At 37.9% G+C, this 144,179-nt stretch overlaps 3 protein-coding genes across 4 annotated transcripts; 1 reads left to right on the top strand and 2 right to left on the bottom strand.

Moving 5' to 3' along the window:
• The first annotated feature begins 6,980 nt into the window (after nucleotides 1-6,980).
• On the top strand, nucleotides 6,981-97,702 carry LOC133993420 (glypican-6-like). 2 transcript variants are annotated; one of them, XM_062432362.1, is made up of 10 exons: nucleotides 6,981-7,485; nucleotides 27,893-28,051; nucleotides 38,147-38,538; nucleotides 44,921-45,086; nucleotides 71,057-71,187; nucleotides 71,852-71,995; nucleotides 73,064-73,093; nucleotides 91,870-92,006; nucleotides 93,044-93,219; nucleotides 94,107-97,702. In XM_062432362.1, exons 1-10 carry the CDS (start codon nucleotides 7,335-7,337, stop codon nucleotides 94,310-94,312), a joined length of 1,692 nt encoding a protein of 563 aa, XP_062288346.1. In that variant the 5' UTR covers nucleotides 6,981-7,334; the 3' UTR covers nucleotides 94,313-97,702. The 2 variants fall into 2 exon arrangements, with proteins under 2 accessions (XP_062288346.1, XP_062288347.1); XM_062432363.1 differs by lacking the exon at nucleotides 73,064-73,093.
• Nucleotides 97,703-98,075: 373 nt separating this feature from the next.
• On the bottom strand, nucleotides 98,076-103,202 carry dct (dopachrome tautomerase). The gene is made up of 8 exons (XM_062432365.1): nucleotides 102,914-103,202; nucleotides 102,479-102,778; nucleotides 101,836-101,936; nucleotides 100,745-100,911; nucleotides 100,409-100,588; nucleotides 99,596-99,731; nucleotides 99,300-99,501; nucleotides 98,076-98,251 (listed from the first exon to the last, which is right to left on the bottom strand). Exons 1-8 carry the CDS (start codon nucleotides 103,200-103,202, stop codon nucleotides 98,076-98,078), a joined length of 1,551 nt encoding a protein of 516 aa, XP_062288349.1.
• A 20,107-nt stretch (nucleotides 103,203-123,309) lies between these two features.
• On the bottom strand, nucleotides 123,310-124,056 carry sox21b (SRY-box transcription factor 21b). Its single transcript, XM_062431733.1, has one exon. It carries the CDS (start codon nucleotides 124,054-124,056, stop codon nucleotides 123,310-123,312), a length of 747 nt encoding a protein of 248 aa, XP_062287717.1.
• Between the last annotated feature and the right edge of the window lie 20,123 nt (nucleotides 124,057-144,179).

A 144,179-nucleotide genomic window follows, 5' to 3' on the forward strand; every position in this document is an offset into this window, starting at 1 on the left:
GAGCTACACAATCGTTGCGTTTTTATGTTATGTGGCATTTATTTTAGTTTCTCTGAGCAACTGACATTAAGTAATTAGTCAGCTCAGTGCATGTCTTTGAAAATCCATCTGACATTTACAACAAGGATTGCATTGGTATACAATTGCACAGAATGTTTTGGATCATTTATGAAAATTGTATACAGTATATCCATAGCATTGACGTTGACACAGACTTCATCTAAGAGTATCTGCCACTGATTCATTATGCTGCATTAGATGCCCTGGGAGGAGGGAAGGGGCAAAGCTTGAAGGATTGCACTGCATATTAAATTTGTCTTGCTGAACATCAGTAGCATAAAGAAATCCCAAGAAGATCCAAATGCAGATATAAAAATAACAAGTCACTGGTAAAAAAACTTTTTAAATCACATGTCTATCCCAGAAAATTGAGGGTTATATAAATTACAGGCAGCCATAAAGCAGGTTAATGTAATGGATGATTTAATTATTGTATTTATATTGCTTTTGTTGCCTGCATTATTTTAAACCACCTGTGCATGTTCCTCTGAAGACTGATGTGTGATACTGAGTCATTGTCCTGCATGTACAAATAATTAGAGAATGAATGTATTACTCATCCTTAAATTTAACATGTTTTAGAAATTAATCATTTGATATCTTCAAAATCTGCAACAATATAATGGAAAGTTCTTAATTATGACCAACCACTTGAAACAAACCATGGATTTGAAACACCACTACCCATAAACGACTCCAGACTAGACTGGGGCAGCCAAGGCCATCAGACAAGAGATAAAATCATTGAAATGGGCAGGTCTAATGACAGCACACTTATCTTTATTTACATTTATCTACCCAGCTTTATTTCTTTACCCTGCCTGTTTGCTAGTGTTTGCAAGCTCTGTGAGATAGAATTCTTTTCAGATTGGACTGCTGTTCAATGTTACAAGAACGCTAATTAATTTTCTAAGTCAGCGGGCCCAAGGGAGGAAGGAATTTGATATAAGCATTGCACAAGTCTGGAAAAGATAATTATTAAAAGCTGAGAATTTTGTAAATGTCTGAATTTCAAGTGTTTGTCAAGCGGCGGAGCATTTTCGTTTGCAAAAACCAGGATGTGCCACAGTCAATTAGAGCACACACAGGATTTATCACAGAGGAAATTTGTTTTGTTGTTTGCTGTATTTGCATACTGTAACTGTTGATTGTGTTTCATTATATAATGGATTCATTTCTCATAGTCAACCCAATACATGGCCTGAAGTCATTTTTGTTTCCGATGCAGTGAACAATTGGTGAGGTGATGAAGAATGAGCAGTGAAAATATATTCAGCGTCTTCCCTTGCCTCAGGCTTATGCAGAATGTGTGGGACCTCTCTGGCCATACACAGAAACTCATTGGTGAAGCTTGTGTAAAGAGTGGGCCACAGCAGACAGAGGAGTGATGATGCTATAAGAGATTTCAACACATATGCTTTGATTTTTAGACTTCCATATGTACCTGTAGCATGTTGTTGCCAGGTATAAATGTATCAGCATTCCACAGAATCCACTCTAGTAGAATTAATAATCCATTTTACAGTGCACAAGTATCATTCTTGTGCCAGATTGTGTATGTTTTACTATAATTAAAAATGTACAGACAATGCTACAATACAGCAACTTCATCACAGCAATGCAATGAAAGATTTAGGATGGATGAATTTGCATTACTATAGAGCTAAATTAAAATAGATGTCTTTCTGAGTTATAACTGCTTCAGATGTCTCTTTGATTCAGGAGATGAATGAAAACACCTGACACATTTCATTCAGGATAGCATGTGATTTTTCATATCAATAAGCAGTGTACAATATGTGCTCAGGGAAGAGAAGCAGCCCCATATCGTGCTTTACAGGAGTTACCGTGCTCTTTGTTTGCTGGGCTGTGCTGCTTTTATGCCTTTAGGCGACAGTCTTCTTAAACAATTATGATAGGACTAAAGGTTCACATTACCACAAAGCCCAGAAAAGTGGAAAATACACATGGATTGGCTTGACTTTCTCTGAATCAATAGTATATTTACGGTTTGTAGGTATTTTTAAGGTTGATATTGGGTCCTTGAGGAATGGCCAAATATTATCACAGGTCTTGTACCCTCTGCCTATTTCCTCCACTTCATTATGGTTTTTATAATAAAAGTCTGTAAAATATCTTGATTTATTTGTCCTGACATGAACCTTTTGGAAATGAAATCATAAAAATCAGACAACAGTAGATCATTGCTCTTGTGTGGAGAGTCTGTACAGCAAATTATGCAATAAGGAATCCCTCAGCGAAGTTGATACAGATTTAATTAGAATCACTTGACTTGATGTCAGGTGGTAGCAATTAGCTTTGTGTCTGTTATTCAATGTGATAATTGTATTATTTGAAGATTGTGAGTAATGAAAACACATTGATGATATTTTGTGTGTGTTTTTTTGACATGTGTATGGACAAGCAAGTGAGAAAGATTATCTTGGCAAAGCCTTCTTTTTCCTCTGTTCTTAAATCATAAACACAGAAGAGAAAACAATTGAGATCAGACATAGGAGATGCATCACCAGATTTTTTTATTTTTGCTTTTATTTTTTTTATTACATGCCTCTCAGGACTGTTCAAATGGGTGAGTCAGAATAACAACCAATTAGCGTGTTTAAATGGTTATTTTGTGTGTGGCATACTGTTGAGCCACAAATGAAAAAGTGAGACAAGTGGTTTAGTAATACCAAAGTCCTCACCTGGAGTAAAGACACTGGTGCTTACCCTGGGTGCAGGCTAGGGAGTGGTGCACACAGTCAGGGGTTTGTTGACTGGGTAACCCCTTTATCTCAAGAACTGTCACATTATTTGGATTACTAATTCAGCATTGGTGAAGCCCTTGTTTGTTTATTTTTTCTCTCTGTGGGTCTGCCTCCCTGCTCCGCTGAAACACAGCAGTGCGTTTCACTGGGAATGGATTAACAGTCCCTTTCCTCTGAGCATCTGTTCAGTGCAGCAGGAGATGTTATGTCTCCCCACAGCTCCAGACTACTCATGCAAAAGATCTGAATGGAGAAACAGTTGCCAAAGATATAGGCTGATACAGACTTTTCCTCCAAGGAAACATTTCAAATGCTCAAGGCCAGAAAATGCAACTAAAAAAATAAACATCAAACAGAAGTTTTTTTTAGGAGGCTTATATGGAGAAAGAAAAACAAATACAAACACTAAAACTTCGCTTATTTCCCAGTTCATAAATGTTCAGTGTTCCTCAGTGAGGGAGTGGTTTGGCAGGTTGAGGAGTTCACTGCATAAAATATCTGAAAGAAGATCATTTATAACTGACTGTTCAGTGGCTCCCAATGCGGAGTGGGTTGGTTTATGATGATGTTCTGTCACTTTCACTACTTCGGAATTAGATGTTGTATATAATATGTAATATATGTTGACCTTTAAAAAGTATTTCTGGATTAGACATTTTAGTAGTAGGTTTATGAAGTTTGTTTTAAATTTAAAACTTCAGCTTTTATATTATTTACATATTGTTTATAGCTGCCATTTTTTATTGCTTAGTTCTCTGCCCCATAGTCATATCTTTTATGAATGATCTACAGGGCCAGAAATCTAAAGATAGCTCAGGACACAATACTTAAACAATATTTTATCCATAACGATAAATGTAATACAGAAAAGGAAACACAATATAAAACAGCCATCTAATTCAAGATGATATATATGCGACTTCCCTGAAATGGCAAAAAAGAAGAGAAGAATATCTTTTGTATCTTATTCTATTTTTGAGATGCATTATCTATTTATCTCAAACCTAATTTAAACAAATACAATTCTAAAACGTATTTTTATGTTGGCTGTGTTTTGAAATAAAGTTCACATGGCTTTAACCCTTTTGTTTGAATAATGGTGAATAACATCAATGGTCATTTTGATCAAAATGCTGAAAGTAGCATTCATAATCCAACACAAAACACTGAAAATAATGACGATATTCCACTTTTGGCAATTGCCACGTCTTTGGTTTTGAAAAGACTTCTGAACAATACTTTTGGACCAGTAGAAAAAATGGTGCACCCCTAGGGACTGAAAAATTACACTTTACAGCTTTCTTTTCGAAGTCTACAGTCCGCAGCAAGTCTACACCTGTTTTTTGAACCTTGGATTCAGCACTAATATTAGATGGCATAATACTCTAGTTTGTCACTCCATCACAGACAATTAAGGGATCAACAGGGATAAGCTGACTTCTTACAGCCTTTTTTTTGTAGAATTGTTTTGTACATATTTAGCCTTTTTAGTACATTCATCCACTACTTTTCAACAGGGAAACACAGAGAGGGAATTTTGTGTGCCCATTGTTTTAAGACAAAAAAAATTATGAAACTTTCCTTTTAATGTTGGGTGAAGACATTGATTGTAGGAGTTCCTATGAGTCATTTTTGTTCCAATACAGTCAGAGAGAGCTGACTTTATGGGGACTCCAACTCCAACTCTAACACCTTGGTTATTGTCTTGAATATACATGGCTTTTTCTCATCCATATGAGGAGTGTGCAGATGCTGCAGATGGAGACATTCATTTGGTGTAGGGGTCAAATGTAAACCCGTCAGGATGCCGGTTGGATATAGAGTATTTGGACTTGCATTCAAATATTCAATAATTGCCCTGTTTCTGTTGTCATGGCTCTAAGGATGGTGGAGAGCAGGTCATCTAACAGTTTATATACATTTTCAGTTTCTATCAAAAAATGTAAATCACTCTGCACTTTTCAGAAAAAAGAACATCTGTCTATTTCTCTACTCTTGTTAAAAAGTTAAAACCTGTTTTGCTCCACTCTAACACACTAGCTTGGCTGGCCACCTTCTTAACTAATGATTCAGGGAAAGACCTAAGCAATACTGATATACACATAAAATAACTTGAAAACATAATTTAATGTCAGTTTGGGCTCTCACAGGTTAAGATGTAAAGGGCAAATTCAACTTTATTGTCCCCATTTGACATTTGTCTTTCAGGCTTGCACACAGTACATACACAGACTTAAACATAAAACATAATTAGAACCTCCAAGAAATAAAATACGCAAAATGCAGTAAAACATCCACACAAACAATGTAAATCAGGGACAGTGTAACATCCTCTTGAAAGAGCCAGATAAAGTGGTTTAGTTACCTGTTAAGGATGTGGTGCTCTCCAAAGTGCTGATCAGCTGTCAGTAGCAAAGGAACTGTCCCAGGTACTCGGTCAGATTCATGCAGCAACTACCAGTAGGATGTTTCCACACAATGACTTTTAAATCATTGGATGTATTATTTCTCAGTGTTGATTCTTAGCTGTTCGTGTTACAGCTCACAGTTTATTTCTGTGTGTTGAGTTTAGTCACCTTGATGGCTGCAGTGTTTACTGTTTTGCCAAGTAGCAAAGTGTTGTGCTTTTGCCAAGATAATAAAACTCAATCCAAATGACTCCTCAGCTCCACGCCTTTTAACTCCACTTAGGTATGTGTCTGACTCTTGTTTACATCTACTTGTGGAGGAGTACTAGTATAACCAGCTGGAAGGAGGCCCCAAGATAGACTCAGAACACACAAAAGGGACTATATGTCCTTCCTGGAAACCCCAAAAGAGCTGTACTGCAGAAGAAGAAAAAACATGTCTTGGCAACCCACTGTATCTGAAAATGGCAAATGTGTACATATGGTATACACAGGCAGGACTAAACACATGCAAGCATACAGAAACCTTAAAGTACACCATGTATATGAGAAAACACACCAACCATGAGACAGAGACATGTGGGTGTAAGTTTGGTTCAATTACGTGTTTTCTGATTTAAGCATGTAGTTTCCTTTTAAGTGTTTATCTTTATGTAAGATGTGGCCAACAAGGATTCTGAATATGTGATGACTATGCCAACAATGGCACATTTTGAATGTCAAGCCAAGGCACTATTTATACATGTTTTAGGTCAGAATCACTGGCATCATTTCATGTGTCTGTGAGGCAAATACAGAGGTGCTATGTGACCTGGCAAAGGACGTAATGCACCTTGAAACATCATGAACACACACGAGAAATTTAAGAATAATCTCACAATGACTGTCTTTCCTAAAATCAATGTAGTATTACCTCATAAAAGCAGAATAAATGTTTCCCTTAGTCACAAAAAGGAAAAGCTGTCACACTATGTCCTCCTAAATCTGCACCTGCACCAGTGGATTTGGATATGTGCTCCAAAATCTTGCAGTGCAGTCAATGTCACGTTAACTCACCTCACAAAATGTGGTATCCCATACCAATAAGAATCCTTTGCACGGTGATGGCAGCCATGTTAATCCACTGTTGAGCTACCCAAGGATCAAGCTGTTCCAAAATCAATAATGCCATGAAAGCTTGCCTTCTGTTCTTTATCACATCTTTTACATCCTCGAGTTAATACAGTCTGATACTGTGTTGATGATATTTCCTTTTGGTGTCAAATGAATGGGGAGAATAAACATTAAATTAACATTTTCTGGCAACACCATCACAATATAGGCCAATGAAAGCCTGATATTTCGAAACATATAGAACCAGAAATTAGATGAAAAATAATATTAATCTCACATAATTGTATAACACTTAAAAACCCCAAAACAAAACAAAACAAAAACCACATATAGCATAATGACTAAATAGTGACTGATGTAGTAGTAGGGATAGTTATATCACCAATACTCTCAAATATTCCCACGTGGCTGTAGCAGATGATGTTTTTATCTTATATCATTTTATACTGCACAGTTCACCTACCCACATATAATTTATTTATTCCCACTGGTAGGTGGCTGGCCTGCAGGCAGCACTCTTTAACTGGATGAGGCTGGATTCCAGTCCATATTTTGTGTCCTCCTTCGCCTTGCCAATGCATCTGATCTGAACACAGCGCGCTCCCCTCCACACACGGCATTTCTACTTCAACACAGCGACCAGGAGCTCCGTCTGCTGAGCGAAGTTGAGTCAACACGCCGGGAAAAAGCGCTGCCTGGATTCATGTGGCACCTCAACACTTGCAGTCCTCTTTACTGCGGCGCCAGGGGACTTTTAATCATTCTCGGTTGCGATATAAACCCGTTTTCCTGCAGGAAATGTGTTGGTAGACACTAACACGCCGTAGTAATTGAGTTGCAACCATTAAACGCCCTGCCATTAAGTATACCTGCGGATCTACTGCAGGGGAGTTTTTTTTCTTTCTTTCTCTCTTTTTTTATTTTGGCCAGCAATCGGGATACTGCAGAGAACATTTAACAATAAGGATCTTCAAACAAGTGAACAATGCTCAGACTAGAGACCATCATTTGCACTTTTTCCATGCTGTCTTTTGCAGCAAGAGCAGATTTTAAAGCACGGAACTGCAGCGAGGTGAGGGAGGCTTGCATCGGGAAAGGCTTCAGCTTCACACATGTTCCTGCTCAAGAGATCCCAGGTAAGGCTGGACTCAGTGTCAGTGCGATCCGTTCATATAATAGACTCACGACCTACCAGATGCAGCGCCACAGCTCGGGAATAAACTCTTGGTAAAATAAATAATGAATCAAATAAACGCATATGTGTTAGGTGTAGGTGAAGAAGTTGGACATCACAGTCTAATGTCCCATTGTAATTCAATTATGTTGCAAAGTCATCCTTATTATTGCACGCGTTAAATGTCGCAGAAGTAGCCTGACTGCAGATGAAACATGTCACACAGTTCCTCAACCACCTGTCTCTCACTTAATTTGTTGCGAGTCTAACTAACTAAAGTTTGAAACCTCGCATGAAAGCATGCACTCATATGCCAAAATAATCCTAACTGACTCGACCAAAGAGTGAGCAACATCTGGATCAGTCTCCTGCATAGCCTGCACCTGCAATGAAGTGACAGGCCTGCTGTAATAAGTAAACCTGATTTTAAAACGTCCGAACACATGTGAGTTGGTTTACTGAATGTATAGCCCATCCATGCTGCGATCAGACAGCATGAATACTGAATGTGAATATGAGCAGCTGAGGTAAGATCTATTTGCATGTAGCGAAAAGTGGTCTCCGACTGTGCTAACCAAGCAGAGATAATGAATGGTCAACTCTGCAGATTAACTCCTGTCCAGCTAAAATCAAGTGATAAGGTTAAGTGGAACTGCTGGTCGCACTCCAGTAAATCCCGTGGCAGTAACAGGTAGCATTATCCATACAAATGATACTGCTTTAATAATGCTGGTTAGTAGTTGTCAAGACTTGGAAATAACAAAGGTGTTTAAAGTACCACTTACATATATTGTAAATGGATAGTAAATTGTATTATATGTCAATAAAATGACATCTGTGAAGCAAAAGTGTGTTTTACAGCAGTTATAAGCCTATTTAAATGTGAGTTAATCAATTATTAAGTGGTGCAGAATTAGTGTTAATTCACTGTAATTTCACTGGATTTTTTTCTGGTTATATACTAGCATGACGCCACGTTAATAATGTTAATATATCTGCATCTGAAGAAAAGTAATTAAAGATGATGCATGCACATATATTTTTTTCATATATCCGAGCTGACTTTTCTCTCCAGGAGGTCATTATTATGCGTTGGGGGCCAGATATTCTCTCTATAAAGCAGGAAATCTGGCACACGTAAAAGGCTGCATATTTGATAACAGGCACACCTGTTCAGAGATGGGTTGAATAACGAACTGATTAAATCCTTTGAATCTGCGTCCCTGACATCACAACTAATCTACCAAATGAGTGAGAAATTCATTCTCTCTCATCTCTGAATGATGTCACCCCCAATAAACAGCTTTTGATCTGGTCTTTGAATGAGTCATACATGTCTGCTGGAGAGACAAGCCATTATCAACACCTCAGCAGATTCACCTGTGTCCATTCACATGGCCATGCCCTTCAGCCTTGCAATATATTGCCTCTCGCTCATGCAAACAACAAACATTGCTGAGCCAATTCATGACTAAGTGAAAGCGGATACATCTTCATTCAAATGTTAATTTAAAAACATAAAATCTTGTTTTTTTAAAGTATACACTGCATTTTTTAAGTATGACAAGTGGAAATACACCACATATTCTCTATGGAGATCTTACATCTTAGTCTTTGGAGATTCATATGTTGGCCTGACTGAGCTGATGTGAAACTTGAATTTGCTGATGACATTTTTATTTTGTATTTGTCTAAATTGTTGCTGCTGTTTATTATTTTACACACAACATTACACTATTGTAGTAGAATTAATGAATATAGCTGCAGTGTCTGTCAAAGGAAAATATGATAAAGCCTTATGATGGACTTTTTTTCACAGGTTTTCCTGGCAGATCACCACATGATATAAAGACTGCACACAGTGATTTGTATGGACTATATATGAGCATGCAGCAGGTTTGTAATATTAGCTGTATTGCAGGTTTCACTGAAGGGGTTAAGATTGTCCGTGTGGCAGCCAGGGAGCATCTTCAGTGACGACATTACCCTGGAGTTAATATTCCAGTACTTGTAGATTAGTTGGTCCTTGTGGGACTCTGTGAAGAGCGGCTCTTAAAGCTGCCCATGTAGCTTACTGTTTCTGTCAGGCTTGCAGCTGCCATCACGCTCTATTAAGTCACTGATGATTTGGGCAAATGGCAACCTTCACTGGTTACTGGTCCCCCTCTACAAATGATGCTTTCACTCCTTCAACGTAACGATTCATGTTAAATGACTGCGGTTTGATGCCTTGAAATCTCTATCATCTTCCGTCGGCCTTCAACATCAAATTGTAGTGACAGACGAATGCGTGAGCTCTTGCTGCTTTTGATGTAAGATGGCATAGAGATCATGTTAGACAGCATATGAGACAGAAAACATACTGTTTCTCTTACGTATATATGGCACATTTTATGCCTTTATGATTCCAGTAGAATCCTGTAAGTCTTAATCACAGCTATGTTAATAAATACCATTTCTTTTCATTATGTCCTATTTGCCTTTTTCAGATTTGACTGTTTTTTATTAAATTACTTGATGCATTTCCCATTTTAATCATGTGTTTTTGTTCCAATTTAAGGTATTCATTATGACCATTACAGCTGTGATAGAGAAATAGCAACTGTATATTATTGCAGGATTATTCACATCACCCTTTGCAATGCTCAAACACAGCTTCAGCATGTTTTCACAGAGCAGAAACTGAAAAGCTTGGAATCCCTGATTTTTTTACCGTTGTGTTTGGTCAAATAGAAGGAATCAGGTCAGGTGGAATGACAGCAGTGGAGTCAGTGTTATTGACAGAAATATTGTTATGATCCAAAGTCTAAAGGCTCTGCTGGTACAGTAATTCTGCAAGACTTTGGCAGTGACTCCGCCTGCTGACCTTCAGGCTGGAGGCTGTCAGTGGCTACACGGTGAAAGTATTCTAAACCGTGGGGGCATGAACTTGTGGATTGCTCTAATAGCCTTTGAGTGTTGGCATGTCTGAAGATGCCCAGAGCTTCACCCGCTCTCCACAGCAGACTTTCATAGTATGTATTTGGTAGGACTGTAAGCTAAATCCGATTGCTCTAGTTAAAGACCTGCCCTCAGTCTTGCTCCTGCTGTCTCAGTTTTCACTCTGTGGATTACCCAGCATCTGAGACAAGATGGAGAGATATGGAAAGTGACTCATACAGCAGACTGCTAGATTCAGTGGAACCCCATAGCATGTCATATGCTATGCTATTATATGACATCCACCTCTGTTGACTCCCAGCCATGAGGTGGATATGGGACAGAAATAACGGTGCTGATATTTTATGTGGTCCTTGGCTGCTTGCATAAAGAGGCAAATGAGCTGAAGCGTGTAATGTGCACAGTTTCTCTACTGTCATGTAATGGGATGGAGAGGATTAAAAAGAGCTAAATGGGAGTGCCTGCAGAGGGGATGGCCAGGTGACTTTGTTTCCCCCCACAGCATACACCAGTGTTGCTGTGACATATTGTCAGATCATTGTGACCTTCCTGTCAGTCACACATGTGGAGATAAATCTGGGAGAGAAATCTTTAGAAATGTGTTGTTTATGTTTATGTTGCATTTATGCTTTTACATTTAATTCTGATGAAATTGCAGATAATTGGACTTTTGGGACTGGCAGTTATTGTTTGGGTTTGTATATGGTAGCTCCATTATTTGATAGTGCCTTCTGCTATATAATGTAATGTGAATGTGTCCTACTGCGAAGCAGAGGGGGGCACTATCAGGGAAGAAAAATCCAAACAAATCATCGTTTTTCCTGCAGCAGAGGGGATTTCTCAAACGCTGCCTCCATCTCTGTGTCATCAATCATGCTCATGAATGCCAAAATGGCCTCATGATGGTCTCTCTCTGCGGGTGTTCCCTTTGAGAGCTGTAAGAAACATTGTGTCCTGCGAGTGTTTTTTAGGGTTGCAGCATGGGGAGCAGAACAAAACTATGGCATTCACTCAGACCACATCAAAATGCTGAAGATGCTTGATTATTATTTCTCTCTGTTTTCAATTGGTTACATACAATTTGCTTTACTATTGAATAAAGTGAATAAAGTTTTATGTGACAGTGTATGAATTGGAAAGGTGTTTTAGATACACCTGCAAAACCTAATTCTATCAAACCTAATAGTCCTACTTTAAAGGCCTCGAAAACCTATTTTCTTAGTGGACTTCTTACTATGTGGGTTGACATGAACACACAATTTTTGAACACACAATTTTCTTCAAAAGTTTGAAGAGTCGTCATTATTTTCACAAGAGATTTCAGTACTCATGGATTTGTCCTTGCTTTTCTCACTGGTTTAAAGGGGGTTTGGCTGAGTTGGAAAAAGGTGATATTTTTGCAACATTTCAATCAAAATCTAATGACAGTTGTCAGGTTGTTTTCTCATGTTGCCAGGACTGGAAAAAATCTGTCATATCTGATCAGTCGGGCTGGGTTCTTTGAGTGTCAAGCTCTTAATAAATAATTAACTATAATGGGATTTTGCCTAACGTTAACTTTTATTGTTGCTTATTTATTCATTAATATTTAATGTTACAGAGACATTTCAAACTCAGTTTTTAGGCTCTTTAAACCCTATCTTTGTGAAGCTTGTGATGTGCAGTTTTCGTTGACACTGTGTCAGTGAGGTGTCATTTTGAGGCTTGAATGTATAGGGCTCTATTGTAATGAAATATCTTTATATATGCTACTGTATATTCCAAATACAGACTATTTAATTTGTTAAAATGCAATATTGAATTGGAACTGTCCATGATCATCTCAATAGAGAAATGCAAATTAACATGAATGAGTAATTTTACTCTATCAGTCTGGAAATGCAATGTTCCAGCTGCCAAAGGGGAGATATGATATGATTCAGATGTGAATATTGATGTGTTTGGGTGTCTTCAGAAAAGAAGGAAACTCATGTCTTCAGGGTTACTTTTTTTTAAACAGCAACTGCATTTTCTGTATGATATTTCAAAATGTTAATCCTGTCTGTGACCCAAGCCTTCTGTTTATTTAGTTTGTGGCCTTCAGCAAGATTTACATCCAACTTTCTGTTGCCCGAAACTGTTGCTATTGGAATTTGAATACAGTCGGCAAATCCTACAAAGACAGGATTTTAGATTACCTTTCAGCAGCTATTAACAATGTTTGTTTTGCTATATTACAGTGCATATCATCTGTATTAGGCAACCATTATTTAGATCTTTTCAGTTGGATTGCATTGTTTCAATGTGGCTATAAAGCTTCCTTAGTTTCAAAGTGTAATTTGTGAATATATTAAGAATGAAAACACACATGCTTTAAAGTCATATGGCAGGTTACTGAAGCTTAACAAAATACAGTAAGCTTGATGTGCCTTCATACCCCTGATAAGCAGCTGTTGTCATATATGTTATTAAAGTAATGGTGCTGCTTATACAGCCATGAAGAATTAATGTTTGTCAAACTCATTTCAGATAAATCTAGTGTGAAAAATAAGGAAATGGATTGAAGTGAATCTCCTGAGACAGCGTGACACTAGCTGTTTAATGGTTTAGGATTCATTTGAAATGTGAAAGAATGAGTGCTCCTGTTGTCGACATGAGATAGATGAATAGATGTTATTTTGATCTAATCGTTCTTGTCAACAACTGTCCAATTAAATTCTAACCTGGAGCCACTGAGAAAGAGCTTTTTCATTCCTCATTTTAGAAGCTGGCATAAACACACTTCCACTAGTCACTGATCCTTGTTTTTCTTTCTTGCTTTTTTGACCAGTGGTGGGACTATACAGGGTACAGATGCTGCATACTATATATCTGATTTGTTACAAATATAGAAACCTACAGCTCCTGTTGGGAGGTTACATCTATTGTGCATCAGTTATAATGAAGTAATCTCTTTCAACAAAATGGTATTCATACAATAAGAATCATTCTCTTCCCATACTACCACCTCAAAGTGGCTCAAAATAGGCTTATTCATTTTCTCAAATAGGAGTCAAAGTATGTTGAGAGGTGTTACTTTGTCATATTTTTTCTTGACTGAAAATTTCAAATCATGCCAACAGTTATGACGTTCAGGATGTGTAAGATTGTAAGATGAGTTGTTGTTCAGACATGTTTGGCACATATCTCTGACTTGATACCAAGCTTCTACAGCTTGTCTGTTATAAAATATTTATTTTTTTCAATTGTTTACGCAGTATCCAGAAGTTGACAAATCTGCTTGTCTCTTTTCAAGCTGTCCACAGACGATTGCTGACTTTCAAAAATAATGTGCTTTTCTGCGTTGACATGAGGATCAGATTTTGGCTTTTGGCTGTGACATAAAGCTGGTACTTTTCCCCCTCTGACACCTCATCTGCTTGTCAAAACCTAGCCATCGTGAAACAAAGCCCCCTCGAATGCCTTGTTGCTGTCGTTGGATCTATCTTTAGCCACTCGTCTGCCACTCCTGTCTTGTCGACAACGTCTGAATAGACATGATGTGCAACTGGAGAGGATGTTTGCACTTTACACTGCTCCTGAGGAAAGTTCAGTGTGGTGTGTCTCGGGAAGCCGCCGTGGGGAGATTTGTGTTGCGTCATGCCGTTGAGTTGTGTCCTCTCCGTCTCAGTAAAATAGTCTGCTGACTAGATGACACTTACACTGTAACGAGCTATCAGGGCTAATAATGGCCAGTGTCTGTAAGCTAAGCTGTACTGTAAATGCTGAAAGGTAATGATCAGTGCAGGTCTCAGAGCCCTCCAGGTCTCCAAACAGCCACTAGCTGCTACCTGTAGTGCAGTCCCCTGCCACGCTCCACTTAGCAAGTTGACTCAGAAGAGAGTGGCTTGTCTGCTCACTTCTCATTCTCAGGGGCTTCTAGGCGTGCTGCCCACATGGATCGAATATCCACACTGGTCTTCTCATGCCTCCACAAGGCTTTTTATTACATACTCCTTAATAAATATCAAAGCCCGACATAGTGCTACATATGCTGATTATGCGCTGCTTGTCATTCCTAAATGTGCTGCACATGGTGTTAGAGAAATCCATACATTAATCTTAGCTGTAATGATATTGGTGCACCTTGCAGCAGGATATAGCACATGAATATTCCATAGCTATTACCCTCAAGGTCAAACATATCACACTTTTTGGTTGTATATTTATCCTCTTAGTAAAGTCTTTATGTATTTTGCTTCAATGTCCAGTGTAATGTAGGGTAATGTAGATAATTCTCTTCTAATAAAACATCTGAGCAATAAAATGTCATAAAATGGGGGAAAATGTCCATCAATATTTTCCAAAGTCTATAAGGTGACATATTCATTTTGCTCCAAAGCCAAAAGTCTTTTTTCTGTCCTATAAGGTAAAGAAAGAAGATAAATCCCCATATCTGATAAGCTGAAACCATAAAATATTTGTGCTTGAAAATAGACCAAAACAATCAATCAATTATCAAAATGGTTGCTTGTTAATTTTCTGATGATTGAGTAAATGATTCATCTAAAAATATGCTCAGCTCAAGTGGAATGCAATCACGTTTAATTTATGGTTATCTCCCCTGCACTAGAACACCCAGAACTGTGTCTTTGAAGCGAAAGGAGGAGGTATCAATTGCAGCCTCAGACATAGTTTTATGTCAGATTTCACCGTGAAGCCCAGTTTTGGGAAAGCTCACCTCGGAAAAAAAAAAAAAGTCTAAGAAACCTATTTCTTCACCACAGTTTCTTCAAAGCATCTTTATAAGAAATGTTCAGAAGTTGTGAAATAATTCTCCTGCAGTGATGGGGGGCAGTTATGCATTTATATTTCCCCCATAAAAGAGTTTTTTTTAGTACATTTAAAAAATATTTCAATATGAAACACCAAACAGTTGAGTCAACACTTGGCTGTTTTATCACGCACACGGCCTTACACTTGGCATGTTGCAGTGAAATATCTTGACACATAAAAAAAAATAAAAATAATGACATATTTGCTAGGAGTATGAAACTGTTCCAACATCTTTATTCCTGTCCTTTTTTCCCTTCACGCTGACTCTCCTGAGGATGAAGAATACCATCATACCATGTACTCTGCTGCTTTTATTGTAGACTGTTTTATGTCAGCGAGAATTCATTTCCTCTTGAACCTGTCCTCATTCACCCAAGGACATAGACGCTTCTGTATTAGCATCCTACAGTTATTTAAAAAGCGAGCATGTCTTTCATTATGACTTCTGACATGACCCAATATGTGATAGGAATATTGTCATTCAATTTTAATTGATGCAATCTCTAACTTGAGGAAGAAACTTGGCTATTCTGTACACAAAACCCTCTAGAGACGTTATTAAACGTGTGAAGGAAAGACTTTGAGGAACACACTGATTTACGAATCCATGCTGATGTTTCATATACGTTGGAATTCATTCTCATGTACTGTAGTTCCTGAGGATATGATCTCATTTCTACATATTAAAAAATGCAGGTTTTATGTAGAGGTTATCAGTCAGAAGGCATATTGTAGTTTGACATAAGAGATAAAAGAGAAAAAGTGAATTCGCATTAAGTGCCTTGGATGTCTGAAAGCATATGACATAAGAGTGAAAATGATGGGTGTTAAAAGTGTGGTGTACAGCAACCGCTGGCTAACCTCTTGATTTATTTTTAACAAGTATATGAAGAGACTGAACTAACTTAGTCAATTTAGGGTCAGATATAACGAGATCCTTACAGTCTATCATTTCTAGATGTGATGTTCATGGATCCAGAAAACAACTTAAATATGAATTTATTCATACATTCTATCCACCCACTTACTTATTTGCAGTTAGACTAATACACTAATTCATATGCAACAGATGCATTTGTTCAATCACTCACAATTAGCCTGTCATTGCATATGTCTTGGCATCATTATTAGCCAGCATCATTAATTGTTCATTTTGTAGTAGGCTATTTATCAGTGAAAACATCAACTGAGAACGACTTGAGCCCAGCAGCCATAGATGTTTTATAGAAAATGTTTATATAATAACAGAGTTGAGCAGCACTGTATTTTGGATGTGAATCGAGTGCAGTGTTTTGGGTGCAGCTCGGATTGGTTGATCCAACTTCCCATCTGGCAAAGGGAGGAATTGGATCATCCTTGGATAGGCTTGGACAGCCTTTAGTTTTGGTTAGGCTAACTGAAACAAACCCAAGCAATCTTCAGCTGAGCCATTTAAAACCACAGCAAGCAAAGCAAAATTAAAAAATATAAAATGGCTTCATCCCAAATTATCTCTGTGCAGTTTTACCTGTTTTGAGACTTTTAGCAACGGACAAAGAAGTGACAATGGGCCTCATGCAAGAACCACTTGTACTGACAAATTTAGTGTGACACAAAAGATTGAAACTTGATTTTAGCCAAACAGCCCATTTGAAGAGGTCTTCCTGATGAACAAAAGAGACAAAGCAACAGCAGTGCTTGAGGAGGATTTTCCAAAACCTGGCAACCCAAAGGTTATCATTACAAGCTTATTAATTTACTATAAAGCATCAGCAGATTATTTAACCATTAATATACCCATCAATTAATGCTTATAAACCCTTCATAAAAAAGGTGACATCAAAAAGTAATACCATATTTTCTAATTGTTTCTCGTCCTCTAATATAATACTGAATCTGCTAAATTTGTTTTGATTATGTCTACTGATCCACGACAGCAGAACTTGAAGCTCTGTAGAGTGAAATCCTTATTTTTACTCAATTGGTAACATTTTTATAGAATCAAACTTGCCCACAAAAGGAGCGGAACAGGTTGCAATTTTAGGGGCGTTGATTATGCAAATGATAAAATCACACAAATATGTAGCTCCTCATGAGCAGGTGGCATTTAACAGCCTGAAACGAGTAATTTACAACAAGTCTGTGCATTTAAAAGACATATGTTGAACTCTCATACCAGGAACCCTCACAGAGAAAAGTAAGATAGATTTGAGGGAAGAATACAAAAATGTTCCTGCCCAAGGAACATTGTCACAAAGCTTCCAAAATGAAGACTATTTAGTGGTTGCCTTTTGAGATGAAATGATGTGAAACTGCATTGACATGAGGAATGTTGATCTCATTAGTACTGAGTGTAGCTTCAAGTGTGAATCCATAAAAAAAGTTAGTCTTGGGGAAGCACGGGACACAGCAGATGGCAGAGCACATATGCTGTGAGTCTCTTTGGCCAGGTACACTGATGAATACCTCTGAAAGTAGGTCTAACTTGCTGGTATGCACAGGAACTCGGACACTTTACTCTCCAAGCTACTCCAAGGTAGAGTTGTGTGAATGTTGTACTATTGATAATGTCTTCATATAGAAGACATAATTCTCATGTAGGCAAGTATAAAAACGTACAAAGAAGCTTTTTACTACGGGTTTTCAGCGCAGTTGCACTTTTGTCAAAACAGTTACCAAGATGTCATGTGCAGTCGAGCACACCTCCCTTCAGTTTTGAGCATGTTAGCTACACAATTGACTCTTTGTAAAGTCGTGATAATCTGATGTGTAAGCACAGAAAGTTGTTACAATGGCAGTTCAAGTACTGCTGTGCTGACAGGAAATGAAGTGTGAGTGAAATTGTGATTAGAGAAAAAAAAAGACGAATGTAAACAATGAAAGCAGCTGAGTTGAATGTTACCACTGGGGTGATGCAATTCACGATAAGGAGTTTGTGTCTATCGGATTGTATTTTTTAAGGTGAGATGAAAAATTGGTCTAAGCACGGAGGATGAGTTAAACTTTAAGGGACGGTATGAAAATGACTGGAGTAGGGAATATGAGGGTGTTTTCAAACAGAGTTTATTTGCTCTAGTCCAAATTAGTTTTCCCTTTGGTGTGGTTATTTTCATAGGGAAAAAAGTCCAAGCAAACAAAAATGCTTCACTAAAAGCCATATGAAATTATTCACTCTGCTCATTGGTTAATTGTATCCGGTGCAGTAGTGAGAATGTAAACATAGGTAGAAGGTCCTATCTGTCCAAATATCAGAATGCAACATACGTTGTTGTTAGGTGACATTGGACCTTGATTCATTCTATAGCTAGCTGCTACAGACTATTGATTTTTCTTATTTGCATCCTAGTATGCAAAACATATCTGGCTATGGGGGCTTGCAGCATTATTTATGTTTCAGTTGCTTTAAAATTTAGTTGTATACATAATTTGGACTGGCTGAGGTGCAGGGCTGCACCACCTGAAAGAAGCTAGAGCTAAATGTGTTTTGATTTGAATTCAACTTTAATCTGGTGTTTAGAGAGGATAATCACAACATGAATTGTTTGGTAGCTGTAAGATTAGTTTTGAAATGGTAATTTGCTACATTTGTTATGGTGTAATGGAAAGGGGGACAGGGAGAATATTGCAATTTATACATTAACACAGAATCAGACAATTCTTTCTTAGTGACACAGAACTAACATCAGTGCCTGAAAAACATCACCAGCTCCCCCAAATTAGAAAGTCAATGAATAAAAAACATACAAACATCAATAAGTATATCTAAAACGGAAACATTAAAACAAAATCTACTCTGTTATGTAATGTTATTGCACAAACAAATTCCCTCAGCTTGCTGCCAGCAGGTGAACATGGAGAAGCATCACATCTGAAAACTACCTATCCCTGGTGAAGTATGGGGAAAGAGTTACCAGTTCTTTGAACAAAGGAAAGCCTGGACTTATGGTGTTTGCAGTCCATGGGAAAAAAATCAGTGCTAAAATATCACTATTAAATTCAAATGTGAGCACATCTCAGCAGGAGGAAGGTAGAATTTAAATATCTTTAGAGCTTCATTAGCACTGACAACGAGCCAGCTGATTTGACTGACAGTACATTTGATTATAGACTTGGGTGTTACATTAAGTAATTGCAGCCTATGATGGCAGCTTGTATAAGTGATAATAAATCACTGAATGCATGCATAAAGCTCTCTCATTAAAACTCTTTACATTTTTCAAGAGGCTGGTGCATGGTTAACACAGGTGATATTTGAAATCTGTTACCTGTTTTGCCTTCATTAAAATGTTAATGTTAGAAGGAACCTGCTGCTCTATATGCATGTTAAACCTGCTCTGTGCTACGGCTAGATGGGAACTTAAGTTATGGATCCTTGCATTAGCCCTGTACAAATAGAGGACAGGGATTGGGTTAATACAACAAGGTTAGGCTGGGACAAGTCTCTTTGTTTCACCGTCACAGTCCTCTTAATACTAAATGACTTGCCAAAGGCCACTTTTTATACGAGGCTATTAGTGGGAAATAATTCCCCCTCAGCTGCCAAAGTGTTCAGGATCATAGACAGCTTCAGGTGGAAATCATGTTTGCTACCGTACCAGCTAAAAGAAAACAAAAACCCCCATCTGCATAAGTCTTGGCTCAGTCAGCGCAGATCCATGAAGTAAATAAACAAGGAAGCCTCTCCCAAAGCTGTGCTGAGACATTGACTTGAGGAACTATTTTTGTTTTCACAAGTGTTTCCAAAAAACCCATCGCAGCGCTCATGGACCACACTCAGTCGTTCTAGTTTTCAGTTGAAAATATGGGACATGGGGTGAAAACCTGTTAAAGGCTTAAAGCTAAAAACGTCACCATAGGAAATATTTTTAAATCTCGATGATGTTACACCACCCCCAATTTATGATGTGTCTAAATGTCTGTGTGTGTGTGTGAGTGAAAGACAGAAGAGAAAGAAAGAGAGAGGGAGAGAGCATTATTTTGACAATTTGTCACGCCAACAAGCTGTTTAATGTCTTAACTCTGCCCAAAGCTATAGCAACACAGCAACAGTAGATTATGTGTCTGTGTTGTAGTTGTATACTTGAATGGTAGAAAATTCAGTACTGTGTCACTGCCAATCAACAGTTTATTAGGACAAACTTGCTGCGTTCCATAGAAATAGTAAAAATGGAACTAAATTCAGCTGATAATGAGGACAGTGATTCAAATCTACAACCATAGGGAAAAAAAGTGTTACATGTGAAAGGGAGTGTTATGAAGGCAGAAATGAACATAAGCTGATGTGTAAGCACTGAAAGTTGTTAAAATGTCAGTTCAAGTGCTGGAAGAAGCTGAAGTGTGCTGACAGGAAGTGAAGTGTAAATTGACTGTTGAATGTAAACAATGAAAGCAACTTGGTTCAATGTAACCGCTGAAGTGAGCTGCAGTACACCAAAAAGGAGTTTGTGTCCATCGGACTGTATTAACTGAGAGGAGATGAGATATCACTGAGAGTGAATTCAACTTTAACGGAAAGTATGAAAATGACTGGAGTAGGGGAATCTTAGGGCGTTTTCAGCCTGTTTGTTCACAATGGTCGGAATCAGTGGATGCTTAACTTTTTTCCCGTGGTTTGGTTTTGCTCCCCCCAAGATCTTAAAATATAAAAATATAACAAAGAGGTGAAAATACAGCCACTCAGATTTTGTTAAACCACCAAACAGCCTCAAAGTAAATATGAATTAGATCTTAGCAGGGGCGTCAAGCAGTCATATGCTGTTAATGTTCACACCAAACCAAGTTGTTACCAGTCATTTTCTACTTGTCTTCTATGTTTATGATCAAATGCCTCCTATTAATAACTACATAGAGCTACAATTTAATTACACTTATTAACACTATATTGCATTTAATCGCAGTATTGAACAAGAAAATGTTAAATGGACTGTACCTATATAGCGCTTTTCTAGTCATTGTGACCACTCAAAGCACTTTTAGACTACATCTCATTCACCCATTCACACACTGATGGCAGGGTGCCACCCTGCTCATCAGAGGGAAACTAGCCATTCATACACATTCATACACCGTTGGCACAGCAACGGGTGTGTCTTGCCCAAGGACACATTGACATATGGACTGGAGGGGCCAGGAATTGAACCGCCAATCTTCTGATTGGTGGACGACCGCTCTACCTCCTGGGCTGGCTATCTATCTATCTATCTATCTATCTATCTATCTATCTATCTATCTATCTATCTATCTATCTATCTATCTATCTATCTATCTATCTATCTATCTATCTATCTATCTATCTATCTATCTATCTATGTATCTATCTATCTATCTATCTAGTATGATGCGGTTGTCATATTGGAATGGGGTAGTCTTGCTATTTTTATTGTACTATTTTTCAGCAGTTTTGGTTGACAAAATGTAAGACATTTACTTGCTTAAAAATGGTCCATTACTATAAGTGTTTCATAGCAAAATATTTACAATATACACCAATAAAGTTGAGCCTTCCTTTTGTAATTATTTTCTAAATATATATATTTTTTAAATTTCAGTATAATATGACTACTACAGTGATTTTTAAAATACAGAGCAGAGACTGAATGTGTCCTCTGAATTTAAGCTTCACAATGCTGTTTTTGTTATTCATATTTCCTCACACACTCTATTAAACAAAAATGATGCTGCATTTTGGTGTATCAATTAGGTGATAGGGTAGTGGCAGTTGCTCCACGTGGCTGTATATGAGTTTGCTTTCATTATGGAAGCTGCAAGTTCACTTGACTCACAAATTCACTATATCAAAGCTACTGCAATAATAACCTTGGAATAACACTACTTTACAAAGCTGTTTTCTTAAACTGTCACACTGCAGTAGCAGAGTATGGAGTCGGCTCGCAATCAAGGATATGAGGCTGAAGTGATGTTGTCAATGTCAAGTTTCCACAATATGTTCACTAAGATCAAACATCTTCCACAACGACAACTGTATATTTAAGTCCTTTCCTTACTCTCTCTCCTCTCTACCCCAACCGGTCGAGGCAGATGGCCACCCACTTTGAGCCTGTTTCTGCCTGAGGTTTCTTCCTGTTAAAAGGGAGTTTTTTCTTGCCACTGTCACCAAGTGCTTGCTCATGTGGGAATGTTGGGTCTCTTTAAAATTAAAACCTGAAGAGTACGGTTTAGAACCTGCTCTATGTGTAAAGTGCCTTGAGATGACTTTGTTGTGATTTGGCGCTATACAAATAAAGATTGATTGATTGATTGATTGATCGAACATATTTGTGATAGTTAAACGTCGTAAAATGACTTCTATCTATGAAAAGTTCATTATTCCTTTGTTTCAACATTTTTCTCAGTAGCACATTCAAACTCAGAACTAAAATCTTGCAATCAGGCAGATCCATGATGCAGTATGGTGGTGGCTGAGGCTCTCCCACAGACCAGATGTGTATTTATCTATGGTAAGGCAAAATGATAACAAGCTAACCCCAATGTTAATTACTTGTGGGTTATAGCTTGCTAAAGTCACTTTAAATATGCAAATTCTGAAGCTGTAAGTAATTTACAAATTCATTCAAGTCTGCTGTTTTATGGTGTGTACTGAGATTGTTTAATCATACCTCACACTGAGGTGAAGACAGGCTGTAGTAGCTCCACTGCTACTCTGTAGTGCTCTCCAACTGGAAGGTCTGAAGGAGAGTGGGGACTCTGTGTACTGGGCGGAGTTAAATATGAATAAAAGTATGCAAGAAAGTGACTTTTGTATATATACTATACTATACTATACTATACTATTAAGGCTAATTAAAAGTAATTATTTGACAGTTTCTAAAGCCATCCAATCTGAAATATCTGAGGGGCCATCTCTGGATCAGAAATTGTTGTAGCCTGGTGTGTATGAGATCTGATCACTGTCCATTATAATCAAAGCAATAACATGGTACTAACTCCCGCAGCTCTCAATCAGTGAATGTTTTTATGCATGGTCGAGTTGGGTTTTTTCTTATGCATGGTGACATAAACAGTTGTTATCACTATAGCTGAATGAGCAAAAAAAGCACACCTGCCCTCACAAGTTGTGTTTTTCTATTTGAATTCAAAATAATTAAAATAAATATGAATTACATCAGATTATATTGTATATATGATTGTGTGTATGAGTTCAGATATTTAATTACAGCAATTACATGATGCCTGCATTGTATAACCAGGTGTGTTGGAGACAACATCGATTGAAAAGAATGTGAAAATGTATAAGATTAAATAGAGTGCAGTTATTTTAAGAGGTGATAATGAATGTGATTTCCACCTTTAACATCCTACATACTATTCCAGTGTGTCTTATTGTCTAATCAACAGTCAAATTTTAATCAATACAAGTTGGCAACTGGCCCACAGCCCCATATCAGATAAAAAAGCCCCAAGAATCTACCATGTAGCTTCCTAACGTATAATGTTGATCTCAGTTTGAAATGACACATTTTAAGTAACTGTTCAAAACTCCCTGATCTATGAGAATCCTGCTGATTAGCAGATATTTACACAGCACGCACAAGTGATGTTGTTGATGGCTGAGCTCTTCCAGTTGTGTCCCAGACGATACGCAAATGCAGCAAGTTCAAGCAGGTTGAGATGTTTTTTTGAAGACTTTGTCTGACTAATTGGTTCATTTCAAGGTCCATGAATTGAGCAATGGATTGACTCCAAGTCAATGCATGTTCATAATAAAGATTGAACATAGCAGTGCAACATTATGGCTCACTGATGTGTTTGTAATAGTTTTTGGACAACAATGGAGATCTATGGTTGAAAGGAATATGCTAAATCTGGCCTTTGCTGCTCAAGCAGTACTTGCTAGTAGAATTAATGTATTGTTGATATCCGTCTTTTCTCCCACAGACAATACAAACCTAATATAAATAAAATAGGTTAATTTGCTTTCAACCTTTTTATTTCACTATAACCATTTAATGTGTCTGATGCAAAAGTTGCATCTATCTTTCTTTGCTGTAAAGGAACTGTCTGGTCTTCACTCTGTGCTGTCTGTTGCTGATGTTTTCTCTGTGCTCTAGCAGATAGATTATCTGTGAGGCCACAGTGCTGTTTTAACTTTGGCTAGGAAGGTCATGGCACTTTGCTGAGTGGTGAAGTCCCTTGAAAGCTCCTTCCCATATGTTGATGTACGACGGGCTTATTTTTAAGTGATGTTTTGCTCTGTTGAGACTGCTGGAGCACACAGTAGGGTTGTTGTGTCAAGATGGATGTTTGCTCTCTCTCCTTGACATATCTGATGAAAAGGCTGCACTCAAAATTTGTAGCCCGAGAGATTCGCCACTTACATCCTTCCTGCCGGGTCTTTTTAATGACGTTGTGCAATAACAAGGATATTCCTAAATCAATTATTTTTATGACTATTTTTAAATACAGTAAGTGGTGATTTAAAATACAAATATTTCAAACACTTTTCAGGCAGAGCAGGTCTGATCAGTGGAGTACGAGTTTAAAGAGAGCAGGGCTATGATACTGGAACTGTGAGCTCATTAAGGATCATTATTCAACAAATGTACATTTGCTGATGATGATTGAAAGCTGATAAGAGGCCTATGAGTTACAATTGTTTTGTCACAGACTAGTTACCATTGTGTATGTAATATCAGATCTACTTTGATCTGCTGGTATCACACACTGGTCCATTGTTTAAAGTCAGTCTGCATGTGTAAAAGCTGACTCTTATTGGTCCTTGTGAATGTTAATGTGAATAAAAGCAGCTGCTATATTGACACAAATTATTACAAATCATCTTATTTTCTGTCATGGTTTGTTTAGAGAAAGCATTATGGGGTTTTTGTATCTTTCCTCTTTGATAATTTTTGGAACAAAGGCTGCTGGCTGGGATGTTTACATGGGTGTGCTGGGTGCAGTTTGGTTATGACATGTCATATGAATTCTGAGCGGTGAAGTCTAAATTTTTAAAATGCTACCTCATGTCACCATTTGCAGACACCAATATGCAAAAACTATCTTCTACTCATACCATAATGTTGCTCCCCCAGTGTGGTGATCACTCTGTGAAACCTATTTCTTGTTCTGATGCTGTGCAATCTATCTGTTGCATGCAGTGAGAATTTTACAGCTGCCATCTGCTCACAGCTGCTTGCCTGATTGGAGGCTCATACTTATTGTAGACAATATACAGTGCTGAGGAGAAGGAGAGAAGAGGGAAGCTGAAATCTGGTTTCAGAGTGTAAGGGGACAAGAAATCAGCATTATGTGTGTGCAGGAGACACAGTTGAGCAACAGGGAAATGTAATCCAATTACAGTGTCGGATTTTAATTCCACTTGTAAAGAGAACTTCGGGGTCTTGTTGAAATGCACCACAACTATCAGCAACACACATGCACATTGCACACTGCATGACGTCCTTTCTAGAAATGATTTCTCTAAGTCTTACAGGTTTGTTTTGAGACCGGTGGAAGTCATGTCACTTTCTGTTCACGGTTGGGCTGAATTTCAGTAGCTGATCTCAGTAAATCCTATTATTGTCTTTATCAGCAGTTGATCATTTTATCACATGATTGTATTTCCATTTGATTTCCTGTTGTGCTCCCTCCCCCCACAGTGATATTGGGTTTTAGAGTGTGAAATGAAGAAATTAATGCTGTCATAGACTGAGCCCGCATTATCTGTGACTCTTTTTAAAATGGCGGCTTGGGAAAATTGAATGATGTAGATCATTAACTTTTGATTCACTCCAGTATTTCCCCAATGTCATCAATTATGTAATGAGTGAGAATATTTTAAAGGAACGTATTATCTGTTCTCCCCACTGATTCAACTTTGATAACCCCTCGTCAATGAGACTTCTTATTGTCAGACCAAATGAAAAAAGCACCACTTTTGTTCATCTTCTGCACAAAATCATGTTTTTTTTTTCTTCGTTTTGAGCTCATTGTACAGAGGAATTACAGTGAAGATTCAGATCTCTTCCATATGGGGATAAATGGTTCCTGACTGGAGTTCAATGTTGGACTGCTGACACTTTGAATATCAGTTGCTTTGTAAGCTACATTTATAAGAAATCAAGGTTTTATAGGACAGGACTAAATTACCATTCAGTTGCTTTGAAAAAATTTAGATTGTTTTTAAAAACATACCTTTTTATATATCTTAACTGGAATCTGTCTATAATCTTTTTATTGCATATTAACTGGGTATGGATTTACTTGTTTTAGTATGTGACATTTGTCTTATTCTGCTTATGTTGTTTGTATTCGTTTGTTGTAACAATGTTTATGCTGCTCTCTTGGCCAGCGTTTCTTGAAAAACTGATTCTAATCTCAATGGCCCTGTTTATACCTGACATTAACATGTGTTTTGGGTGATCTGATCACAAGTGGACAACCGAGAAACATTGCTGTTTACACCTGTCTCTATTATGCATCTCAAGCTGTCTCAAGCTGACCGTTTGTGTCCAGACTTTGTTGCTGCCTACATCACTTTTGGGGAAAGGTCAAATGGCCCCGACAAGCACCAGATTTGTTTTTAGTGCGGGCTAAAGGGTTAAGAGCTAAGAAAAATGTTTCAAGAACTAATGAATGTACGGGATATTCCAACTGTTCAGATTACTCCAACCATGTACAGCTGTTCTCATCTCCATTCTTTCAACCGTTTTCCCAAAAAAATTGATTATGTCCTTGTTGGGGATGCATCAAGACACATTAGCATTTACACTACAAAAGATACGTGGTCAGATGCATCTCAGGCTACCTTGGCTAGTGGTTTGAGTGATCAGATCACAATGCAAACAAAAGGGCATTTTTTATGGTTTATGCACAACTACTCTCACCTACACATTTACTGATTTTAGCTATTTTAAACACAGACATGTTTTTAGTGGTTCAAATCAGTTTATTATTCAAGCATATTGAAATCAAGTTATCAGTTTTGTGAAGTATTGTCATGAAAACTTTGACAAAGTTTTCTATGATACTACTGTATGTGTAATAGAATCTTTGACATCACAAAATGGTTGTAAAACAATTATAAGGCTATAATATTTGTTTGCTATGTCATTACCAGCTGTTACTATTTTTCAAGGGCCACTATATTTTCCACCACGTATTTGATTTCACTGTATATTCAAGCAGTCTGAATATGTATATGGTAATAGTTGCAGTTGATTTAAATGTTGCGCTGTTAATTTAGACCTGAGGCTGAGATTTTGGAGGTGCATCCCACACACCTTTCCTGCAACATAGAAGGCTATATGGGAGAACATAACATGTAATGTAATCAGCTTCAATGATATAGGACTTAGACAAAACCTTTTTTAAGTGCCCTTCCTGCTAGAGTGAGAGCTTGATCTGGATTTTTGGGTAATTGTATTTCCTGTGAACTTGCATAACATTCATAATAACAAGGGAGTCTACCGCCATACTAGTATCTCTGTGAGACCTCTTTTCTATTCAATACTTAGTGAAATAAAATAGTATTTTCAAATTTCAACCTGCTGGTGGCACTGATGGAATAGTCGAGGATCAGCAAACTCAGTAGGATTTTTCATCTGGTGACCATGAAGGAGAGTAGAGGATCATGGTCAGTGTAATTTTTTATTTATGGATATTGTACAAAAACGTCTTTTTTTTGGTCTGTTTTGCAGGTGAACATCTTCGTGTATGTGCACAGGGAAACACGTGTTGCACCCAAGAAATGGAGGATGGATTTGGCCAACAGAGTAAACAGGACTTTGGGAATCTGTCTGATACAATGAGTCATGAATTAAGAAGCACCTTTGTTTCCAGACATAAAAGGTTTGATGGTAAGTCTTTGTTACTGAATGCAAAATGCTGATTTAACTTTTCTGTTTTGTCTTTTTGAAAAGTTTTTTTTATGGTCAGTCAGTGTAGAACAAAATGCTGCACAAGGGAAAATCAAAGGATTGAGACTGTATGTGTTAATTTGAAAGGGTTTGCTGTTTGTAGTTCTGTAGCTGTCCTCCCTCAAGAGGAGACAAGATGCGAAAATCTCATTAATATGCTTTCGAGTGGAGAACCCTCTTGTTGGATTAGACAAACATGGCTTCTTGCACTGCAGATTGACAGCTTGAACAGCAGCACAGAGCCAAACTCTGCATTATTAAGGTTGTTTGGTGGTTGTGTGTGATCTTGTTTTAGCCCCATAGTGACTGCCTTGACCACCACACATCCACTGAGCCTCTGCTTTGGGAGGGGATGCACTCATTACTGAACCCAGTCTCACTCTACCTCTCCACCTCGCCCACTTATAGAGTCAGCCCCTTCTAGTTAGTGTTTAATGAGATATACTAATCCCTCAAGCTCCCTATGGGATGAATATCATGTCACATCGAAACTGAAAAAAAAGCTTCGAAAGGCTGAAACTCTGTGTTTGAAAGCTTGAACTCCAATAAAAAGATTTTGCAAGATTGAAACTAAGTTTTGAAGGCTTGCATAATGTTTTGATAGGCTGAAAGAAAATCCAAATCTCTGCAAGCATTATTTTGTGTTTGAGTCTTCCTTCTTAGAGTGCTTCTCCCACACATTTTCAGTTCTCCCAGTGTATTAGTTTGTTTTTCAGGTTTGAAGCCTTGTAAATGGTGATCTGAAAACTGGTGCGCATATGTTGTGAAAACATGTAATTATGTAAATATATCGACTCTGCGCTGGCTGGCTGTCCTCGAGCAGGGCCTTTTTTATTAGATTTCAAGCTTTCAAACACTCAGTTTCAACCTTTCGAAACTTTTCTTTTCAGTCTCAAAATATGGCACTATATACCTCCAAACATTAGATGTGTTGCACAGAGGTGAAGGGTGGTGGAGTTATCAGTCTTCAGTTAAAAAAAAAGTAATAATAGGGTATTTTATGCCCTCAATGTTATCATTTGCAAGTGCTGTAGCTGCACTGGTGACTGAAGTTTACATATTATATTATTATACCCATAAGGAATCATATTTTGTATGATTCATTTATAATCTTATCCTTTTGTGACATGTTATGCATGTACAATTGCATTCAAAACAAGTAATTTTATAGCTGCACTTCTGATTAAATTTTTCTGCTATTTATTATAAATCCATTAACATGTATAAAACATTTTGCATATGCGTACTGAGGTGGCTTAGCCTTACACTAATTCAACATTCCCTCACTTCACAAGATACCACCTTCTTTTTCTTGTTTTCCCTTTTCTTATTCATACAAAACACAAACACAGTGCAACATCATAAAACATGCTGAAGATAGACAACATTAAACATCAACATGTGAACAATACAATAACATTAATGTTAAAACAAGAAGATTATGGCATCAAAGAAAAAACAAGACAATCAACATGAGCTAAGTACTGTAAGCAGATGATAGGGCATGATATGGTTATGACTCACAGCATGTAAGAAATGTGCCCCCCCCTTTTCTCCCCAGTTCCCCTTCTTCTCTGCTTCCTTTTCCTTTTTTCCCCTTTTTTCTCCCTTTCTTTCCTATTATTTTAACCAAGGGCCCATCTTATAATGAGGATATAGGTAGAGGAAAAGAGCACAACGAAAGTATTGCTTATAGAAAGATAGATAGATAGATAGATAGATAGATAGATAGATAGATAGATAGATAGATAGATAGATAGATAGATAGATAGATAGATAGATAGATAGATAGATAGATAGATAGATAGATAGATAGATAGATAGATAGATAGATAGATAGTGATATTCTGTTGATGAAACTATTTAATTAAGCAAACCAAGATTAACATTACCCTTTTGGATTGATTTAACCCAAAAGTAACTTGAATCTTTGTTCAAAAGTAGAGGATTGAATCTCAGATTTTCACTGGGTTACCTAACACCACACAGTCAACAGATGAATAATGTTTAAGTGATTAATAGCACAATGTAATATTCAGCAGTCAATGTCTTGTCTTTCCATGCACATTATTTTCAAACTATTCAACATATTATATGAAACAAATACTATTGAATTACAGCATGTTCTCATTGGCCAGAAACTCAATGCCACGATGCCTGGATAATGCCTGTCTGTCTGATTTTTTCCAGGAATATATACTTCTTTAGCAACCCACACGTGATTCCTGGAAGTGTGCATAAATAAATGAGTGTTATTTTGATCAGCTGCTGTCAGGATAGTGAATGTCATAAGGATGACTCCAGTGAGGGTGGAAATGGGGTTTGTCCTGCAGCACTTAGATGCATGACTCCAGGCTCTCCTCTTGGGGTTTGCTGCCACTCTTCATGATTTCATCAGCAACAAACCAGATGCCATATGAAGGTTTCAACTCTGCAGCCTTTTGCTGTCCGGAGGCTTTGTGGCTGCTGAATGTCTCTGCTGACTACCCGAATGGGAAATGTTGATTCATTTGAATTTCCTTATCTCCCTTATAATAAAAATATCATTATTAGCTTTAAGCTGATATCAACCAACAACTGTCAGAAAATATGAGGAACAAACACATATATAAGGTTTTTTCTTTTTATTTCTGTGACTCCATGTCCCAGTATTAAACACTATTGTCATGAATCAGTATTAACAAATTTGTGGTGTTGGCCTTTTTACTGATGGAGTGGTTTTCATGCAATGGGGAACGATACCAATCTGGAGAGAGCAGTTTACTATTGACAATATGTCATCTGTTCAAAAATTAATAACAGATATAAAAAAGCATGCTGTAAGTGATTCAAGAGAGCTGGTGGAGGACTTAAATTGACTGCAGTGGATCTCATGCTCTACAAAGCTTAATAAATATAAAATATGAAACAATGTTGTGACCTGCTCAAAAATCTATGTATTTTAAAAAGTCACATTGTTTTTTTTTATAACTTTATTTTACATCATGTGATATTTGATACAACATACTTTTGCAAAATGATCTATTAAGTTGCACAAAACCTGTGAGGCAATGCTCACATCTATTTCTTGTATTTGACTAAATTTGAGAAGTGACAGCACAGCTGGCTAGTAGGTGTAAATTGGTGAAAGTTGTATGCTCCATCAACAACAAAAAAGCAAAATTCATAAAACCATTTTCTTCCAGTGTCTTGTTTATAAAGTTAAACTGTCACAGTGTGCAGTCAGTAAGGATTACTCTGGTGCAGGTTACTAAAATATTGTAAAACATGCAGGTTGGCATCTCTGTCATCAACATAAGAAGTTTTATAATATGAACTCTGGAAAATGTCCAGAGAATCAGGTTCAACATCGTCTGGAGTTGCCTTTTCAGACATGTAGCACACAACAGGATATTGTGTCAGATGTGTTCCCTCCTACTGGGAATACTCTGTTTGGTTTAAGTGAGGGGTGATGCACCGGTAGAGCGAGCAGGAGGCAGGACATGACACAAAAAGTATGTGCAGTCATGTAGTAATGTGGTCATAAACAACTGAGTCTTTTGTCACTTCTTGAATTTGTCCGATGATTTTTGAGTTCCCTAATCTCGTTGTCTATCCAGGTAGGCATTTTCATTGGCTTCCATTAACCAGATTGTCATTGAAAAACATGTCAGAATTCAAAACAATATCACAATGAAATAAGATGATAAGACTGCAAGTGTATGTACATTACATTCATGTTTTATCAATAGCTTAATTTTAATTGTTTAAATAGTGTTTTATTTTTCAGTGCAAGGTTTTTCAATGCCAATGTTTCTTCTTGAAGTTCAGGGTCTGTTTTCAATGCCAGATTTTACTTCCAATGCCAGTATTTAAATTCACTGTTCTGGCTCTATAGATACTAAGCCAGAATACAAGATCTATACAATACAGTGCTGTTACATCATGTAGATGCTCTTTACCATCTATTTAGCACCTGGCTTTGGAGTTTCACCTACACAGAGTCAGCATCTGTGTATTTTCCTCTCTTAATGCAGGGCTTGTGATGAGTGTTACTGTAGCTGACAGTAGCTGGCCAGCCCACACACACCTGACACCACAGCCTATGTGTCACGTTGAGAGGGCACAGTCTCGACTATGCCAAGATCATCTCAGCAGAGATACAGAAATATCCACAATGCCCCAGTTATACAGTACAGCTGTATGAGTCTAATAGAGAAACAGCAATATCTGAAAAATCAATGCTGCATAGATGCAGCAGTTAGGGCCATTTATTAAAACATGTATTAAATAGCACTGCTGTATATTATCAGTCTTAATATGTATCCTAAAACCCTATGAAATAACTCTCCAGAGAATTAGACAAATGGCTGGCACAGAGAATTATTTTCTACCTCGCTCATTAAAGACTAAGTCAAGGGTCTTAATTACTAATCAATGATTGGCCCTCCTCTGACCACCAACATTATGCTGCTAGGTAGTCAAACAGAATAGTAATGTGGTCCATCCTCCACAATTGATCTTCTTTGGAGTCACAGACTCACACACTTTTTTTTCTACTTTTTTTTATTGCTGCTCAAAATTCTGCTGGCAGTCTACAAAGAAAATATTTTGCAACCGGCACCAAATGGCATCAGTTGCATTGTCGGAAGGTTGTAAAAATTCTACAGGAATTTTACAACCTTGTAAAAGCTGTATCTTTATCTAAGAGTATAAAAAATGGGATAGGGATTTCTCGTCCCTCAACAGCCATTGTTGAGGTGCCCTTGAGCAAAGCGCATTATCCAAAATTACTACACTAAAGCTGCCAACCATGGAAGACCGTACTGTGCTGGCTAGCTACCAGGTTTGGATGTGACTAGATCAGCAAAACTCCTCTATAGTATAAAAAGTCTTATGGTTGGAGACTGTAAGAGTACCTAGGATGACTAGGTTAGAAATGCCACAGTGCTATATCTCTGTACACTTTGGGGTAGAAATGTCTGGAACTTTACCTGATGGACAAGCTTCAGTGTTTTTCGAAAATTCAAAACCTTATACCGCTTAAATATTTTCAAATTATGTATATGTGTTTAAATTTCAGGGTGCTAAAATGTGTCACATCCCACAACCTTTAATAAACCAGCCCCCTATCAAAAATATTCCTCTTTACCTAATTTTTCAACTCTATCTTAAAACAACAGCCAGGTGTCCATATCACTAGGAGTGATTACGACAAAAAAAACTAATCTAGTATTTATTTGGCCACCTGACTATTGTTTAAAAACAGACTTGAAAGATTGTGAACCAATCCTTTAAAGAATTGACTATGGTTCAAAATTAGATTTGATTACATTAGACCTTTATGTAAGATATCTTTGTCTTGAATCACCAGCACACCATTTCCTTTTTTAATTAGCAGCTGTGATTTCATATTGCATGCCTCTGCTTTTAACTGCCACTGTGACTCACAATAAGAAGGCTGCTGGAATTAACAGAAGGAAATGGAGACATTAAAGGTCAGCCTGTCATGTTCTCTACAGCAGCATAGCACTCAGAGACGGGCGCTTCCTGTCAGACCAATCAATGACATCTTACGATTGACATGTGGAATTCAAAGTGCTCTCCTTAGCAACAAAATTGCTAGTTTCATCTGCAGGCATGAGTGCTCAAGGAGGTTGCATCTTAGACTGTGATTGTTATATTATGCTGTTTCAATAATCACAAAGATGGGTTCCCTCTTTGACTGACTGGGGTCCGTTAGGAGAAGGCCCAGAGTGTCACTGCTGGAGATAACAGGCTGTTTAAAACATACCATGTCATTTTCATAGTTTACTCAGGATATCTTCGCTGATAAATTTCTAATAGTTTTAATGTATTGCTTGCAGTAATATGTTTTACATGAAGGACATCTGACAAATTACAAGGAAAAACATTTAAAATGTTTTATTGATGTGTGGCTTTGAAATCAAATTCTGCTCTCAATGTAACACGTTACGAAATTGTCACCACACATTAGCGTCTTTGCACTCAACTGCCACATAAAGGATTATGTTTATGTTTTTGTTTTTTAGGGGGGAGGGGCATTTGATAATGGCCATGTCCCCAAAGAATTTCTAATTTTACAAGATTTAATGAAAATTCAACCTGTTCCTTGCAAGAACGCCCAGTTATTCTTATTTTTGGAAAAAAGTAATCAAACTCAATGCTTACAAATGTTTCCAATCTGTTGTGGATTTTCCACATAAAACAAACCAATTTAGAAACAATTTTACAAACCATAGTCAAACAAAGTCAACCCATGGATCTCAACAACTCATCTATTTAACAAATGACTTTATTTTTTAACACTTTCTCCATTTATCAAATAAATCAAATCAGAGAAATTGAAAAAAACAAAAAAAAAAACATTAATATCAAAAATGATACTGCATTTATATTTGAAATGATTACCAAGTCTCAGCTTTGACAAATCAAGGTTAAATTATCAATTATTTTTAAGTTTTTGCAGTAATGACATGACCTGAATGATATTCTCAGATTGCAAACTACTCTGAGGCTCTTGAATGTGGTCTAGTGAGAATGTGGTCCTGTCAGTCACAGTTTATATTTACTCAAATGAAGGACAGTAGGTCGTTGTGTAAAAACAAACCATTTTTATCTGCTTAATTTATGACTGGTCACAGTTCAGGAGACTTTGCAGTAATTAACTCTGCAGACCATCTTCCCACCAGGGTCATCATGGTTAATGTCATCCCATCAAATTCTACCTCAGATAGCTGTGTGTTTTAAAGTAGAGGGGTATAAAGTGGAGTCCATGGATTTTGGGCCTAATTTGTATACAGTGTAGTTGCATTCTGAGAGAATAACTTCAGGTTTAGTATGAAGACTAGGGATTATTACAGTGACTTGTTACAAGACCCATTTTCACAACTTGGCATCTTGGCATATCAGTATTGTATTAAGACAGACATGAAAAAATCAAAACCTATCCTTTAAGACCAAATCAACTTGACTCTATAGTCTTCATTGTGTCCAAATATCTGTGGTATGCTCATAAATGAAAAGCCCAAAATTCTGACATCTGAGAGAGCGTCCATCAGTTGGTTTCTGTGACAGCAAGCACAGAAACACCGGCTTTGTCTTTATCGGAGGGAGAATGATTCTGTGTAACCTCTGTGCACAGTGAAGGATTGGAGCCAAACTGAGCCTTATCAGAGAAATGTAATGAACTCTATTCAAGCTGGGAGTATTAGAATCTCCCCTGTCCAGCATTTCAGCAGCGTTATCCTCCATTTGCAGCTCTTGCAGAGCTCTTAATTACTCAGATATGTTAAGGATTTATGTTTAATTTATCTGTCATTTTACTAAATTTGCTGTTGTAAAATATGATGCCACTCATGAGTTTTCACTAATTAAATTGAGTTGTCCTTTTTAGAGTAAATGTTGTGAAAATGTTTCACTGAAGTATACCGAGGTCATTAATAATATATTTAATCATTCAGCAACACATAGAATAATATCAAATACTAACAATAAATCCTTCCTTAATTACACTGGTTATATTCAATTAATATCTCAGTTGATGAATCGGGAAAAGAACTTGACTGCTTTCCTAAAATGCATATTTTTTCAATGAAATTTGTTTTGAAGCTGTCATTAATCATTGTGCATATTGCTTAGCGCTGCTGACTAGTCACTGAAATACAAATCATGCTTCGGGCTGTGTATATTTACATTACTGCTCACTGTATTCTTTGATTAATGCACTATAGTCTCATGAATGCTAAAGAATAACTATACTTGGAACATCAGAAGTCCTGCATGCTATATGTACTAATAAAAGAAAAACTCATATCCTCTTAAAATAGCACACATGTAAAACTCCCCAGAGGACGTTGTATACTTAACACTGTCACTGGTGGGTGATTAGAAGTGTTAACCGATAATTCATTGTGATAATAATACAGAAAGCAAATATTTAACAAGTATGCAATGTGTGGCAAAACTCAAACAGTAATTGACTAAATAGATTGAGATAAGGACATTATAAAACAATGTTTTGAGTGTTGTACTACTTTGCAGATATGGTGTTTTTGTTCTGTTCTTGTGCAATAAGACCAGCTATGACTTAGTGTGATATCATGCCATTTTGTTTCTCATGTTCTAGTCTGTAATTTCACCAGCATTACTGAGCACTGTTGACCTCTTCAAATCCATTACAGTTTTATCGGGGCAATTCTGACAAGTGACTGTAATGTGTATTGCTCAGACAAGCAGGATGGATCTCTTAGTGGTTATGTGGTCTGAATATGTCATTTGACCTACCTACCATGAATTACTTCAGATGCTAATTCAGGACACACTTTATATAAGCTATACAAGGGTGGCAGTTACTGTAAAATGCACTCACTCATCTACAAGGTTTCAGTAGTCTTAATAGTCGACAAAGCTGAAGACAAAAAAAAAAAAAAAACTGTGGGGAAAAAATACTACTAATAATGTCATTTTGATAGCTTTCATGCAGGTACAGACATCACCCACGCAGCGAAACTAGAGACTTTATAGCTGCACTAATTCATTTTTTTGTATTTACAGTGGATCAAATTACTAAAAATTACTTAAAAGGAGAAGCCTATAGTGGCAAATCTACAGACGTATCAGCCGACTATGCAATTCCCCACAGCTCTGTTTTACTGTCTTTAAGCTTATTGTCTTGTTTTTACAGCCTGAAACTTCTCCTTTTTGATCCAGACTTTTGTTGTGATTTGGTGCTATATAAATAAAGATTGATTGATTGATTGAATGCAGCAGGAAGCTGTTTTCAATGAAAAACTCTGATAAACCCAACATAAGCTTCCGGCCCAGCACCAAGTGCCACACATGCAAAAACTTACTTGCAACTACTAACTAGGTTATTTCTACTGCCCCAAAGTTGACCAGAAAAATCAATTAATTCTGCTTTAAAGCATCAAATTTAACATATTGCCCTATAATAGTCTATATCCAAGGCATATAAATAGAATGTCTGTAATCTCCAGCAGTCTTTTAAGGACTGGAGTCTCCTCTGACTAGTTTTGAACTATTTCACTTTGCTGTGAAATGTGTAGAGTTTTGAATCCTATTTAAATTTTAACCTTGGTCCTTGAAAGGCAGAACTTTCATTATGAATAGCAGATGGTCAGAAATATTATCATCTCATCCCAATTTCTGATGAGTCATAGAGGTAATGAAGCAACCAAGAAATGGTGCCTAAAAATAAGATAAGAGTGTAGAGTGTCTAGAAACCCTACAGACAAAATATATAGTGGACTCATATTCATGTTGAAGGATTTGCTGCACTTCCTTTGACAGTTCTGTGCATATAGGAAAGCATTCAGCAATACCATATATACCCTTTCTACCAAGGCACAGGAATGTATTTTGAGATATGGACAATACAGACCTCATACACTGCAGACACGGAAATTATTGGTTTCCAGAGGTTTGTGTGGAGGGCTCCTTATGCAATGTCAAAAGTAGTTCAGCCGAGATAAAATTAACAAAGCTATGAAATCTCTTGAAAATTAAATCAACATGAGACACCCTTATTGATCTACTATTTTTGAATATGTTGGTTGTTTGCATATTTGATGTTGATAGCACTGCAATCAAGCAGGTATCCTTTTTAAGGCAGCAACATCCTTTTTAAGGGGTGGCTGTGACTCTGATGGTAGATGGAGATCCACTCATCAGAAGTTCAGTAGTGCAATCCCTGACTTCTCCTGTCTGCACGTTGAAGTGTCTTTGGGCAGGAAAATGAAACCCAAATTGTTCTCAATGGTTGCACCCTGTGTGGTAGCTTGTGTGGTGTGTGAGCATCAGAGATATTGTAAAGCCTTTTGGATAAAAGTGTTCTATAAATGCAGCCATTTAAGCAGAATTCTATCTCGCAATCAGACCCATTTAGTGTAATTTTCTGCATTTCTATTTTAATCATAACTGTAGTCTCTGTACTCATATCAAGGCATCAATATGCATTGCTTATGGAAGAAAATCAGACAATAAGTGTCACTTTTTCTTTTCTTCTTAACACAGAATTCTTCCTGGAGCTGCTGGAGAACACCGAGAGGTCCCTGCACGAGATGTTTGTGAGGACGTATGGAAAGCCTTACATGCAGAACTCTGAGGTCTTTGCGAATTTGTTTGCTGAGCTGAAACGCTATTACACAGGAGGAAATGTCAACCTGGAGGAAATGCTTAATGACTTTTGGTCACGACTGCTGGAGCGTATGTTCACGCTACTCAACTCCCAGTACGTCATCACAGAGGAGTATCTGGAGTGTATCAGTAAGTACACTGACCAGCTCAAGCCCTTCGGAGATGTGCCCAGGAAGCTCAAGGCTCAGATTACCCGGGCATTCATCGCTGCACGCACATTTGTTCAAGGGCTCTCTGTCGGCCGGGAGGTGGCTCAGCGAGTGTCTAAGGTAAACATGTAAAATTCAAATTTAAACTGGATCATTGAACACCAAGTCGACTGCTTGATTCTGTCAGTTCCAAAATGATACTGTGCAATTTTGTTTTATTCCACACACTGATTCTGTTGGAAAATATTCCGTATTTGACCTCAGGTGAAATTATGATTTGCTGTGTTTCATAAGCAAATTTCAACAAGGCCAAGGTCTTGTTTGGTGTTTCTTCAGCAAGCACACTTTCCCCCCTGGTTTTCCACTGCAAACAAGTTCCTCCCTGATACTTTTCTGTGTGCTCTCTTGGTACACGTCTTAAGAAAGTTGGGCCTCAGGCAGCTTGTTCAGGTGCTGTCTGGAACACTGCATGCAAATTGCTCAGGAGAAATGCCCAGACACTGAAAGATGACAGAAAAGAAATAGCTTAAGAAATTGTCAGTTTTTATTGCTCTATTGGCTAATATTTGTTCACCCGGTATACAGAAGCCATTAATCATGCTGTAGCCTTAGTATTCTGTTTGATGCAATCGTAATGCTGCTTCTGCAGTGTATCATACTGCCCTGGGACTGTGTGTAGTTTTTATCATGTACAAAGTAAGATTAAAGGGAAAGAAAGAGGCTAAGGCTTTCAATTTAGTCACACTCAACAACAACAGGGCTGTTTCTGCATGCCTTCTTATGTGTTGAAAGAAGCACTGATAAGCACTATGCTGCAAATCCCTAGCCACCCTGGCATCACATTCACCACTGTATTGATATCAGTTAGATTGGATTATCAACACAATTATAAATATGTATAGACCCACTATATGGAATATAAACAGAAGGCAATGGAAATATAGAAACCTCGATCATCAGCGACAGAAAAATCACTGAGGAAAAGTGCTTCTCTATACGATATTCATTATCCACTTTCTGTTTGACCATAGTGCACTCCATGAACTTTAAACATGTTCCCACTATCAGTTTACCTCCCACCAGTAGTAGTGGCGAGGCTAATTTATAAGCAGCCGCATAGGATGTGTTGTAGCACGCGTTTACCGAGTTACACTCTGCGTTTCTTGTAAGCGAGCATGTCCCAGTTTCACCTCTTGACATTTCATCGGGACCTGAGATCCAGGTCATGTGTCTGAGACTGTAGCCCTTTGATCCCCAGGGTATAAACTCATCATGAGGGATTGGGTGTAAGCATAATGAAATAAGACACTCTGCTTGAGGTGTCTGTTGCAAAGCGCTTCTAAGATGTGACATCCATGCTTATTGCTATTGGGATATATTGAATTAAGGCAGATAATGTAGTACTTTATATCTTTTCACAGCTTAAGAGATGAAAAAAACGGGTGGGGGTGGGGATACTTTGAGGTAGGAAAAACTCATGTCTGGAGTCTGCATCTCACAAATAAAGCTCACACGTATCCCCAATGATTAAACAAATAGAGTATCTGCTTCTGTTTATTTGAAGTGATTAAAATCTTCTATCTGCTTATTAATTCTTAACGTGTTTAAATTCTCATGCGGGTAACTGACTGGAACTATTTTATGAAATGAATGCACTTACTGGAGCCAGACAGCAGTGCATTTTAGACCTGCAAAGGCGTAGACAATATGACAGCATTGTGCTGTGTTTCCATTAGAGTCTTGGTGGTCATTAATGGGCTACATTAACTTTGTAAAATTAATAGGTGATGATATTACACTGTGTTGCCAGTGTAGATCACCACTGAGTGAAACATTTATTCAATCAATTCAATCACTTAATTGCATTATACAGCAGAATTAAAATAATGAGTTATGGTGCATTAATTTAATTTGTCTAGTTATTATCCATAATATTTTTGTAATGCAAACTGAGAACATGTGAAGGCACTATTAAAGAACAGAGTCAAAAAATTGTCCAGAAATATCATTATTGTTACCTTATTGATTAAAGTACCATTAGCATATTGCTAATTCATATGATGATTAGTGTTACAGAGAAAAGACCGTGGAAGAGTGATCGAATTAATTATTATTATTATTATTATTGTTAGTAGTAATAGTACTAGTAGTATTAACAATCATAACTAATAAGAATTATTCATTATAACCTTTAAATCCACTGAAACAGATTCCTGTCTATTTTTTGTAATGCTGCCCTACTCATGTGTCAGGTGTGATAGATGTGGACTGGAACATTTCTAGAATATTCAGTTTCAACTTAGTATGTGACAAGTCGCGGCAGTCGTCTGCCACTTGATGTGTGAAGTTGTCAGGGCAGGTCTGCCCTTCCTTGGAGCCTGACTCTGTTGGGCTACAAAATAGCCCCACTCCTCTTTATGATACTTACCACTGGGATTAGAAAGAGGTACAGATCCAGGCACATCAATCATTAACACATGTCATCGAGATCAGGTCAATTCTCTCATTTGCAAACCTGGAGAAGGACACTAGTGTTTTTTCTATGTATAACATCCACACTCGCAGCGGCTAGGCACATCCCTTGACACTTTACACCACTGAACTATTTCCATCATCGTCATCCCTGAAAAAACACACTTTTTATTCATAGAAAAAGCTGTTTTGTCATTTCTTCTTGTGTTGTCTTTACAAAGTCTTCAATTTAATGTTGGCCCCTCTACAGATTATTACAAGTTTGTTGCTTGCTTTTCACTGTAGTTTGAAAAATGTAAATTATATCTGTTGCTGCTCTCGAACATAATCTCACTACTAAGATTCTTATTTCTTTTAATTATTAATCCAAAATAGACAACTACAACTGTGGTAGGTTTACAATACCACATAAAGATAAAAACTCTCGAAACTCAGAACTTATTAACTTGTATTAAGTTTTCCTTAATGTGTGTTTACTGTGTAAGGCTCTCAGGCAGGCAAAGATAGTGTCTTTTTTTATACTTAAAACTGTATGTTTTTTAATTGTCATCTTATTTTTATTATTTTATGTTTCATGTTTTAACTATCTGTTGCTCCATTATCCTTATCACTGTAAAACACTTTGCAATATACATTCAAGAGTACATTGTTACCATACTTGTGCAATCTAATGCAATCCCACACAACAGCTCTGCCACAAATTTGACTTTTATGAAGCCTATACATTTTTTGTTTTTGCTGACATTGTCAGAAAGGTGATAATTCGACTTTATGTTTATTACTGAGGTGGTAGTGGGTGGTAGCGGTGGTCTACTGGAGTGCATTAAACTGAGAAGTGTTCCTGTACCATATATTTTGTACATCCCACAGGTGATTGGAAAAGCAGAATTGGCAAACAGTTTTGGATTGCATTAGATTGCACAGGTGTTCCTAAAAAAACTGCTTAATGAGTCTCATTTTGCTATATAAAATAATATCTAAAGAGTTATTACAGTCAGATGCCAATTACAGAGAAACTTTCAGCCAAGTGTTAACTTGATTTCATTTAACATACTTTTCCTTTAGAGTAAAGTACTCCTTTTCCCTCTAATTTCTTTTGTTTATTTAGCAGATCCATAAAGCCTTGGTATGCATGTTCAAGTTCAACCCGTGCAAATGCATGGAAAATTTCACATGTAATTGCTCCTTTATTTTCTTTGTATGCAGTACCACCACCTCTAAAATTCACTTTGCTTTTTGTCTGAATGAACAATAAGCTAATCTAGACAGCACAGAAGACAAGAATGGCAATGGTGTAGCCAAATGGAATTTCTATAAATTCCAGTGCAAGAACCAAAGTCTATTTAATATTTTTTTTCATTTATATAGTGAAAATATTACCCATAACCCTTTCACAAACACAACAACTGTATGATATTACATTAATTTATAATATCAAACAATATGTTTATCTAATTAAATTCAGTATTAGTTTCTATTGTTCTCACGATTTGGGGCTGGTGAAGACCACTACAAGAGGTATTTGCCATTTGTTCTTTCACTGTACTTTGTAGTGATGACTTACTCAAAAATGTATGCCTTTATATATCCATCTGATTAAGAGCTCATCAACTGTTTCTATGGTAGTCAACACCACTACAACACCTCTGCTAATTGTTCTGCTTCATATCCATGAACATACATTACAGGCTCAAAATACATTTGTGTTGGCTGAAGGTTTCTCTGAAAGACTGCAAAATGATGTTTCTCCCCTGCTGAGATAGTAAGATACAGTTATATTGACTTTTCATTTAACATACTCCACTCATTCAATGTTCTTTTTGAATTGAGGTATGTTATTGTACCTTAATTTCCATTTAATTCAAGAAACCTGACTTATTTGCAGTTGCACATAAGATATTAAAAGTGAAAGGAAAGTTTTATTTGTTTATTTTTTCAGAGTAAATGATACATTGGAACGTCCTAGCATTGCAGGTCTGGGTGTAATATGGATGAGTTTTCAGCCTGAAAGATGCTTAATAAGATGCTTGTTGGTTCATCGTGGAACACAGAAAAAAAGGCCATTAGCTGCGACCCAGGAGCTTTCACTTCAAACATCTTGACAAGGCTACAGAATTCAAGCAGCTGAGTGTTGAAAGCAAGAATGTTGAATGCTGTATGCTCTTTAGAAATCATCTAAGAAAATCAGTTTTTACTAGGTCATGCAGTAAAGTTTGTATTTGCTATCTGAAATGTCACTATACCAACTTACACAAAACATACACAAGGCAGAGCAGACAGTCACTAATGAGATGTTGTACATGTGCATTTGACAAACAATTCTATCATCTATTGTTCATGTTGTTTGGTCTGTGGATATTACTTCACTATCACTAAATTGTACCTCCTGAATCGGATGGATGAAAATATTTCTCTATAGTTGCAAATGTGCAATTATCTGATGTTCATTGAAGGGACCAACAGTTGATTCACGATATTTAAGTCAACTGAATCTGATTAAAACTACTTGAATTTGCTTCAAGTTATATTTATGACCAGGCCTTTATTTAACTGATACCATACTGTTTTATTTCCCACATCTTTTATCCATGTAATTACTATTGTTGTTTTATTGTTTATTTTTTGTATTCTTCATTATTATTATTATTATTATTATTGTTCATCTCATAATAATAATATTTTATTGTTTTATTTTATTTTAATCATCATCATCATGGAGTTTAACTATATAAGGAGCTCATCAATTTCTATTTGTGGATTATCTGTAAAAACAATATGTGATATTTCTGCTTGCCCTTCCTATATCATGTGTTATTTATTATATGGACCTTTGCATTTGATGGATGTTTATAGCTTGATGTATGAGGGGACTTACCACCCTCTGACTCCTTCCACACAATAACAGCTGTTTGCATATGAAATCAGGGGAAAGGAAAATATTGAAAGATTCTGGCAGATGAGTGGGCTAAATGAATATTTGACTTTATTAATATTTGACATTTAAATGCAGCTCAAATTACCTGACTGTTGTAACTAATCAAATGAATGAGTCATGGTCACATGATTTGAAAGTGTCTGGTCAGCCAAATCTCTCTTGTCTTGGCTCCCTAAGGCAACTACATACATAGGCTCTGCAGCTACACTGTAGTGTTCACCATTGAGGATATGTGCCTCCTCAACTACACATTAGGAATGATATGGTTATGCTGGGGACTGCTAGAACTGTGATTAGTCAGCTTCTGTTGCTTTTGCTTTCTCCTACAATTTCCAGATGCTGGAGGAGATTATTGATAATGAAGACAATGTTCAGGAAGTTGAAAAAATACAGTAGTCTTTTTGTTTTCATTAATGCACATCAAGTACAGCCAGCTCCTCTGCAAACCTTCTTCTTAGCATGACCCTGCTCTTTATTGCAGCAAATGAATGAATATAAACATGGAGACTGCATAGCAGTAGTCTCATATTCAGTAAAGAGACAAAGACAAAATAGAATTTACCTACAACTGTAACTTAAGTGCTCACCATCATTACATAATATAAAATGTAACAGTTACTGTGGGGAATATAATAATTAAAGTAGGACACTATCTGATCATGTAAGAAACATCTGTCTGGTGTTGTGGTGGGGTGATCATTGGGTGAAATCTGATGCAGAACTATAAATAAAAACCTCTGTTGCATGTGTCTATGGTGGGATACCCATTAATCCTTTGCATCAAGCATATATCAAGTTAAATACTTTATGCACCTTTGATTGCAACTTGTTTAGACAGCAATAGTATTCTGATCAAATTCAGCTAAACTTTGAATATCATTTAGACATTTTTTTCTGTGGACATCTCACTTTGTGCTTCCTTAGAAATGTCAACTGTGGTGCATTTACAGTATGTAAGAAATGTAAAGAGGGCCAACATTCAAATCCTATTGAACTCATGTAACTATTGAGATTATTATTATAACAGAATGTGATGCAAATGGATTTAAAAGTAGCTGTCCGGGTATCAATAACTCACACTCTGTGTTCTTGCAGGTAAGCAGCAGTCCCCCATGTATCCGAGCACTGACAAAGATGCTGTACTGCCCGTTTTGTCAAGGCATGCCAACAGTTAAACCCTGTAAGAACTACTGCCTGAATGTCATGAAGGGGTGCCTGGCCAATCAAGCTGATCTGGATCCAGAGTGGAACCAGTACATTGGTAAGTCTTTTCAAGCGTAAACCCTGCCATTTTTCTCTTTGGATCCTGTTATTAAAATATTGAGCTTGTCAATTCAGAAACTCCAGCAGGTATGGATATATTATTGACAAACACAAACTTGCTTGACCAAGAAGATAGGAGTTACAATTTAAAGCACTGGTGTAGACCCACTGAAATGCCAACTCAAATTTAAAGGAAAAGAGTTGAACCACTATGCTATTCAGGCAGCTTCCAGGCGACCTTGTCCCAGTCACAAAATCACTATAAAATTGTTTACTTTAGCACTGTCTCTATGGCAACAATCATAAAGCCAGCTCGACTGGTAATAAGACAGACATATATATATGAAAATAGGATTTCATATATATATATGAAAATAGGGTTTCATATATATGGTACTTGTGAAAAATCCTTCACAGTTCTCTCCTTTTTGATTAAAAGATCAACAAAAATTACACGCCATACTATCCTTGGATTAACATACACCTACTTTAATCAGTCAAACATCATAACAATCAAAATATACAGTGATTAATATGAATAGAATATTTAACAATTCATAATTAATGTAATAATGTAGAATGAATTAATGTAATAATGTGATTAATATAGTGTTTTTCTTGAGGGACCCATATTTTTACCATTGTAAACTTTGGTGTAAACTTTTATTTCACTGTCATATGTGTGTGTTTGTTTTATGATGCTGAAAAGGATTGACATTATTTTCTCAGCTTATATGTTAATGATATACGTGGCATGTTTTTGTTTGCTATCAACAGCAGTTATAGCAGATGTTTTCCCAGAGAGGCTGGACACAGAAATCAAAACATATATTGGTTATACTGCCTATTTTTAAATCCCATTTTAAATGTAGTTTATAAATAAATATTAGTTGAGTTGAGTAGGCTATATTATGTTATATCTGTGACAGAATTAAAGATTAAAGGAACAGCATTATAAGAAGGTGGAAGCCATTTGATAGTTACTGAACTTAAGAGTGGCAGTTTTGTCAGTTACTGGCTCTTGTGTCTCAACAGCAGCTCTGAAATCAGTGGCCATTATCATTCTCATTTTTTCTGATTTCTTATTATGATCTATCATTCATGTTTTTGTTGCACAAATCACACTCTTTACCGCAATAATTTTCATCATATGAAAAAATATATGCTTACTTTGCAAGACACAACATGTAAGATTCAAAAGTACTTGGTGATTGGAATATGTAGTGATCATCTGAAATATGGACTAAGAAGCAATGAAATATCAATCAGTGTCCAATATAAATTATGTACATCCATGTGAGTACATATTACTGTGTATTTAAATTTACAATCTACTCCAATTACCTGGTTGAATTTGATTGAGAGGAATATATAGCGAAGACCAACAAATAAAACAAACAATCGATGTTTACCTCTTAGTTTACATAAGATACAATTATGCATCACCATCCATATATTAGGTTCTTTCCCCAATATGTCATGTTTTTTTAAACATATTTATCTTCATTCATCATTGGTATTGGTAACCAAATCGAACCCTTGGAGGTTGGCCTACATCACATCCAAACCGTTATCCCCAATGCATAAGATCTGGTGAGTGACTTTAATAGCAGTAGTGGTTCTCTTCAGGTGCGTTCTATTTTTTGGCTCCTGGTGTTTTTCTAAGAACAACAGTAGTGGTTGCATCATCAGCCTGGGGATTAAAAAGAGCACACATAAAGTGGTTCTGGGACAACAACCCAGTGGGGTCCAGTGTAGCCTCTCCATATTCCCCAAGTGTCAATTCAGATTTCCTCAAAGTGAATTGTGTAGCTCTGCTCTGCTGCCCAATTGGATAATTCTGTGAGTAATATGTCCAAACAATGATGAGTCTGTTCAGGGTTGTCACTTACATGTAACGCATGTGACTCTTCACATCTATGGAGGACTAGGTTTGTAGATGCCTGACCTTTATATCCAAATGTAGGGCTTATTACAATGACTCCTATCCTATCTTTTTGAGCAGTCAGTCTCAGTATGTGACAGGTAAGGGTCAGAATACAGTCCTTTCAATTGTCAAAACCACTATGTGGCTCTCAAAACACTGGTTTCCTGCTAAGTATTTTGATCCTTGTCAGTCCTCCTCTTCTTTTGCCACACTCAGTCCTGAATTTAGCCTTCCTTCAACACAGTGTCTCCTTTTCTTGTCTCCCTTTCTGAGAAATTTGGGGAGTCTCACCCAGGTTTGGGCTTGGCCAAGTGAAACTACTCAGCTTCAGTCAGTTTTCATGTGTGGAAATCCCTCTTCTCAATTGTGGACCCTCTAGCAGTGCCTGGCATGTCATCAACCCAGACCCATATGGGTCTCTTCCTGCTTTTTTAACCACTGCTGCTGTTATGAGCAGGACCTGGAATGGTTCTTTCCACCTAGGAGACAGAGACTTTGAAAGAGGCTTGATTAATACAAAATCACCAATCTGCAATAATTGAATAGGCTCCTTTGAGTGACTCTCTCAATGTTTCTGTTAGTAGTAGCTGGCACACTCAGTCAGGTATTCAGCAGTCCAAAGCAGAGTGGTTTTGTGGGGTGCCAAAGGTACTTCCATTAGTACTGTCTGAGGATGTTTGTATTATATTAGACTCATCAATTAATGGTTTACTATGACCTCTTCCCATGTTGTTATTCTGTAGGCACTCTGAGACTTTCCAGTCCCCTAGACATGACATTAATTGGTATATTCATTTATATTCATTTCAGTTTATTTATTAGTCCTTTGTTTTTATTTATCTTAACCTCACAATACCTTTTGTGTTCTTCAATATTGTATCCCCTTCCCATGCAAACGCAACATCACTTTGTCTCATCCCCATGATCTCACAAGCAGTTTCTTCTCACTCCGGGAGTTGATTACAAGCCATCCTCAGGGGACATAGACCTCTGGATCTTGGGTGATTTGAACCCTCACCAGCTGTGCACAGATTCAACTTTGCAACCCTGATTGTTGTGGCAATTTTCCAATGACACTTTGACAAACAGGAATGAGACACAGATCTCTTTGCAATATTGTCACATTTTATTTGCGGATTATCTCGGGTTTAATTGCATGAATTAAATTTCAAAAATTTGGCCAATCTCTCTTTCATATTACACTGAAATCCAAGCACTGTTACAACACTCTTTAAAAGTTATCTGTTCCACAAAGGCAGTCACTGTTTATTCCCTGCAAATCGTATTCCCTTCTTTTGGCATCTTCTCTCCTGGTTACCTGTCTGTCATTTAGAAGTCAACCAAAAAAAACCAGGAAGAAACATTTGAAGTTTAAAAAGTAAAAATGTAATGAAATGTACAAACGGAATGCAAATTGGGTGGAGAAATCTCATTAATTTTGTTTATTTAAAAGAAATTAAAAGACTCTCTTTCACTCTCTTTCAGTTAATTATCTTTCATTTAATTATTCCATTTCATAAGCCATATCCTTCCAAAAATAGCTAAAATGGAGAAAGAAAACCACCATTATACACCACCATATATGAAGACTTGTTATATTATTAATTCATTTCTTTCAAGCCACTTTTTGTTATTTTGTGTCCAAGCCACTGCTTTATTCCCCTTTCCTGTGTGGGCTCATGACTAACATGTACCAGCACATGGAGGAAAGACTGAGAACATTGGATTTTAGGGTCATGAGGATGACATATCATGGAGGAAGAGGAATGGCAGTTTTTTTGGCTGCAGAATCAGCCAATGCATTCCACGTGTAACAAGATCACAGGATTGTGACTTTATCTTTGGCTACAATACATACTCTTGTAAGTGCGTAAAGTTTAGCTGCTTATGCCGAGGTACCATTAGGTAACAATCAAGCTTCTATCACTACCAAAACATTCACCACGGCATAGCCAGAAAGGTTTTTACCTTAAGATTTCTCAATCGTGGTGGCAACTGAAGTCACTTATCTAAAACAACGTTGCGTGCCAAGGACCACAGGTGAAATCCAAGACAAGTAATATGCAACAGGCCAGACATGTTTCTGCACCAGGATGACTGTAGCACAGCCATCTCTCTCATGTAAATACTAGTGAATCACCTGAAGATAATCCAGGAGGCCCCAGGCTGGGGCTCTGGAGAGTGTTACAGTTCATGTAAAGCTTTATACATTTCATCAGTCCATAGTACAGTTTGAGGAGCAGATTGGACTACAGCTGCTAGCAAAACCGAGTCCATAGCAGCGTACTCATAAATCCAGTGCCTGCAGTAGTTTGCCATCCCCAAAAGTTAGAGCACCTCTTTTTTAGTTTTGGGAGGAAGTATGTTGTTCAAAAGTTTCACCCTCTCTGTCCATTCTTTAGAACATCTCCCCTCCCAAGTACGCCACTTCATGCGGACAAAACTGCAGCTTCGCAGACGAGGCCTGGAACCTCGCTAAGTGAGTCTTTGCAGGAACAAGATCGAGTCAGAACGACAAGCTTCCCCAGCAGAGAAGCTATCAGCTTGTCATCAGCTTTTTGGAGAAGGGTGGTGCCACTGGCACCTGGAACTCTTTCAGATTTCATTTTACCGCTGTTGTATACACCATCAGACTCTCTACAGTTCCCTGGACTAGCCTGGTCCAACAGTATTGTTTATCGTTGCGTGAATGCAAACAGATACATCTATCTGGATGCAAAGGAATCAAAGAGAATGCTGAACATAGGCCAATGACTGTGTAGTGCCTGTAGTTAGAAAGATTTGTGGGGCAAAGTATATTGTTTAATTATAAGCAGCTTAGCATTAGCTTAGTGTTTGAGTGTATCCCACATCATTCTTATGTTTAGCCTATAAAATATCAGGAACCTCAGAAAGATCAAATAGGGATCCATATTGCACTGATAGATGTGGCTGTTGCAATACTGTTTTTCTCAATGACTGGCATTGAGCCATCATTCCTCCAATATGTTTTGGTTCGTAAGCTGGTGTTAGTGCTCTAGTAACATGTGGACATGACTCATTAGCTTTAAACAAATCAGTGTGTCAGATAATTGGATTGGTAGCACACCCTTGGGTACCCCAAAACAACATTTGCTCACTATTTAACTATTCCTGTGTGTTTACAAATGAATCAGCAAATTGTTTGTTCTCAGCTAAAGAGTTATGCAGTACCGTGATAATGCAAGGCAGGTCTTACAGCAGACATCAATGATACAGACATTGGTGATGTTTTAGCAACTTTTAAAAGTGAAACGTTGAAAATGTGAAAATCAAAGTCCAGCAATAAAAACTATCAATGGTTTATTGAACAATCTCACTCCATCAGATTTATTGTTCCTTTATCAGATATAAGGAAAGAATGCTGTACTTCTAAACCCTCAATGGTTAGAAGTTGGTGTACACATTTGCTCATTATATTTTACTGCTAATGTGGTAACGCCACTATCAATCAAAATATCAACCTCAAATGGCATAGTCGGATCTGTCCACAGGACAAGTGGAAAGCCCAATCATTGCTGCTTTGGAATTTTAGTTGCACTGTCTCTTCATAGCCTCTCCAAGCCTGATCATGTGAAAGTTTCTTGTTCTCACATCTCTTCTTAGAACAGAGATTTTAATTTCAAAGAGGACGCCCGATTAAATAAGGATAACAACATTTTAAAAATGTGTCTGATAATTGTTTACTATTAAAATCACAATCAACAAGACACCAATCATGTTAAATCAAAAAACTGCATTATTTATTTGCCCATTTGCAAATGCCAATGCCCTTAAATAGCATTTTTATATTTCCACTTAATATTTCAATTCTTTAGAATTTGCTGTTTGTTTTTTTATTCTCTTGAACTCTCCTTAATTAATCCTAATTGCACCTAACTCTCCTTTGACAATGTACCTTCCTTCACCACGCCTAAATGCTTTCAATGTTCCATGCACAGATGTTATTAAAAGCTGATTCTCAAGTTTTTCTGAAATTAGCCATTGGCCATTTTTCTTTCTTTACTACATTATATTTGTATTCTCTGTATTTGTTTCACTTTCAACACACATTGTTAAACATCCAAATTACTTTTCATTAGTGTTAGGATGGTTACTTTTTAAATGCAATAGGAAACAGTTTACGAATTACAAAATGTAATAAGTAATGTAACTATTAAATCACTTTGTGACAGCAATCTAGCTTATTATTTGATTCCCCTTTAATTACTTTAACAAATGTTTTAAACTGGGCAATAAAGCTAAATAAACCTCATAACAGTATCCACGCTTATTACCATCAGACTTTTATTAGAAGTCCTTCAGTATAACCAGGGTTCAGATTTTAATGTTCAGATTTTACATTTATAATTAGAATTATATATTATATGTAATTTGATTACTAGTCATGAAGGTGCTGCTTTTCTGAAAATAAATTCTTTTATTTTCTCCTAACCTCTTTACCTTCTCTACTACACTGTGTATGTGTCATCATTCCCACAGCTTTGACACACTTTCTTACTATTAAACCCCTCACTGCTGTCACAGTTATATAACTTCTACAAAATATGTCTCACATTATATTTCATAATCATATGATTTCAACCACTTCAACTGTTTTTGCAGAGGAAATAAAAAAAACTTCTTTGCTTATCTCTTTCTTCTTTCTCCCAGATTACTACAGCACTAGAGTCGCACTGCGCTATAACTTTTACTCTGACTTTATTCTCTTTAGAGTTTTAGCATCCTTTAGTGAATTATTCACTAATTCAGGGTTACTCTCTACTGTAGACTAAATAAACCATTTTTTTGCAAACATACAGACTAAATATGCAAACACTCACTTGCAGACAAAACATGCTTGCAGTGATGCAAACATTTGCGGATAATAATTCCTGTTGCAGCATCCCAGATCTCTGTGCTCTTGTTATTCCTTTTTTACTGCATTCATGGCAATTTAAGACCTAATAAGCGACAACTCAAACTATTTCGTCTTGTGTATACAACCTTTAAATTGTTGCCTAGGTCTCTGAAGCCATCAGCATAACAGAACCTTTCTTTTCCCAACGGACACAGAGAAATAAGCCTCTTTCAGTTTACCCCAGAACGTCTTCACACAGGTTTAATCTCACTGTAGGTCTCACCTGGGTTGGGCGGAACTTGAAGCTGCCCCGGGAAAAAAAACACCCTGTGCATTGCTGTGGGGGTTTAATGACACACACCATAGTTTTTTTTCCCTCAAGTCTACCAACCACTAATGTCACTTAACCTAATTTACTTACATAATCTACATAACAATAACATCTGTATACGATCTGTTTAAGATTTAACACATTGAGTTAGGCCAAATGTATCTCACTAGAATCCTCTCCTTTCTGCTCCATTTTTATGTATTTATCCATTTTGATTTGAACATCCACTGAAAGATTTGTATCGCACATTTGCACTGAGCAACCCTCTCAGAGAGTTCAGTCAGGACACTGTCCCCAGACATTGAATCCTGACCTTATACAGGCTCACAGCCAAATTGCAGAAAACTACACACAGTTTATATTTTATCTCAGACAGACCCAGACATGGCGAGGCAAAAAATAATTTTGTTTTGTTTTGTTGAAGTCCTTGTTTATCAATGCCAATTTGTTATTGAAATCTTGAGCTCATCAATTCAGAAACTCCAGGAGATATGGATATCTTATGCAAAAAGGTTTATTGGCAAACACAAACTTGATCGACCAAGGAGATAGCAGTTACAATTCAAAGTGCTGGTGTAGACCCAGTGAAATGCCACAGCAAATCTGATGGCAATGAGTTGAACCGTTATTAGTTATTCAGTCAGCACCCAAGCAACCTCGTCCCAAGTCACAAAATCGTTATAAGTTTGTTTACTTTAGCACTGTCTCTATGGCAACAAGCATAAATTCAGGTCGGCTCAACTGGGAAGAAGTTTGTCTCAGTCTGAACATTTTCATATATGACACATATATGAAAATCCCTTTACAGATCCTGCTGTTCTGACATTGCGTGTTGCAGTGTATAGCTCCACAGTATGGTTACAATTGTACTAATGGAAGTGGTGGATAGGGGAAGAAAAAATAAAAGCACATATATTCCATTTTTACATTCACCATTTTGTGGCGGCTACAATTACCTGCTGCTGTACACAATGTTGCATGTTAATAACGGACAGGAGCCAGCTTTTCACATGAATTGCTTTGAAATTGTTTGAAACTGTTCCAAGAATACTATAATGTAATAATATTTCAAGTTACATTACTATGGACCAGCAAATGAAAAAAATGAGCTTGACGCAGTTGATTTGCAATACCTGCAACCTTTAACCTTTTAACATTACATTTTGATATCACAGATCTTAATGTAGCTCAATGATGTTTTATGAAAACCAAGAAAGTCTGTAATCTTTTGAATCTCATACGAAACTATAAACCTTATCGTGAAACTTGTTGAGCATATTAAATTCAAAGTTTTCATTATTTTTGACTTCATAAACCATCTTTTCTTATATGTATAATTTTATATATACAATTCACAATTAGGTATTCAGTTACTTATAGTATTCCAATTATTATTGCCCTTATTTTACTTCCATACAGTTTGGTGTTTCTTGTGGCCTAAGCAAGGTAAATGTAACTCTGTAGTAAGTCACAGTGGTTTTGTTTGATATGATGAATAAAATTATGAAAAGGATGGTTCTGGTCAATATGCTTAGCTTTTAAGGCTGATGGATTACATAGAGTCTGTGTGTTATAGTTTAACTTTCTATTTTAAAAGAGGTTACAGCTGGTGCTGTGGGGTTATCATGTTTTGACAATATCAGTTGCATTGACACACATTAGGCCCTCAGATAAGAAGACGCTTTATTTGTCATTCTTTTATCAACAGTTTCCTGCATGAAAAGATTTTATTCATGGGATTCTGCTCTCCTGCTGGGCTAAATGGGCACTCATAATAGGGCAGAAGTGCACAGCAGGGAGTGTCAAGTTTTCTGAAGAGAAGCTGAATGCGAACTTGTTCAGCTCAGAGAAAAAGAAAAAAAAAAAGTTCCTGTTTGATTCTTGCTGTCATGTAGATACGCTCATCCTTTAGGATTGAACTGAAGTGGTGGCAGTGAAAACGTGACCAAGCTGCTGCGAGAAACATGAGAAGGAGCTCTGTTTTTTTCTACTCCAACCATGTGGCAAATAAAACATTGAAATCCCACTCTCCACCACCAAAATCCCAAGAAACTGGGATTTTTAAGACACAGTCAGATTATAAATGCATGTTCTAGTCCCGTGTTCCTGCATTAACATCGTATTCATTCACTCACTATATGCATTCACTATAAGATGTCATCTTAAAGTGAATGCATTTTATAGTATAAGTCTATATATAGTAAAAACATTTTTGTGTTTTGATGTATATCAAAATCATTATATTTGTTCTTATCTAAATTATTGTAGAAAAAATCCTCAGATGTCAGTCGGCAAAAGCTGTCTTTACATTTACAAAGAGCAGTGGTTGAGATCTACATCATAAACCTGTTCTTCGTCCCTCCCCACCTAATTGAACAAAACTAGTGAGGATCCTCCAGAGACTAATGTTCACAAGATACGCTCACTTTTGAACGCTCAAATCCCTGGAAGATTTGATTAAGTCTATCTTGAAATTACACCTCACCCACATTCGCTTCCACTCAGAAAAATATGACATTACAGACACTAAAGGGGATTTTTACATGTTGATGTTTGAGCAGTATAGGTCAGAAACACTCACAGCAACAAAGCATTTTATCCACTTATTAAGTGTGTGTTAGCAAACAAGAGCTTGCAATCCCGCAGATTCAGAGCACATTCCAAAGGTACATACAGCATTCACTCGCCTTTTAGGTCTTGCTTGGTCCTTGCTTTCTGTTCAGTCCTCTATAGTGTGCAGAATGAATTCACAATGTAGTTTTGCAAAGTATGACAGCAATGACAGCATTGTGCCATGAGATATTGACATTTAAAGTGAGTAATCACAGAGAAAATCAACTAAATGTTGTTAGAACAGCCACACATCCTTTGTTACTACTGAACTACTTCTAAATGATCTGCAAATATGTATTTCTGCTTGTGACACACACCATGATGTATGCAGAACATATCATGTAGTGCATTAAATAACTGTATGGTTCAGTGAACCAAAACAATGAGCTTAAAGAGGGTGAAAACTGTTGCAGGGTGAAGTGTTGATTTTTCAGTAGAATCTGCAGAACTACCAACACTTACTCATTACAGTGGGTCATTAGATTCATTGTCATCAATGATATCACTTAACAGAGCATTAATGATATATTTGATCCATGCACACATCCACATCCATGCAGACTTTGAAGACAATGGTGAGCAATGAGTTTCATCAGCAATGGCCTCAACAGATATTTCTAATAGCAAGTGTACAATGGAAAATAAAAAGGAATGCTTTATCTTCTCAATGGATAATGTAATTATTTAATGTCTATCAAAGCATACAAGTCTTAAATGAGGTCAGACAAAAACCAGTTTCAACAACTTAATGAGATAACGCAATATGCATTGAACCTCCCTCCGTTTTGACTATACATTGCATGACAGAAAGAAAGGAAAGAAGGCAAAATGTGTGGGTCTTAAGCAGATCTGATCCATGGTGAACAAGCGGGCTCTATGTGTTCAACAAGAGCAGTGCAGAGCAGCTGCAGTGCGGCAGGAGAAAAGACAAGACTGACAGATGCCGACATTGTTTGTACATGTGGAGGCATTTTCGTCTAAAAGCAGGGGCTTGGTGGAGTGTAAACACACCATAATGAAGTTTACCAACCTTTCAAAATCTGAAATAACGAAAAAACAGCTCCCAGTACTCTCAGTACACTCTCTTGCACTTTTTCTTTTGTAAATACTGGGGTCTATCTTTCAACAGATCAAGGTATCCTCATGTGAGCATGCAAAAAATGATCACCCATATGTGTGAATAAAAACAAACACCTGACACAAAAAACAAAGGGTCTGATTTGCATAAAACAATGCTAAGAAAGATGTGTTTTGACATGTGTTGCTCAGGTGTGAAAAAAAATCTGAATCTATGAATATGCAAATGTTTTTCATTTTTTAGATTAAAGATTTAAGATAAAGTATCTTAAATCTAGGCGCCGATCCCGTGGGTGCTCCAGTGCTTGAGCACCCACTGAAAAGGTTGAGCACACACTGGGGGATAGCCATCAAAAAAAAAAAAAAAAACTACATCTTTAAAATGAACTGCACCTATTTGAATCACATTATCCAATGAAAATTATACAGAATACAAAATTACAGTTCTGTGCGTAAACTGTTAGAGCGTAGTCACATTAGCCAATGATATCGGCTATTGGCTATCGCTAAGCAACAGTCCGTCGCATACACAAAGCAAAAAATTGAAGTATGGTTGCTTATCAACGACTAAAAATGGACACGTATGTAATTAAAAAACCAAGAGAAACCGCTTCTACCACCAATTTTCCCACCACCAGCAGCAATAGCCAGTGGTGAGTGACTGACTCACCACTTCTTTCTTTCCGTAACAGTAGGCCACTGTGTAGGCTAGAGATTTCATGTGTCAAAAATGGTGTAACGATGAGTATATGAGTTTGTGCGGTGAATTAATGAGTGAATGGTGAACTTGTAAGTCCTATCGTTGTGTGGGCATGATATGGGCATCAGTGCATAGCTGTTTCACGGGTGGGTCGAGTGTCACAGCACCATGGACAGCGCTGTTTTTTGTGTGTGTGTGTGTGTGCCCAAATTCAAATTTCCCTCCATTGAAGGAAACGACATGAAGTAAAGAGAGAGAGAGAGGGGCGGCAGCTCCTTCCCGACCCAGTACCTTCTCTCTCCCTCTGACCCGGCCGGAACAGAACAGTACCCTCTCAGTGTTCCGAGTCCATCAAAATAGGCTATATATCATGAATCATTAGAAAACAAAGAAATGATATGTAAAATCTGATGTTCAGAAGCGGTGAGCACTCCTATATAGTCAGAATTATATGATCTTTATATGATGGTATTAATTTCATTACGGCACCCACGGGCAAAAATATAAATCGGCGCGTATGAAGATACTGTATTATCATTCATTTCATTTGTTAATATATAATACATACAATACAATTTTAACATGGAATAATTGTGGGAATGCTTTTACTTAACCTTTTGAATTTGAATTAACATTTATTTAAGAGAAGTTGCCATAGTAGCTAAATATGAAGCTGTAAACCTTTACTTCACTCAGACTGCATATCAGCAGGGAACTATTGATAGAGCCTCTTCCACGCTTGTGATGTGTTGCAACAACAGCACATGACCCTTTATGGGGATGGGTATGTTGGAATATGTCCTAGCTTTGTGTATAAGTCAGGGTAAAGTCCATCCCAGGACTGGTGACCTGTAGAGGCACTGGGCTCCACATTAACTACAATTCAAAGTGATATTTGACAAGTTAGCAGAAGATGATGGTGCATGGCCATTTTGCAAACCTGTGACCTGAATATTTGGAGATTTATTGCCTCAGTCATATATTTAATTCATACTTGTACCCAGATCTTGGATTAAGTTTCACCATTTAAGCAGAAAAAACCTCTACGGTTTCCCTGCCAGGCATAACTGACAATAGTGCAGAGCAAAGGTGAAAAGCGAAACGAACACTGCACCTTGACATTTACAGAGATTTCATGAGAAATGTTCATACAGAGGTTAAAAATGCCAGAGCACACTATTTTTCAGATCTTAAAATGAAACCTGACAAAACTCCAGGGTTTTGTTCAATGTAATTAACCGTGCCACAGAGAGTCCTCTAAGTGGCAGTATGGATTCCTTCCCTGAGAAATGTTAAAAATTGTTAACCTTCTTCATTAATAAAGTCTCTAGCACCAAAATTCACTTTCCCCCTCCTGCACAGGACACCATGATTTCTTTTAAATCTACTGACTTCTTTGAGTCTTTTGACACGATATCTATTGACTCTTTCACTGATGTGATTAATAAAATGAAACCCTTTCCGTGTGTTCTTGACAATGTGCCTGTGAGATTTCTAAAAGAAGTATATGGATGTCAGCCCCTATATTCTCTCCATAATTAACATGTCACTTTTGACTGCTTCTGTCCCAGATTTTTTTAAGAACACAATTGTTCAGCCCCTTCTGAAAAAGCCCTCTTTAGACCCCAACTCCCTGGATAATTTCAGACCAATTTCCAAACTGCCCTTTCTTTCTAAGGTTTTAGAAAAAGTTGAGTTGTTGCTGAACAATCGATAGCTTTTTTAAACAGAAACTGACTCTTTTAGACATTTCAGCTAGGGTTTAGGGAAAACCACAGTACAGAGACTGCACTCCTTAAACTGATGAATGATCTGCTGGTTGCCGCAGATGCTGGAAAATATTGAGTTTTAGTTATTTTTGATCTAAGTGCTGCATTCGACACTGTGGATCATTCTATTTTATTGGAAAATCTCAAACACTGAGATGACTTCTCTGGTTCAGTTTTAAAGGGATTTTATTTTTACTTACAAGATAAATCTTTTAGTGTAGCCATTCTCACGGTCATCCTCAGTGAAGATGACCAGAGGGATACCTCAGGGGTCTGTCCTTGGACCACTCTTGTTCTTTCTCTACATGTTAAGCATGGGGCATGTCATCTCTTGCATAATGTGAGCTTCCATTCTAATGCAGGACACTCAATTTTACTTCTCTTTTAACTCTTCTATCAAATGAATGCAGTCAAAAACTGCATACTTGACCGCAAATGCTGGATAGCCCAGAACAAATAAATATTGATAAGACTAAGTTAATTATCATTGGCACTGGAACAGCTACAGTTTCCTATTTTAGCTTTACTTCAATCGCTCCTGGTAAATTTTAGAATTCATTTTAAGATATTATTGATAACTTACAAGGCCTAGTCTGGACCCACAACCAAGTACATCTTAGATTTTCTGACACCATACATGCCTGGTCACAACCTGGGGTCGTCAGCCAAGGCTCTGATAGCCATTCCACAGTCTTGACTGAGGACCAAGGGTGATCCGGCCTTTTCTGTGCGGACCAATACTGTCTGGAACAACCTCCCTGAGGAGATCTTGCAAGGGGGAGGTTATATATTTGATGAAACACAAATTCAGTTGTATTTGTGTAGCACCATCTCATACAAATGCAGTTCAAAATGGTTTGCATAAAGCAAAATGTTAGTTTATTGAAGGTTAAAGATCGCCTCCAGACTTGTTTTAAGTCATAAAAGTACTCTCCTGTAGTTGTTGTTGCTTCTGTTGCTATTAAAGCGCTATAATATACAGAATTGGTAATACCTTTTCATAACATTAAACAAGGAAACAATGGCACCATTACAAGCAGCTTTTTTCTCAGTCTCTTTTTGTCCTGCAATGTTGACATGCAATGAGAGAACACATGGACATACATTAAAAGTCACCATTTCACCTAACATGCATGTCTTTGGACTGTATGAGAAAAAAAATGTAGAAACAGGCCGAACATGCATACTTAAAATCTCAATATATCTGTACATCTAAACATTAACTCCACAACAACAAATACTATTCAGACACAGCTGAGAATTTGACAACTGTACATTTCTGAAATGAATCCTGGAGCTAATGTTCATTCTGTCTTCATCATAACTCTTGTCAGTTGGATTATTGGACCTCGGTGTAGATTAAATACCAGGTCTATATCTATTGGCGCTGACATTTCATGCGCATTATAGGATGAAAGATTATCAATTAGCTGAAGGTCTAACCACAAAAAAGGTATTGACTTGGCTCTTGGTGTAAAATTGTCAGGAAAGCTCTTTCATTATCAGCATAGGTGTATTATGTAATGCCATATAGATTGGTAATGTCCTGATATGAATCATACCATACATATGTATGTGTAGCTCTCATACATAACGGTAAATGATTAACTCCCATGACAGTTATCTTGCCTTTATTTACACGGTGCAGTCAGCTTGAAAACATGTTGTACCATTTCTCTCACAGCAATGAGAAGCTTTAGCTTGAGGGCTTAGAGAGAAACTCCTGAGAGTACTGACACAGAGGTGTTACAGACTTAAAGCTACGATAGTCATCTTGATTCCTGTGGCATCCATTCAGACGAACATCATATGCCTGCTCCACTGACCAGAGAAGACAAGATATTGGGGAGGTGAAAACTAATCCAACCAAAGAGTTGGAAATCCTTTAAACCTAGCGGCTGCGCCCCTGATAGCAACGATTTTTCCCTATAACACCTTCTCACTGCACAACTCCAGCGGCAGGAAATCACACCCGCTTATTAAATAAATTCCAACGTGTGACAGAAAAAACAAAAAAACGCCACAGTTTAAATTGACCAAGGCCTCACCTTAATTTATCAGTAATGTGGGTGTGAAACAGAAAGAGACTGCTGTGTGGTACTGCCAAAGGCAAGCTAAAACAGATGTGTTGATGAAGAGCAGCTGCACTGCTATATATTCCTCAGAAATGTTTCAAATTGTCTGTGAATTTATTTGCAAGTTTATTTACACTGGAAGAAAATGTGTTGGTTGTTGATTCTTATTATTGGACATTTTGCCTTGAGGTTTCGGTTTCTATGCCATTAATAATTAGCTTTTAGAACCATCGTAACATAAATGATGGAAAAATATGCCTTAATCACATCATTCTTCTGTATTTGTTCATGTGATGCATACTGTATGCATCTCGGTATTATTGAGGAGAAGTTTTGTCTACTAACAACCTTTGATCAAATGTCCTTGCACATATGCTTGTTTTTCTTGCCCCTAAGCAAGATATTAATTATACAAGCAAATGAAATCTGACCAAGAAATTTGATTTAAAACACAAGCTGACCGTGGGCTCCAAAAGTGTGATGTCAAATTTAAATGCATTGGTCTCACGTTGTCATTTCAGATTAATTTGGAAAGGTGCTGTTGCTGAGACTAATATAGCTTTTGGGGGGAGGGTGGGGATCCATCTCATAATGAATATTAATATGAAACACGCATTCTTTTGCTCAGCAGTGTTTCTATAGATTCGCTAATTTTCAAACCACTAAAGCAGCACATAAAAGGATAACTATTGTTTCCAAGAAACATACATTTTACAGAGTTGGGATGTCATTCTAATATGCATTTCTTCCTTAATGTTACACTGAATAAATCAAATCCGAATAAATCATACAGTAGATTAAATTGGCTCTGCTGAGTAGCCAGTCTCTAATCCATTTGTTCCCACTGGACGGCAAATCCTTGCTGACCTGTGCCTACTCTGCAAGACAAGAGTTGCTGTGAATTAATTTTGGAAACAGATGTGAATTCAAGTACTTTTTTTGTCTTGCTTTCAGCTTTATTTTGTTATAAATGAATTGCCGCAGATACCATAATTTAGTTTGATTAGTAATGAGTGTGATTTTTTTTTATTCACTTGAACCGGCATTTTACAAAAGCAGTCTAATATGCAGTTTGAAGAGATTAAAAGTGGGATTAGATTTTAATTACATGAATTATCTGAAGCATGGAGTGGCTGATGAACAGCTGTCAGTCTGTTCAATGCACCTGAAAACATCACACTGAACATAATCGGGACCCGCACACTGGGATATAGAGCATTACTCTTTATGCATAAATCACTTCATGTCTGTTTTCAACGCTGTTTTTTTTTTGTCTAAAAACTCGAGTAGTACGTATTCCTTTTGTTGAAGAATGTTCTGAAGCAGGCTGTTTTTAACCATTCTTGATGTTATTTATCAAGCTGTCTGCACAAATTGATGTCTTCTTCCTCTTAGGTCGTTTGAATATCAGTCACATGCTGCGGTGATGAATATTGTCCTCTGCAGTTTTACACTCCACGTGTCATTATCATTTTTTTGTGTTGACAGGTAGTTGACACCTTTGATGGAACTTTTCCTCCTGCACCTTCATGGTATTCACAGTGAGGCTTGCGCTTGGCTTAAGGTCATTCTTAAGTGATCTGGTTGAATATGCAGCAGTATTTCTTGCAATCTTGTTGCATTACTGTTTACGGGCTGTTATTGGTCTCTCTGGAGAGACATGTCACCATATTGGGAGTGATCTGCATTGATTCTATCTGCTCATTTCTTTTTAATTGGGTGATTTGTTTCACTTGGTAACTGGAGCCAGCTAGAACCTTACTGTTCATGAAAATTCAAGTGTGCAACATATCCTTTCCTTTGTGAAAAAATCCTTAGGGATAGAATATTGACTCGAAAAAACCCTCACTGTGAGTTGGCAGCCTGTGGATTCTGAGGGGTTTTAAACCAGTCTTTAACAGGGGCTTCAACCAGTGATATGTCTCACACCTTTAACACTGCAACATAATTAAGCTAACTTAATTTAGTTTAATTTAACTACTTCTTTCACACCAGCACACTGGGTTAAACATGGGTTGGCAGTCAATCTGACACGCATGATCTGACCCGGATGGTGACCTTCCTCCCGAACAGCCTTGAATGTGGTTCAGACAGTAGTCACCTTTAGTGAACAGGTATTTCTATTAGGGTTGGGAATTTAATTTGACACCATTAATGTTCAATATAGATTTAACCTACTCTCCCACTCATCTGACAAAGAAAGAGGGAGACAGAGAGCACATGAGTGGGCGAGTGAGAGAGAGCAAGTGCAGAGAGCTGAAGCTGAAACTTATCTCTATTTGGTGCTTATATATTTGAATCGTGTGCAGAACTTGCAGTTTCAGACCTGAGCCCCTGTGAATGGTGACAACCTCAGATTAACCTGTATCAGTAGTCTCATATGAAATAATGGGTTACAGAACATTAAAAACATATTCAGTTATTTCTCTTTGTTTTTATTGATAGACAAAGACAGAGAAACTAGGGGTGACAGTTTGCTGTTATTGAAATATCAGGGACTAGTCTCTTCACAAATATGGCCATAATGCAACTTTTAATCATATAATAATTAAACAATATTCAGAATTTCTTGGTTTGTCCTGGAAGTTGTAGCTTTGACAAGTATTTATACCTAATAATCATTTTCTAGCATGCAGTCACTGATTTCTATGAATACTTACAGAATTATTGATGAGCCTCTGTGCTATGCAATGCTTTGTCCACCATCAAGCATGTATTAAATGTCCTCAAAAAAAAAGGGAGACAGAAAACCTTCTTGCATGTGATGTGAGCCTAATAATACATTTGATTGTGCAATCAGAGCTACAGTAGATTGAAAATCAGAGAGGTTGTACTCTCATAAGCAGTAAAATCCAGCCACAGGTCTTTATATTTAGCTGGCATTTCAGCTCACCAAACTCGCAGTACCCACAGGGAAAGGAATGGAAGCTTAAGTCCTCACACAACAAGGCATCATTGTCTTCATTCATTTATGTGATGTAACGTCAGAAGAATTTTTACATCAAGTACCTGTCAACGAGCTGTATCCTCTGTTCTATTAGTCTTTTTCCTTCCTGCGTGAGTCTGATTTTCCATTGAGGGAACAGACGCTTTTGAGCAGCGGTGATTTAGAACAGTGGTGCCTAAAAGCCATTTCACCCACACCTCTGATGTTAAATGGATTTATAATGGCTGTTTGCACTGTCTAATCTCTGTGGCTTGTTTCACCACCCATGGGCAAAAGGTTAAGAAAATACAAAGCTGAACTGCAAAAAAATCACCATCTTGAAGCAAGAAAATTATTCTGTAATCTACATCAGACCAGAAATCTGAAATTATGGCAAATAAAAATGACTAAGATTTACTGTAACTACTGCAGCATAAAACGCAGGTCACCCTCAATACATTGTCTGACCTAAAAATCTAATAAAAACTTGATATTCAGACATATGAGATAAAGGTGCTTGAAACTTTTCTTTATTGTCTTCAGCACAATTTAGGATATTGAGGAGCTTCACTGGGAGGGTTTGTGTAGAAGTAGTGTTCTCTTAATATAAGGCTCAATCAATTTGTTTCACATATTTTCTACAAGGAATAGCCATAAAACAAACCTCACATGATAGATAGAGTCGGTGTGATGATTATTACTGTTCTTACTGACCATGAAATTAATAAATTAAATTAATAGTCTGCTGTCAAGAGTAACTTCCTGGAGTCTCTGTTGGTTGCTTGGTAACTGGTCCTGGACAAGAAATAGTCCGGCACAGATTGTTATTTTTAAATTTTGGGGGTTTTTTTTGATTAAAAAAATATATGATGTGTTTGAGTTTTAGAGGTGCTGGTGGGCACCCTTTCCCTATTGTTTTACACAGCCAGGCTAGCTGTTTCCCTGTGTTTCCGTTCTTAATGCTAAGCTCAGCCAACCCACTGAATCTTTTCCAGAACAAGAAAAAGCATAATTTTCTATTCAATTTTCAATTTTTTATTCCTTTAAGTTCAGTCAAAGCTAATATGATGTTTTAATCAAATCAATTGGGGATCAACATCCTCGCAGGTGTGTGTAGCTCTTGCCTGGAGTTGTGTCCCAGCAGTAAAACTATATGCAGCTCCCAGAATATATCCAGCTGCCACATCACAGCAAGGAAAAAATATGCAGGGAAACACAAAAAGGGCTTCAATACAGGACTGCTGAATTATTAAGATGACTTGAAAAAATCGGAACCTGACTTTTAGAGTTTTAACCTTACTTACATACATGTAGTTTCAGCAATCAAGACTGTACCTTACAGCAATTCACTAAAATAAAAAAAAATTAAAAACAGATTTTGCCATGTTGTTTTTGTTCTACTGTACCTAGTTTGGTCTGATTCTTGCAATGATCAGACCAAACAATAAGCAGAACCACCTAGTCTTCTCATAAGAACAAGTACTGGTCAATTTCTGAAAACCAATGCTGTTATCAGAATTCAGGCCTGGTATCGAAGCAATCTCTCTCTCTCTCTCTCAGTGCCACACACACAGACCATCGGTGTAAAAATGCATTCCGTGCAACAAAAACCTGATTGTGTCTCTTCATCTACTGATCCATCCTGTTTGCTCTTAGCCATGATAGTGTAGTACTGTGGATCATAATGACTGAATTGAATTTGAAGTGCTCCAAGCTTTAGTGAGGTAGTATCACACAATCACAGACCAAATCTGAACATCCTCCCTCTGACCAACAGCAGGGCTGTTTGAAAAGATTTAAACTCTTTCCTAAAGTATTTTGATATAAAATACAATGTCAGCACATACATCAAGGTCACTGTGGCAACCTGCACCAAAAACAACAAGAAGCAGTAATTGAACAAATTAAATCGCCACTTTGTCTTGCTTTAAGAGGACAAGATGACAAAATTGGAAAAGCTCTTCAAAAGTGTTGATTTCTTAAGTAAAAATATCAATAACAGTCACAAGCACATTATTTGAATTTTCACCAGATAGATGACAAATGTGTAACTGTTAGAAGTTCTTGCTAAAGTATATACTATAAAATAACCATCCAAACCACAACAGCAACCTCAGTTCAGGGGTGAGGTGGCTAGCTTCTAGCCTATCAATGAAGGTCTAATAGATTGTGACATAGATTTAAATGAATAGATTTGAAACTATATATATATATATAACTATATATTTTATTGTCACATTGCCTCTTAAAATGCACTCAGTATCATAGCATCACGTGATATGATGGGCACACATAAATCATAACGTGCTCCTATTTTAATCTTCTATATTATTATTATTATTTTGTAACTCATTTCTGTTTTGCTCTGTGAAACTTGTTACATTTGCATATTCAGTTATGTTTGTGCACAAGTTTATGTATTCAGATGTATTTTCTTTTTTTTGGTTTGTGTTTTCTATATTTTCAGGATGTTTTTTTTCGAGGTATTTTTTTTCTAAATGCGGCGCACGTTGTCAAATAGATGAAAATGTTTTCTCCAGTTACTTGTGTTTTCTGTTTATGCAAGTGCCTTCTGAAATTGCAGTATATACCATTCACTCATGGAACTTATTCATGGCAGTGTATAGACTGAGCCCACACTGCACGTCATCTGTCAACAGAAATCAAACAAATTTTGCAGAACATAACATGCTCCTTCACAAGGCAACGCCTGGTGAATATTGTACTCTCACCCGTTTTTATATGAAAAGGCATCTGCAGCGAGTACATTAATTTCCATTTAATTTTATAGTTTTTTGCCTACCTAATCACCCACAGTTACATGACGATGTGGTTGAGTGGCTCTAATTACTGATTCACTTCCCACCTGTGCAATTACGAGTCTGCAGAAATAGAGAAATTTTGTGAGGAGAGAGAAAGTATTCTCTCCGCTGTATCAATGAGCAGCGAGGCGTAACATTGTCTTTGTTTGGAGCTGCTTGGCCGTTAAGCCTGTCCAGATCACAGCTTTGAGTTTTGTGGTGGTGATGTGCTCTGTAACATGTGGTTTTTACAAAGTGTAAACAAGGATGCTGACGAGAGGGGGAAAGGATTTCTTCAACATATTTGTCGGCAAACTAGTTGTAACACTTCTGTCAGCATCAATAGATTGAAATTCCATGACATCTCCAACCATATTAGTAACACTATCCGCTTGCGAATGCCTCATTATTGAATTATGCTGCTTAGTTTCATTAGTACTGTAGGACAGTGTCAGAGCTGCTCTATGGATTTTACAGTACATTAGAAGCCTTTCATACTCTTCACTGTGCTTTTATCACTTCATTGCAAATTAGTACTGTTATAATGGAAAATGAATGATGATAATGTTTTGTTTTTAAACAAGACTAATATTCTTCAACCACACTGGAACCCATATGAGGCTAATAATGCTAACATCCTGATGTTTAGCATTTAATATTTACCATTTTATTTTAGCATGTTAGCACTTTTCACAAAGTACTGAGGCTGAGGCTGATAAGAATACATTATCTGGGAACCATGTATGTCTGTGCAATTTTTCAAGCCAATCCAACATGTAAATGTTGACATATGTCATTGGATGAGTGAAATAAAAATTTGACCTGCTGGTGGTCCTAGAGGGCAGGGGGGGTTCAACAAAGATATTAAGATGTATCCTTAGGAGACTTTGATTAGTATCTATAGCTAATTTTATGGCAGTCGATCCAGCCTTTGTCAACATGTTTCTGAACCACAAATGTGAATCTGCTGGTGGTACTAGAGGGAAAGTTATGACATTTTTTTTATGTTTTATCTGTGGTCTGAGTGTGTCATCTGGGTTTTATTGCTAGTAATACTTTAAAAAGTGAAAGCCTTTCTAACATGTGGCAATGTGTCTCTGTATGGATTTACAGCACTGGTCAAAAGTTTGGACACACCTTCCAATTCACTTGAATGAGAAAGTGTGTCCAAAGTTTTGACTGGTATGTGTGTGTGTGTGTGTGTGTGTGTGTGTGTGTGTGTGTGTGTGTGTGTGTGTGTGTGTGTGTGTGTGTGTGTGTTTGTGTGTGTGTGTGTGTGTGTGTGTGTGTGTGTGTGTGTGTGTGTGTGTGTGTGTGTGTGTGTGTGTGTGTGTGTGTGGACCTTTTTTTATCAGGACAAAGTGTGAACAAAGGACAACATGTGTTTTTTTCCTTTTCCTTTTTTTCCATTTCTATACAGTTTCATATTACACCATTAGCTGGTTGACTGAACCACAGATGAGCTATGCTTTACAGAATCCAAATTACACCAGAGCCATTTTTCATCCTGTGGAGCTCTTCACAGGCAAAGAGCCATAGATGGGCCTGTTCACTTTCCTTATTTGTCCTTGTCTGCTGGAGGTTGCCGCTGGCTGACATAGCCTGAATTTAAGTGGACATCAATCTCGATAAAGAGGTAGAGCCCAGAGTAATATTGCCTTCTCTGATTTTTTTCAGCTGTTTAACAAGACAGCACAAATAAGCATGTTTCATATCACAAACTGAAACATTAAACTCCTATATGAAACTAAATATAGGAATCATGTTGTGGTTTCACAATCTGGTGTCTTTTCATTTTACATGTCTATACCCACTGAGGCACAGCCACAGATGTTTTTAAAAACACCGAACAGAATGGGACAAAATGTGTCTGTTTGCATGGCTGTGTTGTGATGATAACAAGATTTCCTGCGGCTGGCCAGTGGCCTATCTCATCACTGCAAAAATGATGCAGGGAAAATTTGGCTCAAAGTGGCAGCCATGCCACAGTGGACTGGACTTCATGCACCCCTCATAAATGAGAGTCATTAATTCTCCATGCAGGTAGAGTTTTCCACATGCAGTGCAGGAGCCACTCTTCCTCTGGGACATAGCCATACCCTGGCCTGTCTCAACCCAGTCAGCCCCACTTCTCATTCTGTCCCGCTCTCTTCTTCCTCTCTCTTTTCCTGTCTCTCTTTTGTCTCTGTCTGCACTCCCTCTGTTATGTATGAAGACAAAGTTCCCAGTTCCCTCTGTTTGTTGAACCCATCTGATAAGTCGCAGATAAGTCACCATTGTTGGGAAAGATTGCCATCATCTCTGATGCTAGAGGCATTCTCCTCTTTCTTCTTATAATGAAATATGAGGTTTTTTCCCAGTTGGCTCCCTCGACCTAAATATCAAGTATTTGCTCTTGACAGTTTTCAAGCTTATGCTTGAATTTATATTTTGTGTGTGTTTGTTGTAAAGTAAGCAGACATACCTGAGGCGGTTGAATTAATTAGCATCTTAATTAGATTAAACAGTAAGCAGTATGGCAATGCCAAGCTCAAATTACTTTAAAGACATACAAAAACAAAGGACTTTGCCTTAATTGCAATTTAGTTTTGAAGAAACGCATTATGACAACTGATCCACATCAGTGTTATAGGTAGGTAGTTGCAATCTTAACTTTTATAGTTTATTCTGCTGGTATTATTTACACTCAGACCATATGGTTGCACAGCCGTGCGACTGAAGTGCTACTGTAGAAAAACTTTCTGCAATGACGAACTGTGTATATTAAAAGCTCAGTGAGCATCACAGGCTATTTGCAATCCACAGTGTAAACAAACAGAAGAGCTCTTCAAAGGCTCAGGCTTCAACATAATTGGAAAGGAAATGGAGCCCGAGCAGAGCTAATGTTTCTCAGCTCTTTTCCTCTGCCATTAGTGATCTCAGGTCCCACAAGAATGAAGAGCTAGACAGGTCTGTTATCAAAGATCTGTAGTGGATTCTAAAATGTACAGTGTCTCCTGTTTCCCTTTAAAGCCTTTGACATACCCAAATTATTAAAATTTTCCAATAAATGCCCTTTACTTTCAGATATTTAGTCTGAGAGAGTTTCAGCCCCAGTTTTCTTGGTCTGAATATTATCTGGTCCTTCACGGCTTGAGAATAAATTATACTATTCTCCTGTGATGGGTGGAGCAGCAAGCCAAAAGAAAAATATATAAGATGTTCTTCGAACAACGTGCTGCATTTTAGTGCAGATTGAATAAACTGTTAAGGCAGTTGTGAACATGTAAGAATTTGTGGTCTCTGTAGTCCCCAAATGACAGGATGACCTAATTCTAGAGTCATTATGACAGCCTACTGGTGAGGTCCTGGGAGGTCTGTGGATTGAGGAACCTCTCCTGACAGATGGCTTAAATACTGTCTTCAGGTCTAGTGTTCGCTAAATTATGAGTTAGTGGTTTGGTGATGTCCAGCCCCCTGTGGCACACCATTCAAATTCAGAACTGCCATTAAAGAGACTGTGGCACATTAATATAAAAGCCCTCTCGAGTTGAGAGCACTTTTGCACTGTTTCATGGCAATATCAATTAACTCACTGAGTCTCTAAAGGTCACCAACAGTAGCCTAACAGGTTTTATAGCCAATGAAATCAAATCTGTTACAGTCAATATTAAATACTTTACATAGACCTTTTTTAAGCAATCAGAGATGCAACTTGAAAGTGATGAAAACAAGTGAGCTCTGCAAAGATGGTAATGGCGAGTCTCTCATGTTCGACAAAGTCTTTTGACTTGTGTCCACACAGTGATAGTAATGAGCCATTGACCTTATTGTAGTCATTGCCTGCAGCGGATGTAAATAAGTGCTTGGCTTTCAAAAGTTCTATTAAATCAATGACTCATCAGTGCTATTTGTTGCATGCAGCATAACTAAATTTTGTTGACTTGATTGAGTTGATCTACATAAAAATTGAATTTGCCCCAAGAAGCATTCATGCTTCATAACTGCGTGTTGATGCACTGTGCTGTGGAGACGGAGGTAATTGACAACACTGTGTAGTAATCAGAAGATACAATATTTTGCACTTTGATCTTTACTTGATATGATTAATAGTGAACGGCATCATTTTTAGGCTTTTTTTCTCAGTCATCTAATATATTCATTGACTAAATGTTTCAGTATAAATTATGTGGATAGTGTTTAACAAAATTCTAATAAATGGAAATCTGCAATGTGGAAACACACTGCATAACAACAAGTTATTCCTCTGGTCGTCAGTAAAAATCAACCCTTTTTATTTTGTGGTCTATGCAGGCTGATGGTGTCTGTCACAGCCTGACACATGGCAACAAATGAAGAAATCATATTCACCAGTTTGACAGCATATGCACTTCATTTACAGAAACACAAGCAAATACAGAAACACAGACAGAAACTATGCACAGAAGCACTGCAGATCTACTGAACACGATGGAAATGTATGCAGGAACATGAGTAGAGTTGTTATTGCTTGTTTCCTGAGATTGTGTTTTTTGCTTTTTCGTTGATCAACGTATTTCTTTATTATCCCCATCTGCCTGTATTTTTCTGAAGTTGCAGTGCACTGGGTTCCCTTTAGTTACCAATATTGGACCCTGCCATATCAAACATGATGTGTCACTAAACATGTGAACAGGACCACATAATGCATTTTACTAACACTGCTGAGAGAACATATAGGTGGTCAGTTATATTCAGTTTCCTGGGTGAAGTAATATCACTGCATAGACTTGAAGCATTGTAGGTTATTTCTGTGTGTGAGTGCTTGACCACTTAGCTGACAGTTTTTTCAGTGTTCCTTTAACTGATATTTTTGTCTTTTCACCTCTCCCTCTCCAAAACACCCCTCCTTTTTCTACCTCTGTTATGACAGATGCCATGCTGCTGGTGGCACAGAGGCTGGAGGGACCTTTCAACATTGAATCTGTCATGGAGCCTATTGATGTCAAGATTTCAGAGGCCATCATGAATATGCAAGATAACAGTGCCCAGGTTTCCTACAGGGTATGTCAATTAGGTTTACTCCCTAGAGAACAAGAGTAACGTGTCAGACAGGTTGTTAAAATCCAACTTTTCACAAACTGAAGAGTGAATAAGGGAACTTGGTATAAGTCATACTGGGCTGTGTCTAAGGTGTGCAGTACAACATGGTCTAATTATGTCCAAGTTTAGGTCTTGTCTTTGAATTATATGTTTCAATTTGGTCAGATAATCTTAGTTCAACTAACAGTAGTTAATGTGTTTCCTGTGTTTTACTGCATTTTTCTTCAGCCACAAAATTGTAGTCAGAAAGCAAAAAAAAATGTAGGTGGTTGTGAAGAATTTTTTCAGCCTACACAGTGTTGGATGCCAGTTCACATTCAAAGCTAAATGCTCTGTTGGCGTTCCCATGCAACAAATGCAGTTTTGTTTATGGTTTAAGTATATGTGGTGTTTTCCCCAAATCCCTAAAAACTTAAGTCTGTCATCTTAAATAGCATTGGTCACAGCCGAGTTGAATCACCTATCAGCGCGGTTACCTCAACTTGACGTAGGGCACTGTCATATCGGTAATGTTGGGTGAATGCTTCACAAGACCTTAACAAAACATCGTGTTTTCCCCTTATTTTCTGCATCCCAAGTAATTTAAGTCCCTTACAATTGGGTGCCCATGTTTTTGTAATTGCAGGTTTTTCAAGGTTGCGGCCAGCCAAAATCCTCAGGAATGACTAGGTCTACCCGTGGTGTTTCGGATGTGTTCAGCGCCCGCTTCAGGCCGTACAGCCCAGAGGAGCGGCCCACCACTGCAGCTGGCACAAGCCTAGACAGACTGGTAAGGAGACAGAGCCAGTGCTGGTGTTTTCAGGCGGGACCCCACTTCAGTGTAAACATCATTTGTCTTTCTCACTTGATACCGTTGATTAAAGCTGGTGATTTGCCATCGTAAGCCCCTGGAGCCGGAAATTAATTCTTTGTACTTGTCCTCCATTCAGGCCCCTCTATCGATTTGTGTTTGTTAACGAATCAACAGCATCACCCCAAGAGAGCAGGGGACGGTGTGGTGCACTGCGTTCATTGGCCCTTCTCATCTCTGTGTACTTGGCAAACAGAAAAGAAAGGGATGAAAGGAGAGATAGATAGATTTTGCGAGGCTGACCATATCAATTGTTTGCCGTAAAGCAAACCTATATTTTCCATCAGATTAGCCTTCTGTTTGTTGGATTGGATCTTGATACATGGATTTCCATCTCAAACAACCTTGAAACCTAAAATGCTGCATTGGGGTAAAGGTTAACACGGAGCTGACAGTCCAATTCAGCTGAGAGACAGTTCTCATCATGGATTACCTTTGCAGCCACAGTGCCCTTCTTTTCTCCCCTCTAGCCCTTTTGAAAGTAAATCTTTGCAAATTATATTTCAGTTGTGTGAGTATTTGCAGTAATTTTTTTAAAATTTGAAATCAAATTTGTACCATTATTTTTTAACGTGACCTTTCAAAAGTACCAAATTCATTAAATCGTTTTCGCGAAACAATGGGTTGTCAGTCTCGCCCACAGTGTTTAAAAAATGCTAAATCGAATGTCTCAGTGCTTTGTGACAGGTTAATACTAAGTTATTAAGTTAATTAATTAAATATTTGAAAAGCAGCCAATTTAGGGTTTTTTTTGTTGTTTTTTTGCCATCTGGTTCTTGGAATCCCAAAACAATAAATGAGTTATTTGTTTTATTCAATACCAATTATGTTTTTGCACAATCTAATTCATTCTCCGCACGTTTTTGATGTGTTATATACAGCATCTGCCTTTTTAGCTCTGCATGTCCATCAACAATTCTCCAATCCTCCACCTACACTTGAATTAATTAAGACTTTCTGTTTCCCTGCCTTTATGCTGCAAACCAGAGGATCATTTGGAATGCGATGCAACACAGTGTAAGGTTCAAAATTTTATACTCTTTTCAGTTGATTTTGCTGAAACTATTGTCTGGTTTATCATTTCATTCATTATGATTGCAAGTAGTAATAAAGTTTCAATATTGTGTGGTTGGTGAGGCATGGGATTTTATTCTTAGCATTTGATATTTACTGTAAACAAGCACTGCGACATGTAAATCCCAGTGGCATGCAGCACCTAGTGTGTTAAGTGTCAGTCATAATCTTGTTTTCATCCCTCATAGCATTCAATTTCACCCAGTCTCATTGAATTCGCAGTATTTTTCTTTAATTTATTAGGGTGTGTAATGCTAGAACTCTTAAGACCTTGGTAATTGCTGCAGGGGTGTATTATGTCATCAAAGCATCAGCTGTCAGTTTTTCGCAGTCAAGTCGCTAACACAACACGGATTGTTGAACACATGCCATGTTGTCCTCAGCTCTCTGGAGACCTAACACGAACCTTCCTCGATTACTATATCTATTCCAAAGACATCCCGGTCTAAAATCCTTATTGCCTTAGCTAATAGAATCAACTCGTCAAGGAAGGCAAATCAGCAGGTGACCTGCTTTATCAGAGCTGGGAGAGGCGATAACTGTGAAGAGCTGATGTGGGAGTGCTGCAACCAGCATCTGCTCTAATGGCACAGTGACGTGGGGGCTGCAGACTGCTCATGAATAACTGGGCAATTAGCCTGCTAGGAGAATCTCACAAGATGGAACTCAGTGACAAGAGTTTATATATGATATACAAGACCGGTGTACCGGCGCAGGAAGTATCATTATCAGCATCCATTTGCCTAAGGAATCCACGCTAATCACGAATAGCAGCTACAGGAAGCTGCTAATCGTGACATTTCTGTAATGTAATGTACTGTAATCTAATGTAATGTGTGGAGATGGGAGTTGTGTTTTGTATTTTGGCTCTGTCTGGTTCACAGCCATTATTTCAGCTGCAGTTATCAGTTGAGAATTTCAGTAAGCGTTTGAAATATGTAATTTCAAATAACAAACAACAACAAGATGTATATTTGGCTGGACAGACTACTTATTATAATTAAATACATTAAACATGCGTTAACTCTCAGAAAAATAATTTTTAGGGGGAGCCAAAACTAAATGTAAACTCAATACTACATTTGATCTCCTTTGGCAAACTGTAAACCTTTTTACACATTCAGCAGATACAGAGTCGAATTTTAAGGCAATTAGATCTGTTTTTTTTGTGTCCACTACTTTCTGTGGGAAATATGTGGCTCTTTAGTTGCTAAATGCTCGACAAAGTTCACAAGCTAGTGGCTAACTTTGTCTCCTTACTGTTTGGTAATGTGTGGGTAATATGCAGTGGGTTTATCAGGCCTTTTTCTGAAAACAGTTGCCGGCTGCATCTGGAACTGAGGTTGATGAGATCGGTGAGAGTGAACCAAGACAGTAAAGTTACAGTTAGATGCTGAAAAGTTCCCTATGCCTGAGGGGAACTGCAGAATCAAGTGACAGTTCTCTGTAGTTTTAGCACTACAGGTGACCCGTCCTACATACAACTGATCATATGAGCCATTGTCAATACAACAATATTGATTATAGTCACTTTAATATTTATGTCTCTATATTTTCCCTGTGAGTGGTAAAAACATGCCTGAAACTCACTTGACTGAAAGGACTGAGACTGCATATCCACCCATATTTTACCACATTTGTCTATTTAGCTGTCAGCTATTTTGTAAAGCAACACAGCATGCCACAACCACTGCAGCCAAATGCTGAGGTGTGGAAATACTGTATGTTAAGATGCCTTCTTTTTTTTTTAACTGCCACTAGATACTGGCTCTAAAAGCACCTCAACTGTAAAGTCAGTAAGAAAACTTGCATCCCAACAGTTGTTATATAATAACTTTTAATAACCATATAAAAATTGTAAACAACAAACAGCAGCTGTAGTCCCGCTACATTAAGTTCCTGATAATGAGCTCTGAAATAGTGTCAAATACTGAAGGCATTGCCAAACTAAAGTCATGCAGCATCTGTAAACATGCAAAGGTTAACCTAACTGAGGACTATTTTATGAAGTCAATTAGTAATTAACTCAGTGGGGTCCTGCTGGTTGAGTGGTTAAGAAGCAGCCAACTGAAATTGCTGCATGCCATCACACCCCTCTGTTTTCTGTCCCCCTATTCCGCCATACTGTAGGACAAAGGCAAAAATGCCTCTTTTATATCATTCATAGGAGAATGAATGGAAAACAGGCTTTTTATTTTTGTGTCTCCCTTAAACACCATGTAACAGACTAGGGTAACTTGCTTATGATTTGCTATTCTCTACTTAAGGTGCCAAAAGTTATGTTCAGACAGTGAAATACAACTGTCATCAGTGTGATGAGTCATGTAGCAAAAATATTAAACTACTTAAGTGGTGGCAGTGTGGTTTCCAGCTGTTGAATTATGTCAGTTAAGGCCATATGTTCCAGATACCACACACATCTGCTGTGAACTCACTCCTGCAGCTAACCGCCAGCTGCCAAATTTTAGACTGCAAAACACTGGATGTTGATAATAGCAATGAAACTAATGTTACGCAAACTGTGCTGAAAATTAATTAATAGTCTAGTTATAGCCTATTTTTATATATTACTCACATGTTAAGAGTTTGATGTACAGCACCAGTCAAACATTTGGGCACATTTTCTCATTCAGGTGAATGGGAGAGTCAAACTTTTGACTGGTACTGTATTCCTACTGAGATCCTGTAGTGGACATCACAGACTGTAATTATGCTCCACTAGCAGGCTAGAAATATACTCTTCTCTGCCCTGCAGCACACAGACACATTTATACTGACTGCTGAAATAGCTATTCACATGAGATAATCTTAACAAATACATTTTTTATTATGGTAGCCACATAAAAGCCCAGAAAAAATGAACAGAAGGATGCAATAATCATTTTATAAATTGTGTTTTTTTATATTTAAATAGTAAACATTCTTAGTAGACATTCTTCAAAAACAGCATTTGGACTAATTATAGAAGTGTAATAAAATGAGTCAGGAAATATGCATGTATAGTAGGCCACTCAACTAAATAGAATCAGTTAAGGTTTACTGCACACAAGATGGTCTGCATCATAACTGGACCTTGTACAAGTGTGACTACAGTATGCCAAAATCATTTTGGCCACTTGAGTTTGGTCATAATTTTTGGCCAAATGAGGCCTCCAACAGGATTTATTGTTCACCGTGGTGGCATTAGCTATTTGTGAATTACCATTTTTTTCATTTGTTTAGTTCTGCAGTTTTAGAGAGATTGCTCACCAGGTCACTAGGTCCACATTTTTAGAGTTGATTTGCCTGAGATTTCATGAGAATATACCATTGTTTTGGCATGTAATCAACTGTAAATTCCCTGAAGAAAAAAGGTGATTAGTGACTAGAAACCAGTCCCATGTAATGACTGATTTAGACAATAGGCAGTCAAATCCCCCCGGCCCCCTCCCCCCATCAGTTGGTTCTTAACAGTCTTTATGAAAGGGTCCCAGCTTGTCTTACTGTGTATTGTATAAAACTGTAAAATATTTTTTCCAGTATCTGTGAGGAGAGAGGTGTCTGCAATCATTGGTGTTGGCACATTTTTTCCAGGGATCATAAAATGTGCCAATTACAAGTCATTGGAGGCCTGATTTACCTGATTTATTATGAAATATCACTCAAATACAGGAAATCATAGTAACTTTTGTTTTTACCCAAATGCTTTCTGTCATTGTGGATGTCTTAATTGAAACTGCTGCTATTATTGTTTTCCTCATGCCTCTGTGCCGTACGTTACAAACAGGTGTTAAAGTGTTAGTCTCATCTAGCAGCTGCTTTGTACAATCATTAGTGTGGCAGCGTTTAACTGTTTATCCTGCGGCAGGGACATGACTGGGTTCCCTGGGAGAGCACATCTTTGTTGTCCCACACATTGTCCTCGTTTACATTTTGGCACAGAATAATTACCCGTGGCAGTGACACTGCTCAGGCTTGTGAAAGTTGACAGTAGTTTAAAGTGTCCTTTGATAAGAACTTCTTCTCTGGATTTAGCGCCAACTTTGCAAGTGGAAGGGATGGCAGGGAGGGCATTCATTCATTTCTGGAGGAGCGACTCCACCTCCAGCTCAATGAGCCATGACTGTTTAATTGCCTGACATTCTGTCAGCGCACACACCCTCAAAGCTCTGAGAGAAATGGAGATTTGAAAGTCCAAAGAGGGGATAAAGGCACAACAGACTGTTAGGCTCAGAGGCGCTTTTTAGATAAGAGGTGAAGCTTTAAATTTGACATTTGTAACAAGTTTGGTGCAGTTCAATTTAGTGCAGTTTTATTGGTGCTTTTTGTTCTCCTTGTGTAATACAGAGTTCACAATTTATCAGTATGGCACCAATAACAATGAGAGAAAGACACAAGCAGGACAAGACCGTACAAAAAAAGCCCGTAAGGAACCATTTTTGTCAAAGAATAAATAATTTGACCCACAACTTTATGTCCATATTCATGTCCAACTACATGTACATGTTCTTCCCTCCAAAAATTTAAACCCAAGTCAGCAATGGCCAGCTCAAACATCTTCGATAAACTCAGAAAGCTTCTTCAGGCCAATTCATTTCTATGTATATAGATAACACTTATTGTCACTTTTTGCACAATTTCAAGATTTTTTTATAAGGACGTCAAATTTAGTTGTATTAGACAAGGACTTGCCGAGGCTTCTAGTAATAGAAGAGACAAAATGTGAGAAAATACAATTCAGTTGCCGATAATTGATTAGTCCTTTTATCCATCACAAATGTTGAATGTTGAATGTTTCTTATATTCAAAATCAGCAATAATATTTTTGTTTTTCTGTGTAGAAGCTGATTATTGTGACTATACACCAAATGCAAAAACTATAATTGTAAACAAATTATAGCTCCCCTTTTATCCACACAGATATAATTTATTCCTGTCTTTCTCCGTCTCACCATGTCAAACATTTTTTGTGAAGTTGGATAAAGTAGTCCACAATCAACAGTGTATCAACAGAATCCAACATGCATTCAGGCATACACCCTAAAGGTAGTCTCACCACAGCAATTTCAGACTTGAAGCTCAGCTTGTAATCAAAAAACACAAAATATGCAAAATATTAGAGAAAACACTTTTCATTCAATCTGCAGGACCCTTTTGAAAACACACTCACTGTAGTTTACAACCGAGGACCACATGAGGATTAAAGGATAGGTTCACAATTGTTCATGGTTGTATTAAAACAACAGTCAGGTACCCACATGAACACTGAAAGACAGTTTCACTGTAATCATTTCTCCTGTTCATACTGGCCTTTAACAGATCCCCTTCAAATGCTCTGGCAATGTAAGTGATGAGGGCCAAAATACACGTGTCCATTCAGTCATGTTGTGCAAAAATGCATTTAAAAGATTATTTAAAGCTTATATGAGCTATGTGTTTCCTAGGACAGTGTTTCCCTGTTTAGCTGCGGTGGAAGTATAGTACCAAAAAGAGGGATTTTGGCACTAAAAAGACTAACACTGAAAGATATCACTTGATATGACCCATTTAGACACCTGAAGCTTCATAGGCTTCAGATAAACCTTTAAACACATTTTTTGCACAGAAGGAGGACTGTGGATTTTGTCCCCATGATCCCATTACATTGTAAGTGCATTATGAAGGGATCCTCTATGGACAGTATGAACAGGAGGAATGATTATGGCAAAAAACCCAGTTTATTTCTTCTGTGTTTTGTCATGCCTTTGCTCTCTTTCTCATGGAATTCTGCATAGTTTAACTTCCTCAGAGTTATTGAAATAAAATCACTTAAGACAGAAAAAGCACTCTTTAGTTGAACTATTCATTTATTTATTTTTGGCCCTGGTCCCAAATGAAATCATATTAGTAACCCCTGGTGCACACCGCCCACCCGCTCACTCATTACAGATTCTGAATGTGATGGGTAATTGGCTTGTGATGATTAATGTGGAAAAAATACAAATCAGAGTTGCCTTTATTAGTCACTAACCACACCGGTGAATCCCTGAGATTGTGCTCCCACCTGGCTACCTTGATCTAAACACCTCCCTGTAGTGTAATTTAGAGACAGAAGTAACTTGTGGTGTGGCGCCACAAGTGGTTTCACAACCAAAAAGGTTGAAAATCACTGTTCCAGACAGTATAAGTGTGAAATATGATTAATTTTGCTGATTTGAATTGTTTTGTTGAGTTCAGTACAATATGAAAATGTCCTATAGTTTGTTCACTTTTTTCTTTGTTAAGCGATCACTTCACTGTACCACTGCTCAGTTCTGACTCCAACTGTCTTCAGTTCGAACGTTATGTTTGGTACAGTTCAATTCGGCTTAGAAGTTATCTTTTCGTGACTGTTTATGTGTCTTTTGTAGTATTGTGTCTTACAACTGAGCTGACACTGAAATAGGTTTTCCTCACTGTAATCATTCCTTCTGTTCATACTGGCTATTAAAAGATCCCCTCCAAATGCTATTTCAATGTAAGCGATGGGGGCCAAAATTCTACAAAGTGTCTACAAAGTGATTTTGCAATATCATGCTTTCAGTCTCAGGTGAAGGGAGCTCTATAGCTAAAAACTACTGACTTGATTAGTGACAATGAAGAGTCAGTGTAATTCGATTTTTGTCAACAATTTATTCATTCATGTATAGAACACATTTACCAGGAAGCCAAAGAAATTGTAGATACACCTCAGAATTTCTGAGTCAGACATACAGTTAACATAAACTTCAAAAGTTGAATGTAGTGTGCCGTATAACAAGACTGTGCACTTGTTATATCCTCAGGTCTGCTGCACACCATCTTGCCCAGGTGCTTTTTAGCAGCAGGGAGACAGTCAAGTCAGAAAGAGGCAGTCACTAGACTCTTGGTTAGTCCTTTCACAAAGAAAAGGTAGCAGCATGGTAGATCAATTTACAATCGCTGCCTTCCAGAGATTTGCACTTGAATTTCAGTCTTCACCATGTTTGCCTTTTTTCCCTTTAAGTGCTCTCGTTTTCTACCACCATGCCATGCAGGTCAGTACACTGCTTCTACCAGAGGTGTACTGTATTAGGTGTGATTGTATTTGTTGGAGTATTTTTCTTTTCATTTCAATCAGCAACGGTTCAACTAGCCTGCCATTACCTCTGATTAGGAATGTGTGTGTGAATAGTGTGACTAAATTAATAGATAAATAAATGAATGTAAGGTGAAAAAAGGACATTTTTCAGCAAAATGCCCAGAACAATCTATCCAGCAGCATACTAAATTGTATCTACATATGGTGTGATAGAAACTGCAATATTACTTTTATTCTCTGCCAACTTTTTAATTATTCATCACTATAGTCAGTACATGGATAACTTACAATATCTTAACACTAAGTCAAATTGAATATTCATGCACACATTCTTTTCTGTCTCTTATTCTTGAGCCATGTTCAGTAGGAAGCACTGAGTAAAACATCCGTATGTGGTTTGTGAAGTCAGTTGTCAGGAAAAAGCACAACCACCGTCTTTCCCAAAATCTTGACCCTGGCATTATGTTTGTGAGGTCCAGGAACATGTCAAGCCACTGAGACATTCTTGTTTTGGATACAGTTTAATGGAAGTAAAGTGGGCCTATCCACAGTTCCTTTCTCTGTGTTGTTGTATCTACTGACTCTTGCCCAAGCCATGCAATTATGTAGATTCCACAGATTCTAACAAAACTCGTGCTTTTTCTTAGACCACACAAAAATAAATAGTCTAAAAGTGCACATGTGGCATGATCCTTCAGTGTACTATTACATTTTACAGTCAATTTAACAATTTCCTCAGTGTGGGGGGTACCCAAGCATGAATATGTTCCTGCAGAAAATGATAACGTGACAAATTCCACATTTAACTAAATCATCATCTCAGCACCACCTGTAAATGGATTGGAAATTATTTGCTCTGACTTTGTGTGTAATCCAAACACTTTAATCATTTTTGGCAGAGAAATGTGAAGAAACCAAAAGATCAAACAGGACTTTCAATGGTTCATTTGTGACTGGATGATAGATATTATGAAAGGTCAATTTCTCTTACATTTTAAACACATGAATGATCAGTTCCCTTTTCAACCAACCACCTGTGCAGTGCACACTAGTCACACCACTATACTATAGTGGGTGGTCTTTTCAATTGATTTTGAACATGAAAGAGCAAAACAAAGTGCATGCAAGACGTCAAGGCACAGTTATCTTTGTCAGATAGCTCAGTTTACAGAAAATGAAAAGCTTGTAGCATTGCACCACATGCAGATATTCTACATTTCACAATGGCAGAGACCTTAAGGCATTGCACCGGTCCACTATTTGCACTGCGTGTTTGTCCAAGCATTCACATTAGTGTCTCAGAACAGCCTGACAGAAGCATCTCATTACGCTGTTCAGAAAAAAGCTCAATTACTCATGGTTTGATATAAGCATTACGACATTTGAAGCTTGTAATGGTTACGAGTTGTCCATTGGAAAACAGGGAAGCTAATGTAGGATGAGCAATCAACATGGCTGAAGGTGTTCAAATCACCTGTGAACATGCAACATCCAATGTGTTAGTATCTTTTTAAATGTATTTGTTATAACTATTTTTAATTGTCAACAAGAGGCACATTAGGCTGAGTGAACTATTGCTTGAGAAACACTTACAAAATACAATTTCCTGAAGCCATGGTAGAGGTGATAATCATAAATTTCAATAAGATAAGAAATTCTATTAAAGGTACGGAGATCTTAAAATGTTGTGGATTAATTGAGCTTTGTGCAGAAGAGTTGAATTAACTCAACCTGTTAACTCAATCAGTACCACTGTTGACGTCTACAAGGCACATATAACCACTAGCTGCTCCAGTGGAGCCTGTTGGGTGTTATATGTACAGATCACACTGTCGTGGCACTGGGCAGCTTCCTGTTGTAAAAGCCAAATCAAGTCAGTTTTATTTACATAGTGCCAAATTACAGCAGAAGTTATCTCAGGGCACTTTTCATATAAAGGTCTAGACCGCACCCTTTAATTTAGGGAGACCCAACATTCCCCCATGAGCAAGCACTTCACGAGGGCAGCAAGGAGAAACTCCCCTTTGACGGGAAGAAACCTCAAGAACCAGCCTCTGTGTGAACAGCCATCTGTCTTGACTGGTTGGGTTGAGAGAGACAGAGGGAGGGGGAGAGAGAGAGAGGGACAGATATAGCGATGCACAGTAATAACAACAACAACAATACCAAGAACGATAATAATAAAAAATATAACTTATAATAATAATAGAAGCAGTGGGTGTCGAGCAGGACCATTGGACAAGCAGGTGGCCAGCAACCACAGATAGAGATTCTACAGCTTCAGAGGCAGGAAAACCTGCAAGATGAGAAAGCACAAGACTACGGAATAAAGACAAGTTAGTAACATGCATTAATAGGACATGAATGCATAAAGATGTAGAAAGAAAGGAGGACAGAGTATGTATGTATGTAATTGTGTGAGCGAGGAGTAAGATGTTCCTTGAAAAGAGCGTTCAGCCAATAACAAAGAAAAGGTTTAAGAAGGCCAGTTTGTGTGGGTGTATAACCATTCAGATGAGTCTCGCTTCTTGCACGCTACAAGGCAGATTGCTGTACAGTCAATACTGCACACACAAGCAGATGAGAACAACAAGATCTGTTTTTTTTTAAAAAGCAGACACAATTGTGGCTTTAAGCATAAGTAAAAAGTCTCACCTTTATGTAAATAGGAAGTAAAACGCTGTTTCATCACATAACCATCATCTTTGTGTCAGGAGATAAGATATAATTCAATAGTGTGTCTTATGAACATGCACAAAGATGTATCCCATAGCATCACATCACAACCAAGACTATCAGAGGACTGGGGTTGCAGACATACTGTACACCAAAGCTTTATCTTCCTGGTTCTGTAGTGAGATAAAGACATCACACATGCTGCACTGAGCCAAAAGGTTTAACAACTGATGAATACTTATCATCCACAGTTCACCGTTGTCATTCATTGTTGTCATTCACAAGGCAACAGAATACAGACGCTGCAGTTTTGTGGTATGTGTTTTAACCAGATGGCTACAAGCGGACCTCATAATTTAAATTTTAAAGTTAATTTTATTTGTTTCTATTTATCAATATAATTTAAAAAACATATGTTCAACAAATATAAAATAAATCTCTCAGGAATCCTGTTAGAGATAAAAGACATTTAAGGTATTTAATATGCAACAGTAATGCTTCATAAATTGAAAAAAAGAATGCAGTTGACATACTGTAAATGCATTCATTACGATATTTCAACTGTAATCCACTATGTATGATCAGCTATTATGCTGCTCTTTGTTAGACGAGTTGCCTATTATTTCTTTTGAGATGACATTGTAGTATTGGTACGGATAGTTGATCTATATTATTAAACCTTTCTAAGTGATCCCGTGTTAGGTTAAAATCAAATTGAATCACTGCACACTGAAATGACTTTACTGTGACTTCATTAGCAGCAAATGTGCCTATACGTAGTTGGAAAAGCTACGTGTATGCAAGGCGTTGTTTGCTTCTACTAATTTAATCTAAATAATGTCATTTCAGTAAAAAAAAAAAAATAGCATATTCAATTGCATCTTCTGGATTTCATCCAGGTGGATGTGAGACACTTGAAAACTGTAAATGCAAGGTTTCTGGAATAGATAGACACCATTCAACCAGTTGTTGTTTTTGCCATGCTCTGGTTTTTTTTGGAGTTGTTAATAAATGCTTAGAAAGTACAACTCTGGTTTATGAAATAAAGGCAAACAGTGAGAGAAAGGGAGGTACAGTAGGGAGTGAATTTCCATTTATTATGCAATGGAAAATGATTTCCATTGCTTTAATAAATTAGCTACTATCATATTGCTTTTATGTTTTCATATGCTATCACGTGTGAATGTTATTATTCATCCCTCTATTAAGGCTAAATGATAGTCAACCAGCTGCTATAATGCCAACACCACAATTTGTTTCACGAAAAAGATCAGTGATTGTTCAATCTGTGTTAAACAGTGTTATTTATTCTTTTGGTTAGAATCATTCCATTCAAAGTCCCTTATTGCACATGGACTAATGCTGGTGCCATAGAGGCTCTTCTACTTTTCATATCTGTCAATACATTAATGAGGTACATTGGCCCCATTACACTCTAGGCTGCCTGCCTCTCTGGGGAACAAGGGCAGCAGGGAGAGAGCAGGCCTACTGATGATTGCTCTGTTCTCCACAGAGCATAGCTTCCCTTTAATCATCTCCCTTTTTCAAACTTCTCCTGTCATAGCCTTGGGCGAATCACAAGTACAAACTCACCACTGTTTCATCAATATTCTGTCATTCCTCTTCACCGTGGGATCATTGTGTGATAAATTTTGCTAACCATGATAAACCATATTGCCTAAGTGTGCAGTTACCCTGGGACTGAGCGAATGGTTTGAGGCAGTATTATGTAAAACAGGCTTCTCAATATGACCTACTGCCCACTGACAGTATGTAAATACAACATAAAGCAAAACAACATTCTGCAGTGTGTCATTTATGAGAGTAGAGACCTGATCATGTTGTACATGTTTCATGTAAAATGCTGTATGGACAAAATTTCAGTTTGTAAGAGGCCAGTTAAGGTTGATTGATCTCCAACATGTGTTTATTGACTTGATTAATGATGCATTTTTCTAACCACCAATGCCCCCTTGTGCTTTTTTTTTTTTTTTTTTTTTTTTTTTAAATCACTGTATTTTCTTTGTAATACTCGGGAGTGATCAAGCCTGATCAAATTAATCTGTAAATTGGTATTTGGTAATTATTCATCTCAAAATATTTTCAGCTATTTTTGGAGCCAACACTTTCTTTTCTCTGTTTTTCAGGGCACACAGAGATTTGCCATCACATTAAATTAAAGACATGATGAATTATTTCTCCTACAACAGTTATGAAAGTTGGAAATAAAGTTGTGTCTCCAGGGTGTTCAAAACTAGTATAGAATCAAAACTAAATCTGACAGTATGCAGCAAAGCCATTATAATGTACTTGTGCACTTACATCAACATACCGCACAGTATGTCTTTGAGGCAGCAGTTTTTAAATCTTACAGCATGTGTAACACTGTGATAGTGATACATATTCATTACTTTTGTCTATTGCCTCAATAGTATCTGCCTCTTGTCCTCAGTTCCTGTCAGATACACCATTGAGATAGAGCTTGCAGCACTTCTGCTGCTAGTAAAAATCTGGGTGGCAAAGTCAACACAAATGCAAATTAAAAGGGAATTTTGAATAACAATAGAATTTCACTTAAAGTCAAGTATCCATTCCCCAGAAGCAGTGTAATAACGATCTCACAGCGCTGTCACTGACAGTGCTGTCACCAGGAGATATAAGAAAGATATATGCGCTGCCCAGGCTGAGGCTTTGTTCAGACGTCCATGTTAAATCATCTTATAGTGTTCTGCTGTGGCAGATTTATGCCAGGACATAATCAGTTGTAATCAAGGGAAACAAGGAGGGTGGATCCAGCTGTGAGTTAAAGAAAGTCCAATGGCCCACAGAATGGTGCTAAAAATGGCTTTACCGTGAGTGCGGCAGTGGAGAACAAAAAACACCACTGCGTTGTCATATCAAACCACATTTTAGTTTGCATGTGGTTGTACTGTTTTCTAAACATGACTAGCTTTGGTGTAGCATTCCCATCTGTGTGAACACTGCAAGATAAACAGCTGGGCGATGCCATTTTGGTCTCATCTATTGTGAAGTCACAGAGGGGAAACATGTTTGCTTTTGCCCTCTGTTGATGGATATTGATTGGATGAAAACAGTCCACGTCTATATGCACTCTGGTAGTTACCTGCTCTAGGCAGAACAGCCAAGTCACCTTTGAGATGAATGTTTCCAGACAAGGACAAAAGGCTAACACAAAAGACCGCTGCTATCACTGAGGTCTTTTTCTTGGTGTTCTTTAGGCTTGCCAAAATTATATCTACCAATTTTTTTAACATGCTTTACAGCCAGATAAAGGTCTTGGTTGAGAGAATCTGCTGTTTATGGGTAGACCTGAACCAACAGCGAGGACTTTATGACACGTTAGACACTGGATTAAATAGCCATGTTCGGGGACACACACCAGCGGGGCCTCAGCACCATGATACTCGACACTCGCTGTTGATCTGTTGGCTGCATTACCACATAGTGCACCTAGCCCTAGAGGAGAGTGTATTAGTCTTTAGGATCAACAATATAACTATCAAGAATGTGATGAAGAGACAGAGTTATTCTTGCTGTGGCCTTCCTCCTCGTGAGAAACTATTCAGTCTGTCCTCAAAGCGGTCATTGGTCAGGGAGAGACTTATGGCATGGCCCAGAGGTCTGGTATGAGCGGAACCGACTCCCTGACCTCTGTAATTGAGATGCAGGAAGAATACTGCATTCGTATCAAATGAAAAACTATTTTAACGCAGACAGGAGGGGCAGTTGCCAGGGAAAATAAGTTGATCGAGGAGTTGACTGCCCCTTGTGGGTTAGTGGTGAGACCTGCTGCCGAGTCTATGATTAGATTGAACATGCACTAATTTAGCTCAGAGTCACAGCAGAGGGATATGCTCAGTGTCAAGAAGGGATGACATCCCCAGATGGTAGCTTGAAAAAGGACAAATTGTTAATTTAACAAGATAGCGGTGTTTTAACTAGCAGGAGACAGAAGAGAACACCCAATAAGCTGTTTTATGTGTTCGTGAGAGGGAAAAAAAGGGAGATTTACCAGCCGGCAGAGCTGCCAGGGGAGACAATGATCACTGTAGGTCAGCTTTGGCAGTGCTGTGAGGGTGGTATGTGTGTGTGCGTGTGTGTGTGTGTGTGTGTGTGTGTGTGTGTGTGTGTGTGTGTGTGTGTGTGTGTGTGTGTGTGTGTGTGTGTGTGTGTGTGTGTGTGTGTGTTTGTGTGTGTGTGTGTGTGTGTGTGTGTGTGTGTGTATGTTTTCAGACTAAAAGTTAGAGAGATAGTCTAGCCACATATTTCTTTTTTCTTTTTTTTTTTATTGAAAGGCAGATAGCGCGTCAGGGCATCATCCCACAGCCAGATAAGCGCCTAGGCTCCTGACATTGTGCTGTTGCCAGGAGTGTGACTGCAGCTTCAAAGCCAGTGACACGTCAGCTTTTGATCTGAGAATAAGCAAGGGCATCTGAAAACCACTGGTCCAAGTACAGCTCACTTCACATGTCTACGCCAAGCTGAAAGGTGGCAACCAGCTACCACCCTGTTAGCATGCATGCAGAGAGCCACAGAGACTCATGACCTGCCTGTGTGCACTAAGCTGCACGCACATACACAAGGCCGATGATAAATATTGTTAAGAAATATTTTAAGTGTCTGTAAACACTCAGATTTCAAGGCATCAAATGCCATTATGTCATTGACTCATGCGGCTGTTTTTAGAAATAATTACTCTCTGCAAACATTTGCCCATGTTTGTCTATTTGAGTTAGCCAATTACTTTTTACAGTGAGTAAATATTGTACTGTATATCTAATATGTTTGGGGCGGATTTCATTTGTGGTGAAAATAGCAAGTTTAAAGGTACGCTTGTGTTTGAATCATGACAGTCTAAGCTGTGTGAGCTGCCATAGATTACAGGCTATTTTCAGTGCTGTTTACTGCTGAATTAATCTTCTGTATTGTGGTTTAGTGCTGTTTAGTAAACTTCCTGTTTTCCTGTTCCTGAAGAAACAATCAATCTGATGGATGTGATTAAATTTGTGATTGAATTATGTTTATTAAAACAGGTGTAATTTAAGCAATCACAATCATGCCCTGCAGCTCGTTGTAGTGGTTGTACTCAAGATATATGAATTGAAAACATGGAGGATAGGTGGATGAGGACAGTTGTAAGAAGAATCCAGAGACAACTGGGAATATATACCTTCATATCACAGTGAGAGAAAGAGAGAAACCAGAGGCTTTATTCTCAAAGATCCTCAGAATAGGAGTTCTGGTATAAGATCTCGGGTCAGGTAGCCATGAAACCTTCACTTTCACTTAGGACTGAGGTAACGGAGAGAAAGACCAAAGAAAGGGGAAGAGAGAGTGAGAAACACAATGAAGTAATATATGGTTCATGACAGGAAGCAAGGAAACAGAGGGAAAAAAGAGAAAAAAATATGGCTGAGGTGGAAAGGAGAGAGGGCAAAACTACATCGGTTTTCATCCTTTAAACTGATGCATCCTTTAAATGGATGCTTAATTGTGAATAAGTGATCTCCTTTTTTTAACTGCTTTTAAAGAATAACTGTCATGATGTTCAATATTTTCACTGTCAAATCCCAAGAACAGACTAAAAAAAACAACAACAGTGAATTGATCCTTTGTCTGTGCGTCACACTGGACTGCACTTGAAGCTGAGACCCTCAAACAGGACAGTTGTAAAGTGCTGAGAAACGAATTAACTCATTTTTGTTTTTGTTTTTGTTGTTTTCATACAAGAACATATAGACTAACACCAGACTTATCATTTAAATGTCCTTGTTAAAGGTTTGCTCAGTATATTGTACAAAGTGAAACTCCACTGAAACCTTTAACACTTCCAAATTTAAACAACTACATTTACTAGCATTTGTTGGTTTTTTCTTAATGTTATTATTTTTCAGTAATGTTAAGAATAAAACCACAAATCCCTTGGACTCTCTAAATACTATTTAAGTGCCTGAGAGCCTTCACCGTCCTTTATGTGAACCAGAACCATCTATTACTGTTCTTTCTGAGGCATTTTCAGGAATTCATTTCCACATAATTCTAAGAAAACACCATATACCACATCATGCCTTTAAGAAAAGCTAAAATATAGATGATGTGATGCATAAAACAGACAGAGCAAGGCCATGTACAGCCATGTATAAGCCTTCTTCAGTAAGGCGGTAGTGTAGAAATATATTCATATCTTATGTCCTTTTTTTGTGCTTTTTTGTTTACTGTATAAACTGAAACACCAAGTATCCAAAACATCTCATTTGGTAAATCATTAGGTTATAACAAGTGTTCTTTTTCTAGCTTTGTAACAGTGCATTTTTTATCAAGCCATAAAGGAACAAAATCCTTCAGCTTATCTGAAATATTAAACATCACCATGATACATTGCTCATGTGCTAAGTGTGAGTATTTGTGGCAGTATGTCTGTATGTGGGGGGATAAGGGAAAACAAATTCTCCATTCATGTGTCATATGTAGTTTCTCCTGCACACAGTAGAAATGTTGCTTTATCTGTACAATTAATTTAGAAAATGCTCATGTTTGAAATTTTGTTGATATTCTACTCAAGTTCACGTAGTCCTGATCAAGAAGTAATCTAATAGAAATAATCATTACTTGCACATCCAGTGAGTAAATGCTTCTATCAACTGTAGTTATTACAGAACCACAGGTATCACAGACTAATAATACCTTTAATGTCGTCAGGAATAGCTGTCACACACAGAGGTAATAGTCATCTATTAGGATGTCATCAAGACCAAATAATGTAATATCCCGACGCGAGGTGAGGAGGAGTTGTGTCTGTGATCCTCATTGTGATTTTTAATGAGACTATCCACCATGTTAGTTATAGGCAGCTGATTATAATGAGGACCTCTGCTCTACACACACACACACACACACACACACACACACACACTTATAATCAACATACTGGAATGATAATGTAGACAGGCTTGTCCTGTTTGTGTTCTAGATTTTTGTGTAATTAACTGTTTCATTAGTCTTCCTAGTTACACCTGTCTCCATAGCAGGCAGACTCGTTGTGTTATAGCACATGTGAACATTCATGTGGACTTTGGGTCTGATATGAAAGGAAACAAAGTAAACCTAATTGGATTCAGTTTGAAATTCATTTTCTCTCTTTGATTTCCTCACTGTCATTTTCTCAGCGGTTCCTCTCAACTGTTTCTCAAAGACATAGTGCCATCTAGTGTACATTGCAGCTGGTTGCATGCCAGGGTTTCTTGTTGCACTCATATTATTTATTCATGGACAATGCGCAATGAAGTGAGAGGCTGACTTTTCCCTTAGGAATATTTATCATTTTGAGAGAAGGCGTGTCTTTTCCTCGGCTCTTGAAAACTCTCCTCCTTGAACCATCGGACATTTGAGGTTTCAGGTTCATTGGGTACTTTTTTCCCCCAGTGGATTGCTTTTAGTGTTTTCAATGGTGAGTTTTATGTTTTTGCAAAGACTATATGTTGGTAATGGTTGGCTGAAAAAGGAAAGCATTAAACATTGACTGCCTCATTACAGCTTTATGTGTCAAATAGAGAATATCACAAACTACAAAGATTTAAAACCTTCTTAGTCATCTCATCACAATTGTTATGTGTTTAAAGACAAATAACAGACATCATTTAAGATATATACAAATTCTATGCTCGGGATAACAATTTGTTTGATATGTTTTTTCTACAAAAATAATTTCATTATATGAAATGTACACCTCTTCTTTCTACCTCACCAAAAAAATGGAATCTATGAATATGCAAATGTTGTTGTTTTTTTCAAAGTTGAACTACTGGACACTTGTGTAAGTTGCATACTGGATCACTACTGCCTTCAAACTAGTTGTGATGTCACAAACCATGCTTGTAGGTGCACTGTTTAAACTCAGATTTAAGGTGAACGCAGACAAACTTTCCACTCTTAGCTGATGAATGTAAAAAACTATTGTCAACCAGTGAAGCTCATCTAAGTGAAATAATAATAATAATAATAATAATAATAATAATAATAATAATAATAATAATAATAAGAGTGGAGGAGGACCTTAAATAACTAATTTTAACTGATTATCTATTTTCAGATATTTGCATCACTAAAATGTGAGTTTCTGACTTTGTTTTCACTGGACTGATTTAGCCAGCAGATGCTGAGAAAAACTCTCACTTGTTAAGCTAAACTTAACATGTGAGGTTTAGTCAAACATTGCCAGTCAATCTCTTGCATTGAGTACAGCCTTGACCCTCTGGGCAGTATCAGAGCTGCTGAAGTGCCTTGGCATCAGTGTGACAGGATTAACACATCAAAAGCAGTGTGGAGGCCTACAGCAGCGTCACACAGTCAGTACAGCACCTTTCATGTTCTGCTCAGGTTCACTACAATTTCACGTAAGCCAACAGCAAGTCAGACGGAAAAAGATAATGGGGCCAACCTGCTGCTATCAGGCTTTCCCTCAGCTTCAGTGAAATATGTCAAATTCTGTGTGTTTGATGAAAGATTGGAGTTCAACAGGCTCAAGTCGAGAAACGATATCTGACTATGTCACATGGCTGCGATGCAAAGGAGCATTTAAGTCTGACATTCAAACTGAGAGTATTGCTGAAAGCCTGCATGATTTTACTTTTCGTGATGCAAACCTTCGATAGTTGAAGGAAAATTAAACCTTGAAGAATGGAGGTGTATGGGCAGGTTGTTATTAACTTAAAAGAAAAGTCATTGGTCACACTATGTGCTATCTTTTGTACTTGATTTCTAACCTTCGAAGAAATAATGTCCTCGAAAGTGGTTACAAATGTGCAACCAATTAATGTTTCTCCTTAAATCATTTTCTATCCTCTGCATTTTTAGTGTATTATTTCTTGTATAAAGTACATATAATATGTACACTGAATCACTGGTTTGATTTGTGTTTATACAAGGCTTTCTTTTCTCCCTCGTAACATTCCCTGTCTTTGCTTAGGTGGTTGACATAAAAGAAAAACTGAAACTGTCCAAGAAATTTTGGTCTAGCCTGCCTGAGGCAATGTGCGTCGAGGACAGAGTGACCGCTGGAAATGCCAGTGATGAGGAGTGCTGGAATGGACACACCAAGGGCAGGTAAGGTTACCGGTGCCAGGGGCTAATGCAGGCTGATTTTAAAGGTTACTTAGAAGTCCAAAGTCTGTTCAACACAATCCATTTTAATCAGTCTAATCCTAGAATTAAGGATCAGATTATTTTACCGATTTAGACTCAGCAGTGCAAGAGTTTGGCATTCTTTGACAGCGATTTGTCAGCTAAACATACGGGACTCTCATGATCCCTCAAATATTTTTGGGTTGTTGTGGATACGCCCTTTAATATATGGTGGAATATGCTTTGCTGCTGATTTCATTATTGTGTATAAAATTGTATTTTCATTCTCCTTTATTAGTGCAACCAGCACAATGCTTCACTGTTCATCTCAATTTTATTTTCAAGGAAAATGTTTGCGCAAATGTTCCTCATGCCTGCAGCTATTACCGAGGTCATCAGCATGATCAAAATATGTTCAGCATTCATATTTTAAATCATTTAAATAAACCTTAAAGCTAATAATTTTACCCCACATGGGATCTGACTTCTGTTTTCTATAAAGGTTAAAAAATAACATCAGTGAAATTAGTCAAGGACATTAAATGTTACCTCTTATAAGTCTGTCAGAGATTTCCGATGTTTTTAGTACCCACAGTGACCTGGGCTTATGGGAAACAAATGCTGTTGTGTGGAACGATTTGTGGAATGCCCTCACATGATGATTTGCTTCTTATATATCAAATAGGATCACAGGCAGCTGACATGTTTTCCCTGGAAAAATATCTCACAAGTATGTCAGAACGTTGCCAAACATGATTAGGTCAAATGTTCATTGTTCCAACATCATTTCGTACTCACAGAGCTATTCTCACATGCTGTGTGAGAACCAAAAATGAAAACACTTGTGTATTCCAACCACCTTTTCTCTGGTCTTAAGACTTCTCATTATGAGTATTCTTTGCAAGTCAAAAAGCTCAGAGTTCATAATAAGGTTGACATAAATATTATTTTGATTACTGAGCGCTCACATGATTTGTTGTCCTTTTAACAAGCCTTTTCCTTTTTTCTCAATCTGAAAGGTATTTCCCTGAAGTCCAAAAGGATGGACTGACCAACCAGTTGAATAACCCCGAGGTGGGTGTGGACATCACCCGCCCAGACACCTTAATCCGTCAGCAGATCATGGCTCTGAGGGTGATGACCACCAAGTTGAAAAATGCCTATAATGGCAATGACATCTACTTTCAGGACTCAAGTAAGCAATTTGCCAATTTTCCCACACAGGCACACAAGATAACATGTGCCTTATTTTCTTTAGCTGGAAAATCTATTTTTGATGTCACCTTCCCTGCCCTAGCTGGACAAATTCATGCTCCAACTTGTCACTCATCTTGATAAGCTGTCTACTTTTTGATACCTAACCTTGAGGCAGAGGTAATCAGCATCAGTGAAACCATAGAAGTCACTAAAGGAGTAAATACCCAACACAGGAAGTGTGTGGTAAACAACAATGCCTACAATCCAAAGTCTTCATCAAGGTTTGTGAAACCCTGATGAAGACATTTGTGGAACTAGTAGCACATTAAGTGTCCTCCATTTACACTCCATTTACACTCACAAGCTTATGTTTACGTTGGCTTAAGTTAGCATAAATATTGTAAACAGGCAAAACCTCGACCCATAAAATCGTAATCTGTGCTGCATGTTAATTAGTGAGCTTTAGAGCTGCTGTTAGGCAGATTTTGTTACCTATGGACAGAGACAGACTACCCATTGCCCCCTTTTTCCAGACTTTGTGATAAGCTGAGCTAGCTCACTGCTGGCTGTAGCTTTATGTTTGCCTGACAGATCTGAGAGTGGTATAAATTTTCTCAACTAACTCTCGGCAAGAAAAGGAAAAACTATTCCTTTTTAATACCCTAAAATATATTGTAACCATCAAAGAAAAAAGGTTTTGCTCAGCAGTCACATTGGGATTACAGAAAGTACACAAGTCAGACTGATATTGTATAATGTTTCCTATTTTACTTTTTCACTTTTTTGTAAATAATAAAAAAATAAAAGTTAAGCTACAATACAAACAAAACACTACATTTTCAGAGACATGCTCAGTCTTGCTTGTGTTTTGTTATCATGTTGCAGGCGATGAAGGCAGTGGCTCGGGCAGTGGCAGCGGCTACACAGAGGTCTACCCCACAGACATGGACGCTGCTGCCAGTGAAGCCCCAGTAGTGGAAGCCGACCGGAGCGGCCCTGTGGATGGCTCTGCCCTGCTCTGTGCACCCTCTGTAGCCCTGCCAACCATGCTGGCCCTCTCAACCCTGGCACTCTACCGACAATGGAGATAATGCTGGAGGAGCTGGCTAAACATGGACAGCAGGGTTAATTTTTTTTTTTTTTCTTTTGCAGTTTTTTGTATTCAGGCAGATTGGAGCTACAGTCGAGCAAACAGTATTGAGGCTAACAGCCTCGAGGCTAAAGGAGTCTGCTCTGAAAAAAGAGCAGTCATGCATCATGATTTCCCACTTTCCCAAAGATCATGCAGTGCCATCCGTAGACTTGATCGTTTGTGGCATCACTTCACCATCTAACACAGATGCCAACAAACTCTGCTTCAGAGATTGAAAAGAAAAAGTATTTCTTGCACATATTGCAGGTATTAATGTAGGTCTCCGTGTGGAAAAATATAACACGCACTTTGATTGTTTTAAGGGTTTTTTTAAAAGCAGAATTTGTTTGTGTGTTGAACAATGTTGAGAATGTGGTTATTGATGCATCTAAAAGAGACACAATAAGTTTACTCTATGTTGAATATTATATTTTAAAACAAACACAAAGGATAATGATCTAAATCAGAAAAATTCAGGAACATGTTGTTTCCACCTTTTAATTAATTGAAGTTTTAATTTGTTCCTTGTTCCATTGTCATTAAATCACATGCCAAATTGTTGTTTAAATCAGATGCTGCCACTGAATCTCATCTTCTGTTTTACAGTAATGTCAACACGATGTTTGTTAAGATTTTTAGGTTTCAGTATATCACGGGTTGATCATGGATCTGCTGTGCTCCTAGCTGTTCACTCAAATGGCTGAACAGCCTCCTTGTGCTCATGTGTTAAACTCACACTTTGTTAAAAGCGATAAGACCGACATTTTTATATACTCATTTGCCTCGCAACAAATTAATTATCTGCGAAATATTTTCATATCATGCTGGTTTTATAGATTTGGCTTTTGGAGTAGACAACTTGGACAGAATTATTACGGAGCAGTTACCGTCATACAGCAGTGCCAAGATAGTCATGTTGGTTCTGTGTTGTTGTGGGGTGCACGGCCTGGTATGCAATCAATTCATTCATGTTTGAAAGGGCTTAACAAATTCTAATTATCACTTATAAACAGTATAAAGAATGATTTACATTATTACTTGGGGTGTGACGATACATTCAGCTCACGAGACGAGATATTGGGTTCACGAGATCGAGACGAAACAAGATTTTAACTATATTTTTAAGAAAACTTTAATAAGGAAATACATGACTTTGTTTATTTAAAATTCACAAAATGGAAATTGAATTGAAATGTTTGAACTAATCAGCTTGTAATGAATCACTTTTTTCTTTCAAAATATATAATTATTATATGCAGTATGGAGCACTGTAAAAGGTTTCCCCATATAGATAGATATTTTATAGATGGATAATTTTGGTATTTATGGAAATAACAACCATAAATACAAAAGTTAGATACAATCACAAATACTAAAACGTAAATTGTAAAGAGTAGAAACAATTCTCATATATAAATATAAATTAAATAAAGAATCCAATTATCACAAATTATAACATATTGCTAATAAAAAAAAACAGAAATAAAAGTAAATTGCACAAATCCTGTATCACATAAATACACAAGTAGAACAACATATAAATTGTTATAATTTGGTAGTGTGACTCCTTTTACTTTTTGCATCATTAGGCTTCCATAGGTGCGCTAGATTCCCTGCTCCTCCTACTTCAGGCTTCAGTGTAGAGACCTGAGGTCAACTTACCGCTGCTCCTCTCCTCATCTCCTACTTCTGACTGAGATCTTCTCAGCAGGTAGAAGCTGCAACAAGGTTAATGATCCACACGTGACATTATAAAAAGAAGAAATGGCGTGCGAATGAGCGATAGAAAACCGATCGTCTTTTTTTTTTTTTTTTTTTTTGGTGCGCCCCTTAATTATAGCTTTGCGAGACAAAATTCACGTCGACGAGAAATATCGTCGCGTTTTGTCTCGCGATCGTGATCGTGATACGAGATCTCGTCACACCCCTAATTACTACATTTCTGTTTCTTTGTCATTAGGGTTTATGTCTACATTAAGTGAGTGGTTGTCCAGGTTTCTGCATTAAGTGACCTACATGTAAAGACACTCAATAATGAGATACTACTGGCATTATAAAGGAAGTCATACACAGTAAAGTAGTGTTCTGTATATGTTTAAATGTACATGTACATTGCACTAGGAAGAATACATCCATTCAATACAGAATCGCCGTCACCAAATGAAGTCTTGCTGCTCCTGTGCTGTAATCTCTATATTAATTTACGGCATTAGGGCTTATAATTTTTCTGCTGCCTCCTCAGAAGTATTTCCACAAAAATTTGATTTTGTCAGAAGATCCAGAAATCCTGGATTTGCATATACAGGAATTGCAAGAACAAAGACAAGTTCCATAAAGTGCCACTTTTGTGTGTGTTATTAAATAGCCAAAGCTTATTCTGTAACGGTTTGGATAAAACAGTTATTAAAATGTGCACCGTAGTACTTGAACAGCAACAAAAGTGAAATACTGTCAAACAGTATTAAAAAGCCAAGTTGGAAGTCTCAAAATTTCTGGAAATTCATTCCCACAATGATGTAAAAGGTGAGGGGAATTATTAAAGAGAAGAAGTAGCAAACGGAACACAGTGGTTACTGGAAATGCAAAGAAAGGGTCCCTAAATGTATCTGTAAAGCTTGAATGGTTATGTCTGCAGCACAGACAGGCTTGAAGCCGACCACAGTCACCTGTGAAATGAGAATCTGTGGAGACTGGACAGGGCTGAATGCTCCGCTGGAGCTCCTCAGTAGAGCGTACTTACAGAGAATGTGAGAGGCCTGGCACTGCTGAGGGGGGCGGACAAAACCAGCCTGTATGTATGTCCACTGTTCTCTGAGAGCCCGTCAGCTCCATAACCACCAGGCCAGCTAATCTTACTTATCCAAGGAATTAGCCTGTGTCATACCCTTTTTGCAGTATATCAATGAATAATTGTTGAGCTTTTACTTTATTGCATTTAAATCAGCATCAACATAACAAAGACAAAAATATATAGAAAATATATCAAATGTGTCATTTAAAAGGATTCTTTATTATGAATATTGATCTTGCAGGATGCCCTTTTTATGTTTTGTATCATTGAATATTTTTGCAATAAAATATTGAAAATTGAGGTCCGGTCAGACACATTATCTGAAAAATAGAATTAGCAGGAAAGGCTGTGCTGTAAGTCAACATTTTTTACAATCAATGCATTGCTGTTTGAATTTAAATCCTAAGGAAGTCAGTTTGTTTGGAGTTTGAATATAACTTCAAACTGCAAAGGGTGAAGAACCAGATGAGAAAATATGCCTTACTGTTTTTCAGTGCAATTAAGATGATTGCATTGTGTTTTGTTACTGTTCTTGAGAATAAATATTTATTAAAAACATTCCAATAGATTTGCATTTGTGGTGACTGTTGAACAAACTGTATAAGGCACATAATACTGAGGGAAAGTGCTAGAAATGAGGTCAAGCCTTGGTAAAAAAAGATTGTTTCCACACCACTTAAAGTATATATGCATTTTGATTGGTTTCAGTAGAAACTTGGAGTAAGGTTCAATCAATATTTTTGAATGAATAGTACATGATTCGCAATATGATTTTAATACAAAATTATATTTAATATCTAAAAAGTACTAGTGTCATTCTTCTACGCGTTTAATATTTTCCTCTTGTTTTACAGAGCATTTTAGATTGCCTGCTCAATCTCTTTTAGGCATATCTGGGTGCTGAGGTGCTTTTCAAAGCAACTGGTGAAATCTAGGCTTCCTCTGTGTACTTCCTATTTGTGAAGTCTGCTTTTATTAGGGGTTCAAAGCCTCTGTTTTTCCGTTGACGCAGGTAGAGCACAAAGATAAGAAGAAGCACCAGGAGACCAATGAAGACTCCCCCAAGAGTGGAGCCCAGCACAAACACAGTGGGGCCTCCATCTGCATCTGTAAAGATGAAGTAGAGATATTCATAGAAACCTTTCTGCAGCAAGCACACTATGTAAATGTCATTATTTGTGTTAAAACAAAATGTTAAAGGTTTTTGCTCCCACATAAAAAGAAAGATGTGGAGCAGTGAATCAGCATCAGTGACTCAGTATTACTCAGCTATGAAATGACACTTGTGGCTTGAGCCTAAACCCTCTTGTGGCAATTTCACAACACTGAATTGCCCAAGAAAACAGCCGATGTTTGCTATTAGCAAACATTTATTCTCAAGCTAAAAAATAAACAAACATAGAAAAGCATGATAATTACAGTATTTTGCACCATGATGTTATGCATTCACAACATTTTTCCTCTTGGGTTTCTGCTTTATTAAGTCAGCGTTCACATCTACAGTAGAAAAGAAAAAACGTTCTCTCAATAATAGGTTTCCATTAGCAAAACAGTGGGGACGAGCAGTCTGTGCCAGAAACTTGTGTTGGAAGAGAGAACGTCTAGAGCCCAGTAAATGTCAGAGATTACTTTGTGCCTTTGTAGTTGTGGTTGATAAAGTCTAATGATCCTTTTGTTGAAGTACCAGTTTGAAAATACTCTATTACAAGTAAATGTCCTGCATTGAAAATGGTACTTAATTTAAACTTTCTATGTATTATTCGCAAAACATACTTAAAGAATCAAAATAAGTACCCAATGCATAAAAATGTAGAATATATTATATCATAGACTTGTTTCTAATGAATTAATGTAAGAGTAATGTTACTATTGTAGTTGGTTGGGCTGAGTTGGTTTTAACTACTTTGTATATTATTGGGTAGTTTTATCTGTAACATCCTATTTTATAAGCTTATTATATGTTGTGTGTGTAAAATCCTAATTTGTAAAATAACTGGTAACTATAGCTGACAAATCCATGAAGTGAAGTTGAAGTATTAAGTGGCATAAAATAGAAATACTCGAAACTTTTCTTAAGTACAATATTTGAGTATATGTACTTAGTTAAATTCCACTACTACTTTCTATCAAAGGTTATATAAACTAATTTGCTCACCGTCTATGGCAATGGAGTAGGAATATCCGAGCTGCTCAGATGTGATGTAGATCTCCTCATTAGTGATCGGAGGGAAGAATGGAACCATGTTGTAGTCTCTGTTGTGACCAATGGGGGCCATCTCATCTGGGAAGGTGGCGTTGGATGGAGCAAACCTCTTCATCCACTCATCAAAAATGGCATCAGTGAAAGCATGGAGAACCTAAAAGGCACAAAACCAGAAAAACATTGTTGATTTTTATGTCAACAAATCTAACCATGTCATTTCATAATAAAAGCTGAAATCAGATTCTGACCAGAAAGATGGGGTCGTTGGCTGCGGAGTGAGACAAAGCGCTGGTTCCATTGAGCATGGAGTGTACGAGGTTGTGAAGGTTATTGACTGATTCATCCAGTTCTCCGTCTGGTTTATCGTACCCTTCAAGAGCGTTTCTGTGTGTTACAGAACATAATAATTATAAACAGTACTTCAGTCAGGGTCTCTTAAAACCTGAGGGATAAGGCTCCTATGTTTTTGGTCAATAAATCTTATATACAGAACCAAACCAAATATGAACTGATCCTACTTACAAGTATTATGTTTGTATCCAAAGCCTGATATATCTTCTTCCTGTGCTGTAGACCTCCATTGTTGTCCAAAAACTGTCCTTCACCCAGAAGATTACCATTATGTTAGCTTGTTTAGAAAGGGGTTCCAAACCATTCAAACTGCTTCCTGTGCATGTGCGTCAGCCTTACACTGAACTACTCTCCGGAGACTGAAAACCTGATTGCTTTTATTATTCTTAGGAGACATTGCACTGGATGACATGTTCTTGACATGTCATGTGGCTCATCAAGGTTTTTAAAAGGTTTTTGGACAATAATGGAGGTCTACAGCACAGAGGAATGATACATATCAGGCTTTGGATACACACACAAAACTTAATACGTGAATAAGATCAGTTAATTGCTTGGCTCTGCAGATGACAACAAGAAAAATATAGATAATTGCCAGCCTTATCCTTCAGGTTCCAGTGGAACCCAGAGAATTGCAGACCACATTAGTGAGATTGACATAGTAGGTATAAATTTAAAATGATTACTGATGCCGAGCAGCAGATTTGTACCTAAAACTAAAGGATGAGTTGGTGAAGTAGGGAGGGCTGTCAAAGTCCCTGATTCCAAGACAGCTTCTTATGTCAGTCATAGTGGGCAGAGATGCATTAGCTTGCTCCATTATCCCTCTCTGAATGAAACCCTCACCGGTGCCATTGCAAAGAGTCACCAGGCGATTGTAGTCATCCAAACTGAAAAACCCCCCAAAAAAACAGTCAACAATCAACAACAATTAAATATTTTACAGATTTATGCCAATCAAAACACATACATTTACCCCACAATGTTTATTTCATTATAATTCAACTATTGAGTCTTTTCCCCTTCTGTCAATAATTTATGCCAACCTGTTACACACCACCCCCCATGTGGAGAATCTGGATTGGTTACTGATGAGGGAGGGGTTGTCTGGGTTTCGCCCCCCTAGCAGAGAGTCTGTGCAGACATCACACTCACTCTGCCCCGTGGCAAAGTTCCAGTAAGGGACTGCAAAGTTTTCATTGCCAGTCAGTCTCTGCAGGGAATAGACACATTTTATTATATGATATTGACGTAAGTATAATAAGTGTGGACTTTTTAGGCCCAATACCAGTTCTCATTGTTATTGTCAATGTGACTTGCATGATATCTTCTCCTTTTCTTCCCAAGGTTTCCCTGTCACTCTATTGTCATCTATCATCTGTCATTCTTCCTTTTTTGGCCCAATAGACTGCATCTACAAAATTGTCTACATCTATTGAAGAAATATAAATATATTGTGTTTTTTTCCCCAGATTGTGCTGAAGGGAAGACTGTGGCATTAAAAAAGTATCTTTCAGTATGTGACACAAATTAAATTTGTTTTAGGTTATCTGTTCTTTAAGGCAGAGTGAATGAGTATCTGGTATGTATTTGCTATTGTTATTGTACTATGTTATTGATCATTTAACAGAAAGGATAAACTGTACAAAAATTATCTCGAGAGAAACGTATGTATATGTATTACACAATAACCCAATTTATGATGTAAAATTAACTACAAAAGGGAATATTATAAATGGGGTAGCAACACAATTAAAATGAATATACACGGTCGCCCATAAAGTTGGAATAATTTTGTTTTCAGACACATTCCTCTTTTTATTTTCTATTCATACATATCACCTTTGACCAGGTGCAATGAGATTGATCAATACAATTTTGAGAATATATACACTGTATCTATCAAGAATAAATCACATTGTCACAATCATTTCATCAGAAGAAGTAAAAAATATTTTATTCCAACTTTATGGGCGACCGTGTATATTCCCTCAGTAACAAGCGTCTACTAATATTTTCTCAACAGTTTGGTCTAATAATTTAAAAAAGCACTTCTATAACATACAGTACTGGCATGCCATTGACCTGACCCAGTCATGCAATAAATGTGTTATTTTTTTCAGAAAATGACACATACCTGTAGCTCTCTCTCCAAGCTGAGCAGGTGATATCTGTGCCAGGTAATGAATGCTGGTCCTTTGTGTGAGAAATCAATGCCTTTGAATGGACGCCCAGGACCTACAGAGAAATTACATGTTTGACTTTCATGTAGGATTCAGAAGGCAATAATTTGCACAACACACTATTATTTGTAAAGGAAAGCAAATTAGTTTGTCTAACTGATAACATTAAAGTAGACAACAACATAATATCTACATTATTTTTACAGTTTGAATTTTAAGGTCAAAATCTACAATTACAAATGGGAATATGTTTTAAAATTACATGACCACACAACTATTAAGATAATAACTGTCATGAAATAGTAAGGAAAACATTATCAGTGATCCAACTCATATTTAACTCACTGTACTTATCTGCAGCCATATTTAATTGGGCTACAAAAATGTCATATAGCTCATATATATGATCAGTATTTGTCATACATCACCAGAACTCATTTAAATAAATTGTGACATTCATATTAATATATTCCTATGTTATTATATTTCTATGATTATAATATCCCCATAATATTCATAATAAACAGAGTCAACACCATGAACTAACTGTGAACTTATTATGGCTATATAACAAGAAATGTGACCGTGCTCATTTACCAAGCAGAGTGTCTCGGACAGAGTAGTAATGTTGCCAGACGAAGAAGTCGTAGATTGAAATGTTGGCAATCTGGGGCTCAGTTCCATTTGGTCCAAGGAGTCCCAGCCAGTGCTGGGTGGCAATCACGTAGTCTGGGTGGATGGTGGTCTTAGCCAGTTCCAGAGCATTAAGGAACTCTGCGAGCTCTTCAGGGGTCAGGGAGTGGATGTTCTTTCGTACCACAGGGGCTTTCCTCAAGTCACAGTTTGGTCCAGTCCAGCCAAACTTACACTGACCACAGTCAAATCCTGCAAAGTTACCTGCAATACAGTGGGCAAACTAAAGGTGTCAAATCATGTTGGTGATGGTCCATGTTTAAGATGAGCCCAACTGAATCTAGTTCTCCTTCAGCTGCTCTCTGACAAAGCATGTTAATAAAAGTACACACGACTCACCAGTACACCTGCAAGTCTGGTTGAAGAATTTGGTCGGCCACCTCTCTCGGTCATCAACATTTCTCAGCCTGTAGGGTCCTCCCCAGGGTTTGCTGTCGAATCGAACAGCGGAGCAGTTTCCTCTCCCGGACAGAGAGCCACACACGTTGTCAGGATCAGAGCCCAGAGCAGGGCAGCACTGCTTGGACTGGATTCCCTCCACGGTGCAACACACTCGAGGAAACTGAGCCTCTGCAGCTTCAGGCCAGAGAAGTAAACAAAGAAGGCCGAGACCCAGTGCATTCATCATCATTTACCTGTTCGTTTCTTCCAGTCAATGGTAACAAATCAGTTTGTAGATCAACTTTCAGCTGTAATGTGGTCAATTAGTTCCCCCAGCAAAGTGTGGAATCTCACTCTGCTATGGTCCCCCTTTGTGTATCTTCAAATTAGATACAGTGATAGTTTAACAGCTGCGGAGACAACACTTAAAGCTGAATCATGTTGTGTTCCAGTTGGTTACATGCACAGTTAGAAAGCCACTGATTTCTGTTCATGCTTTTGTAGAGCTGAGGAGGATTAAGCCATCCGGTCTTGTGATGATCACCTGACAGCAGGGCTGTGGACTGGAAGATCTGAATGAATACCAATAAAACTGCCTGAGGAAACCATAAAGTTTTACTCAGCCACTTTGTACCATCAGGGGAAAATGTTTCTCATTTGATATTTTAAGTCAATTAGAAAATAGAGAACAACACAGACATCTGATTTGCATCAAACAGAACAGATGAGAACCTGTAGAGCTATTTGGTCAAATACAAACAGAGAATATATATTATATTTATATATAAGTATATTAAATAAAGTACAAATTTGATCTAGTGCCCCTAGATCTCTTGAGTAAATCAGTGGGGGGCTAATCACTTGAATCCAGATAGAGGTTTTTGGAGTTTGTTTTTTGTAGCCATTCTGTTTGAAGCTAATTTGTGACACTAATCAGTCTTTCCACCCTCTTTACTCTTGTCAGAAAGGTATCAGCTTACACTCTATGCTGTGCATGTAAAGTGACAAAAGAGCAATATAGAAATTACAAGACTTAAAGTTGTAGTGTAAAAGAACAGTGAGTTATCTTTCACACACTATATCCATACTGGTATATGGCTATAACATAATGAATTTTAAGGAATTATTTGAAATATACAGCTTACTGTGACATCCAAGGATAAACTTCTCAAAAAAATCTGTCTACACTGACACCTACATTACAATGCAAGCGTAAATTATGTGCCTTAAGAGTTTAGAAGTTTTGTAATATGCTATCATATGTTATTTACTGTAAGTAGAATAAAACAGTCTTAAGACACTGGCATGATCTTTTGCGAACAAAGGGCTTAAAGTCTGCTCTCTGGTAAAAAGTAAACCATGAAAACGCCCTCAAGGCAGAAGAGCTGACTGTATATTGATTCTAACTGTGACAAAGACTCGTGTGTGACAGATTCCATGTGACGAAATGACTCATTTAACACTATGTTAACACATATGACACTGAAATATGCATATTCATACTGTTTATGGATTATGTTCCATTATTATCTATGTGTACTTTTTCTTTGTGCATGTTGTTTCTTGCATCTATAAATATATATATTATCACCCACAACCCAGTTAATTCCCTCTTTTTATTCAAAAATATTGTTTCCCTCTTATGTATTCTGTCAGTGTTTTTTTTTAATTCTATTTTACTTGGGGTTTTTTTATTACATTGTCATGATTTTTGTTTCTCGTTTGCACTGGTCTCAGATTGTTTTACTATTTACATTTGTTCCGTCTTATAATCAGATTGTCAGTCATCTATGAAACACTGATTGATTTGAATAAAGTTAAACTTGACTTGAACTGGAGTGGCATGGATGAGGGTAGAAAAATAAAATAAAATTCTACTTATTAAAAATGTTTAAAAAAAACAACAAATTAACTTATCATTCCCTTTCATTACCATTTACTTTTTGTCTGTGTGTGTTTTTAACACTTCAGATATTATGGTAAAATTCATCACAACCCACACATAATCACTTGAGTTGTGAGGTTGCACTTGTGACTGAGACCACAAGTTGCCACTGGTATTGGATGAGACGATCATATTGGATTGGTCTGACTGTGTCTTACATTTTTTCTTAAGCAGTCTTTGCTCAGAAGCAGGAACTCCATACCTATCAAAGAGGCTTTACATTGACTGAAAACCCTGAGGCTTAAACTTGTCACTTTGACCCACACTCCTGATGCATTCCAGTGGCCTGGCATGTGACTGCTGATGTAGGCTACATGTAGGAGGGGAGTCTATATTACACTATACCAAAGAGAATGTTTTTAACTCATTGCCGTTGTTATGATAGCTATAAATTGACCAGCTAGGCTCATTATAATTAAGATAAAATGAAGAGATAAATAAACATTTGGAATTTTCTCTCCAAAGTGAATTCACACTCAAATTCTCAAGTATTGTTTGTTAACCTCTTTACACTCAGTGTATCAAGATAAACCTTGATCCTGCTGACCGGGATACCCGCAGACCCCCAACATAATTTTCTCATAGCTTATGTTTGCTTTATTTTACCATTCCAATTTTTCATGACTTAGTCAATCTTTTTTTTTTCCCTACTGACTTTAGATCATTGTTTTCTGTTTCTGTTTAATTAGTGCTTTTTAAAAATAGCACTGCATTGGGGTACTGAGGGACCCCCAGTCAAAAGCACCTAAGTCCACCATGCAGTTTTTATAGATTAAACTTTGTATCGAGTTCATGTTCGCCATGGGTCAAAATTTAAAGTAGCACATACTATCAGGAGGTAGCGACACTCTGTCAGTCATTCTGAAGGCTTTGAACACATGATAAAAGCTGCTGCTTTTAATTGAAGGAGAGTATGTATTTACGTTTTACACAATATGCAAATTAACTGTGGTTTTCCTAAAATAATAATAATCTGTTATTTTTCAAATTACATGAACTACATAACTAATTATGCTTTGAGAAGAAATAAGTTAATGATGTTTGTGTCTTACAGTAGCTTATTCTTAGCATCTACAGGGACCCCAGTCAGTAGTCCATGTGTGTTAAATATTTTGGTAGAATGATGGTTACAGTAAGGTGATATTCCCCATGATGTAATCTGTTCCAAATGCATTTCTCTTTGGAAATGCATTTGTGCTTCTTTACACTGTAAACTAGGGGTCAAAATCCAAATTTTACAAAAACATGGATGATAAATAAATATTTCATGTCTATGTCCAAAATGCCTCTGAAGATGTAACGTGACAGATGTACATGATAATCTGTGCAGAGTAGACATAAACACAGCCCCATGAGAAAACTCATGTGTGACCACTGAGTCCTTTACACAACAAGCCTGGTGAGGTTCACTGCACTTGATTAGTGAGCAGAATTCCTGCAAATGGAAACGTCTCTCCACATTTATTTCAGCAAACAAGTCTGTGAGCAAGTGTGAGGAAAATGAATGGCAAGGGTGAATATGACTCTGATGAATGATTCAATTGTTGTTCATCACAGTCATGGCTTGTCATATGAAGGAAAATTTGATGTTTTGCCCCCTAAAAGTGTAATCCATTTCAAACCAGTGCACAGATTCACAGATTTAAAATCAAATCAAAGACAAGATAACATCAAAGATTTTCAAATGAAAAACAGATTTACTTACTTAAAAGATTTCCCAGACTAATTTAGGGACTATTTTTTTTAAACAAAAAAAAACAAGCAAATGTACACAGGCATGAAGAAGCATGTCTAACATCTCCAACACCCTCAAACAGATGCATGTAATCCAATAACACATACATTTATTGTAAGTGTGTGCTACATAGCACACACTACACTATACAGTGTTCATGTATATGTGAGCATGTCTGGATTATATCTATTAAAAACTATGTAACTTGAACATATCCTTGAAAGAAAAACCTGTTTTTCTTATGGAAACAATATGCGAAACTATCAGCTGAAAAGCAGCTGCATATACATCAACATAATGTGAAATTCTCTCAACAAAATGACTATTTTTCTTTCAGGTATTCAGATACTATTACTTTTAACTTGCTACTAGAAATGTCTTCTGCCCACAGCTGACATCTAAAAATGTGTAAATAACAGAGTCCATTATACCTACTGAAACACAGGATGGTGCCAGAGAGCCATGGAGAAATAAGGTATATGTATAATGATATGCAAGATGAGTGTGAAAGGGGGAAAATAGGCTATTTCAATAAAAAGGAAGGGTCTTGATAATTAATATTATCTGTACCCTTCTGCTGATCAGTTTAATAAAATAATACCATTCAAATGGAATCACTGTCATACATATTTTCTGCCATTATATGAGAAGATTTCAAAGAGACAAAATGGGAAGATATTTATAACACAAAACAGAAGAGTAGTTGTTGGAATAAATTTTGATTTGCATATCACTTAGTTAAAACTCGCAGCATCTATTCAGTTTCATTTGTCTTTTCATATGGAGTTCCCCTTCTCAGGTTCAACATAAGTACATACACAATAGTCCATAATTTATCTTTGAAGTATAGGACAAATGAAACAATTCGGTTAATAGTGTTTCAATGAATGCTGCAGGTAGAAGTGATTCATTGTTTGTAAAATGATCTACTTGTTGCCATGTGGATGAAGAAATGCATCCATTTTCTTAAAAGCCTTGTGAATATTGCAGTTAACACCTAACCCACTCTGCATACGTTTTCAGGAATATGTGTTGGCAAAGTAATAGAGGCTCTTTTCAGTTTCTAATTGAGGCCACTCCAGTTACATTCAGAGGTTTAAAGAAGGGATCTCACAGTGAAAAGCAACTGATTCAAATGTTTTTGCTTGTTTGTGATTTATTAATGGTGTGTAATGAGAAGAGCCACTCAACAAAGCTTGCTGTGTTTTGGGTTTTCTGCATATTCATACTAGATTTTTAAATGAGAACATACCACATTTAAAGTAGTTATACTCCTGTGTAGGGGTTACTACACTTGGAAATTAATCTTATGCACTCATAAAATTAATTAATTAAGAGGAAAATGAATTACATCAAATTAATCTTTATATCTGAAAGTTGTGAACTCTGAATACAGAGATCTTAATCTCTGTTGTAAAGGAATAAACAAACACAACGACTTGATGATACATCAAGATATTGTTTGAACTCACAAGGGTCAGGGATAAATAGGGAATAAATGAGCATATATATATATATATATATATATATATATATATATATATATATATATATATATATATATAATAAACGAATGAAAGAGGAAATTAAATTATGTTATTGTTGATTTGCGATGACAGGCAAATAACTAAAACTGAATTAGCTCTTAGATTAAACTCTTAAGACAGAAGACATGGAAGATGGTTAGTTGCTGCTGTTTCCGTGGTGATGAAGGGCTGATGATGAGGCTGACTTCCCGAAGAGTGCCGAGCATGGTGAGGCAGACTCGGTGATCCTCGGGTCGCCAAGGTGACAGCCAGATAAAAAGCTCTGCAGGTTCAGTGAGGCACTTTGGCGCAGCGTTCCTCAGGAGAATGAATTCAACGCTGGTCATTCTGAGACGAGCCGGCCACACAGCAAACACACAAACAGGAGTGTGTGTTCCAGTGCATTCAGTAGTAGGTTGAGGAGTTGGACCTGGAGCTGTAACTACCAAAAAGTATTTTAAAAAAGTCTAAAATTTTGAAAATTAAAGGTTAACACAATAAGAATAGGAGATTACAAAAATGATTGATTATTCATATGGCTAAAAGTGTGCAATGTCTAATGGTACTTGGTCTGTGGCTTTAGGCATCTTTTCAGTCTTTCTTCTGTTGCTCTCAGCTACAGTAAAGAGCCATGATAGGCTATCACAGCTGGCAAGGCCGAGAGGAAAAGGGAAGAAGCAGCAGCAATGGCCAGCAAGCAGCCAAAAGCCACAGACAGAGATTTGTAAAAACCTCTTATGGTCTAGGTTTTGGAAGAAATAGTATCTTTGGCATCCCTGATTTCATTGTGTGAAGAGAAAACTGGCCCCCAACTTCAAGGGGAATATTTTTTTGCAATAGAATATTTTAAAGCAAAGTGCTTACAAATTATATACTCACTTTTTTCTGTCTTCATTGCAGGCAAATCATGAAAGTCGGAGGGAAAACACTTAGAAATTGTATTATTGATGAACCAAATAAATACAGAATAAATAAATCATATCTCTTGTCGGTTACAACTATGAAGAAAGAGACTTATACAGAGCTTAGCACTCACATCATAGTTAAATAATACACTTATATCAAATATACTCATGTGGCACCATGTAAATTAACAGATTTTGAAGCAGAGTATCTATATTACCAAAAAAAAATCCTTTTTTTCTGAAACACAATAAAGGTTAACATTGGTTAGACATGTCAAAATATATAATTTTATGATTCTGAAGTATGAGTGGAGGTGGTTCATCCACGTTTGTATCTCAATAGAAAATATGTTTTTCATTCCAACTGTCCATTTTAGGGTTGTTTTTTTTGGTGTGTTAATTGTCTTTTCCTGACATCCTTCATCTAGCTTTCAGACCCATTAGGTCTGTGTGTCTGTGCTCACACACAGAAAGACTGTAAGACCAAAACAAATCATCATTTTCATCTTATTTTCCCTTGTTCATCCCCTGCACCTGCGTATATTAACTAAACTAAAAAAGAAAAGAACATTGACAGCAGGTTACATAAACCCTGTTGTGCTTCAGTTATTTACATGGAACCAATCCAAAATAAATTATTATAAAAAGCAACAGATAAGATGACATTAAAAAATATACTTACAACTGTTGAAATTATAAGTTCATTATACTGTATGTTATATATACATCATAGCTTAGGTCTTACATGAAATCTAATTCAGTAAATAATTCATAATAATTTCATCAAAACAGAATAAACAACATTTTAACAAAAAAAATATGTATTACTTTCTATATCTGGTTTATTAAAACTCTTTAAATACATCGTAGTATGCTAATTATTGAAATCTTGTCAAAATCCACGAACCTCTATGACTGAAAATTATTGTTTGAAAATGTTATATCCATCTTGTAAGATTAATACATTTACTAACTCATTTAAATATGTTACTGTTTTTCTGCTATGATGTTGTCATGTCTAGTTGTGACAATTTTTAAGCAACACATTTTTGTCTCAGTGGGGACCGTTAAACACAACTAAATTAAAAACAAAGTCTTCGAAAGGGTGTCATGTGAACTTTGCAAATAGTTGTGGTTGTAATTCTCCTTTATATTATGTATATTATTATATATTATATGACAGTATTTACAAGTATGAGGGAAACACCAATAGTGCTCAGACAGAGAATGATGTGCAGTATCTGTAGACAATAGGAGGGGGGCAGTGTTGCTGTTTCTGGTGGTCCTGGTTGGCTGGAATGACTGGAATGACTGGCCCTAACAGTTTGCATTTCCTTCAGGATGCACTACCAAATATGCCATGAAATAGTCTAGGATTGGCCATCTTTGTACTTTAACTGTCACCATTTCAAATCTCAACCATGCCAAGCAGTGACTGACAGTATATACAGTGGACTGGGTGGTATGCAGTCATGTGAAATGAGTAGCCTGTATAGAGTTTTAATCCTCTTTAAAACTCCTATCCATCTCCAAATTAATATCTAGGGGCCACATATACCTCTGCACTAGTTTGTAGTCTGTATAAACCACTTCTCTGGCAAACTAATCAAATTATTCACTGGAAAATAAGATTAATAGTTATGCTGCAAAACATGCTTGAGGTCAATTATTTGGGAGATTCCAATGATATACTCATTACACTATAAAGCCAATTCAAGGACAAACAGCATGAAGAACGTTGTTGTAGATTAATTGCCATTAAAGGTCAACATGCGTTCAAATTGACAAAGATGCTATCCATTTTCATCAGTATGAAGTGCACAGTATATGGGAAACCTATAATGCTCATTACATGCATTTAAATGGGTCTGTCCTAATTACTAATCAGACTCTTGTACCATTAGAGATGGAAATTAGAAATACAAAACAGTCCCTTGGGCTTCATTCACTCAGAATATATTAGAGTTTCCTTTTTACAAGGATAAGTGTTGGCATTTTAAAAATAAAAAACAACACAACCCTAGAAACTTTGTCGTACATAACAGAATTTTAAAGGCAGGAGTTTCACTTTTTATTCTTAAGCTAAAATCATGAAAACAAAAGTGCAACACTAAAGAACAATTGTTTAAAAAATATAACAGAGTAGTGTGATATATTTTTGTTTAACTGGCTTCTAAAAAAACAAAACTATACTGTTTATTCTGCTATGCCCCAATCAGACTATTGGCTAGACCCTTCAGTGATTCTTTCTTCAGTGATTCCCGCCCACCTCTCTGGCAGCTTACCGATTTACATTTGAGCATAATGCAAGCATTAGAGGAGGCACAAGGCAGCCCTGATAAGTTACAAAGTGCTCCAGGGGTAAACCTCGTAAGAGAGGGTTTGGAGTTATTTACAGCGTTCAAATCCTTCAAAAATTCATGTCTGGAGGATGAGATTGGTTTTGCAGTTGATGCTTTGCACACAAAGCAAACACAATGCATATGGAGGGTGTTTAGCTGTAAATGACCAGATGACATTAATTCTAATTGACTGATCTCATCCCATGCTTAGGACCAGTGTGTATGATACTACGAAGGACACAAGGGTCCTGTCAAGACACAATGTTACATACAAAGCAACAAAACAGAAACACTAAGATTGGCTTAAAACGGGAGGGAATACAGAGGACTGAAAAAATGATTTTTAAATGCAATTTAATTTTCAATGAAGCAATACTTAAGTTGTATGGCATTTTCTATTCAAAGATATGTTTTGATTGTGCAATTCTCATAATAAGAGTGCTCAAAAATTGCAAAGCCATTACAAAGGAGGTTAAAGGCAATGGAATTCCTTCTTATCAGAAATGCTTTCTGTACAGTTGTTCCATTTGAAATGCATTTAATTGCAAATAGAAAAGAAGAGAGAGAAAGCCAACAATGCGAGGGGCTGAAGCATTTTTCTCGTCCGCTTTGAGTGAGCGTATTCAAATCTAAGCAGGCAGACAATGAGGGAAAGGAATCGTGCTCTGAATAGTCTCTCTCTCTCCTTTTCATTCCCAGGCCAATCCACAGCCTTCTTCTTCTCTGCTGTTAGGGGCGGGCTTTCCACACGCAGCTCAAACTTCCTCGCCACTGTAGAACAACACATCCACCTGATAGTGTGGAAGTAGCAGATATGTAGGCACTATTCATCATGTCACTGTGAGAGACCTGTGTGGGAGTCTGGGCTCCTCTGTAAATATTGTCTATGACAATCTACATGACACACGTGGAGTCAATATTATGTTTTCACAGAGCTGTTCACCCACTTGTTTGACAGGGATGCCTCACCTCACTTGCATCAAGTTTTGCCAGGCCCTTCCTCTAAAGCTATGGCCAAGCCTTAACCCGGGATCCCTCTCGCCACTCGTTCCACTGAGGGGAGGGGTATCTGAGGATCATGGGGCACAAAGTGCTTGAAGCCTGGGCCTTTGTTGGGGCAAACTGGGAGAGAACACCCCCAGCAGATATGCTGACAGTCTCATGGGAGCAAGAGAAGAAGTTGAAGCAAGAAAGTGCACCCTTCAAACTTTCCAGTGCAGTGCTAGGAATTCTATTTTTTCTCAACAAAGATTTATACATATTTATACAACCCCAAATACTGATAGGAAGGTGGTAGAAAAAAAAATCTTGGAATTGCAGAGGTAAACTATATGTAAATGCCATAAAGTAATAGACTTGTAGTGCAAATCACACCATTTTATCTTTAATTTTGCTTTCGTACCCTCCCCACTACCCCCCATCCTCTTTCCTCTGGCTTAAAGGTGCATCAGAGATATGCATTTAAGCATATTCAGAACACGGGGCGTGAAATTAAATGTGTGGCAGAGTGAGAAAAATATACAGACGCTGGAGATGCCTTAAAAATAGTCATTTATGCAGATGGAGAGGAGTGAAATCATTTGCAATGGGATGACCCTCTCTCCAAGCATTTCTCCCCTCACTGTTCTTCCCTAATCTTGCACTGTATCTTCATTTTTCATTGAACTCGCCAGTTTGCTGCTAAGCAGCCTTGTAGATAAGGCAAAGTGCTAAAAGGAGACGACAGAAGGAGCTCAGTGGGCCCGTTTCTATTGCACTTTCACCCAAGGCAATGGGCAGAATTTAACGGATTCCTTCCAACATATGTTTTTGCCAGATAAGTAAACAGTGTGTGTCGGAAATGAAAAAAAAAGCATTTGCAATTTAATGACATTACAGCTCCCAGCTTAGCCCGCCGTGCTGCGAGGCGAGGAGCAGAGAAAGGGGAGAGCGGAAGAATGGAACCGGGTGTCATCAATGTTTTTTTTTTTCTTTTCCCTTGCAAGAAGCAGCACTGAATTCTTCTTATTCTTTTCAAACCCCTTCCCTTCTCCATCCCTTCCTGCTATTTTGTTCTCTTGCCCATAGTTTCCTCGCCTTTGTCAGAAGGAAATTATCTATTATTTTATTCAGAAACTTGCCATCCCCTGCCATACTACCCTCTCCAACATCTGATTTTCTCAGATTTCCTGAGCTAAAACACATCTACTCTGGCCATGGGTTCTCTCTCTCTCTCTCTCTCTCTCTCTCTCTCTGTCTCTCTCTCTCTCTCTCTCTCTCTCTCTCTCTCTCTCTGTCTCTCTCTCTCTGTCTCTCTCTCTCTCTCTCTCTCTCTCTCTCTCTCTCTCTCTCTCTCTCTCTCTCTCTCTCTCTCTCTCTCTCTCTCTCTCTTTTGTCTGGCTTCATCAAAGTGCAATAGATGCTTGGCACAATAAAGAAAAGCATGTTGTCATAACATTCAGACCTAATGTGAGGACCAGTAGTCGGTGATGAGTCGGGTCAAAAATAACCTCAAACTCTATATTTCAGTGGCAGCAAATGATCCATCCATCTTATGTGAAACTCAATGATTTTCCTCTTTTTCTCCCTGCTGGCTGTCAAGCAGCTGCCTTATTATAGAAGGCTAATTGTGCAGGAAAGCAGATTATGAGAGTGGTAGGATGTACTCCTTGACCATGTACTAATGTGATGACAAGTTTGGGGACCCTCTAAGCAAAAGGCGTCGCACGCCAGGGCACTTTTGGCACTGGCTATAATCTGCCTTTGGTATTAACTCAGCAAACCGGCTTGTTTGAGTATGGATCAATCACTCGCTCATTATTTTTACAAGAAAGCTTTATATTCAAGGCGCTTTGCTGGTGTTGATCTCTCATTAACCATGCTATGTAAATGCTCTGGCAATCCCTGTGTAAGGGATACGTCACCCCAGGGCCCAGGCTTGCAGAAGCATGTTAAGGAGAAGAAGGGGCAGGAAATTTGGGTCAGTTGCCGTCGCCAAAACTTGAATTTCAGGTCTTGCTTAGAGCCTCCTGCTCAGCTTTTCTCTTTTAATGTGTTTTTGTTTGGTGATGTTATGTTTCAAATGTCAGCCCTGGAGCTGTCCAGCAATTTAGGAGGCACAAAAAGCCCTGTCTCAGTATCGCTTCCAAGTGTTCATGTTACCTCTGTAATCGCTGCTGGCTGCAACATTACACACACTCCATTCACTCGTGGTCTTTTATCACCTTTGAGTGTATTGACTGTACAGGTAAAAGGTTAGATAGGGTCAGAAAGAGGTGATAATATTACAGGACAAATAGAAACACCCGATTCACTGCATTGAGTGGCAATATGGTGTTATTAGCTGCCTGCTGCTAAACTAACTGATTTATCTGAACAGAAAGGACCTGACATGTGACACACAGATCTTGAATCTGCATGAATTGAATTAGCTGTCAAGATGCATTGTGCATCAAATTAAGGGGGAAATATTTCAACTTGTTTACTCATTTCTTACATACAAATACAAACATCCAACAATTCATGGTGCTCAGACATCCGTTTGCCTGACAAGAGATCATGATGCACGTGGTGTGAGAAATAGAGGATTCTGCCATATTTGGCTTCACTGTGCACTGGCATGGTGAATGACGCAACAGGAAAATGATCCTGACAGCACCAGGCAGCGGCTCTGCATTTCTTTTGCGCCCTACATACATAAATCTCTTATTATTGCTCTGTGTTAGCGATGTATATTTTTACACCTGTCTGCACTAATGTCAAAGTGTACAGGTTTGCTTTTAGACATTGAAGTTAATTTGTATCTCCTGTAAGAGTTTGTATGGGTGCCATCTCTTTGAGAAGAAAATATATAGTGCTATTCCCAGATTTCATTCTATTTTGAAAAGGGCTGTCAAAGGGCACTGTTCCACTTGACCCATTTTATTTTTCATAAACAAATTCAGTGTGCTTGAATTAAACTGCTGGAAGTTCCAGACTTTTTCATGGATCCGTATCTCCTGCAGCAGCACTAAAAAGTTCTGTTTAATATGCTTCTATTCCTTATTTGTATGATGTTTTAATTGCTATTGATAACTTACAGAGCACGTTTTACTCTAAAGAGGAAGAGGCTGAATAAAAACAAACATCTTAGATATGTAATAAATAAAGAATACAATTTGGAGAGGGGGGCCAATCAGTGACTTGAAAGACAGAGACAAAGATGTCTCTGTGTCTGCAGGTACTGCAGCAGCTCATAGCCTTGTAATATTTGTGTTCGCAGCACAGTGAGAATGAAGGCCTAACGTTTGATTGTTTCCCTGTTTCGCGTCCTTTTATAGATCCTTCTTCTTTCTACACACAAGTAACAAAGCAAGTATAAATAATATGGTCAAAAGCCATTCACCTTCAATGTAACCCTTTTGTGGCTTTTGTGGTAAAAAAGAACATGGACATTTTCCACAACACAATATGACTAGGCACAGCGTGATGATGTGGCTAAAGAGTATGGAATGTCTGAAGGACCCCTGCATGTGATGTCTTGTAGGACCATTCATAATAGATTTGCTCTGAGGACCCTCACATTGCTTACCAATTAAGGTATGAAGTCATGCTTGTTCATCAGTATAACTAATGCCACATTTCATGAACAAGCCATGTTTTGAGATTAAAGACGTGTTTTGCATGTGTTGGATTTTCTGCTAAATATAATGGTGCCAGTAAGAATGATTGCTTTGCTGTCACTGAGGTACATACACTGCTCTATATTGTCATCACTGAGACATCTATATGGTTGTTCCAGTGCATTAAACCATGGCTGCAAAACTGTTTGTGTGTAAAACACACAAAAAAACAGCTACAGAGATGAGACCAGTGTCAGCTTTAGTAAACCAGAACTGCACCTGACACCTTACAAATCAATAATATAAACAGCTATTCAGAAATCCCTTTTTTGCAGTGTGGTCTGTGTCTCTCTAAGAGAAAAATACTGCAAGGAGAATGACTAGCAATCTTCCACTGATACAGACAAAATCCAGGTTTCCATCCACTGAGCGCATTCTTCAGGAATTCAACATTTCAGTACACAAAGATTAGTGATGGAGCGACATATTATTTGGCAATGATTTATTCTGCCAGCATTAATTACAGCAAGTCTGCAGTATTTGACTGCTAAACCACGATATTACAATGCAGAGTGTGAATCTCAAATCAAGCTTTGCACACCATAATCCTGTTAAAATGTAATAAATAATCTCTGTGAATTAATGCTGGCAATATTTCATTTTAATAAGTTCTTGTAAAATCGAGAGAGAGGGAAAATTGATGGCATTACAGCTCACTCACTTCAAGTGTGGTTGTGAGTGTGCAGGAGGAAATCATTCCTTCTCATTAAAGGTGCAATCTTAGAGCCCCCCAGATCTTTGTTGTAATAACTGGGGAAAATAATCTCTTTCATTGATAGGCACATGTACCAGAGAGTATGCCAACTGACAGGTACTTATCTTTTGCCTGTGTCCTGTGTTATAGAAAGATATAATTCTTTGTGACTCCTCCTCAGGGCATCAGCTCTTCAACTTCATTATTTCTACTTATGATAGATATATTTTTCCTTGAAAACCTGAGAATTAATACCAGAGCCAGCAATCTCTGCCAGCGGTCATTTGGAAATGGAACAAAAAATGTCACGTCAGTTTAAAGAACATTTTTTTAAGGCTGCTCACTGACATTATTCTAATTTATTGATGGATTCATAGAGTAATCCTATGCCTCATGTTTTGGGTTATTAACTTAATGATTTCAGTGACTACCTAGCCTGGCAGCTATAGGATCTTTTGAAAAAGTCTAATCTTGTCAAAAAAAATTCAATTGTGCCACAACATCTGTGCTTATATTTTTCTCCCCCAAAACTTTAAAGCAAGTTCACATATTTGTGTTTGTATATACAATTTTCAAATTGCATATTTTCAAACCAGCTTTTGTAATGTCTGAACATGACAAATAATTCTCCTCCTTTTAATACTGAATATGAATATAAAGCCATTAATGCAGTGAGTTCCTTTAGACAGCAGTGGGAGCTTTAGAGTCTGTTTCTCACTTTGTAAATTTCCTTCTGTTTTCAGATCCACAACAGACATCCTCAGGTTGGACTATATAGACTTTAACAATGTGAGGAAAAGTGAACACTCGGGTTTAGTTGACATTGGCTAAAAATATTATTAAAAATGGCAAAAGCAACCAATTTATTCCGTCAATTTTTTTATTTATTTTTTGACCTTGTCAAAACCCAATTTGCAGAAAAGTATTGAAGTGGTAACTCTTCTCTTCGCCATTAACTAGGGATGCACATTTGTTGTAGGTGATAAATTATAGACATTAGCATGAAGCATTTGCAATACACCAAATAAGAAAATAGCTATATTTTACATAGATGATGCATTATGAGTTATGTATTCTTTTGTTTGTCTAAAAGTCATTCACAGACAAAGAAATGTGCAGTACTGTGCATGTTATAATTGTTATCCTACTTAGTGATGTTACCTATACTTAGGTTAAATTACACCACAAAGAGACAGAGACTCCCTTTGGCCTCTTATGAATAAACGGTTAGAAAATTGAAATAACAGAAATCCAAATATTGACAGGTTTTTAGGATTTAGCAGGGGTAGTTTTTAAGAAAAAGCAGATATAGAGCTATATGTAAGTTTTAAACTAATCCAGAGAGAACTAATCCATCATTTTCTGTAGTCAAGTCCTGAAACATATCAAGTCAAAAATAAATCCTCATAAAATTAGGACAAGTGATTCAATATTTAACTGATAAAACAATTGTATGTGTTTTTTGAGCTGTTAAAAAGAACATTAGGCTTTAATAATGGGCCGTACCGCAAAATGGTGCATTCTTACAGCAGCATCAAGGCCACATGGGGACAAAATAGGATTTCATCAGTATTCAGATTGTGAAAAATAAAGAAATATTTTACTAATGTAAGAGGCACCCTAAAATGTATATTTACGTGCTGTAATAAATATTAGCAGGTCTATGACGCTAATGTTCATAGACACACTAATGAAAGACATCCTGCTCGACCCTATGAGTGGAATTCACTCATCTCACCTCCAAAAGTCATGATTACCTCGAGCCCCCCCAAGACATCACCCTCCCTACCTCCACCCTCCTGCCCCCAACCTAATTCAAGTGTTCCCCTCTCTGAACTCCAGCAGGGGTCCATCGACTTATTGCATTATGTACTATTAAACAAACTTGGACTTCTTAAAAGCAGAGTCAGACTTCAGAGGCTGTGTGGCATGTTTTTAGGGATGGACTGTACAGTACACAGATATTTCTCATTTCTCTTGGTGACCTTGGGCACAGTGACGTGTATGGTTTTGAGGCTTTGATTTGCCACGTTGAGGTGTTGCGGAAAAGGTGCAATGCAAGATAATTTTGGCATTTTTTCCCTCCTGGGAGCATAGAGAAGGAAGAAATACACCAGTTCATACTCTGGAGATTACAGGTAATATGGCACACAGCCTTCATAAACATTCTTGACCCAACCTGATGATGGAGATATTGCTTCAGGAGAGACTTTTCACACTTTGATTTGCCTAAAATGAGATGGAGAAGTCAGTGATCAGACTCTTTGAGGTTCCTAACAGAGAAGCCAGCACCGGCTGTGCATCCCTCAGCATTGCACACAGCACACACACATGCTATGACAACCAGGTGAGCAAGAAGCAGACTCCTGCAAACAAATAGAGAAAATATCCTCAAAGAGATGATATTGATGTATTATTCATGTCTGAAAAAAAATACAAAAAATGATCCATCTCAAGCCATTGAAGCCAGGTGATAATCCACATGCTTGTGGGGCGGCCCTGGGCGAATTAAGGATGAGGAAACTATTGTACATCCCTCTAAGGTCAACATGGTTGAACCGGTGATACATATGTATGTTAATTTGCCTAATCTCACTTCTACAAATGTCTTACAGGCACATAAAGGGTTTAACACTAGCACATAATGATATCAGGGCATCAGCGGGGGGCTTATGAAAACATGAGGCAGCTATGGCTTTAAATCTTGTGTAGAAACCTTTGTATCAGCTGTCAATATAGGCTATGTATATATATATATATATTATATATACAAAACAGAATTTTAATTTCATATTAAAATGTATTAATTTAAAATACTGACTACATTTTTAGTCTTTGTTTATCAATATTCTTGTAACACACACTGTATAGGTGTTAATTAGCTTTTTAATAATTGCTTTGAATTTAAAACACTTTTTCTCCCCAGTTTTAATTAAAAACACTTAGCAGTGTTATCATCTCACAACTTAACTGCTTGTTTGTTCTGAATTTTTTTTTTTAAATATAACATCATAAAGTCTGTAACTTAAATTAATAAACAGACTGCTTTTGCAGGAGGAGCAGACTTTATCTCATGTGAACACTCTCACTAAATTGAGTAAACATATATTTTATCCATTCCCAACGCTCTCTGATGCCAAAAGAAAGGATGTGCTACTGCTATGGCACCTTAACAAGTTTTCTAAAAGTGTGTTTAATCAAATTAAGTCATTTTACCTGAACTACTTCTTCAAATTATTCAGTGTTTTTGTAGAGTGTTCACGTTGTTCAGCACTTTCACATCAGAGACAGGCACATTTAATGCTCACCCATCATATATTCAACCAAATACAATTATCATTAGGTAGCTAATTGAGAACATTTAGTTTATTGCCCCAATGAACAATAATGTCAATAATGTCTTAGTGAAAGTCTCCCCTGGCCTGTAGGGTTAAGACTGCAAGAGTAAAAAAAAAAAAAGAGCCAAACTGATGGGATTCAAGACTGAAAGCCATACACATGACTGTTGTTAATATATATTCTAAATAATAATAAATACACAATTATTTCAACTCTAAACTTGTCCTGGGAAGCAGGTTTTTATTGTCCCTGATTTACTAAGGGTCTTGGAATCAAGACTGAAAGATGTTTTATTAGAAAAAGTTTTCTCCCACTTATTTCCATAGTTGCATCTCCACCTTTCCCATTCAGTTCCCGTCTTAGACAGAAAAAAACACAGGCTATCTATTCAAAAGGCATTTAGTCCATTTCTTTCTTGGCCGGTAAACCTATTCATCAATTGTTCTGGCTTGTAGGTGGCATTCTAATGCTAATCTAGCGTGTTAAATATGTTTTTGTTCCCCTTTCACCGTTTTGTCATTCAGTTTATCCAGTTTTGGCCACCCATTTTATTTATTTATGCGCCTGCTTCTATTCATGCGCTCATGTATTTTTTATTATGTTGTTTCACTGTCATGCAGTGTCAACTCACTCTATTCAATGTGGGCTACTTGAAGGGCTTGGAGGGACAAAGCGTGTACACATTGCAGTGCTATTCACTCCGGCCAGCTGGATCGGTTGAAAAAAAAACCTTGTGAAAAGAAATCCTCCACAATGGACACAGAAGAAGTGCACAATGCTAACAGTTTTCCAAATACCACTGATTGCTTTCATCACAATGAGGAAAAGCAGCCGCTTTTTCTGAGCTCCACTTCAACAAACAACACTCTCACAAAACCTCCCAACCCACGTTTTGTTCCCAGACAAAACCTCCTCGACCGTCTAAACGCTCCCAGAGTTGGAAAAAAAAGTTCTTTCAGCTTTCTTTCCCCTTTTTCCCCCCAAGAAAAAATATAATAAAAAGGCCAAAGAAAGAGAAAGAAATGGCCACTGAACTCGTAATGCAAGTTCTTTCACAGACTTGACGACCTCTCTGTGTTTTGATCAGACAGCAACTGCCTTTCATGATACCTTAAAATCATTAACATAGGCTATATATTTTACAATGTGTTAATTGTATTAAACATCTTTCAAATATATTGATTTTTTTGTGGCTAAACAAGAAAATAACACTAATAATTTGAATAATAAAAATGAAAGGATTTTTCAAAAATGCGCAGGCCTGGCCTCAGATTCCCAGAGCATCAACAGTCGTGTCAAACATTACCCAAATGTCTCCTTCAATATGCTGAACATGAAGTAGAAATGCCACCAGTTCTCATCTCTTTTTCTCCAGACTGTAAATGAAACACACAGGGTCACTTGCGCGTTATTTTCTGGGCCAAAGAAGGAAGTTCCGCGGAGGGAAGTGATCGGGGTGTTACAATAGAGAACAGAGTGCTGAAAGGGTTTAATTAACCGTGACGGAGATAATTATCCCTGGACTGTCCAAATTAGTTTTGCATAATCGCTCCATCCTTATGAATTAATCTCTCGGTGTAATCTAGGAGGGGCAGTTTGCTTAAATAACCTACATCACACGTTATAGATCTAATAGGAATTGAACACAAACACACACACACACACACACACACGCACTTTTACATGTGCACGCACACGCACTGGCGCACGTGAGAGCACACAGGACAGGTGATCAGCATGTTGTATGTTTTCTTTTCAGTGGGTGCCCCGTTTAATTGAATTTAAATTGTTTCTTTTTTTTCTGCTTTTCAGACTTGCGAGCGAACTCACTCATCTCCTGGTTGTTTTAAAGCATCAAAGACGAGCTTGTTCTGCAACCTAAAAAGCAGCTCAATCCTGGGAAAAGAGAGCTCAGAGAACCAGTTTTATCTTCCTTCCTATTCATGATTAAAATTGTGATAAATAAGGTTTTGGCTCTTAATAACAATGAGGTTGATTTAGATTTCCCCTCAGTAATACCATTCAAAGCGCGGGACAAAAGCGGCCTTTGGAGGATACCTTACACTTCACCTGGACTGAGGAGCAGGAGCAGGAGCAGGAAAGAAAAGGAGCACAATCGTGTTCATCTCATCAAGAACTACAGCTGCGATTCCTTTCCGTTTAATCCGAATACGCTTTATTGTGGTCCTTTTTTGCTCAACAAGTGAACAGTAGCAATAGGCTGAAGTACATAACGGAGGTTAAAGAAAACACAAAACATACAAATTCCATAAGAGTTAGTTAAAAACGTTTCTTTTTTTCTGCTGCACATGAGAAGAGTGGGAGGGGTGAGGGATCAAGATAAACTCAGAGAATAAATTTCTGCATTTAAAATGGAACTTTTTTTTTTACTGTTTTTTTTTCTTTTTTTGGAAGAAGATGAATAAGAAAATCAAACCCGAAAAGTTGCAATGCACTGAAATTGAATATCACCTTCAGAAAATAAATTAGGCTACATCCTGTACGTTTCATGTGCAAATATTACAGAACTAGTCTTGTCCTTTTTAAAATTGCCTGGGTCACCATAGATTCCACTAAACAATAAATATTACAGACATCTATAAAACGGTTTAAAAACTCAAAGTATATACCGGGTTTCTAGTGAAAGTATATACGCAGGTTCTTGGCCCTATCTCAAACACTAAAAGCCTATAACGGCAAATAAACTAGAGTCATTTTGTCTGTACACATTTACAGTCATTCAAGAGGGGAAAGGGAAATGCTGTGACTATCCTCCTTGATCGATTATAACCCCATCAGCCTGCAACATCTTATCTGGGAGGACATGTTATGATCATGTGATTAACGTGGGCATTGTATATGCTGCCATTGATTCCAACAGGTTTGTCAAGCAGGTGCAACTTTGGGAAAAAGAAAAAGATAGAAATCGAACAGGGTACCTTTCAAAAAATTCACAAACTGCTCTGATACCTGCCATCCTTTTAGTCCTTTTTCCCTCTGGGTTGTGAGGGGTGATGGCTGAGTAATAATAGATTAGAGAGTTCTCTAAATAAGCATTACCTTAGATAAAGGCATTAATCAATATACATACACATGTGATATCTGAGACGACGAGCACTTCATCACATGTACAAGTTTGTGCATGCATAATAAAACTCTTGCATGGATAGCTTTTTTGTTTGTCTTGTTTTCACATTTCATTTTTCTTAGAAGTCCAAAGTGGGCCTATCATAACGCCGCAGCATATGCAGGGTACGGTTCAAGTTGAGGTTTTCCCATGCCGGGCAGCAGGATGTATGCTAAGGGCGGCTGGAGTCCTGCTGAGGGCCAGGTCGTACAGTTACAGGGGATCATGTAGCCCGGATTTCCAGGGGACGGGTGTGTGTGAGTGTGGGTGTGCGTCCCGCCACCTACACTGCCAGTCCCGGTGAAAGCCGTGGCGCCTCCCGGCGGGTAGCCCAACGGAGACGCGTACGGAAACGAATGCTGGGAAAGCTCAGTCATCTTGGATCCCAGGTCGAAAAAGGAATAAGGGTTCGTGGACATGGATGGGTTGAAGAACACCCTGGCTGCTGCGGCTGCTGCCGCCGCTGCTGCCTTATCAGGGTTCCCAAGGACGGACTCGGAAAGTGTTGCAGCGGTAAACCCGTTCACTTTGAGCGCGTCGTGCTCCCCGAGATTGTAGGGCACCGGGAAAGAAAACTTATCTTTTTTCATCAGAGTCTTGGGCTTCCGCCTCGGTCTGTATTTATAGTCTGGGTGCTCCTTCATGTGCATCGCTCGCAGCCGCTTGGCTTCGTCAATGAATGGCCTTTTCTCAGACTCGGTGAGAAGTTTCCACTCCGCTCCCAACCTCTTGCTGATCTCGGAGTTGTGCATTTTCGGGTTTTCCTGAGCCATTTTTCTTCGCTGGGCTCTGGACCAAACCATGAAAGCGTTCATCGGGCGTTTGACGTGATCCATTGGTTTTGACATGTTCTGACAAACTCTCTGGGAAAAATAAACAAACAAACAAACACATACATAAATAAAACGAACCAAAGCAAGTAGCCTAGATAACTTGCAAAATCAGTACAAAATCACCCACATGGCTCCTTCATAAAGTTTAACATTCAGTCACAGATTCACAACAGCAGCAGCTCATGTTTCTGGCTACTTACTTAAGACTTCAATTCTTCATCCCACCGCGGATTATCTTCAGAAAAAAAGTACAACTGGCAGCGTCCGTACGAGTGCTCAATTTATGTTTTCTGCTCCATGGTGGCATCCATCAGCAGTAGGCTACGCCTTTAGCAAACAGGAGAGAGAGAGAACGAGAGAGAGAGAAAGAGAAAACCGCTGTCTTGTTTTCCTCTTGTCGCCTGAGACTGTCAACCACCACTCAGCAGCAGCATTTACGCAAGTGGATGATAACTCCCGGTTGCCCCATGTGAAATACAGGCTTGTGTGGCAGGTAGTGAAAGTGCCGCTAACGCATGCGCATTAGCTTGGAGCACACAAATGACTGGTGGACGGTTTTTTTTTGTTGGTTTTTTTTAATTTCCCACCCTGAGTTGAAGGGGAAACGCGTCACCTATTACAGAGGCTGTCTTTATTTACAATATCAGTGTTTCAACTCAAAGAGGCGACCTCGGTGTTATTTGCTCTAATTACTTTGATATTTTAATTGTGTTTATTGTAATGATCAAACTGGCCGTGGACTCGCAGCTGTTGAGTTCAATTAAAGCCATTAACTTCTTCACCTGGTGTACCTATGGATGGCAGCATGTGCAGATAGGATGACTGCTGTCGACAGGCGCGTGTCTCTGAAGTTGCTGCTCAACTTGCCTTGAATCTGGGCCATCAAATACTGGAAAAACACACAGACACTCTCCTAAGTGTAAAACATTTATCACCACACGCCTAATCGCGTCTTCGGTGTCTTTTTTTTGTTTCATTGACAATCAAACCAGCTTGTATCAGCTGGTGTCACTTTTACCTCCTCACCTTTCATCCTGTCCTTTTCCCCAATGGGCGCCGCTGTTATTGAAAAAAAAAGCATGCGTGAAGTAGACGACAAGAAAAGGTGAAGAATGTCTTCTTTAATTTTCTGATATTGTGGCATTTTGTCGTAAATACGCAAACGTCGTGGAGGTCTGAAGTGTTTCTAATCGCGCTTGGTGAAATTAATTACTTCCCTGAAATCCCCCCTTTTCACTTTCACTTCAAAGGACTTTCCCAAGGGCAGCGAATCGACAACTGAAATGAGGTTGTCGAATATTCAACTAAGCAATTACAGTTATCTGCAGGACTTGTTGAGTAAATTGTAGGTTTAAGTGGTTTGTTCTCGCACCTTCTCCGTTGTACATAATTATATATGTACACACACACACACACACACACACACACACACACACACACACACACACAAAGAAATAGAGAAGGGCTGTATTGGACAACAATATAAATGAGGAATTAGGCTTTAGGTCGAGCGTTTCAATTAGGATATGAATGAATTTTTTTTAACGGTTTATTCTATTATTTGGACAGTTTCCTCAATATATGGTCTAACATATAATAATAAGAACAATATTATTATTACTATTATTATTACTATTATTATTATTATTATTAATAATAATAATAATAATAATAATACATTTGACAAATAATTACATTTGACATTAAATGTGTCGCCTATTCTTGACGGGGTGAAAGTTGAGTGATGACGCACACCTATCCCAAAGTGAAGCGCAATTTGCGAGCGCCCCTTTGATTGCTGCATGTTGAGTTTGTTAAAAAAATTCTGTTAACAAGGATTAGAGTTGTTTTTATTGCAGCGGGGGATAAAACCTCACTGAGGGATAGCTCTATTGTCTCAAGTAAGAAACCTGACAAGGTGGGGATGATCCGCGCCAGAAAGGACCAGATGAGAGACAAACCTGCAGCTTGAGCTGAGTCGGAGCATCTCTCAACACCGTGCGCCTCTTTTTTTTTGTCGGCTTGTCATTCACCTCGATAACATTCCTTGCAATGAAGCGCTCCACTTACTCTGCAAGAGCACATGCCTCTCATGACACAAAACGGGCAAAAATTGCTATGAATTGTATGAATAAGTTACGGTGGGAAGTTCTTATCGGGAGTTGACAGTATTTAAGTGCAATTCATGTAAGTGTGAATGAGTGTGTGTGTGTGTGTGTGTGTGTGTGTGTGTGTGTGTGTGTGTTTGTGTGTGTGTGTGTGTGTGTGTGTGTGTGTGTGTGTGTGTGTGTGTGTGTGTGTGTGTTTGTGTGTGTGTGTGTGTGTGTGTGTGTGTGTGTGTGTGTGTGTGTGTGTGTGTGTGTGTGTGTGTGTGTGTGTGTGTGCACGCTTGCTTTTCACTGGCCTATCTGGAGATTTTCTAATTTTTCATTTTTCTCCCTGCAGTTTAATTTCATCGTATAATTTTGTTTATGATTATTTGACCTTGTAGAAAAATACCTTTCCTCACTGTCTCGCTCCAAAAGAATGCACGGCCTCTCTTTTCTATGACTGGATTTTTTTTTAGATTTTTTTTTTTAGTTGAGTCATTATCTACTCTTCAAAATGTCAAGATTAGTTGCATCATTTTTAAGATAATCCTTATTATTTTTTACAGACTGAAAAAAACATTAATTTATTCAATTTGGTGATTTTAATTAAGATCAGATAAAACAAAACAAAAATAACATCAACAACACTCCAGTCTGTGTTTTTTCCCTCTTTACCTCCACCGTGTTCCTGGAAATGACACTTAAATAATTCAAGATGAGTTAGTGAGAGTGGGAGAATTACCTGCCGATAAAGCCTGAGTCCAGCCTCTGAGACGGAGCCAGCACTCCCACCTCACAGCACACTGATGATAAGACTGAATAGAAAAATATCATGCAAATAGAAGGCAGACAGCAGCAACAACAAGCCCATGGGGCCATTTTCCTACCCAGAGAGATCTCACACAGTTCACTCTAAAGTGCTAAAGCCATCACTCTGAAATAGGAGCCCCCGGAGGTGCAAGAATCTTCATGATAGCACCAAACAGTTTATTCTGCTCGACACTCCACTAACTCTGGGAGAAAGCACAACAAATTATAAAGCGGATTGATGAGGATCCCTGGATAATCCCAGTTTGCATAAAAAGCACTCATCTATAAAGAATATTGTATGATGAGTACTTTACCTCCTTTTTCTTTTCAAAGTGTTCGCTGTTATTCTCCACTGTGGCAATGTTGAAAGAGGAGGGAGGGGAATTAAATCTTTTACTTTAAATAAATTGATTCCAAGGGAACACAAGTTGACCTCTTGCTATCAGATGGCTTTTCTTTGACTGGTTAAAAGAAAAAAAGAAAAAAAGTGAGCAGGGTAAACAACAATATCTTGTGTTTGCCACTTCAAACCCCACAGAGTGGAGAGTATTTACTGCAACATGAAAGTTTGTTCATTATCGGGGAGGCTGGAAGAAAGGGAGAGGGAGGGGTCCTGATTGTGTACCTGATGTGGTTTCTTTCTTCTTGTCTGATCACAGCTCTTCCCCATCCCTTTCAGCTCTGCTGCTCCCATGCAGGCCGGGCCAAGACAGAGAGGCAGTGAATGCACCTCCTCACAGTAAAAGGTAGTCATCTCATTCTCATCTGATGATTTTTATTAATCCTTATATGAACATGCTCCACTTTTTACGCTAGATTTCCAGATTAAGGATTTATACCACAAAGCACAATAAATCTGGACCAAAAATATTTCATTAATTCAGCTGAGAACATATTTAAAAGCATGGTTGATGTTACAACACTGAATCTATAAGGAAGGGGGAATATAAATCATTTTCTTGTATTGTTTGAAACATAATTACTGCAGTTAACCCTTTTCATCGTGTAGCCTATTTTTGTTAATCATTTGGTGAAATAAATTGCAACTGAGGAAGATTAAGACAAAGATATCCAATATCAAAGATGCTGGGATTTTAAACAAGGAAACAAAATCTTAGAAATGGAAATACATTTTCTAGAGGAGCATATATACATACACTGAAAGACAAAGGTGTTCTCTGCATGATGTATTAAAAGTCAATTTGTCACTATCACACGCCATTAAGCTGCAGAATCTTATCTTAAGTGAGCCTTTGATAAAGTGCCAATGACAAACAGTTTAACGTTGTGAGGGATCCCAATTGATTACTATTTAAAGATGATTGCATTTAGATTAGAAGTCATTTTGTCTAATGAGGTCCCTTTAAAGCTTCTACAATACGTAGAAAATATGCTTAAGTGCAAGGCAATATAATGATCGGATTGGTAAAGAGACAATGCCGACTTCAGCATCACTTCAAATGAGTCACACAGAATGTCTGAATAAATACATAATTAATATGAATAAAGTTAATATTTTTTTGTGGTTTAAATATGTGACCTATTTTGAATGTTGTTCTCAAAATATATTCAATAAGTGCCAAATTAGTTGTGCAGTTCTTTAATCATTCTAATTATACAGTCTTTATTGCTCCTTAGGGCAGATTTTCATGTCTTTGTCTCAGTGGGAATTATTTTGGTGAAGAACCAAAATATTTACTCAACCATAACCTAAATATTACGCATATCAAGAGGAATTGAGAAATAATCCTCTCATAGAGCACAGTATTAACTTAATCACATTAAGGAAAATACTATTGATAGTGGTCATGATCCCTAGTGTGGGGATCTGTAATTCACAATGAAAACGCCATACAAGATAGAACACACTGCACACTGTGTGTGTATTGAAGACTTGGGACTTGAACAGGCAAATGGCCCTGAGGATTGAGTGAGTGAGTGAGTGAGTGAGTGAGTGAGTGAGTGAGTGAGTGAGTGTGTGTGTGTGTGTGTGTGTGTGTGTGTGTGTGTGTGTGTGTGTGTGTGTGTGTGTTTGTGTGTGTGTGTGTGTGTGTGTGTGTGTGTGTGTGTGTGTGTGTGTGTGCTTGAAAGATGGTAAAGAGGGAAGAAAGAGGAGTGATTGTCAGTTCAATCTTCGAGGACCTGAGCTGACAGATACAACAAACTTTGAAAGCACATTATGGAGGGAGAATGGCGGCACAGAAGGATGTGGAGTCCACGAGATTGATAAGACCTTCGTATTTAAACTGCTGCTTGTCAATGTATTATATGTAATCTCACACTGCAGAATATCTTCCACACCCTGAGGCACAAACAAAATAGCAGCAGCAATCAAACGACTTCCTGGATCATTAAAAAACGGCCGATCCTACCCTTTGTGAAAAGTCTGATTTTTGAACTCTGATTGCTGTTACCCCCCACAGGGCAAATGTTTGGCTTAAACCTTCCACATATTCTCTGTCGCAGAGCCCTGTGGTTTAAATCCACAGATACTTGTTTCCCTCCAGGCTCTGAGATGACTTTTCCCATGACAGACTATTTTGAACCATTTAGCGGATACATTATCGCTGGCCTTTCTTCCTCATTATATTCCCCTTATCGCCACAGCATCACTGCAAAGCCCCAAATAGAGAGTTGTAATTACCCAGACTGCCACCTGATAGCAGCCCTTCTATCAGCTTTATCACTCCAGGTCCTGCTAACTCATCATAGGGACAGAGGGAAGAAAAGGCCTGCTTGTGGCACAGCCCGCCACAGATAGCTCATCTCTCAGATACATTTATAGTTCCTGTTGGGATCAGAGAAAACTGATGCACCAAGGCAATTTTTTATCCACCCCTTGCCTTCAACCCCACAAAGACTGCTCTCTCTCAGTCCTCTCCTAGTCTCTCTCTCTTTATGTGGAAGCTGAATTGAGGCCGCTCCGCAAACAAAAAGTGATCCAATCTCCTTGAACCCATGGCAGCACGGTAACATGCTATTGGGGCTTTCATAGTGTGCCATCGTCCTTCAGAGAAAAGGGGTGACTTGTTCATCTTCAATGTTATACACTACATGAAAGACACTTGTATTAAAGTTGACAGTATAGTGCTCCCAGTTTATTAACCACCTTTGACCCTTATTACAAGTTTCCCTGATGTTATGAATAAGAAATGAAGAACCAAATCTATGGATTTGTGTTCATCTGGGGTTGAATGAACAGGTGAAAACACTGGAAAAAATAGAGATTAAAGGTCAACATTTATTCAAATCCACACTCTTTTCAATGCACAGGTCTGCAAAAACAAAGAAAGGAAAAATCAAGTTGAAAAAGCATTCAAATTACTCACAGGTCTTCTGATAAAAATGACCTTGAGTGATTTTTTATTTATATAAATCATTGTCCACTGCCTGTTAGACCTCACAGTCTTGCACACAACCAGTTATAAAAGAGAGTAAGTACAATTATACCAAAGTAAAATGAAAAGCAGATCATTCAATTAAGTTTATACCAGAATACTAACCTTGACAGTGGGACTGAATGATACTGTGAATAAATATTTCTTTGAGTGAACATTACTTAGTGTTGGACAGACTGTTTGATATGTTCTGTAATCCCATTCAGTATCATACAAAAACAATATAAGTCTTACTGAGTTATCTTAATAATCTTAAAAGTACAGAAGCTTCCTTATGTGCAATTATATCACTAATTAAATGTGCAAAATGGTGTTCATGTGTATCATTATTGTTTTTCTCTTCCTTACTTCTTGATTATGTCAAGATTAATTAAAGAACACTTCAGTTTTTAATTGATTTAATTCGTTTCTTTCTTCCCATTTCCAGGTGATGGAGTCCCTACCACCATGCATTTTAAATGCTAGTCACCTCTCCATGGTCATGGCCCTCTATTGTTTGCAAAGTACATGAGCTGAAGGCTGTTGCCTTGCCATATTTTGCTTGTTAACGCCTTGGAGGCTAAGGATGGTTTACTTCGTGGTGGGGGGACTGACTGATTTGATTTGCTTATAATCAATTTGTGCATATCCAATACCTTGATGGACTGACACACTGTATGCTGACCTCCCTTCTTTATCTTAACTGTGGAAGTGAGGCCTTCACATAGCTGCACCCTCTCCCAGGTAAACCATCACACCCATGTGCCACCTTTTTGTTACCTCACTTGTCTGCTGGTTGCCCCACTTGCCTTATATTTAAATCCTGTTTTTCTGTAGCTTTTTGCTAGCCATATAACTGGCCAAAAAGGAAAGAAAGATATTATTTAAATGGCATTAGTGAGCCCAGGAACATACTACATATCTTGCCCATCCTCAGTTGTTTTACAACTCCTTGCTGTATCTGTCTGTTGTAATTTTTTTCTAGGCCAACATTTTACTAAATTACTATTAACCCTTAGATGCATAAGTGGGTCAAAAATGACCCGGTGAGGTTGTTTTCTTGCAATATCTCCGTAATAAAAAGTTGTTATCATTTCATATTCCAGCTATTCCTCAAAAACGTGTTATTGATATCATGCCATTTCAATTTTTAACTCTTAACTAACTATTTTGTGGACCACACAGATTATATATACATGTTAAAAAAGTGAAAAATAAAAATATTTCAAACATGAAATCATTCTTGTGTGGACCAAAATATAATACACAATACACAAATGATTATTCTTAACCAAAATGAAAAAAGTGGCATAAAAAAACATTGATTCTAACACAGGTCATTTTTGACCCACTAATGGAAGAGTGTAGGGTCAAGTCACTCGGCATTTAACCTTCATGTCTGCTCAGTTTCCTGCAGGATGCAGACAGAAAAAAAAGAATTTGACTTCTATCAATACCAATTATATTTATTGTTAGTATGTACAACATAATCTACCGATTCAAAGTGCATGTATACATTTGTATGACAGACTCACAATCCTGCATCTCTTCCTCTCTCAATTGTAACAATGAAAGAACCTTTGTGTGTCTACTCATCAGTATGTCAAAGAAATCGCCTGAGTGACTGTGACCTCCATCAAATGGGAAAATTGTGAAGATACGTTGGAACTCTATGGTTCCCATGGTCTGAGCGTACTCTGACAGAGGCACTCTAACACGGCCTGAAAGGAGAAATCAATCTTATTTGAGGAGATTAAGTGACCAAGATAATAACCATGTCATTGAGAGAGAAAAAACTCCCACTTTTCAAAAGAGGCAAATAACTGAGTTCCTGCAGATGGCTCATTGTTGCAGCTGAATGTCACATCTATCTAGGTGAGCCCTTTACAGCAGTGTTGTCTGACATAACTCAAGGACAAAACAAGTGGCTTTTCCAACAACTGAAGTAAGAGTTCATTATACCCGACACATAACGCACAGGAAAAACATTAGTGATATTGGCACCGCATTTCGCTGTTTTGTATCCAAACACGTGATTGTGTGAGTGTGTGTGTGTGTGTTTGTGTGCGCATCCTAAGCACTGGCTTGAATGACAATATGATCAATGGGAGGGCAAGTGTCCTGTCAGCACATCCTGTTCAAGAGGGGGAAGGTGGTGGGGGGTGTGGAGGGGTGCGTGACAGTGGCTGTCTCAGGTGATCTCATTATTTGATGGACACAGCAGTGGAGAGGCTGCATTTATACTAAACTCTCTTGTGTAGCCAGCTTAATCAAGCCATTACTCATGCAGAGTAGCGGAGGCACTTATAGGACATATTGATCATATTTTGACAGAGTATTCTCCCCTCTCCATAATCAGCAATGCATTACCACCACAACGCTGCACAGCAGCACATGTGACAACATCATTAGATGCCGTTGCAGGGGGGCTTCACTTATCAGCATTCCAAAGCAGGCAGCCATGTGTTTGTATGTTAAGATGTTTGTCTAATGATTTTAAGTAATCTGTTTATTCCCTATGTTTATCTAACAGCCTCTGAGGGGAGGGCTGGCAAAGCAAGGAACATGGCTTTTTCAAAAACCAAACACTTCAAAGCGCTAATCGCCTGCGTGAAGATTAATGAATTACTCGTACGAATGCTCCTCTCAGTTTTCACTTGTGCAGTTTTTATGTTTGGCAAAAGTCAATATCCATGCAGAGATACACATTGAATAGATAGCTAAACCTAAAGGCCAAGACCCTGTGAGTGTCAAATCATCATCCCATGGGACGTTGGCTAAAGATGCCGTGACACGCCTGAAGAGCTAAAGCTCCAACGGGGGTCTCAAGGGCAGTTTGCATCTGGTAGCACAAGCCGAAAGTATCATCTCTGTCCAAATTAAGCCTTGCCAAAGGGTCAAGTGAAATCAATATGTTAATCCATAAATTGTCCCATGTGATAATTACTAAGAGGAATAGTAATTACAAAAGACATTCATTTACCTCTTAGATTTTGTGCCACAGGAGAGTTTCAGCCAGTCTTGATTCATCTATAGGCAAACAATTCACAGAGGAAGCGTCCCTTCTTTTAGAGCAGTGGTCGATTCTTTCAGGGAACAGTAGGTGCACACAAGCTCTCGGTCAAAGCACTTTTGGATAAGCTACGGGATTGTTTGAAGGTTTTTGAACCCCTGTGTAGTCAACTCCAGGGTTCTTACATTGACCAGTCAGTGATGACAAAGGTTTCTGAAAACACACACTTTGGTTCCCTCCGACAATGCGTCTTGGACATTAGCATAATAATAATATTAAAAAATCTATACGGCCTGTTAAGGGGATAAAACCTTTATGTCCTCAGCTAAAGACACATGGAGCGCCATAAACGCCACATTGCTTTAACAGGGCGACAACCTATATACATTTTGATCTTTTTCTTCCCAGCCACTTCGAGGCATGGCACAAACATTGTACAGGCATTCTTTTCTAAACCCCAGGTTGCAGCTGGTCCGCCACTCACTGTGCACTGCCAAGTGCTAGAAATGGGTCTCTTTTATCAGGATGGAGTAAATCTGGGCTAATGTGTCTGGTAGAGAGTGTCCCAGGGAGCCTCGCTCTCCCATTCTTTGGCCATTCTTTCCACTTTTCTCCTCTCCTGCACTTGGGATAATTGCAGTTTAATTGGGTGACAAGAAATGAAAACTGTGTCCACATTATCTAGGATTATGTCTTTTTCCTCCAGCCTGCCATCAATTCAAAGAAGCCCATTTATCAGTGCAGGGAAGCTGATGCTTGGTCAGCGGAGGAGAAGCTTTGAGCACCAGTTAGCAAAATAAAGAGAGAAAGGGGCCGGGAGCAATGGGAGGGGGCCTGACAGCTAAGAAAAATGCTCTTTGTATCTTATCGTAAGCGTACATTCATCTTCAAGATACATATCTTTTAAGCACTCTAAATCAATAAAAATACAATAACATTATTCTAAAAATGTATTTCTTAAAAAAATAATGCCAGTGTCAGTTCTCCAATTCAATTTCAACAGCAGTAGGTTGTAACTTTAAACGCTTGAGTTTAATCATTCAGAAACATTGAACAAAATCTACCACACATCACATCTCTGTAGCAACGCAGACAGAACGTAATGATTACCAATAAGTCTCCCAGCATTGTGGCTGTGATGTGCTTTAAAGTCGGCTTCATTCATTTCCCAAGCATTCTTAAATTCTGCAAGGCAAGGTTATAAACATTGAGTCATACTCAGGCCAGCCTTAGCTCACCTTCCTTTTTGTTTGAGATATACTCAACCTTAAAAGCCCCTTTCAGGATGCATGAATGCATTTCATTTTCTCTCTGAGAACTTTGTTCTGATAGCAGAAAAAAGGAAGGTTGTTTAGAGAAAGACGGAGAGACAATGAGGGGGAAAAAAGCTTTCAGATTCCATTATGAGCATTGCTCTCTATTCTTTTCAGCTGTTTATATTGTACATTTTCTTCACAATAATTCCCCTTTGCTTGAATATGTTTGCCTGTCGCTCGAGCACGATTCTAAATGGGCCTTGCATCAGGGTTATGGTAATGCAGTAAATACTAGAAGAAATAGTGGAGGGGCATTCTGGGAGATCATTGAGAGCAGATCAGAAAACGGCTTCATTAATACTTTGCTATCCAGTGTATAGAAGCAGATGAAAGAAAAGAGACCTTGCCAATGGACTACATACGTACCTATTCAGTCTCAGGTGCACTGTGTAAAAATGTAAGATGGCCTGATCATTTGGTGGAAAGAGCAGGCTTTGTTTGGCACTAAAGCATGAAAATGTGTGGCACAAAGAAAGAGCTGGAGTGCCTTCCTCTCTGAATGCAACAGGGGCCTAAATAATAAACACAATATGTTTGAAGGTTACAGGATATACTGGCTCTTAGTGTGTGCATGTGAGTGTGTGTGTGTGTTTGCTTGTGCATGGCGTGCATATGCATGGGCTGCACATGGGGGTCACAAAAAAAATGTAAACACTATAAAAACATGACTTATGTACACAATATGAACCCAACACATTTGATTGTTCCTCTTAATCAGTATTTGTACATCATGAGTTCTTGTCTTATATTAAATAATGAAGCTGTTTTTGACCAACACATTTAAATTTAGGCAGAAGATTTGGTCTTTCAGTAGCTCAGTTAGGTGTCTGCAGGTTGCTTTGAATCACATTTAAAAGTGTCACCTGCCAGACCTCTGTTCTAGCCGATAGATTTTGCTAATTAACTTTTATCTTCATACAACACAACTTAGTAGCAGTGTTTGTGATTATTTCCATGCTCCAGCACCTTCGAAGGAAATGTTTGCATGACTTTTTCTGACGTGTGTTTGTGCACAAGCGTGTCATCTCCAATGTACATGCCATACTGTATTCTGTGCTATATTTTGGGATTTCTGCCAGAGTTCATGAAGATATATCCAATATATATTGGGAGCAACACCAGAAATGAATATACTGATTGTTCTGTGTAAAAACTTATTTCAACCTCTGCTGGCAAACTGAGAGAAAAGAGATGTTGGGGGGGTGGGGGGAGGTGAAAGGATCAGCCAGCACTACTCTGTAAAACAGTGTAATTTCTTTGATTACCCTGATAAGGCTTTGATAAACATTACATTTTCATAGATATGATTGTAGTAGTAGGACTGATACCAACTCAGAATCAGTGCTGGGCAGGAATATGGCTACAGTGAATGGCTGCCACAATCACCCAGACAGTGTTAATCATTTTTACGCAGGGCAGCAGTATAAAATTGCTATAGGAGAATTGCTTTAGCCCAGTCAGTGCAGGGAGCAGTTTGTCTAATCAGAGTGCAAATAAGGTTTGATCACTGTCCAGTGTAATCTGGCCCACGAGCAGCATTTACAGCGCTAAATCAAGCGTCAGGGAAGCTGCAGGTGCTGCCTCACAGACAGGCCTCCCCCTGGGGGCCCTGTGCTGGGGAATAAACAGCAAATAAATGGCAGTGCTGAGAGAGCGATGAGCTGATTAACTCACTGCAGGGCAGTTTCTCATTATCCCCTTAACCCAGACGAAGACCTACCCAATCTTACACCCTGTCTCACTTACAGTAGGGTGCTGTCCTGCGCCAGCCTGGCTGACATTGTCTGGTTTATACTTACAGTATGATAGAGTCTGTTCACAGTAGATGATGTTTAAAAAGTGAGAAGATATATATGTGTGTGTGTGTGTGTGTGTGTTGTGTGGTCCATCTCTGGGGAGACTGCTAATGTGTCAGCTCCATGGCTCATTTCTTTCAATTACAGCGGCTGGACTAGGAGAGCCCACCAGCGGTCCACTGACAGCTCCATATGGGTCCCATCACAGCTTATCACGGGCCACTCATGGATAATTCATTTACCCTTCATTGAATATGACATATTACGATCAACAAAAGCAGCTATATATCACACAATTCACACATTGTTAATTAAGGGCAGGTCATCATCACACTCATTTTAGATTCTACTATTCAAATGTAGGTGGGATTATTTATCTGAGCCAGATAAGAGCCGTTTATAATCTAGCCCAATCCAGTATGAAAAAGTGGGAAATAATGGCTCTCGATTATGAAGTTTACTTAACATCATTGAAAACTTATTAAATAAAAGGAGTTGTACTAAAAAAAAGAAAACTTATTTTAACTGTCTGTGATGCTCCAGAGAAAAATGTGAAATTTTCTATTGTAAAATGTTGATTTAGCATGTCACCTGAATATAAAGCATCCTCAGAAATGAGCTGCACTGTTTTCCATTGTGCTTTCCCCTGTGGTTTCAAAGCGAATTAATTAACATGATACAGAAATAGGTAGAATGCAAATGTTGGAGCCCTCACTTTATGCCTGGGTATCCTTTTGTTCCCCTTTATTGTACCAAATTATTTAATTGGGTCTCTCTGATTGTGCACAGACACAGGAAGGAACACAGGCCATTGTTAGCTTCCATACAAGCCACAATACGGTATCAAATTCAATTCCCATCAAAAACGGCAGGCTGCTGTAAAGCCCACAGCGGCCCCAGAGATTAATGAAGATCTGCATCAAGGCAAAGCGTTAGTCTGAGATGGGAGATTTTTCCCAAATAAAAGACCCCTTCACCAAGAACAAAGGGGGCCCTGAAAAGCGTCGGGATGTTCTGAGAGGATGAAATAAATCAAAACAAAGACAAGAGTTTGCGAGGAGGGGAGGAGGGGAGGAGGGATGCTGTGAAATAAACCAATTTCTTTTCTTGTCATTTGATTTGCTTAATTCAGTCAACAAGTTGAAATATACAATCAAGCTTGATGTTTCTTCAGAGGGTGAAACAAACAAAAAATATATATATTATTATATTTATATTGGCAAATCCGTGCATCTTATTTAAAATAAATACTATAATAGAAATACTTTTAATTTTAATGAATAAGCAGACAATGTTTCTTACTTTGCTGAAAAGTCTACAGTTACATACTGGAACACAACTAGCTGCTAGTTAACTAGTCATGATGCCACAAGTCATCCTCGTACTGTAGCGCACCGTTTAAAGTCAGATTTAAGGTGAGCGAAAATGTCGGGAGATGAATGTGAAAACAGCCTTCTAACTCTGCACATACGTCACTCATACGCACATGCTAAGTAACTATAAGCAAAAACACATTTTTGAGTGGTGGGGGACTTAAAAGAGTCAACCATGTAATGGTTTACCTTAATTACCGTGTCTTCATCAAGGCATGAGGGACTAACAGTGGAGTGAAAGCAGTGACTGACAGGCTCTGAAGTGAATTAATACACAGCCTTTCTCTGTTTTGTTCTTTCAAATAACAGTCGTCTGTGGAGAGACACACTTCAACTGTATTCAGAATGTGTGAATGGATTTTCGTCTCTTCACTCTCTTTGTATGACTGCAACAACTGGATGATTTGTTCTCTGAATACAGCTTGTCGACAGGTGGGCTCTTTCAACTCAACTTAGCACAACACTTGTTTTGTTTTTGCTTGATAGGTTACAGGCTCCAGGTTGGACTCTCATCATCTTTTGAGTTGTTTGATAACCACCAATAGGTGACATTATTCATAAAACAGATATTCAATTTTCTTTTCTTTTAAAAAAAATCTACAGTATATGCACTCAAAGCACTTCAGGCAGAGAGTGCTTTTTAAAACTAAAATTCATGAATATATAATTGTTTTTGTAATTCGTGCAGCATTGCATGTCTAGATTTGGTGTGTTTTACTATTCCAACAAAGACAAAAAGACAGGCACAAAAAAAAAGAAAGAAAAGGAAAAACAGATTTGGTCAGTGCCACCAAAGCACTGCACTCCACTCTTTCACATTCTGCACATGGTGTGTCCCAGCCCGCCATATTTACTTCATTTCCCCCGATTCATAGATGCTGCTCGCTGGACCAGAACATTCCAGCTGCCACCTCAACATCTCATTATTTTTTTGAAATATCAAGCTTGTATCTTCTTGATAAATAATTCGCAATAGTATAATGTATCAGACTAAAACATATTTTCAGGGGGGCATGGAGGTTAAAGTGCCAATCTCACCTTTTTAATTTTTTTTCGCCCTGAAGACAGAGATTTCCATATATAGAGTGACCATGGTTTGTGTTCAACATGAGCAATCGGGATGAAGCGCACGGTGACACATATTGCTGTCAGAGATTGGAAATGAGGCCTGCTAACCTGTAGGCAGCCTCCCCAGACCAATCAGCTTTACACATTGCCAATGCATTTGCCGCCTCTAAAAAGAATTGTGACTGTGAAGTTTTTATCTGAGTAGTTGACAAACATTACTCTTTAATGCAGTTTTGTAGAAATGCATTCTTATCCCTCTTGGAAGGCATTTATCTACTTGAAACCTGCAAAATGGTTGCCACAGGGAAGGATTTCTTTTAATAGACTACAATAGGCTCAGTATGGGACACATTCTGATTTTTGTGATAGATAGGGGGCCCAGCCATATATTCATGGGAAATTGTTTATCTTCAAGGGAGAGGAGTGAAAGGCCATTTTACAACAGCATTTCAACTTTCATCTGAAATGATTCTTTTCAGTCTTATAAATTGTTCTGTAGAATTTCAGACAGGTGCTTTTCATAAAAAAATATCAATCTGCAAAAGGAGATGTCACAAAGCATGAATACAAACCACCCTGATAGTGTGTGTATTATATAAATAGATGTGTGTGTGTCTGTATACACACATATATATATAAATATATAGACACACACATATATACATACACACACACACACACACACACACACACACATATATATATATATATACTTACACACACACACACACACACACACACACACACACACACACACACACACACACACACACACACACACACACACACACACACACACACACATATATATATTTATGTATACACACACACACACACACAAATTATAAAAGAGACAGCACTTTATAGGCTATGTATGTAATGTATGTATATTCATACACACATACATATTTGGGAGACTGCAGAGGAAAAAAATCCCTCTGTGGGAGGCAAACATCCCACAGCATCTTCTATTCAGACGAGGCTACATTGTGCTGTGGTGCTGTCTCTCAAGCCTTCATGCGGCTTTTTTCTTGTGAGGTCCTTGCGTTGTTTGGGCCTTTCCCTGGCTTGTCTCTGTAACAGAAGCCAGCAACCAGGCGACACAATGTAAGAGCAGGGCCTGAAGACGGGGGGCCTTGTGCACTCTTTAACGCCACTCTCAGGAAGTGGGGACAATAAATCAATAGACTGTCCCTCTCCAGTAGGGGCCAAATGTAAACAAATTGAAAGGGACAGAGAACAAAACACATTGGTGAATGAAACAGACATACTCAATAGGGGTACTGCTACAAATGAAATGCCTTTGTGGACATTTCCTTCCAGACTTAACTATGATGTGTGCCACTCTCGGCAACATGATTTTGACTAAGAAACAGCAACAGGTGCAAAGAAATGTCCTTATGTTTAGCTTACTCTAGAATCTGCATGTGCTTAAAAAATAACATTTGCAATGCAATGAGAGGCGCTCAGCATTGCAGGTAGTCTAATTTGTAAGCACACTTCTTCTGAGTAACCTATGCTGATGAGCCACTGCAACATCTTACACCGTATAACATACAACGCTCAAGGGCACGAGCACACAACTCTGTGCATGTCAGAGCTGCATGCCACAAGTTAAATTAATGAATCTTTAAAAGGTTTAGGTTTTTTTAATGAGAGAATCTGTTGTAGCTTTTTATCAAACCTCTTCATATTTCACTGAGGTGGAATGGTGCACCACATTTGCGAGGCAGAACTAATGCTATATAAATCTCAAGTAATAAGCAGGCCCTGGGGACATCATCTAAATGAAGATTTTACACCAATTTAAACCTGCCTGCAATTTGATTCCTGCCTTAAGTGCATTTGTTTAACAGGTGCTGGAGAGGCAAGCGTTTCCCTCCAAAGTGTCGCTATGTCTCCTTTATTAATTTCTGGATTGCAAGTGGGCGGGGGAGTATGAAGAGAAAGGGGAGTTGACAAACACTAATCAAAGGTTCAGAGTGGGCTGATTCTACCATAGAACCAATGTACTTTTGCTTCATTTGCAAACTAATGATTTTAAACCCCCACAATCTGTTTGAGGTCAGCTCCTGTGTATTTTGGATACGCTTGGCTATTAGCATCACTGAAAGCTTCAGATGTGTCAAGCCTGCTCCCCCTCCAGTGATAGTCACCTACTTTAATTTCCCTGCAGGCCTCAGAGGGGGATGAATTCAACTAAAATCACAAGCTGTTTTGTTGGCAATCCTTTGTGGCCTATAATGAATCTAATGAATATAAAGAGAGGAGAAGGGAGGGAGGGGGGAAAGGGATGGAGGCGAATACATTTCAACCACGCTGTGTTGCTTTTACTTGACGATTTGTGACCCTCAACAATGGGACAATGGCGAGTGTTTTTGTACCCTTAATTTGCCTTTGTGTTTCAGCTTCATCTCTTTCACCGCTAAGCATTGAAAGTCGTCAGTTGAAGAATAACTGCTGACTCCACGGTCCGACAGACAAAGGGGAGCTTTTAAGATGAATCCCTAACTATCAGCCAGCCAGAGGAGCAGAAAGGGAAAGGGGCTCAAAGACAACAACAGGCAAGTCAAAGGTAGAATTAGCCGGAGTTCCCAAACACACATGGACCACTTCCTCTCTCATCGAACACACTATAAACAGCACTACCACTTCTTGAAAGTCATTGGTATTCATCCTCAGAGAGGTGTTTGGCACATGAATTAAAGTGGCTCATCTGATAAGAGCAGTGGGTAGTGGAGGTAGAGGCCCAGTGGAGTTGTGGTGCTGCTGTTAAAGCTGGCATGCTCATGATTTCACAGGCCCCTCAGGTGGCAGGATCGTATTAACAGCCTTGTTGTTCTCAGCTCCGAGATAAAGACTTAAAAGTTAGAGAGACTTTAACTAATGTTTCTGAACACATTCGTGTGTATTCAACAAGCCAATATATAGAAAAATATCAAACCACAAATCAGATACAGAGTAAAAAATGACCACAGTTATAACCACTAATGCCATACACTACACATTCAGGAACATGAACTTTTAGGTGATGTAGTGTGCGCTGGGTAGATGATAAACAAAGTTCTGTGTCAATGGTCCATGCCGGTATGCTCCCCAGTCCCTGTAATGATTTCTATTCATAAACATGCAGTGTGCTATCCTCCACCTGGCAGCTGCCTCTGTGCATATGAGATTGCTATTATGCATCTTCCAATCCCAAGGATAAACATCTCTCTACTTTTGAAGTTTGCAAGCATGAGGCATATTTTAGTGCCATACGACTTAGGCATCCCTTCAGGTATCACTTGCAATCTTTTCTCATTCTATATACATTGTTCAACTTTAATGGGTATCTAATTTGTGTTATCAGCTTACAGGGCAGTAAGTAATAATTTGCATGGCTGCCCTAAGCAAATATGCTTCCATAAGCATCCCATAGTATAGACACTAGAATGGATTAACCTCCATATTGGCTATGCCCCGACGGTCAACGCTTTTTTTAGAAATAAGCAGAACAGATAGTTTAGTTTGGTGGCAATCGCGCTATGAAAAAAAAAACTGTCTGGATTTATCACAAAACCCTTCTACCTTCAGATGCTATGTTGGATAAAAGCCTTTAAAGCATAGCAAGAGTGAAATGACATCTGTGGATCGACTGTATATTTCCATCAATGCAAACAGTGTTTAAGAACCTTATTTTCTCTGGTGACAGTGCGTATTATCATAAGTGTCCCCTTGTAATTTCAGTTCTGCACTGGCTCACGATAAGTCAGCCTGAATGTTGAACGTGTCGTCCTCTCTGCTACTATCTATCTCCGTAGGTATTTAGACAAGTTATTTTTCCTCTCGTATTTTTTGCCTAAGCAGTGATAATAAGCCTGAGCAGAATGAAGGTCAGTTTGATTTTAGCATGTCAGCTGTAGAGGCTATCACTGCTGATAATTTCAGCAGATTCACTCAAAATAGTCCTTAACACATGGAGAAAAGCTTTCAAAAGCCCATTTAATCTGTCTGAGAGCTTATACGGTCTCACTAGTCCCTCACATGGATGACGGGTGTCTTTATTTCTAGTGAATTTTAAAAGGCAGTTGTACTCAAATGTAAGCCCTGTATCAATGTTGGAGAGAGTAAAGTTACTCAGTCCAGAGCTGCCAGTTAATCAACATTTGAAACGAATTAGCCTGCACATGTGTGCTGTGTGTTTACAGGGTAAACAGGGATACATCTAGGAGAGAAGCTTGATATTCTACTGGCTTGCGTCAGGCATGTGTGTTACGCTTGTTAGCTTAGTAGACAGTTAATTGCCATGGTGGGTGGTTAGAGTGCTAGGAGCCTGATCTTAGGAATATGTCATATTTGTTAATCGGACATGCAGATGCAAATAATGCATGACAGACTGTGACCGACACTACCGGAACATAAATACTGTGAACTTCAGAAATGTTCTTGGCTCAGAAATATTACTGCATAAAGGCTATAAAGACAACCCACTGTTTATCTATTTATTTATTTTGTTTAGCTATTTCTGTGCATGGGCCAATATGACAAAAGAGGTGTGATAACAGAAAAAAAAATCCTACTGGAATAGTAGCTTGCCAGATTATGCTTTGTTGTGGGTTCTGTGTACAACAATCCCACGCTAGTTGGGAATTGTTGGCCTGATTACAGAAGCTGCTACGAAGAATTTGTGTAAACCAAGTGAAATATGAACTGTTTTTTAACCATGAATGGAGGGAACACTCAGGTTGCACAACCTAATTCATATTCCTAGAAGGATGTGTAATTTGCAAAACATATCAGATATCTGACAGGAGGGCACAGCCTCTTTAAAACTACGCTATTCAAACTTGCATACAGTTTGAAAAGCTTGTCCATAAAGATTGATTAAAGTTGTAAAGATTTTGTATCAAAAGAGGCTCTGATTAAAGCTATCTGCCACACAGAGATGCTACTCTTTTGCATCAGTCCTGTAATCTCTCTCACTTGGTGAAATTGTTGTTCATGCAGAAATAATATCAATGCAAACTATATTAATAACCATGGTGTGAGAAGCACGGGCAATGTCACTTAATCAATGAAAACAAATCATGTACACCTTGCTATGATTATCTGAAGGAGTGTGAATATTAATGTCTGGGTCTCAATCAATGGTGGGGTTGCATATATTGCCTTCTGTGTTTACTCATGGTTAAGACATTTCTTTCTTTTATATTTCTGCTGCATCCCTGAGAGCGATCAATGATATACTAAATAGAAATATGATACCAGCTATTATAGTTATTCAACAACAGCAACAAAACGGTAGCGATTGTA

The sequence above is a fragment of the Scomber scombrus genome, chromosome 13, assembly GCF_963691925.1.
Source record: "Scomber scombrus chromosome 13, fScoSco1.1, whole genome shotgun sequence".
NCBI classification, from domain to species: domain Eukaryota; kingdom Metazoa; phylum Chordata; class Actinopteri; order Scombriformes; family Scombridae; genus Scomber; species Scomber scombrus.

Coding starts and splice junctions, on each gene's coding strand:
- sox21b (XM_062431733.1), bottom strand. CDS start 124,056: ATGTCAAAACCAATGGATCACGTCAAACGCCCGATGAACGCTTTCATG.
- LOC133993420 (XM_062432362.1), top strand. CDS start 7,335: ATGCTCAGACTAGAGACCATCATTTGCACTTTTTCCATGCTGTCTTTT. Junction 38,539..44,920: donor TGGCTCAGCGAGTGTCTAAG/GTAAACATGTAA, acceptor GTGTTCTTGCAG/GTAAGCAGCAGTCCCCCATG. Junction 71,188..71,851: donor GTGCCCAGGTTTCCTACAGG/GTATGTCAATTA, acceptor TTGTAATTGCAG/GTTTTTCAAGGTTGCGGCCA.
- dct (XM_062432365.1), bottom strand. CDS start 103,202: ATGATGAATGCACTGGGTCTCGGCCTTCTTTGTTTACTTCTCTGGCCT. Junction 100,589..100,744: donor TGGGGGGTGGTGTGTAACAG/GTTGGCATAAAT, acceptor GGGGTTTTTCAG/TTTGGATGACTACAATCGCC. Junction 99,732..100,408: donor AACTCATCCTTTAGTTTTAG/GTACAAATCTGC, acceptor TGTAACACACAG/AAACGCTCTTGAAGGGTACG.